Below are 144179 nucleotides of genomic sequence, written 5' to 3'. Positions count from 1 at the left end.
CAACAGTGCTGGACCAACACTCTAATTTTAGCACTGCACTTACTTTTCATAGGAGTAGACTACAATAACTCTTGTAATTTCATAACTCAGTCAAAGCATTGAAGTTGCCCTTAATAAAGATAACATTGTAATTTTATTATTCAATTAATCAATTGCATTTCTACCCAATCTCTCACTCCTATTCTATTTCGAATTCAAGTTAAATTACATTGGTTCTTATTTCAACACATCACAGTAAAGTCCTCTTCATTGAGACTAAGAGAATATCATCAGAATCGTCTGATAAATTGGCTAATTAATATCCTTAAGGACTTTTCAAATCCTTGTTGGCATGCTACAATTACATTTCTATCCTCCGAAATGTCAAAATAGCCAACAATTTTATGTCAATTTTACCCTTGCCAATAGGTGCCATCTATATAATTAAACAGACGTTGCTGACGTGGCATTAAAATTTCATTTGAAACTTCATTTTATCCCTCAAACTTTTCAAAATATCAATTAGACCCTTAGATATTAAAAAATTAAATTGAAATATTTAATAATAATTTTCATCTAAAAAATTAAATTGAAATATCTAATAATAATTTTCTTCATTCAATATTGTTTCTTAAATTTTAAAAGAAGATATTTCTCTCAAAACACATCTGATCTAGATTTTTACCCACACAATTTTCAACAAACTACTAGTCGATCAGTCTTATTGAGATTAATAAGGGAGATAAACTAGCTACAATTGCTCTGTGTGTGTGTGTGTGTGTGTGTGTGTGTGTGTGAGAGAGAGAGAGAGAGAGAGAGAGAGAGAGAGAGAATATACTTAGCATTTTACGTTTAATTAGCATTTTGAGGCTTAAAGTGAAGATTTTAAATGAATCATATTTTTTAAATAATTTTTTTGTAAATTTTATTATGTAAAAACTATTTTTCTTTCCTTTTGAGATAAAAAAATATTATTAGATATTTGAATTGAATTTTTTATATGTATCAGGAATCTAATTAATATTTTGAGGATAGTTTGGAAGGGTAAAATTAAGTTTCAAAGAAAATTTCGATGTTTTGTCAACAACTTCTGTTTGATTATAAACGAAAGCTAATGACAGAGGTAAAATTGATACAGGAATAAAATTGATATTATTAAAAAAAATAAAAATAAGAGTTAAACTGATTTTTGAAAGATAGTAGGGAAAAATGAATTTTCTCTTACTATTTTGACTATAAAACAAAAGAAGTTTAAAAAAAAGTATGTATTTAGTATATATATCTTTTAGAAGTGGGCAAGTATCCACCCAATCTATCAAAACTATAAATGAAAGTACATATTTATTATATTTATCGTTTAGAAGTAGGCAAGTATGCACCCTATCTGTCAAAACAAAATGGCATGAACCAATCCGCTATAGAATAGATGGCTTCAATGGTCTGAGTAGGGCTGAGCAAAGAATCCATAAAATTTGCAAACTGAATTGGTCCAGTCCAATCAGGTAAGTTTGGACTGAATTTTTTGAGTCCATGGTTCAGTTCTGGTTGGAAAATTGAGGAACTGTTCCCCGTGGATCAGTTCCAGATTTCACTTTATGGTTTCGAATTGGAATCGATCCATACCATATACAACTTAGACAATATTCATACCATACACCACTGATACATACTATCCTACCTCTTATATATAAAACCAAAACCCTAAGACCCTCTCCAACGGTGTATAAAATTGTTCACAAAATTTGAGTAAAAGGTCCATTTGATATCAAGTGCTCCAACAGAGGTTTTTGAAGCTCTATCAGAACACTGGTGGACCAGGCGGATGTCTGGCCGATCAACCGGCCAATGTAAATTTTTCACAAATTTTTGCCTTGAGGTGGTCATAGGGGGGATTTACCGAGAGGATGTCCAGCCAGTCAACTGGCCAATGTAAAATTTTCATAAATGTTTGCCTTGAGGTGGTCATCCGAGGGGACATTCGGAGGGACATCCGGGGGGACATCCGATGGTGAAAATCCAACAATTATGAACAGTGATTTGATGAAAGGTACATCCATCCTCAATCTAATGAATGATTTGAGAAATCCTAGATTTGATGAAAGAATTGGTGAACCATTGGAGCAACAAAAAGTAAGTTTTTTTCATCAAATTTAAATTTAATGAGGCATCTAGTGAACCATTGGAGATGGTCTAATTCATAACATTTCATTCTCTTCTCTGCTCTGTGTGTGCAGCAACCGATTTGGCAATCTCTCTCTCTCTCTTAAACACTCCGTTTCACTTGATTTCATCTCAAATCGGAGATATTTAGTGAACTCTCTCAGATTTATCAACGATCTACACTCTCAAATCGATTGTTGATCTTTGACGATTTGTTGATCTATTCTTCAATGGATTTGGTAAATGTAAGTAGATCATTATATTTTATCATTCTTGTTTTTGTTTTTTGTTTCTATTTCTATTTTATAATATATATATATATATATTTGTGGTTTTTCTTTATTGTTTCTTTCTTCTTTCGTTCGAGTTATTTTCTTGACAGTTTAATAATATTAATCCTTTTTTTTGTTGTATTTCTTGTTACTGTGATGGGTTGTTGTTGCTATAGAATTTGGTAATGGACTGCTACTATGAAGCTATTTCTGTGAAGCAGTGCTATTTCTTGTTGCTATTGTTGTATTATTTTTTAGTTTTAGTTTTGTAATGGTGGAATGGTGGAACCAGTTTTAGTTTTTCTTTGGAATTTGATGATGGCTGTTGCTATTATCTATTGTTGCTATGGAACTAGATATTATGTTTGTTTAAATTAATGGTGGAATAATATGCATGTTTATGTTTTGAAAAATTATAGGCAGATTAATGTTGAAATGAAATGTTATATGATTTTTCTTTGTTAATAGATTAAATGAATCCATGGTTCCAAATCGAGCTGAACCGTGTTTTAAATGGTTTGGTTCGGATTGGTTCCACGATCTAAATGGATTAGATTGGTTCTAATTTTTATGAAATTGTAGACAATGGATTGGTCCTAGTTTTACCCCAAACCAAACCAATCCAGACCATGCTCACCCCTAGGTCCGAGCAGATGGATGCGGATGCATTTTTTCGAATCCGCCTAAGTTCGGACGGATGGCAGATGGGAAGCCACCCGACCCAACCTAATTTGCCAACACTCCAAAGAAAATAAAGTTTTACTTTTATCTATGCTTTGTGTGTTAAAAAAAATGAACTTTTTATTTAGTTATTATATTTACTAAATATAAAAATTATTTTTGTTATAAAAAAGAAAAGAAAGAAAAATTAGATATGTTCGATGCAAAATAATAAAGAATTAATAGAAAATAACACCAAAAAAAATGCCCAAAATAGTAAAGCACAAACTATCAAACCAATCCGCATCCACCCCCCAACCTGCACAGCCTGCTCAATCCGCATCCGCTAACTAAGCGGATAAATATGAATTGATTTTTTTTCAATCTGTCTAAATTCGGACAAATGGAAGATAAGAGATCACTCGACTCAACTCAATCACCAAACACTCCTAATATATTTATAGACAAATATACTTTTAGCAATTTTTTTCCTTTTGGATAATAGTGATTGGATTGATATTCAAATGTTTCTTCAAAAAACAAAATGATTTGACCCCATAAGTGGGATCACCACCCAATAACATGTTGTCGGCATTGTATAGTTACAATTCTCATAAACTATTTTTAAGTAGGTTTCATTTGTCTTTATTGAATATTTATTTTTATTTTGTAGCTATATCAAGATTAGATGCAGAAAATATGAAAAAAATTTACTAAAAACAAACGAAAACCCGAATAAAAATGCATATAATTTTTTGTTCAAATTTTCATCTATTTTTAGTATTCTTTTTAATATTTTAGCCATTTTATTTTATTTTTTAGATGTATCTTGATTAGGTGCATCCAAAAATTACGAAAAATCAATTAATATATATATATATATATATTATGTTTACGTGATGCTCGTTTTCTTAATTATAATGATAGTTTAATGGGTATGATGGAAACTGGTCTACATAACGGTCCAGTACATTTCAATTGTTTTCCTGATTTTACACTTAGTTTACGTGATCCACATATTTTAGATGCATTAACTCTGAATATTCAATTAGATGGTTCATTTACAAATATGAAAGAAAAAGATGTCTTAGTGGTTGCTAACCTTGTTTCTTAATCAAACAGATGTCTCGGCCACGGCTTCCTTCCATGGCTTTGGTCCCTTTGACTGATAATCAACCTCCTTCTTTAGAATTCATGTCCCAATACCATCCTATTGAAATGATTAACCGTTACCAAGTTCTTGGTAACATTCCTAGACCTAATTACTCATCTGCTTTGGCTACAGATCCTTTTGCTATATCAAAAACGAGTTTATGATACCATAAACGCGGAAGCAAAGCGCAGATGAAGAAAATGGATTACGAAATCAGAATAAAATTGATAAACAAAAATGGTATTCAAAAATTACAATTTCTATTGATGATTTTGAATTAGAATTAATTGCTTTAATTGATACTGGTGCTGATTTAAATTGTATTCAAGAAGGTTTACTTCCTACTAAATATTATGAAAAATGTCATGAGAAATTAACCTCTGCTAATGGTAGTAAAATGCATATTAAATATAAATTACCTAAAGCTCATATCTGTCAAAATAATGTTTGTTTCAAAACCTCATTTGTTTTAGTTAAAAATATGACTGATAAAATCATTTTAGGTACACCATTTATTTATCTCCTATATCCATTTACTACATCTAGTGAAGGAATAACTACTCATGTTTTATGTCAACCTGTTACATTTAAAGTTTTATCTCCACCTGAAATGTTAGAATTAAATCAATTAAAAGATTGTTCTATTTCTCATACAATTAATAGATTAACTAGACAATTAAAATTTCATAAAGATGAAATTAATTATAAAAGAATAGATCAACAATTAACTAATCCCATTATTATTTCTCAAATCAATGATTTTAAATTAAAATTAGAATCTACTGTTTGCTCAACTTTACCCACTGCATTCTGGCACAGGAAAAAACATGTTGTCACCTTGCCATATAATAAAACTTTTAATGAAAGAAATATTCCTACTAAATCTCGACATATTCAAATGAATTATGAATTACTTGAAATGTGTAAAAAAGAAATTAATGAACTATTAAAAAATAGAATCATTAGTCCAAGTATGTAACGCCCTCAAAATAATAATATTAAACCCACCAAATAAAACATTCATTGACATATGAAATATCCACAATCTTCTATTCATCAGAGTTTCATTACAAAAGTATTACATGTTAACAACAAAAGCAAAATGCCCTACGGGCTTACAGCTTTCCAAGTTAACACTTGGTTACAACAAAAGAGTACTAACTCATCTACACATTAAGCCCTCGGCTTGAATATACATGTAATACATCAAAAAGGAACTTAAACAACAAAAATCTGTCCGCCTCTAGCCTCCCAAGCTATGACCTTGGAGGTGGCATGCTACCTGTACCTGAAAATGATATTCCCATATAGGGTGAGCCACAGCCCAGTAGAAATACACTAAACCAAATATGAACAATGACTAAAAGATTAGCAGTTGATAGATGGCCGATACAGATATTTTCCCTTATCACATTTTACGGTTTCATGACATACAAGTCCATATTACAGTCCATTTTCCAATTCCTTTCAATTCTCAATTTACAACCATGGCTCAGAACCTGGCCAAACAACTCATATGAGACAGTAACTCATATCAAACACTTCCCATTTCATAATAGATAAGCATACTAGCTATATCACACAACAACAGATAAGCCTACAAGCTATATCATTACTTCCACAGATATGCATACGAGCACTATCACACTTCCAATGACAAGCATATGAGCTCTGTCAACACAGTACTAGATAAGCATATGAGCTCTATCTACGGAGTCCATCCCCTATCTCCTCCCAACAACATCCGGTTTAGAGGTCCATCCCCTATCTTCCCCTAAACCGTGGAGTACATCCCCTATCTCCTCCAACACAACACAATGCATATAAACAATAATTATACACATCATCACGCAACACATAAATTTAACGTGTTCTTTCAATCAATCATAATCAATGACTCATTCCAGTGATTAGTTTCCGTTTGCCTAATCATCATGCATTGTCTACAACAATCACGACTATCCTCCACCGATAGCCCAAAGCAGTTATTTCTATACAGTAAATAAATGCAACAAATTGATATAAAATCGACATTTCCAACTAGGTGAGTGACATGAGATCCAACTACACCCTTTAATCCCATGTATTCCCAATCTCAACATTTCTATTTCATAACCTCGTTTCTCACGATTAATTAACCCAATTAATCAAACAATGTAATTAGGGCATTCTCCATAATTAACATTACAACCCTTAAGGTCCCATTTTCATCAATGATTCAACATTTATTCCATTTCTCTATGCCAAACATGCATCTAGGTTTATTATAAATAAAACCCCAACTTTTGTAAAATCACACAAAAGCCCCAAACTTTCACAAAATTACCAAACCAACCCCAACATCTCAAAATACTAAAATTTAAAGACAAAATCCATAGAGAGGAGTAGGATATCCCTACCTCAAATCCGGAGCCCCAAGGGAGAAGATGACAAAACCCAACGTGCTCCAAATCCTGAAATTTTCAGATTAAAAAGTAGCCCTCGACGATCAACAACTTTTTTGTAAAGGCCAAAGATGAGCAAATCACTCCTACTAGATCAAAACCTAGAGAGAAGGTAGAGTTCTAGAGTGAGAGGCTCAACAATGGTGTTTTTGGAAAAGTAGGAGAGAGAAGAGAAAGTGAAAAAGTGATTTGAAAAGTCAAAACACGGAGCTTTAACCCAGTCGCCCCGCTCGAGCGTCCAACGCCCCGCTCGAGCGTCACTCACAGACTCCCGCTCGAGCGGCCAATCCCCCGCTCGAGCTCCGGATACACACTCCTAGAACTTTTGCAGACAGGTCTCCCGCTCGAGCTTCCAACTCCCCGCTCGAGCGTCACTCACACAAACCCGCTCGAGCGACCAATCCCACGCTCGAGTGTCGAACACTGCACAGGAAATACTGGATGGGTGAAACCCCCGCTCGAGCGGACAGGTCAAAATCTGGGCAACTAGTTTTAGTTTCTAATCTCAACCAACCTGTAACAAACCTGCCCTACACATCCAATAACTCAAATACAAAGTAAGAAAGGATGTACACAAGGTAATGATCAACTACTAACATCCACGGACACATGTCCGGATCACTGTACAACAAGGGTAAACCCGGGATCGCTATAAAGTAAATCACCATGGTCTTGTCTTGCTTTTTATGTTAACAAAAATGCTGAATTAGAACGAGATGTTCCCCGCTTAGTTATTAATTATAAACCTTGAAATGCTGTTCTTGAATGGATTCGTTATCCTATTCATAATAAAAAAGATTTGATTAAAAGACTTAGTCAAGCTGTTATTTTTAGTAAATTTGATTGAAAAAGTAGTTTTTGGCAAATTCAAATTCATCCTAAGGATAGATATAAAACTGCTTTCACTATACCATTTGGTCACTATGAATGGAATGTTATGTCATTTGGATTAAAAAATGCTCCTAGTGAATTTCAAAATATAATGAATGATATATTTAACCCATTTAGTCATTTTTCTATTGTTTACATAGATGACATATTAATTTTCTCCAAATCAATTAATGACCATTGGAAACATTTAATTGCATTTTTTTATACAATTAAAAGTCATGGTTTAGTCATCTCTGCTCCTAAAATTAAATTGTTTCAGACTAAAATTAGATTTTTAGGTTATGATATTCACTACAATACTATTCTCCCTATTAGTCGCTCCATTGAGTTTGCGTCTAAGTTTCCTAATGAAATTCTTGATAAAACCCAATTGCAAAGGTTTTTAGGTTCTCTCAATTACATTGCTGAATTCTACAAAGACCTTAGGAAAGTTTGTCAACCTCTCTTTGATAGGTTAAAGGATAATCCTCCTCCTTGGTCTTCTATTCATACTACTATTGTTAAACAAGTCAAACAATATGTTAAGTCTCTTCCTTGTCTTAGTATTCCTACTGAGAATTCATTCAAAATTATTCAAACTGATGCTTTTGATGTTCGTTATGGTGGCATTCTTCTTCAGAAAGTCACTCCTCAATCATCTGAACAAATTGTTTGTTATCACTCTGGTGTCTGGAATAAAGCACAATTAAATTATAGCACTATTAAAAAAGAAATTTTATCTACTGTATTATGTATTCAAAAATTTCAAGATGATATTTTAAATCAAAAGTCTTTACTTCGTGTTGATTGTAAATCTGCTAAATATGTTTTGTAAAAAGATGTTCAAAATCTTGCTAGTAAGCAAATTTTTGCTCGTTGTCAATCTATTTTAAGTATTTTTTATTTTGATATTGATTATATACCTGTTGTCAAAATTCCCTTCATGATTTTCTTACTCGGGAATTTTTACTGGGGGTTAAGGGATGAGTGCTACTCCACATATTCCATGCCTTAAAACCCAAATTACTCATTATCAAACCCTGATCAACCAATTATCCTATCGCATTGCTCGCCTCAAATTAGCCAGAAAAACTACTAAAAGAGCCCAATACATCAATTACCACCAGATTCAAGCTCGTCACAATTTACTTGCTGATTACATTAACTGTTTAAATTACTACCAGAATTATCTTGATCTTCTTAGTGGTTGCTAACCTTGTTTTTTAATCAAACAGATGTCTCGGCCATGGCCTCCTTCTAAGGCTTTGGTCCCTTTGACTGATAATCAGCCTCCTTCTTTAGAATTCATGTCCCAATACCATCCCATTGAAATGATTAACTGTTACCAAGTTCTTGGTAACATTCCTAGACCTAATTACTCATCTGCTTTGGCTACAGATCCTTTTGCTTCTTCCAGCCATGCAGTTTCAATTACTCCATTTCCTGCTAATCCAATCAGGTCTGCTTGATCTGATTATGTTAAAACCACTACAACTAACCTCTTTTTCAAAGAGCCTAGTCACCCCAAGAGTCAAACCATTCATGATCTTGCTAAATCCTATTTTGGATCTGGATGCCATTTTATTCTTTCACATCCAGATAAATCACTTACCTACTACAAAGATATCCTGATCCATCACCAATCAGTTTTGATTAAACCCATTTATGATCGAACCTATGCTAGCAAGGTTCTATATCATTCCATTTATGTTCATAATATTGTTTCCCTAGCTGAATGGGGTCCTCCTTTTCAGCTTCGTGAGTTACCTAGTCATTCTATTCCATTAGTTCAAGGTCTTCTTGTACCAAAATGAAACCTTTAGTCACTCCTGGTTCATTCAATTTGATCAAAAGTTCAAATCAGAATTACTTTCTTGGTTTCTGAGATGGTGGACTCATTATGGCGCCATTTCAGATATCTTCCATGATATTCTGATTGAACAAATCAACTATTTTTCTACTATTTTCCTATTTACTCCTCATCAAAGAACATTTCCATTATTGTTAATTTTTATATCTAAGTATAAAATACCTTGGATATTTAAATGGCATTATGGAATTTCTAATAACATAATTATCCGTCAACATTCTATTAAATGGTGGGATAAGTTCACAGTGCCTCGCATTGTGGAAATTGTCCAAGCTGAATTTTCATCTGATCAACTTGCTCCTACCCCTGCAATGGTTAAAGCCCAGCAGAACCCAACTGCTGCAATCAGTCAAAGAAGCCCAAGTCTTCCTTCAGTCAATCTTGAAAGCCCCTCATCTAGTGGTTCCAAGCCTAAATCAAATGTCAAATCGGCAAAGCCCACTGATAAATCCAAGTCCAAAGCTGTAGCTGCTCAGCCAGCCCAAGCAAAGTCCAAATCAAAGTCCAAGTCTAAGGCTAAGCCCATTTCACCTCCTGCTCAGCCCAAAGTCAAATCAAAGAATAAGCCCAAGTCATCTAGAGATGAATTGCTCCAGTTAGCCCGCAAACTTGTGGATCAAGCTGAAGCCCAATCAACTTCTAGTTCAAAAGAAGGTTCAGAAAGTTCACATTCTTTTGAAGAATCAACCAATCAATTTTTGGGTCCAGAGTTTCAAGATGCTCAGGATCCATTTGCCTAATCAACATAGGATTCTATATAAATACAAATTAGCTTCAATCAATACTCTTTTGAGATAAGCTGCCAAATTGCATTTACATTGATTCCTCTATTCACATGTTCCATCGAAAGCATGAATAGTAAAAGTTACTGTTCACTTTTACTGTTCATCAATCAACTTTTGTTAAAATTGCTCAACTGTTCAATCAATCAGCCGAAAGCAACCGACAGCCTGCTCAGTCTTCAATGCTGCCAGCTGCCTTTGATCAATCAACCAAATCACATGTTGCATAGTTAATTTTCTTTTCTATATATTGTAATCAAATGTATTCATTCAGACATTCTTCGTTTTAAGAAAAACTTGAGAGCTCTGAGTGAAAATCAACCCTTTTTTCTGTAACCTAATTAAGATCCTTGTAGTTACAACAATTTTAAATTGTAAGTTATTTTCTGTACAAAGTTTTATATTAAATGATTTTGGTTAATTAGTGCATTCCAATTCTGTTTATCAATTTTATTTTGATTTCGTAATCCATTTTCTTCATCTGTGCTTTGCTTCCGCGTTTATGGTTTGCTAATCTTGTTTAAGATGAAGCGATATCCAAATCGTAATCCATTTTCTTCAAAAATACGTTTATGGTATCAAAGCCAAGTTATGTTGCTACCTGTTTCTTACTGTTTTGCTACTTCTGATTAATCAATTCCATTGTTTATTTGATTACTCTGGTTTCAGTCATCTTAATCTGCCATATATTCTATCTGTGTCTTTCCACCTTGATTAAGTCACCCACTTTTGCCCAAAGTCTTAGGTAAGTCCTTTGGTTAGGCAGCGTTAGACACAGGGGCCTCCGAATAGGGTATGTATGTATACAAGGTATGTGAAAACATGATAAATTTAGGCAATGTATTAAGATTCCTGTAAAACAGATTAATTAAAAAGAACTATGAATCGATTATTTCGAAGTAACTCATGAGTCAGTTCTAGGTCAACAACTTTGCCCTCAATACCTAATCAAGGATTAGTAATTAATGAAGAAGATGTAGAAATACAGAATGATAAAATTGATTTAAATTGGAATATACCAAAATTATCGATCGAAGAAATTTATAAAACTACTTTTATACAGAATCAAGCTTTGCATAAAAGTCCAAAAGATAAAACTCTGTTAATCCAAAGTAGTAATACTGATTCCCAAATTAATGTTCCCCAAATGATTGAATGGAAAGATATTATTCTCCCTGATCAATGGATTGTTAATGAAAATTACAAACATAATCAACAACAATCTTCAATCCAAGATATCGAAGATATTCAACAATACAATGATGGTTCTGTTTATATTAAATTTAATCGTAGTCAATCATCTAGACATAGTACATCTAGTGTCCCTACTGAAATAGAAACTGAAGATGAGATATTTAATACTCATTTATTTCGAAAAAATAGTCAAATTAATCTTAGTCAAACTTCAAATAATAAACTCAAAGGCATTGATAACTTTACAACTTCCCAGTTTAGTAAACCTATTTATTCACATCCTATCCATTTATCTGAAGATGATGATGAATCCCAAGAATCACCTACTCAAACTGATTTCGAAGTTATACCTCCAATAAATCCTTAATTAATGACAATCAAGAAAGAATTTACTCATGATCTGGACAAATTACTTATTGAATTTAAATCTAAAGAAAATCGAACTCAACGACATGCTTATCGTGCTAAATATGATTTTGCTCAACAATCTCGCATAACTCGAAAATGGTATAATTTTATGATTGAATATGGTATGGAAATGCCCTTCTTTGAATATTACAATCATTATTACAAAAAGATTAATACAATCACCAAACATAAATGGAAAACTTCTCCAAATACTACTGTTAGTTCAAGTCATCCTCCTTTAGAAAATATTATTATTAATCATCCAGGTTCTGATGTTCCAGCCCCTCCTTTTAAATTGCCTGGTAATGACCCTGAAATCAAAAAAGTTATTGAACAAAATAATTATACTAATCAATGTTTAAAAACAATTGGTACACAATTAGATAAAATTGAACACCATTTCGATTCTACTATAGTAAACTCTACTACAAAAACATTAGATCAACCTTTACTTAATCTTCCTAGTACTCGATCTAAAAGAACTAGTTTAGTTACCAATGATAGTTCTAGTGTTAAAGCTATAGAACAATTACTTACTAAGATACACACATCTGAAAAAAGGTTCACCCTTTACTGCAAAAGGTCTTACTGTATTAAATCAACAACCTATTGATACTGTTTCTAATCAATCTGAAACTGATACTACTGATAATGAAATAAATCAATTAGCCCAACAATTTCAATCTTCTACCCTTAATAAAATTCATTATCCTAAAGTTAATCCCCAAACTACCAAAAATTGGTATTCTCGACCTACTCCTCCTGATCTCCAATATGAAGAAACTAATCTTTCTAATCAATTTTCTATTTCTGCTAAAAGATTATATGAATGGAATATTGATGGTCTCAATGAAGATCAAATCCTTAAAAAATTAAATCATTTATCCATGGTTACAAATAGTTATCTTCGCAATTACCCTGATTATACTCAAGCTGAAATTATTTTATTAATTACTTCTGGCTTTACTAGTATGCTCAAATCTTGGTGGGAAAAATACCTTACTGACGATCAACGCGAATCAATAATATATGCTAATCAAAAAGATGAAAACGATCTACCAATCTTTGATGAAACAATTGGTTATTATAAACCTGATGGTATTAATACATTAATCTATACCATAGTCAGACATTTTATAGGTACCCCTACGAATATTTATTCTCGCATACATGATCAACTTAGTAATCTTACATGTCCAACCTTAAGTGATTTTAGATGGTATAAAGATGTTTTTACCTCTAGAGTTATGTTAAGAGAAGACTGTACTAAATCTTTTTGGAAAGAAAAATTTATTAATGGATTATCTAGTTTATTTGCTCATACAATTAGAGACGTTCTTAGTCAACCTACTGGTGTTATTGAATATGATAATTTAACTTATTGTGATATAATTAGCACTATCCAAAAAGAAGGATTAAAAATGTGTGTTGATCTTAAACTTAGTCAAAAAGCTAATAAAAGATAAAAACAAAGCTAAATATGAATTAGGAAATTTCTGTGAACAATATGGATTACCTCTTATAGCACCCTCTCGTAGGAAATCACACAAATATTCCAAACATAAACATAAATCATCTTTCAAATATTCTAATAAATCCAAAAAGAATTATTCACCTTCCAAATCAAATGATAAATTCTATACTAAACCAAAAAACAAATATTATAAGTCTAAATCACATCCAAAATCTAAATCTAATAAAGATATTACCTGTTATAACTGTGGTCAAAAAGGTCATTATTCTAATAAATGTAAAGAGAAACAAAAATTAAAAGACAAAGTTAATCAACTCCAAATAGTTGATCAATCAAAAATCCAATTATTTGAGATCTTTCAATTAAATCAATCAGTTCGTGATTCCTTCTCTACTGATCCTCTTACTTTTTCTGATTACCATTCACCTAGTGAATATTCTGATAATAATATTGAATTAGGATGTAATGATGTTTGTTGTAAACCAGTTAAACAAATTACTGTTCTTACTAAACAAAATCAAGAAGAATCTGCTCTCATTGAATTAATTAGTGGACTTGATGATCTAGAATTAAAAAAGAAATATACTGATAAGTTGAAATCCTTATTAACCAATCGTGATCCCAAACCTAAGTTTGATAAACCCATAATTAGTTTATCCAAAACTTTAGTAAGATTCAAAAATAAACAAAAAGAAATTACTCTCCAAGACTTACAACATGAAATCAATCAGATCAAACAAACTATTACAGAATTAAAAAATAAAGATAAAAAATTAGAAGATGAAATTATTACTTTAAAACTTACTCAAAGCTTCAATACTTTCCAAGAAAGTAATGAATCTCATAATGAATCTAAACATAATTCTGAACATGATTCTGATCCTACTTGATGGTACAGTAATGATGGTAGGACGGGTTGGACTGATCCACGCTCTTTAAGCCTAATATCCGAATGACCAAGCCCACCAGAGAACCTGCACAAGAGTTCAACGGGGAACGGGGAGTCCCCCAGCGAACCCTCTGACGAACAAGTTAGAGAGAGAGAGTGGAGTATGTAGATAGATTAGAGATAGAAAAGCTTAACCTTCTCTTTGTCTTCAACATTTGCTTGTAACCTTTGGTAATCATTTCGTTGTCCCTTCCGGCCTGTCACCTTGGCCAAAAGTCTATGCTATAGCTTACCTTGTTCAGGGTGAGGGCGTGCTATCCCGACGGAGAGGTATTGTCGTAATAAATGCTGTGAGGGGCTGCATTAATGGCGATGTGCAGTGGCAATAACTTTGCAGATCTTTGTTTGCTGATGTGGCTTGCCCTTTACCTGCCATGTGTCTGAATATCATTGGTCTTTCATGCCATGTTGACTTCCAGATGGTGCTGGGCCTTATCAGTTGGGTTATGTATTGAGCCCTAAGTGGTGGGCTTGAATTGTTCATGATGGGCTGTAGCCTTTGTGGGCCTACCCATGTTAGTAAACTGATGGTACAGTAATGATGGTAGGACGGGTTGGACTGATCCACGCTCTTCAAGCCTAATATCTGAATGACCACGCTCTTCATGGTGGGCTATAACCAAACACCGCATTATACAGACCGACCCCCCCGAGCTGACCGGTCGGCACCAGCCTGACCACCCGGTCGGTTTGAGCGGTACACACCCCTCAACTCTCCCATGGAGCAAGCTCTCAACCAGATCTAGCGGGATTACCCCCTCAAATGGCCCCAACCATCAGTTGGCGCCGTTTTTGGGAACGCTTTGCTCCTTGGGCCAGTTATGTTCATTGTTGCCGGAGACCCTGTCCCAATAACCCTTTCTTGATACCCATCAAAGTGTATGGTCACGACTAGATCCATGGCTTCTCACCAAAATGCCGCCGACCACCAAGCCGACCCCCCCAATCCAAATAACCCACCACAGTATTTCATCGAGCTTACTAACAGCATCAACCGCATGGCCGAGCAAAACCAAGCCCTGATAAATGCTCTACTCCAAAGAAACTTTCCTATGCCCCTTCCACCACCTCCAGATATTCTGCCTAACCAAGAACGAGCCTCGAGCCATACTATCCCTCAGCCCTATCCACCCAACTTGGAAGGCTTGCAACATTCTCCTCTTAATATGAATCCCCCACCCCGGCCCCCTCATCCATCGCTCCTGGCACCAGTCCCTGAAGGGGAGGACAGTAGCGTCCTACCCCCGCTGCCTTCTGGTGGTGATAACATCCCTCTCTGGGATGCAGAACTCCGAGCCATGAAGCTCCAACTCCAAGGGGTCATGTAGAACATCCAGCATAAACCCTCTACCACAGCAAACTCACCATTTGTCGCCTCCATCCGGGACAAAACTCTACCCCCCCAAGTTCAAAATGCCCACCATCGACTCTTTTGACGGTATAACGGACCCAGTCGACCATCTGGAGACCTACAGAACCCTCATGATCCTCCATGCATTCCCTGACGAGATCATGTGTCGAGCTTTCCCTATGACACTGAAGGGGTCAGCTCGGTTGTGGTGTAGCCAGTTACCAGCAGACTTCGTCTCCACTTTCCAGCATCTCAGTGACTCCTTCCTCAGCCATTTTATTGGAGCCCAGCGCCAACTCCGTCCGGCAACCCAACTCCTTAACATCTGCCAGACCGAGGGGGAGTCCCTGCGCAGTTTCGTTACCCGATTCAATACCGAAGCCCTGCAGGTGGCGAAAAATGATGATAAGGTCATCCTTACGGCTTTCATGGCCTGACTACGGTCGTCTGATTTTCTCTTCTCCCTCTCTAAAAACCCCCCACCTCCATGGTAGCCCTACTCTCCAAAGCCCAAAAATACATGAACGCAGAAGATCCTTTAGCCGCTCGGCAAGACCCTACAACAAAAAACTTGACCTCTCGAGAAAAGCGAAAAGACCTAAAAGCCAGAAACACCCAGTATAATAACCAAACACCGCATTATACAGATCGACCCCCCCCCCGAGCCGACCGGTCGGCACCAGCCCGACCACCCGGTCGGTTCGAGCGATACACACCCCTAAACTCTCCCATGGAGCAAGTTCTCAACCAGATCCAGCGGAATTAACCCCTCAAATGGCCCCAACCATCACTACTAATCCTGAAAATCTATTGTTTGATAATCGTTCACAATCTAATAATCTTGAAGATAAACGATTAAATCTAATTAATAAAATTTATATGCAAAAATGGTATTCAAAAACGCAGAAGGATTAAGATGAAGCGATAGCCAAAGCAGATGGTAATTTGGATATAGGAAAAGGATATGTAGCCAAAGCTGATGAGTAATTAGGTCTAGGAATGTTACCAAGAACTTGGTAACGGTTAATCATTTCAATGGGATGGTATTGGGACATGAATTCTAAAGAAGGAGGTTGATTATCAGTCAAAGGGACCAAAGCCTTAGAAGGAGGTCGAGGCCGAGACATCTGTTTGATTAAGAAACAAGGTTAGCAACCACTAAGAAGATCAAGATATATATATATATATATATATAATAACTAGAAATAAAAGAAAACTCATCTAAAAATAGTTTTTAAAAAATTAAACCAAATAAACACCTTATTTCTTCTAAAGAAATTCTTAATTTTTTCAAAACAACTAAAAATTAGATTCTTTATCCAGAAAGAACTATGTTCAAATGTAAGATAAATTCTAGAAGTTTTTATAACTAAATTATAGATGATGGAATCATCAAAGATTTGACCAAAAGATGTTTTAAAAATTAAACAATAATCTTGTTTGGTACATTAATTGGTATACCAATTGGTGCGTGTAGTATTACTATTTTTGAATAAAATTATACGCACCGATTGGTATATCAATTAGTGTATTAACGGATGATGTGGCATAATTTTAGAGGCTCTGGGTTTTGTAGCTGGTATATTGGATGGGGTCCAAAATTTTAAATTGACAATGCCATAGCATATCCTGGAAAAGTAATTGGCCTACCAATTAGTGCATGTAATACCACTTAATGTTGTTTCTACATGAAACCGAATAAACTGCAACTCTTGTAGTTTTTCCTTTTTATCTAAAAATAATAATAAATTACAAATACACTTTTTTAAGATTTTCTTAAAATACGATTTATCCCCTGTGGTTTTGAAAATTTGATCTCACCTCTAAATGTTCTAATTTCATAACAAATTACTCCTTTCATTAATAAATCAATAAATCAATTAATAGTTTTTAATGATATCAGAAATTTGTTTTAATTAATAATTCAATTAATTTTGTTAAATAAAAAATTATGACAATGGGATATTTGTAATTTTTCAAACCAGAGGGCAATCCGTATTTTAAGCAAATCTCAACAAAAATCACTAAAAAGGACGTATCAATGTTTTTAGTAAAAGTGTGGGCAATTTTATATCTACACCACCATTTATCTCAGTAAACACCATTTACTTAGCACACACTACCCTCTATTTGAATTTTTTTTTTTCTCAATTCACACCATTAATTTAATATTAATACCAAAATATCCCTTTCTTGCCTATCACAAACCCTAACTGTAATGCTCCGAAATAAATGACAATAACCCATACAATACGTTACTTAAATAACAACACATGATGAAATAATTATCTTTCATTAATCCCAATTTCTTGTACAAAAGGGTAACATATGTAGGTATATATTCACAAGTCTAACCATGAATCTATAACATATGTTACATGATAAAGAAATAGAATGAAAGTTGAACAAATAAGGAATGTCCTAAAGGCCTACAGCTTTCTAAGGCAATGCTAGGTTATAACAAAATGGATTTAAATCCAATACAGTTTAAGCCCTAGGCTTCTACAAAATAAATACAACAAAACAACCAAAATGAAGCACTTGCTTCCAAGTCCTCCCAAGCTATTGCCTTAGCGGAGGAATATCATCAGCACTTGAAAATGGTTTTCCCACATAGGGTAAGTCAAAATCCAGTAGAAATAATCCAATACAAAATATGAATCTTAGCAAAGATATAAGGTGACATGCATATATAATGCTCGTGCCAAAATATTTTATATCACTTTCCCAAAATCATGCCATGCCAGGGTTATCATAATTATGAAATCATTTCCTTTACAATAGAAGACAGGGCAGTGAACCACAATCTTTAGGAATGTCAAAACAAATACTACTGTAGACACCCCATTTTTGATCGTCCACAAGACTTGGGCGCTTTATTCTGAGCACTTAATGATGAAAGTTACATGGTGTAAATGGTTTGAATTCTCAACAAAGGAATCCGAATTCGAGCTCTAAAAATCCCAACCTTCCATACCTACACTGTGTTTACCTCAGAAATCCATTTTTGAGCACTGTGCCAACCTACATTGAACCTGAAACTGAGAAATAGGAGAACCACATTGAGGCTCAGCCGTGCCTCATTTGGGCCCAGCCGTGTCCATTAGGGCCCGGCTACGTCTTTTGGGGGATAAACACTGTTCTGGGCTGGCCTTGGTGGGAATTCGCCTGCTGTCTATTTTTGAAGATATTTATGACCTATTTACCTTAAATTCTATAAATACGACCTCAGACCTCTGTTTTGAGGGTTAGAAAAATTTCAAAGAGCTTAAAACACCTTTGAGAGCACCTTCTTCCTTTGCAAGTCATCTTTGAGCTATCCTACCATCTTTGAACTATATCTATACACTATATACACCCTTAGAGCTTAAGCTTGGAGCCCTGGTTGAGACTTCAAAACCATAATTCACACTTGAGAGTGCTTTAGGATCAAGTTTGGTTTACAACAAAAGCTTTCTCTCTTTAAGAGGTATAAGCTTGCCACCTTCTTCCTTGCTTTCATTTCAATCTTTTTCTATCTTTTTGTTTTCTTTTCATACTGTTTTAGATCCATTCCAAGTGCTGAAACTTGGAGTTAAAGAGCTACTAAAGGTGGAGGGGCTTATCACCATTTCTTAAACCATCTCTCCTAGCTCATACTCTTTGTTTTCTCAGTCTTTCCTTTGGTTTAAATACTGATTTTTAGAGTTTGAAAAGACTGAAAAACATGGTTTAGAAGTCCCAAAAGTGGAGGGGTTAGCCACCCCTCCTTAGTTTTGCTTACTAGCTTTGTATCTCCTTGTTGTTGGCTATCTTTTATGCTCTCTTAAACATGGTTTTTAGGCATTGTTTTTTACATTTTAGGGGCTGTTTAATTCTTTTAAATAGTTTATGCTTTGAATATTATACTTATGCTATTATAAGCCATCATGGCTTTGGTTGTTTAGGCCTTAGACATCGAGTCATTTGAGTTGATAGCTTTATTTACTTAGTTTTCTTGTAAAGAGTCTCACTTTTTTAATAATCAACTTTGCACAATCATCTCTGCATCCTCCCTCTTTTCTTGGTTTTCTTTCTTTGAGAGTCATTTCAAACGAGTGTTGTTTAAGGCATGTGAAAGAGACCCTTCCATGCTTAATATTTAATCTCTTCGGAGGTTCATTACCAAGACATTACATCTCTCTCATGTCAAAAACAACTTCTTGTTTGACACTTCCCTCCATTTAGTAGACTTAATTCTCATTTTTGGAGTAAATGATTAAAGCAATGGAAAGGTAAGCTAAAAAAGGTTAATAAAATTAGCTTAAAATCGATTAAACCAGCATAAAGAAGATTAATAAAATTGGTCGGATTCGGTCAGACGTTATAGAGAATCCATCACTTTTAGAGTTATCGCATACTAATTTGTGATGTTTGATGATTCTTGAGGGGTGTCTACCTCCATCCTTGAACTAATTTCATAATAGGAGAGAATGGTGGTGTGTTTCTTATTGCCTTCATTAATTGTTTTTGTCCTATCGTGTTCGAAAGCATCGATCAATCAACTTGAGCCTATTGATGGTTTGGGAACCAAACCTGTTCTTCTCTTGAGTATCTCTATATTAGAGAAGAACAGAAAGGACAAACATGGCTTAGAAATGCTTTGTCTGCACTATTTTCACCTCAGAGCACAAAAACATTTTTCTATAACAAAATAAGGCACGACCGAATTTGTTTTGGCTCGGTCGGGTCTCATTGGGGGTTGGCCGGGCTAAAATGTGTGGTACACAGAACAGTTTTGAGAAATACAGAGCAGTGGCTGAAGGTGAACACGGGGCAGTTTCCCAGCAAGGTAGACAGAGTAGTTTGAGTTAAACTTGGCTTCTTAAGCTAGTGAAACAATTAGCCTAAGGTAATTAGTTTCTAGAACAAAAGATAGAAAGACGGAGAAGGACGAGAGAGTTAGAGAGAAACTTTCTGATTTTGGGTTATGGGTTTGGTTTTTTGGTGTTTTGTGGTCATGGGTATTTCTGTATTTTTCTTTGTGCACTGAAATTAGGTTCTTGGGTTGAACACAAAATTGTTTTTTTTTTTAATTTTAAAATTTTAATTTGTTGAATCTAAAGAAATTGGGTTTTATTATTCTGAGGAACATTGTGTGCAATCATTGGTTTATTTCTTGGAATATTGTAATATTATTGTTGTAATAAATTAGATAGTCCTTCATTCATTACTCATTTTGGTTCATTCATTATTCATTTGGGTTTGTAATAGTTAGTTTAATTCGGACACTTGGACATTTGGACCCTCATGCACAATGACAAATATGTAATAATGTGTGTATGTCTTCTAACCCCCATTTCTTTCTCCCTTTTATTTACCTGCTTATGATGGATTGCATATAGCATCATGTTTTTCTTTGGCATTTTCCATGACTTGCATCCATTTGTTTTGCATGCATAAAGGTTCGACTCATCATGCTAATCAAATGCCAATTTCTTTCCTTACTCGAATATGTGATTTATTGCATGCCTTGAATTGACTCACATGCGATGTTAAATAAACCGAACCTCGTAATTACATTTTGTATGTGTTGCATTAGCCATTTGCATTGTTAGGATCATGCATTTTTTCTAACTATTTTATTCCTTTTGGCTTGCCTCGGTTGAGTACTAGGAGAGTATTTTCGCTTTAGCATATTGCATGCGTGTGATTGTTGCCATGTCAAGCATGATTACTATGAGGCTAAATGCTTAGTTAATATAACTGTTTGAATGCCTGTGGATGGAGGCATTTCGCTTAAGTTAGGATGATTTTGATTAATGTACATATGAGATCACTTTTCTCAAGTGATACATATTCAAACACTTTTTTTCAAACAAACATAAAATCAAAGCATTCCAACTTTTGTGAATTAGTCTATACTTGTTTGCCCTCACATAGTAAAGATAGCATAATAAATCGGAATAAGAGCATATAATGTAAATAAGAATCACGTCATGATTAGTAGAGGCCGATCTTTGATCAGGTGAACGGGGTGCCCAATTCATGGCCTTCCCTTCTCATACCTAAGCTCTCGAGCCAAGACACTTTGGTGATGACGAACTAATGGCCTTTGGCACGAGTCATGGGTTTTCTAAATTTTCCAAAAATATTTAGGTGGCGACTCTGAAATCTGGCTTTGCAGTCGTTTTAATTTTCTAAAAAGGTTTGCCGCATTTGGACTCTTTTGTGTTTCACCATTTCACATTGCACTTGTGAAACCAGTTTTAGAACCACGGGAGTCCGAACTGTAGGGCTATCGTATCTGAGGAGACTAAATCCCTCCGAGGAGCATGAAAAGCAAGCTACAACTACCTTTCACAGAAATTTCGTCCATAGGAAACTGTAGACCGGCACTTATGTAAATGTAGGCTATACAAGCACTACTATTGCCATCTCACAAAAATTTTGTCAGCGAGATCTGCACCCATGTATATGCGCGATTTTTAGAACTTTCACCATGGATAGTCAGGCCAACTTATTTCAACGAGGCAACACATACTTCCCATATTCACCCATTTTCTTAAAATGATAAACATTTCCAATGTATAAATATAAAAAAATGCTCGATGCAAATGGATGAGACAATAGTTTCAATTCTCCTAATTCTCATGCAATTTCTACAACAATCATAGCAATCCTCCACCGATAGCCCAAAACAGATATTTCTAATAAAGATAAAGTTTCCAAATTTCAAGATATGAGTGATAATACATATCCAACTTCACCATCCTTATCAATATCAACCCAAATCCAGATTTCTAACATCAATTTCATTTATCCTCTCAAAATCAACATTTGATATATTTAGGGTAAAACCACCATTTCTTTATAAACCAATTTCAAAGGTAAAAATCCACTAATTCATCATAACTCAACAATAAACACATTTTCTTAATCATTTCCAGCAAAGCGTTTGAAAATCGCTCTTTTGAAATCAACCCAAACCCTAGGTTTGTCCCAAAATTTCTCCAAATCACAATGTTGTTTTATAAAGACAAATATCCAAGTTAAAAATCATAAATAAAAAAAATACAGAGAATCCCTACCTCAAGCTTAGAAAATGAGAGAAAGAGTGAAGGAACTTCAACAACGCCCAAACCTAACTTTGTTCGGATCAAAAGGAAGCCCATGGCGTGCTCTACCTTTTTAACAAAGGGACACGGGTGAAAAACTCGACGGATCTAGGTGTATTTGTAGAGAGACGTAGAGTTTTAGAGAGAGAGGGGGTAGATCTAGGGTTTTTAGAATGTTTAGAGAGAGAGAGAGAGAGAGAGAGAGAGAGATAAATGAAAAAGTGACTTAAAAGTGGCTTTTTACGAACTGATATACGCGCAGATTGCTCGAGTGCAAGAAGTGTAGCTTGAGCGACCAGACACAATAAGTGTGACCAATTGAGCGAAGAATACAAACCCAGAAATGTTACAGATAGACAACCATAGCTCGATCTCAAGAAGGACCACTTGAGCCAACACGGCTCGAGCGCAAGAATGACCGCTCCCAGTAGTTTTGTAGGCCTGCAAAAGTACTGAGAGTTCTCAAAGACCGCTCGAGCGCAAGAAGTGTCAGTCGAGTGACCAGACACACTAGATTGCACTGCTCGAGTGCAAGAAGCTTCGCTAGAGCGAAGAATACCACCTTCCAATTGTTTTGCAGACCTGCAAAAATACTAAGAGTTTATAAAGACCACTCGAGTGCAAGAAGTGTCGCTCGAGCGAAGAAGAAAAATTCTAGGCAACAACAATTTTAAAAAACAAGCTATAAACCTGTTCCAAATGCAACCAACACATCCCAATAGCCAAACACAAAGATAAATAAGGGGAAACAAGACATGAACAACTATATAAGACAATGAAGCTCGGATTCAAAACATCAAATGAGTCGGGTCTAAGCCAGAATCGCTATAACCTCCCTTCCTTAAAGAATTCCATCCCCGAAATTTTAAACTAAACATTGAAACCATGTTTAAACCAATTACCACAATGATAGTAATTCAAATTCATCACTATGACCCATCTAACGGCCATCTATTCTCATTAACATGATAAACGAGTTTTCAATACTGAATAGACAATTCACATTCCCAAAACACATACAATGTTTATATTACATTAACATAACAAAGTTTTCAATACATGTTCAAATATCAACAAATAGGTCTAGATACTTTTCACGAACTTCCGTCTCACACTCCCAAGTGGCCTCCTTAACCCCGTGGTGTCGCCACAACACTTTTACCAAAGGAATTGTCTTGCCTCGCAAGACTTGGTCTCGATTGTCTAAAACTCTAACCGGTCTCTCCTCATACGAGGCATCCTCATCTACCTTTAACTTAGTCCAATCCAATACATGTGAAGGATCCGGCTCATACTTCCGAATCATACAGATATGAAACACATTATGAACCCTTGAAATCTGTAACGGCAATGCCAAAAGGTAAGCTACCTCCCCAATCCATTCTAGGATCTTAAAAGGCCTAACAAATCTAGGAGACAACTTCTCACTTTTCCCAAATCTCATCAAACCCCTTCTAGGTGATACCTTCAAGAAGACATGATCTCCCACCTCAAAGGATAACGGTCTCCTCCTATGGTCAGCATAGCTCTTCTGACGACTCTGAGCTGTAATCAACCTCTTACGGATAATTGCAACTTTCTTCGTTGTTTCCTAGACTAACTCTAGGCCTATCATAGGTGCATCGCCCACCTCGGCCCAACACACAGGAGATCTACACAGTCGGCCGTATAAGGCCTCAAATGGTGCTATACCAATACTCGACTGGAAGCTATTGTTATAGGCAAATTCCACTAAAGGAAAGTGCCTCTCCCACGACCCCTTAAAGTCAAGAACACAACCTCGAAGCATATCTTTAAGGATCTGAATGGTATGTTCTAACTGTCCGTCAGTCTGAGGATGATAAGCGATACTAAAAGTTAGTCTAGTGCCCAAAGAATTTTGTAGGCTCTGTCATAACCGAGTCATAAAACGTGGATCTCTATCCAAGACAATCGTCACAGGGACCCCATGAAGTCGAACAATGTCCCTAACATATAGGTCGGCAAGGAAATCTATAGAGTCACTCGTGAGCATAGGTATAAAGTGAGTTGACTTAGTCAATCGATCAACTATCACCCAAATGGCATCATTACCCCGTTGAGTCCCCGGAAGAATCAAAACAGAATTCATCGTGACATGCTCCCACTTCCACTCGGCTATAGGCAAGGGTTGCAACAAATCTGCTGGCCTTTGATGCTCGGCCTTTACTTGTTGACAAGTAAGACACCTCGACACAAACACGGCCATATCTTTCTTCATCCTCTTCCACCAAAACTGGCGGCTAAGGTTGTGAGACATCTTTGTGCCTCCCGGATGTACCACAAGGTGTGAATAGTGAAACTCTCGGAGGACCTCATCCTGACAAGACTCTGGCACAAAAAGGCAGTCAAGGTATTTAACACACAAGTCAGAATACACGTCCAAGCCCTTCTCTACCTTCCCATTAGAGATCTTCTCCTTGAGGGTTTCTACCTCAAGATCACCCCTCTATGCTTCTATAACTCGGCTCACAATTGTAGGTTGTGCAACTATAGTAAACAAGATAGCCGACTCAAGAGACTCGCCAAAATGCAAGTTGAACTCACCAATAGCACTTAACATCTCTCATTCCTAGATAGCAATACAAGCTACACTGCTGATGGTCTTTCTACTCAAGGCATCGACCACTACATTGGCTTTCCCCGGATGATAGTGCAACTCAAAATCATAGTCCTCCATGAACTCCATCCATCTTCTCTGCCTCAAATTCAAATCTTTCTGTGAAAACAAATACTTCAAACTCTTATGATCAGAAAAGACCTCAAATCTCTTACCATACAAGTAATGCCTCCAAATCTTCAAGGCAAAGATCATCGTTGATAGCTCTAAATCATGAGTAGGTTAGTTTCTCTCATGTGTTTTCAACTGACGTGAACCATAAGCTACTACCTTTCCCTCTTGCATCAAGACACGACCCAAACATTCCCAAGATGCGTCATAATATATAGAATAACCCAAACCCCTCTCCGGAATAATCAACACTGGAGCTGTGGTAAGTCTAACCTTAAGCTCCTGAAATGACTTCTCACAAGTCTCATTCCACACAAACTTGATTCCCTTTCTCGTCAGTCTAATCAAAGCTGAGGTTAACTTAGAGAAATTTTTCACAAAACGACGATAATACCCAGCTAACCCCAAAAAACTATGAATCTCAAAGGCATTTTTAGATTGTTCCTAATCTTACACTGGTTTTATCTTAGAAAAGTCTACAATCACTCGTTCCTCAGATACCACATGGCCTAAGAAATTTACCTCTTTCAACTAAAACTCACACTTCCCGAACTTAGCATATAGTTTGTGGGCTCTAAGCAACTCAAGTACAACTCGCAAGTGTTCCTCATGCTCCTCCTCAACAAAGACAACCACAAAACGGTCTAGCAACTCGCAAAAGATTCGGTTAATCAAGTCCATAAACAAGGCCGGTGCATTGGTTAACCTAAAAGGCATCGCTAGGAACTTAGAATGGCCATACCGCGTACAGAAGGCCATCTTCTGGATATTCTCTTCCCATACTCTCAACTGGTGATAACCTGATCTCAAGTTTGTCTTAGATAAACAACAAGACCCCTTCAATTGATCAAACAAGTCATCTATGCAAGGTAGCAGGCACTTGTTCTTAATAGTTTCCAGGTTCAACTTTTGATAATTGATACAAAGTCACAATGAACCATACTTCTTCTTGGCAAAGAGAGCCGGTGATCCCCAAGGCGAAGTGCTAGGGCGGATAAAACCATATCTAACAATTCTTGGAGTTGAACCTTCAACTCTCTTAATTTGGCTGGTGCAAATCTATACGGTGCCATAGAAATCGGTGCCGTGCCAAGCACCAAATCAATAGAGAACTCAATCTCGCGGTGAGGTGGTAAACTAGTGAGATGCTCGGGAAAGAAGTCTGGGTATTCACAAACTACCCTCGGCAACTCAACTTGGATCACATCACTCTCAACCCTCAAGAATGTAGCAAGACGGAGACTAAGCTCACCCAAACCATGCGGATCACACACTGGCTATAAAGCTTTATCAACCTAATCTTCCAAGAAATAAAAACAGTCATCACTCAAGGTATATACAGTAACCCTCTGATGGTAACAGTTTATAACAGCTCGATAAGATGATAACCAATCCATGCCCAATATAACATCAAAGCTCAACATATTAATCAACATAAATGCAAAGGGAAGTCGGCGACCGGCAACCTCTATCTCACAACCTCGACACCCTTGGTCTGACACAACCTCTCTACCAATCGGTGACTCTACCCTGAGTGGAGATGCTAACCGAGCCATTTCTAACCCCAATGCTGATGCATATGCAGACAAGATAAAAGAATGGGATGCACCCGTATCATTCAACACATTGGCTATAGAATTACATAATAAGAAGTTACCTCTCACTACTAAAGGTGCTAGCACTAAATCTGGTGTGGTAACAACATACATACACCCTGTAGGTCTTTGCTCTACCTGCTCACCCCTCAGAGCACAAGTCTAATGCACAAATTGAGCTGAAGAGGCCCCTTGATTAGTCCTCAAGTCCTGTACTAACTGGGTAGGCTGATAGCTCTTTGTCTGCCTCAAACCAGACATAACAGGTGTGCCATCCAATTGAGGGCAAAACCACCTCACATGCCCTAACTGCCCACACTAAAAATAGGTAGACGACTACCTTCTTCCCTGACTCTGGCTATGAGGACGAGCTGAAGACGGTGCAGACTGTTGTTGTCCTCCTCTCTACGAGCCAACTGGAGACTTGTGACCCAATTGGCCACACTTAAAACAAGTGAAACATCCCTAATTACCTCTCCCTAAACCCGAACTCAACACAAGAAAGGTGGATCCAGATTATGCTCCCTGGGACTGCTATGGGTTAAAACCCCTCTACCTCTTACTGTCTCGATTATCCCCATGTACCTCATGACTCCTCTGCTTTGAGCCCCTCATCCACTCCTCCTCAGTCTAAATCATGGTCTCTAAGTGAGTTTCCACCTCCACAAGATGACCGTAATCCCTAATCATGGACGTGGCCACCTTGAAAAGGAGTCTGGTCCTCAACCTCTTCTCGAACTCCAAGCAACGACGTTTCTCTGTCGCTACCAACTCTAGTGCAAACCTCGACAAGCTAGTAAAGGTAGCCTCAAACTCGGCCACGGGTGTGTTAAACTGCTTGAGCTTCAAGAATTGCTCCATCAACTTCTCCCTAACAGTGAGAGGCAAAAACTTGTCTTGGAAAGCATTAACAAAAGCCTTCCAAGTCACTCCGATGCATCATCGCGCAAGCTTCCACTACTGACCCGCATCTCCCTTCAGTTGGAAGGATGCCAAGGTCACTCTCAAGCCATCGTCCTCGATGCCAAGTATCTCGAATGTCTTCACTATCTACTCAAGTCATTCATCTGCTTTCAAAGGCTTTTTTGGATCCCTCAAAAACTTATTCGGATTCGACCGAAAGAATTCCCTCTTAATGAAAGACGGCCCTGTTTCAACAACATAGGCCTGGACTTGATTCTCAGCCCTGAGAATGTCCATGGATTCCCGCAAAGCTTTAGCCATTTCTTAAGCCAAAGAGCCCATGGCCTATTGACCAACCGGTTCGGCCACATTGGCCTGACCAACCCCTTCTTCCTAGGTTGAAATTTCATCCGGTATCGGCACGTCCTACCGTCTAGGCCTGCCACGCCTACTACCACCACGTCGATGTCCTGACATCCTAATAAAGGTAACACCAGAGATTAGCACATTTATAAATGTGCTGAAACTAACTCACTCACATCCTAATGCGATGGACAACAATTAATTTACTCTACATAAACACATAATCACATAAACACATACGAATTTCCTTTCTAGATAATGATCATCCCGCGACGTTGCCAGAGTTCCAATTAGAAATAGCAAGGATCAAGTGCTCTTCTACCAGGACTTCTAGAACTTGTAGACCCAATCAATATCTTAGAAATTAAATCTCATACCTATATAATCACATAAGCATATTATCACATAGCATGCCATACATACAAATATCTCTATCAGGCATAATAAACCCATTGTGATAAAAATCACTTCCAACGTACCCAAAGTATTCAAACCCAGTACGCTTTGATACCAAGTTGTAACTCCCCGAAATAAATGACAATAACCCATATAATACGTTACTTAAATAACAACACATGATAAAATAATTATCTTCCATTAATCCCAATTACTTGTACAAAAGGGTAACATATGCAGGTATACATTCACAAGTCTAATCCTGAATCTATAACATATGTTACATGATAAAGCAATAGAATAAAAGTTGAACAAATAAGGAATGCCCTAAAGGCTTACAGCTTTCCAAGACAATGCTAGGTTACAATAAAATGGTTTTAAATCCAATACAGTTTAAGCCCTAGGCTCGTACAAAATAAATAAAATAAAACAACCAAAATAAAGCTCTTGCTTCCAGGTCCTCCCAAGCTATTGCCTTGGCGGAGGCATATTATCAGCACCTGAAAGTGGTTTTCCCACATAGGGTGAGCCAAAGCCCTGTAGAAATAATCCAACACAGTATATGAATCTTAACAAAGATATAAGGTGATATGAATATACAATGCTCGTACCAAAACATTTTATATCACTTTCCCAAAATCATGCCATGCCAGGGTTATCACAATTATGAAATCATTTCCTTTACAATAGAAAACAGGGCAGTGAATCACAATCTCCGGGAATATCAAAACAAATACAACCTTTCACGAAAATTTCATCCGTAGGAAACCGTAGACCGGCACCCATGTAAACGTAGGCTATACAAGCACTACTATTACCATTTCACGAAAATTTCGTCTGAGGGATCGGCACCCAACGCGCGATTTTTAGAACTTTCACCATAGACAGTCAGGCCAACTTATTTCAACGAAGTAACACATACTTCCCAGATTCACCTATTTTTTGAAAATGATAAACATTTTCAATGTATAAATATAAAAAAAAATGCTCAATGCAAATGGATGAGACAATAGTTTCAATTCTCTTAATTCTCATGCAATTTCTACAACAATCATAGCTATCCTCTATCGATAACCCAAAATAAATATTTCTAAAGAGATAAACAATTTTCAATAAAGATAAACTTTCTAAATTTCAAGATGTGAGTGATAATATATATCTAACTCCACTATCCTCATAAACATCAACCCAAATCCACATTTCCAACATCAATTTCATTTATCCTTTCAAAATCAACATTTTATATATTTAGGGTAAAACCCCCATTTCCTTATAAACCAATTTCAAAAGTAAAAATCCACTAATTCATCATAACTCGACAATAAATACATTCTCTTAATCATTTCCAACAAAGAATTTGAAAACCTGAAATTAACCCAAACCCTAGGTTTGTCCCAAACTTCCTCTAAATCACAATGTTTTTTTATAGAGACAAATATCTAAGTTAAAAATCATAAATAAAAAAAATAAAAAATAAAAAAGAAATCTCAGAGAATCCTTACCTCAAGCTTAGAAGATGAGAAAAAGAGTGAATGAACTTCAACAATGCCCAAACCCAATTTTGTTCGAATCAAAAGGAAGCCCATGGCGTGCTCTACCTTTTTAACAAAGGGACACAGGTAAAGAACTCGATCGATCTAGGTGTATTTGTAGAGAGAAGTAGAGTTTTAGAGAAAGAGGGTGTAGATCTAGGGTTTTTAGAATATTTAGAGAGAGAGAAAGGGAGAGAGAAAGAAATGAAAAAGTGACTCAAAAGTGACTTTTTACGAACTGATATACGTGCAAATCGCTTGAGCGACCAAACACAATAAGTGTGACCGCTTGAGTGAAGAATACAAACTTTCAAAAGTTTTACAGACAGAAAACCATCGCTCGAGCTCAAGAAGAACTGCTCGAGCCAACACCGCTCGAGTGCAAGAATGACCGCTCGAGCGAAGAATGCTAACTCCCTGTAGTTTTGCAGGTTTGCAAAAGTACTTAGTGTTCTCAAAGACCGCTCGAGCGCAACTCGAGCGAACAGACACACCAGGTTGCACTGCTCGTGTGTAAGAAGCTTCGCTTGAGCGAAGAATATCACCTTTCAATAGTTTTGCAGACCTGTATAAGTACTAAGAGTTCACAAAAACTGCTTGAGCGCAAGAAGTGTCGCTCAAGCGAATAAGAAAATTTTTGGACAATAACAGTTTGAAAAAAACAAGCTATCAACCTATTCCAAACGCAACCAACACATCCCAATAGCCAAACTCAAAAAGAAATAAGGGGAAACAAGACATGAACAACTATATAAGACAATGAAACCCAGATCCAAAACATCAAATGGGTCGGGTCTAACCCAAAATCGTTATATTAACCATAGCCTAACATCACCACACACAACTACTAACATAGCTGCCACCACTGTCTAGCCTCCATCGCCACACATCCATCGATATCCCTTCTCTAGCCAACAACCCTCCCTAACTCCTCCCATTCACCACCATATCATTCCTAGTACCCTCTCGCCAAAGCTTGTCCCTTTTGTCGTCGCTCTGCAATCGTCTTTTTGAGCCCCCTCCTTTTATCACCTCTACGATCGACCTCCTTAACCTTGTCGCTCTTATCCAGTATTTTCCCATCCTTGTTCTCTACCACCACGACTAGCCACCTTCACAATCCTCCTACCCATATAATCTTCATGATGCAGTAAGAGAGAGAAATGCCACATTCACAATCCTTTTACCCATAAGCCCTTCATGATGCAGTAAGAGAGAGAAATAAAAAGAGAGAGAGAGAGAGAGAGAGCGAGCGATTTGAAAGAAAAAGAGTGGGTTTGTGGTCGCAGCCGTCGTCGCCGTCTTAAACCCTAGCTCTAAGCTCCCAGCTTGAAGCCCTAGATCTAAAAGAAGAAGAGTAGGAGAAGGAGAAGGAGAAAAAGAAGAAGAAGAAGAAGAAGAAGAAGAGGTGGATGAGGGACAGAAAAAGCTTACTGAAGAAAGGGTAGCGGCAGCTGTAATGGCCATGGCCGATGGTGATTGTAATGCCTAGAAAAATTATACAAGAACAAACCACAACCACGTGTAGCAAAATACGATAAAGTCATCTTTTCCATTGAAATAAGGTTTATAATTACAAACCCATGGTCAACAGATTAATGACAAATCAAGTCCATTAACAAGTTCAATAGGCTAGATGACAACACAAAAGAAATCGCCTTAATGCGCACAAAATTCAAGACATTGCCTTATACAATAGCTTTAGAAAGGAAAGGATCGTTCACTAGCCCCCAATCAATCAATCTTCTAATTTCTCTATGTTTGAAACCTTTAGTTCAACAGATAAGAAAGAGAATTTCAATAGTATAGAACTGTCTTTATCAATCCAAACAAAAGGAACTTGGATCTAAAAAGGACCTATTACCTGAATGTTAGTCTAGCAGTATAATAAATAAGATAATTAGCATGAATTATATAATAAAAATGATAATTAATAATATATATGTATATAACCAAAAACCAAGAGTAGAAAAACATAATTGTAAGACTTTGGAAGTCACGTTGTCACTGTCCGAAAACTGATTTTCCTCTCCTCGTGAAGGTACAACTGGAGTGAAGCAGTTCCAAGATAAAACCACGTTGCTCATAGCATCCCTCATCTAGTGTTCACGACCACCAGGAAGCTTGAACCATGCCACGAACTAGAGTTTCCCAAAACATCAATATAAAATATACATAACCCTGACAAAATGTTTCATCTCTCAAACCATATTTTCCATCTCTTCTTGTGTCTTCAAACACTAAGTAGAGCTATTGAAATATAGTTTTATGTAGGCATATTTGTAATCAATGGAATTAATCCTCCATAAATAATAAAACGTTTTTAGAATTAAAACAAACTAAGTATAATAGATTTATCATTACAATAATATATGGCATAAAATATTTTGTAACGGTTAAACAATTAAGTATTCAAATATTATTGTTTTTATTAAAAATATTCCAACAATCCCCCACTTTTTAATAAAAATAAAATTTTTAATATTTTCACAAAATTTGTAACATACCCCTATATTTCAACACTCCAATTTAAAAATAATATAAATACAAGATGTATATGGGGCAACATATATTGTGTAATAGGTATAGATGTCTTCCAGATTTGAACCTCACTTAACGTCGATAGTGTCCTTCTGAAGAATCATAGTGAACTAAGTCTTGAACGACTCTTTGGACCAAAGGTTAATATGTCACACACACAATACTAGTATTGGACAAGACTTCGCAGGTTAGTGCTGTTAATGGCCATGCACTCTGATCTTGATTCTAATAAGAATTTTAGAGATTAGCCTAAGTCCCACGGTTGCGGCCTCACGACAATTCCCACTTAGTAAAATCCTCCAAAGATATAGTGACAGAATGCATCTTGCAGGAGGTTACCTGCCTTGGATTCATTTAGGGTAACACCCTTCCTAACCAGTCACTCATCAACACTGTTGCCTTAGGAATGGGTAAAATAACCACTCTTATGGTGTCTCCTAAAATAAAAAGTGTTGGAATCAAGACACGCTTTAAGGATTGTTTCCACCCATTGAACCTCCTTCATGGGGTTGCCAATCACAGAGGTTAGATTACTTCCTTAGGTGACTTAGGCCTTAGCTCATTCCCCTCGACAAACAATATGGATCTAGCTTTGCTAATATATAGGCAATAAGTTCTCGAGATTATATAATTTAAATTTGCCTCAAATTTGACTTCACAAGTCATAATAGTTTTGAGCTTCTCAAGCTTCAATTTCATTTTAAACATATTTCTCCATCACATACAATTCTTTTAGAAATCACTTTGTAAACACATTTAATTGGACTCATCATGAAAATATATCCAATTTTTTGTCAAGGCAACATGGATCCATTAAGAAAATATGATCCATATGTTTTTCAAACTGAGGCAACATATGGAATCTGTCAAATATATTTGTTCCAAGTAGCCAATAGCCATACTATTAGGAATCACAAATTTTGGTGACCAATAGTCTACTATTAGGAACTACACAATATGCCATACTATTAGGAATCACAAATTTGGGTGTCCAATAGTCTACTATTAGGAACTACACAATATGGCTAGTAATCTCATAACTTACTAGGAACCACAAATGTCTTTTCATTTTCTTTCTCCTTCCCGAGTAAGAGTCATGTAACGCTCCAGATTTTATTACTCCAATACATTATCGAATCCCATTGTTAAAGTCCATTTTCAAGATATAGTTAAAGAAGAAAAATAAGATAAATAAAATAATTAAACTCCCCTCTCTCATAACTGCAATGATAGAATGCTCAACACAAATAAGTACAACACATGCCGTTAGGCTTACATTGAGAATTACAGAATAAAATAATTACAGTGAAGAGAATATAATCTCTTTACAATACATTGACATCTCACTCAAAATAAACAATTTACAATCCACAATACAACAATTCTCTTGTGTCTTGGCGATACATCCGACTCCAGATCTAGAAATAGTTTAAAGATTAAGATGCACACAAAGTCCAGTAGGGATCTACAATGATTCTCAACAATAAGGTCAATAGATACATGTGATCATGAAAGTTATCAGGTGATAATTAGATAAGTAATGTGCTCTTTTATATCCAAAATAAACATACATAAATATACACTTCCTTCTCAAAATCTCTTTTCAGCCTTTCTAGAAAAACTTATTTATTATCTTTTCAACTTATCACTTATGATTCAAAAGAAATTCTTCAAATCTTCTTTACTTTAGAAAAAGGTTTTAAACCAATCAATCTTACACTTATTCTAACCTTTAATCCAAAAATGATAATTACACTACCGCCTACAAAATTACTATAATTTATATAACACCAATTATACGTATCAACACCTATCATATAGACAAATAATATCATCCAATTCATTATAGAATTATCCCAATCACACACTTTAAACCTCCTACACAAATCCACCATGTCACATATATCTGCACAATTCTGTAGCCAAACAACCAAATAACATAATTAACTACCGACGTCATCAAGCCAATCCAACACAGTTTACTGGGTGCTAACCGAAAGGAAAGCTAGAACCTATCTCAAAGCACAATGCTTTACCGAGTGCTAACCGAAAGGAAACGAACCCTCTATATAGCACTTTTATCCATCAACTCATCATATGACCAAATCATTCCATATTATAAAATTTTAATTCAACATTACAAGACACACATAACTTATTCTACTACAATCCATACCATCTTCCACCGATTACCAAGGACAAAATCTCCACATATTTAGCGACACGAGTTCTTGTTAATGAAGCACCATGACCCTCATAACATCTTCATTCTTAAAACCCATTAACCTTTCCTAGAATTACTCCAACAACTAAATTATCTCAAACATCCCATAGTTTATTTTACCAATTCTCATCACCAACTTTCACAACAAACATTTCCTTTCTTTCTCATATACGAAATCTTAATTCACAATAATTAACATAACTCTAAATTCATGACATTATTCTCTTATCTCATTTCTCAACATTATTAAGCATTTAGAAATTAGACCTTTTTACTTTAAATCCCATAAAACATGTTCTAGTAGTTGAAAACTTCCACAATTCACAATAAATCATAAGTTTAACTTCTTTATTTCAAAACCCTAACTTTCTCTTACATGCTTTTCAAAATCTCTTCCTAATGTGATGTTTAATGCAATTGAAAAGTACCACACATCTATCTATACGAAAATATTGAGGGAAAGTAAGGAAATCCCTACCTCAAGCAAGAAGAGAAGAAAGCCTGAGAATCCAACTTCGACGAAAACACGATTCGCTCAGATTAAAGAAAAACACTCGATGTGCTCTACGTTTTGGTATAAGGAATTAAGGTGAGATTTTCAGTAGATATAGATGAAATCCAAGCTTGAAAGCTTAGGATTTTCAGAAATGAAGGAAAGTAGGAGAAGAGGGAGTGAAAAATGAGATAGATTTGACCCAAAAGTGACTTTTTAAAGATCAGATCCCGAACAGACTGCTCGAGCGATGAATGAAATCTCTTAGTATCTATACTTTCTTGAACAGACTGCTCGAACGGTCAAAAGTGTGCTCGAGCTGTGAATTAAGGCTTCATATCTCAGACAATTTTGAAAAACATAGATGGAAGGGTTTATCGAGTGGTGAAACTTGCGCTCAAACGAACTATGCATACAGCACAGATTCGCAAACTTCAAACAGGCATAACTCTCTCGTCCGAACTCCGTTTAGGGTCGTTCTTTTTCCAAATTGAAGCCTCAGAAATAAGCTTTCTAGTGATTCTAGCTTCATATCAAGATTCAAAGTGTGGACAAAGAAAATGATAAAAGAATGAAGACTACTTCAGAACAACTATTTGAATTTAGAGTTTTTGATCCAATTTCACTCAACCATTATGGTAACTCCTCATCAACCAAGGCTTAAATATCGAATATCGACTAAGAAGGTTCTCAATTATGATAATCTCGCCCAACCATTATGGTAACGCCTCAACCAATGCTCAAATATTGACTAAGAAGATTCTTAATTACAATAATCAAAAAGTCAAATATAATTTCATTATACCAAGAAGTACGAAGTGTTACAAGTCCTTTCGAACAATAATAAATAAATCAACAACAATCTCTTTTAAAAACCTCCAAATACTTGATCTCCTTTTCACAAAATAAGAATTTGTAAATATACAAATAATTTCATTCACCATTATATTATAAATCTTCATAAAGCCAATACACAAATAATCATTTTCTCAAGAGATATTTTCTTACTCACACTTGTATAAAAATTGAAAATTATTTCTTGAAAGAAATATCACACATAACTTATTTTACTTTCATAAAACAATTAATTATACAAATAATCCACCACCACATTCCAATCCTTCTTTTTTTTCAAACAAAATTTTTCACACAAAGTGAAATTAACAAAACTATTTTCAAAATTCTTATTTCCCCACCTCTAAACTGACAAACATCATGAAAAACATTACCATTACTACTACCTGCATCATATAGTTCTAGCATAGTATTGATTACATGAAAAAGCAGTGCAATATAAGAAATCACTAAAACCATATTGTGGGGATATATTTTCTGAGTACCAACACGTGGCCAAGGTGACGCCGACGTGTCGACCGAGATACCACGTGTCCTGGTCGTGACGCCAAGGTGATCTCGGCTAGGCCAAGGTTATCTTCGAAGATATCAGAATCCGGAATAAGCGGATAAGGGACAAGAGTCCTAGAAAGAGGAAGGACTTTAGGCTGGATAAGGATAAAGCTCTTAGGGAGTTTATTTTTATCTATTGGAGAGTCTAGGATGAGCACTGAGAGGAAGTCCATTGAAGCTAGGCTTCTATAGGGACTAGGATTGTATTGGCTATAAAAGAGAGGTACCCCCATGGGTCTAAGGTACGTAATTTATATTTAGAACAGTGAGTAAAGAACCATTGATTATCTTTGAGAGATATTTGATTACTGACTTAATCATCGGAGTGCCCCCGGGTGGACGAACCACCGCCGAAATCTCTTCTTTCTATTGCAGGTCGTTCAGGCTTATCCTATTCTGCCAGTGCTTTCCAGTTGAATACTAAGTTGGCAGTGTGGTCAGAAATTCACTCACACAATTTGGCGCCATCTGTGGGAAAGAAAGGAGAATAGATGGCCAACGTTGGATAGAAAGAGAAGATTGGGGATAACACTCCTACTGGGAGTGGGAGACCTATTGACCTTGACATCGAAGAAGATAATTGTAACGAAGAAACTTGTGACCAGAATCACAGAGGGAAGGACATCGGCCAGGAAGGCAACGTACCGAAGAAGATAGACCAAAGCGGGTACTACAACGAGGACGACCTCCAAGTATGGAAAGAAAGATACCTGCAGAGGGACGATGAGGTAAAGACCATGGTGAACAAATTGGCGGACCTACAAATAATGGTCAATTTCATGATGCAAAATAACGTCATGCAGCCACCGTTCCCGCTGCAGGACACGCCGATTCTAGCGGCCAATGCCCAAAAGGGAGGGCAGAAAACAATCCCTGTAGCCCCCCAGCACGCCAGGAGCGAAAGACACTCTCACCGGTCTTCAAGGGAGGTCGGGCGGGAAGAGCCAAGAAGGAAAGAATCTCAAAGGACACATCGCACCAAGGAGGCAGACCCCAGAGAACATCGGCACGTTCAAAAGCAGGAGTTGTGCTTCGATGCGACCAATGGAGAAAGGTCAAAAAGGGCTCACAACGAAGCTGAAAGTAGTGCACCTAAGAGACTGAAATCAGGAGATAGCCGAGCTCCTGGGCTGACCAAAGAGGACTTGAGAGATTACCTTAAGAGGAAGCAAGAGCATGCCGAGGTAACTTCAATAGTAAAACCAAGAACACCATTCTCGGTAGAGTTATACAAAGTTGAGGCCCCGAAAAGATTCAGTATGTTGAGGTTCCAGATATACGATGGTGAGTCGGACCCCAACTTTCACGTCGGATTATACCTGAACTCGATGGCACTGTGCACTGGGAACGAGTCGTTGCTCTGCAAGGTGTTCCCCTCATCCTTCGGGGAAATCGCATCGGACTGGTTTCACAAATTGTCGAAGGGAAGTGTGAAAACCTGGGAAGGCCTTGCCGAGATGTTCGTGGCTAGGTTCGTGACAAACAAACTCCAGCCATTAAGAGTGGACGCCCTGATGGCTCTGAGAATCAGTGAGAATGAAGGCCTTAGGGCCTACACAAAAAGGGATTATGAGGTGTTCAACTGAATACCCGAATGCAACCAAGAGGTGGCGGTCGTGTCTTTCAAGAACGGCCTGAAAGATGATTGCGCACTACGAAAGTCATTGGCAAAGGCATTGCCAAAAAGCATGAAGGAGCTTATGGCCAGAATTGAGAAATACGCCAGAGCCGAGGAAGACACACCGGGGATTAAGGCGACAAAGCAGGAGAAAGCAAACGGCTCGTCGAAGCGAGGCCGAGGTAACAACGGATCCAACAAACAAGAGATAGGATTGAGAATCGCACAAGCAGTCACGACTGTGTTCCAAATCCTAATTCACAAAGTCCTGGATAAAATTCGAACCCAACCCTATTTCAAAGCACCGGCAAGGGTTCAAGGAGAATTTATGGGAAGAAGCCTTAGGAAGCATTGTGCTTACCATAACGAGGATGGGCATCTGACTCAGAGTTGCAGAGCCCTAAAGTCACACCTGGAAGACCTGGTAAGGCAAGGCCATTTGAGGGACCTTGAAGATGAGGCCAGGACAAGGTAAAAGCAAGCAAGACTTCCTCAAGCACCAGCAGCTCCACCTCCCCCAGCACAGCAACCGCAGGCAGGCGGACCTCAGGTAGTCAATGTAATTCATTCGAAGGTCAACGAAAACGAAATACGAGGGGAGACCCAGAAGGTAAAGCACCTGCAGCATGTGTACCAGGTCCGGCAGAAAAGACCTCGGGCCGAGGAGTGCCAGGGACTGGTGGTGTCCTTCACTGAAGCCGACCTTAAGATGGTACAACATCCGCACAATGATGCCTTGGTAGTATCCCTCCAGGTTGGGGAGTGCCAAGTGAAGCGCATCCTAATTGACCAAGGCAGCTCCTGTGACATCATGTATGTTAGATGTTACAGGGAGCTGGGCCTTCACCCTGATGATATGGAGCAATCCAATGGCCCAATGGTCGGGTTCAATAGAACGCCGACATGGCTGCTGGGCACAACAAACTTGGAAGTGCAGGCTGGCACTAAGAAGATAAAGACAGAGTTCACCATAATCAACACATGCTCCCCTTACAATATTATCTTGGGATGACCATTGCAATGGGGGCTGTTCCCTCAACATTGCATCATTTACTACAGTTCCCAACAGAGGATGGGATAGAAGAGGTCAGAGGGGATCAGCTGCAGGCAAAGAACTGCTCCATGGCAGCAATGAAATCCTCCTGCAGCATACGAGAACCAGAAAAGGTAGAAATCGAAGATGAGGACATAGAGGTCCTAGAGGATGTCGGCAAGGAGCCAGCCGAGAAGAGTGAAAAAGCCCTAAAAAAAATCCTCGTCCAGCAGGGGGATGAAGAACGCTTCTTTCTTCTCGGCTCGGGCTTAGCTGAAGAAGAGGAAAAAGAACTTGAGGCTTTCTTGAAAGCAAACATTGAAGTATTTGCTTGGACGCCTTACGAAATGCCAGGCATCGACCCCGAGGTCACTTGTCATAAACTGAACGTAGACAGGTCGACCAAACCCGTGATCCGATGAGCAAGAAGACTGACGTTGCTGCATGTTGAGGCAGTGGAAGAGGAAATATACAGACTTCTGGAGGCTAGAGCCATTCGAGAGGTAAATTACCTGGCATGGCTATCAAATACAGTGGTGGTGAAGAAAAAGAATGGTAAATGGAGAGTCTGCGTGGACTTTACCAGCCTGAACAAGGCCTGTCCCAAAGACAGTTTTCCATTACCCAAGATAGACCAACTGGTGGACTCCACTTCAAGGCATGGGAGGATGAGCTTCCTGGATGTCTACAGGGGGTACCATCAGATAGCCATGTACCCCCTAGATGAGGAGAAGACTGCGTTTATCACCCCAAAAGGGTTGTATTGCTATAGAATGATGCCTTTTGGGTTGAAAAACGCAGGAGCAACTTACCAGAGATTGGTAACCAAAATGTTCAAACACTTGATTGGTCGAACAGTGGAAGTTTACATCGATGACATGGTCGTGAAGACCAAGGAACTTGAAGGTCATCTGGCCAACCTAAAAGTAGTCTTTCACATCCTTAAAACATATCGGCTCCAACTCAATGCATTGAAGTGTGCATTTGGAGTTGGATCTGGTAAGTTCTTGGGATACCTGGTAACCAGAAGGGGCATTGAGGCCAGCCCAGATCAGATCAAGGCCATCCTAGAGTTGAAGAGCCCGACGTCAGCAAAACAGGTGCAGATGCGGACTAAAAGGGCTGCAGCCCTAAATAGGTTCATAAGCAGAAGCTCAGACAAGTGCAAACCTTTCTTCAATTCAGTGAAGAAAGCCACAGACTTCTTATGGACCGAGGAGTGCGAAGCCGCCTTGGTCGACTTGAAGAAGTATTTGACCACGGCTCCAGTTCTCTTAAATCCAGAACTTAGAAAAGAGCTGTTTCTGTACTTAGTAGTTTCAAAACATGCGGTAAGTGCAGTAGTAATCCGAGAAGAAAAGGGGAAACTAAGGGTTGTTTACTATGTAAGCAAAACCCTGGCTGATGCAGAAACTAGGTATTTACCCTTGGAGAAGTTAACACTGGCCCTAGTAATGGCTTCTAAGAAGCTGAACCATTACTTTTAAGCTCACAAAATTGTGGTGCTGACTGAACATCCTCTGAAGTCCCTGTTACAGTAGGGAGACCTGACAGACAGAATAGCCAGATGGGTAGTGGCCTTGGACTAGTATGACCTAGAGTATAGACCCAGAATAGTAATCAAAGGCCAAGTCTTGGCCGACTTCGTGACCGAATTCACACCAGGAGCCATCGTACATCGGGCTCCGTTGAGCCAAGGTGAACGATGTCCAAACGAGCAAAGAGGAGCCCAGCCAAAGGCCACAGAACAAAGGAAAGAAGAAAAACTCAGGCCCTGTAGCATTTACATCGGCGACTCCTTTCGACTATTTGTTGATAGAAGTTCAAACTGACGAGGAGCGGGGGCAGGAGTAATGCTGGTATCCCTAGATGGACAGATACTAGAACAGTCCATTCGCTTGGGGTTCAAGGCCTCAAACAATGAAGCAGAGTATGAAGCACTGATTACAGAACTGAAACTGGCACTGGCAGTAGAAGCAGATGAGGTGATAGTCTTTTGTGACTCTCAGCTTGTAGTCAACCAGACAACAGGCGAGTTCGCAACCCGAGATGAACGTATGTCGGCATAAGCAAAGGAAGTGGGCAGATTGGTGGCCTTGTTTCAGAATTGCCGAGTACAGCAGGTTAGACGAGATGATAACAGTCACGCCGATGCCCTGGCCAACCTAGCTAGTGCAATACAACCCGGGAAGGCAAAGATGATCATGGTCGACTACTTGCTGGGTCTGAGCATCGAACCACTGACCACAGATCGTGAAGCAATGTGTGTGGATATGGGACCAAGCTGGATGGACGCAATAATAGCATTCCTGAAAGAGGGAAAACTGCCGGATGATCATAAAGAGGCACACAAGATCAGATTGAAGTCGGCAAGATTCAATCTGACATCAGAGGGACATCTCTACAGAAGATCCTTCACTGGCCCTCTTCTAAGGTATGTACATCCTTCACAAGTGGAAGAATTTTTGTACGAAATACATGAAGGAGTATGTGGAAGCCACACTGGGGGCAGATCACTTACTCATAGGGCCATTACCCAAGGGTGTTGGTGGCCTTACATGCAGAAAGATGCAGAAGCCTATGTCAAGAAGTGTGCCAAAGGTTTGCACCATTGATACACCAACCAGCGGCAGACCTAAACCCAGTATCCAGTCCTTGACCGTTTGCCCAATGGGGCATGGATCTTGTTGGACAACTACCCCAAGCAACTGGGCAAAGGAAGTATCTACTGGTAGCAACAGATTACTTCACCAAGTGGGTAGAAGCTGAACCCCTAGCCAAGATTTGAGATATAGATGTAAAGAGCTTTATATGGAAGAACATCATCACCAGGTTTGGGATCCCAAGAGCAATAGTAGTAGACAATGGAACACAATTTGACAGTAAGCTAATCAAGAGCTTCTGTGCAAAGTTCAAAATCAAGAATTACTTTTCAACCCCAAGCTTCCCCCAAAGCAATGGACAAGCAGAACCATCCAACAAAGTTATCTTGGATGGGATAAAAAAGAGGCTGCAAACAGCAAAAGGAAAGTGGGTGGATGAACTGGCAAGTGTACTCTGGGCATATCGGACTACGCCGAGAAGATCAACTGGGAAATCCCCATTTGCCATGGCTTATGGCACATAAGCAATCATTTCTCTAGAAGTCGGCATCCTAGGGATTAGAACTCAGGGAGTTGAAAATGGGACTAATGATGTATTATTAGCCCGAGTTCTGGATCTGTTAAAAGAAAGAAGGGAGAGAGCTGCAATTCAACTGGCAGCTTACCAACAACAGCTTGCCCGGGCCTATAATAAGAAGGTCAACCCAAGGGAGTTTCAAATCAGTGACCTCGTCATGAGAAAGGTCATCGGTAACAAGAAAGATCCTAGAGAGGGCAAGCTTGGCCCAAATTGGGAGGGACCCTATAGAATCATTTCGGTGGTGGGCAATGGGGCGTATCGGCTTGAAGATAATGAGGGCAAAGAGTTGCTAAGGCCCTGGAATACTTGCAATCCGAAATTTTTCTATCATTAGATTTTCTTGTTTTTTTGTTATTTGCCAAAGTAATAACTAAAGTTTTAGCTTGATTTTTCTACACTTATGATTAATAAAGATACTTGACGAGGTTTCTGGAATATACGCATAATGAGAACCCAAGTGCAACTTAAGTTCACATTAGGGAGTAAAGAGTTGGAAAATGGTTCTTGGAAAGATAGAATATACAAGCTAAAATTAGTTTAACACTTGTTGAAATTTGAGAAAAATTTACAAGTTGAAGTTAAACTAAGATCATGTCTAACACTTGTTGAAATTTGAGAAAATTTACAAGTTGAAGTTAGCCGAGATCATGTCTAACACTTGTTGAAATTTGTGAAAAATTTACAAGTTGAAGTTAGCCAAGATCATGTTTAACACTTGTTGAAATTTGAGAAAAATTTACAAGTTGAAGTTAAACTAAGGTTATGTCTAACACTCGTTGAAATTTGAGAAAAATTTACAAGTTGAGTTAGACCGAGATCATGTTTAACACTTGTTGAAATTTGTGAAAAATTTACAAGTTAAAGTTAAACTAAGGTTATGTCTAACACTTGTTGAAATTTGGGAAAAATTTACAAGTTGAGTTAGACCGATATCATGTTTAACACTTGTTGAAATTTGTGAAAAATTTACAAGTTGAAGTTAAACTAAGGTTATGTCTAACATTTGTTGAAATTTGTGAAAAATTTACAAGTTAAGGCCAAGGTTGCATTAAACTGAGTACTTATGTACTTGCCGATGTAAACCGTTGGTGGGTATAGCCAAGGTATTTCACCCCGAGAAATTACACAGTTAAAGTGTGCATTGAAGATATGCAAAATATTCTATGTATGGAATCATACAAGAGCAGTAAAGAGAAGACAAAGATACGAGCATTCAGGAAAGGAAGTTGTATTAACATTCAAAAGATGACATGTCAGCCAAAGCTTACAATTGTTCCGAAAAGAAGAAAAACAAAAGCACAAAATACAAAGGACATCAAAATTAAGACTCTTCGGCAACACCAGATGGTTGGGTTTGAAGTTCAGAAGATTGCTGGGAGGGCATCTCGGCAGCCTTCTCAGCCACAAGCTCGGCATCTATTTCTTGAAGGGTTTGATCGAGGCTCTTGTCAATGAGAGGCACGTCCAATGATGCCTTCTCAGGAGTAGTATCCTTGGGAACCTCCTCTCCCTCCTCATCTTGAGTCAAGTCCAGGACTTGCTCATTTGGAGTAGGGGACTTGGCCCCAGCAGCTTCCTTTGACTTCCTCACCAAAGCTTCCTCCTCAGACTCAGAATCGTAATCGGATTGGCTTTGAGTTGGAGGGAATGGCAGGGCGAGGACGTCGGTGTTCCTGGAGGGGGAGTCCTTGGGGATTTCGAGCTTTTTCAAGAGAGCCATCCAACCAAGGGTAAAACCCTTGTTGCATGCCTGCTTCACCTGACGCTCGTAGTCCGCCGTGACATTGGCCACCTCCTTAACATATGCCTTTTCGTTTGCAGCCTTGATTTCGGCCTCTTTTGTGGCCAAGGCATCTTGAAGTTCTTTCTGGGCCTGGGTCATCTTTTCTTCGACCTCTTTCTTCTCGGCCTCGAGAACCTTCTTGATGGCCTCAGTGGCATCGGCTCTTTCTTCGGCGTCATCTTTGGCTTTGACAGCAGCCTCGGCCTGGTCTGCCAAAGTCTTCATTTTTTATTGCAAGTTTTTATTGGTCTTCTGCAGACCAGCAGCCTCCCTAGTCTTATCGGCCAACGCCTTCCTTGTCTCAAAAGATTGCATTGAGAATGAGTGGGCATGCTGGATTGCTTGAAGAAAAATGGATAGAGCAGAAGTTATTAGGAAATTTTCTAAGTATAAAAGAGAAAGAAAGGTACCAAGTGTGAAGACTTACTTGAACAGAACGCTGGAGCATCAGAGCAAAATTTTCATACTCGCTCATCTCGGCGTTTCGGTCAAAATTGCCAGGAAGAAGCAAAGCGGTACTAAGAGCGACGCCGACATTAACGTCGTCAGCACTATCGCCAACCTTGACCGGCCTATCCTCCAAAGTAATGGGTGGAGCCTAGGGGGCATCAGACTTCATGGAGCCCGAAGTTGTTGCAGAAGACGACCTCGGCCTCTTTGATCTTGTGGACTCGGATGGTTGGGCCTCGACAGGCCTCTTCTCGGCGGCAGATAGGGCCTTATCACTCTCAGCCATTTTGGAAATTGACAAGGTGTCCTCAATATCAATCTGAGTCACCATTGCCTTTGACTGAGCCTTCTTTATCCTTTTTTGTTTTGGCTTTGGCTGAGACTGCGCTTGTTGGGCATCTACGGTGGATGGAATGTTGGCCAAGAGATCTTTAGCAACTGCTTTCTGGCGGCCCATCTCGGCAGCAAAAACAGTTCGTCGCCGGCGTTGGCTTTGAGATGGTGGGATCAGATATGGAGCCGAGGTTGACGGTTGCTCTGCTGGATCAGAGGTAGATCCTTGATCTGGCCAAGATGTGGAGGCAGCTTGAGGAGTTGTGGCAGAAGGAGAAGATTGGCTGTTCTTCCTCTTTGGGACGTCGGGGAGTACTGATTTGTAGGTTGGGATGAAGTTGAGTACTAAAGAGGCTCTGCGCTTGTGGACTGGCAAATCCAAAAGCTTCTTCAAGTCTTTACTGGGGAAGAAAGACTGGCGAAAGCACTTTGGTGGTTAAGAGAGAACTGCAAAAAGAATAAGCACAGACATTAGAACAAAGTATTGAAGACTTTAAAAAACAAGTAAGTATAAACACTGGGCTCTTACCATTACCCTCTACAAAAACTGTTCTAGGAAGAGGGTAGAGGTGGAGGTCTTCATCTTGAGCGAACTCCCAGTTCCTCGAGATAATGAACTAATCTTCCCCAGCTCCCTTGTTGGAGTCTGGGAGGTCGGCCACGATTTTATATTCTGTGGACCTCAGCTCGAGGTAATAAATATAACATTTCTCTTTCAATGAAAGGCCGTACATAGTATAACAGTATTGAATGTCGGCTAAGGTAACCCTAGCATTCTCTTGTTGGGCTAAGGCTATTATACCATTGATGACTCGATAGGAATTGATGGTGAGCTGCATCGGGTTCAACTTATAGTAATGGAGGACTTCTTGAAAAAGGATGTTGAGTGGGATCCTAAGTCCACACTCGATAAAAGCTACAACAGAGAAGGGCATAGAATCAGTTGTAGGCATGATGGAGTCATCCTCCCCAGCCAACCTCAGATGAACATCAGCCGGAATGTCAAACTCCTGCCTAAAGTGCTCTAATTTGGTCGGGGTGTCTACCCTATGCTTCCACATTCCCATGACGTCGGCTTAGGGGGAAGGTGTATAAATTGGAAATTATTCTGTAAAGGCTCAGAAGACCTCGGCAAAACTTGGGGTAAGAATTTGTGAAGATCAGAGGGGGATTTGTTCCATTTTTCCCTAAGATTCCTGTGTTCTAGGGAAAATCCCAAACCTAAGTCTAAGCAAATGGAGATTGAACGCAAGAATCTAGAGAAAATGCAGAAAACACAAACAAAACAATGATTCAGAATCAAGAATAGTGGTGAATCATCAAGAACACTGCGACAGAGTGTGTGCAAGGGTGCAAGACCAAGAACAGTGGCAAAAGTGAACAAATCTGTGAGCAGTATATGTATTCAAGACACGAATTGGGCAAAAGCAGAAACGAAAAACAAACGCACTCGGATACATGATTCATAAGTCAAGAATTTGAGCAAAACAACATTGGCAACAAAGTAAAGCTTTCTCAAGAAATGGAAACCAGGGAGGAACAGCGGCTTACCATAAAAAGTGAGGCCGGTGTCGGGATCGCCGAAGATAGACGACGGTTGCAAAAGCGACGGAACAACGAAAGCTTCACCAGAGGAGAGGAATCAAAGCTGTTACAAACCTTGAAAATCTGGAAACAATGGCGTATTTTGAAGTGAGAGAGTTAGGAGCTTGAGAATGAGGATGCAAAAGTGAAGAGACGGAGAGAGAGAAATTGATTTTGATCAAAACGTGGAGAATGGCGACAAAACACCATCAATGAGCCTAGAACGACGTATTGATCAAAGGGCGCACGCAAGCACGAGACGACTTACAGGCGTGTATCAAGTACGATCCAGTGAGGAGAAGACACGGGGCAAAAGCGGTTAATGTATTTTGCGTAACAGCTCACACGTGTGGTAAAACTCTTGGAGTTCTTGGTTTAATGAAGCAATGATCTTGACTGATTGGAAAATCTTGGCTAAATGAACTCAAATAAAGCTTGGTTAAAAATTCTGAAACCTTGATGAGACAAGATTGCAAGACCTGGTTGTGTGAAGCCGATGTATTATGACCTCGGTAAAAGGATGATACAGCGAGATGGCCAACATGCTATATGATATGACAATATAGGTTCCATCACCTCAAAATGCCGAGATAATAGAACCTAAGGGGCTGTTGTGGAGATATATTTTCTGAGTACCAACACGTAGCCAAGGTGATGCCGACGTGTCAACCGAGATGCCACGTGTCCTGGTCGTGACGCCGAGGTGATCTCGGCTAGGCCGAGGTTATCTCCGAAGATATCCGAATCCGGGATAAGCGGATAAGGGACAAGAGTCCTAGAATGAGGAAGGCCTTTAGCCTGGATAAAGATAAAGCTCTTAGGGAGTTTATCTTTATCTATTGGAGCGTCCAGGATGAGCACTGAGAGGAAGTCCATTGAAGCTAGGCTTCTATAGGGACTAGGATTGTATTGGCTATAAAAGAGAGGCACCTCCATGGGTCTAAGGTACGCAATTTATATTCAGAATAGTGAGTAAAGCACCATTGATTATCTTTGAGAGATATTTGATTACTGACTTAATCATCGGGGGCCCCCGGGTGGACGAACCACCGCCGGAATCTCTTCTTTCTGTTGCAGGTTGTTCGGGCTTATCCTATTCTGCCAGTGCTTTCCAGCTGAACACTGAGTTGGCAGTGTGGTCAGAAATTCACTCACACACATATAATACCTATTACACTATCAGTCAAATGCATCAAAAAATAAATTTAAAATTCGTAATCCAATGTAAATGCTCAAAGTTCAATATGTTAGCAAGACCTCAACACATGAGCCTGCAAGCTCTATTCAATATGAAGAAATATAACAAACTTGTGTAGGAAATAAACATGTGAGGCTAATCAACCAAGCAAGCAAATAAATGAACTATTTCAATTAACTAACTGTAATAAAAGTGACCAAAATAACTGTTAGACATAATTTTTCCAAGAAGATTAATGCAACATTATTTACATTATCAATTATAACTCATTTCTCAATGATTAATTCAACAATTATGTTGATAGAATATATATAAAACCATCTAAATAATAGAAAACCTATGAAAACCTTACAGAAAATAAACCTACTTTGCTGTCCACATCTCTATGATTATCAATCATTTCATCCTCAATTATTAATAAATCATCCAACACAGCAGCTATAATTAGATGAAATTAATGGGCTTACATACATTTTTCATCTTACTTATATAATCATTTTCATAAATGATTATATAAAATTTAATAAAAGTAACTTAAAATGTTAAACAATTAAATAATATTCTAACACAAGACTCACACAAACTACCGTTCATCCATACAACAAAACCAAAAGCTACAATTGACAGAATGAAATAATCTCACATTACATGTACTTTTTCTTTTTTCCATAAGGGAAACTCAATTTTTTCCCCTTAATACAATTTCATGAATAGACTAATTTCCCCCCAAAACATATTCTTTTTCTTTTTTCCATAAGGGAAACTCAATTTTTTCCCCTTGATACAATTTCATGAATAGACTAATTTCTCCCAAAAACATGTTCAAAGAATTTTACAGGCACATTTCTTGAATTTTAAAAACCTTAAAAATGTGTGAAAATAACCCAACCAATACAATTGCAACCATTTTCCATAAAACAGAATTCTGATTTCTATTCAAATGTGAGGCACAATTTTTGCATTAGAAAATGCCTATAACTTATACAAATTATATAAGAAACTATATATGCATATAATAGTTTTTGTGTTATTAGTTACAGATTTTAAAAACCAAAATTAATGGTGTAACATCTCAAAACCATTACCTATAACTAGAGCTATTTTCTTAAATTAAGAAAATCTTTATATTACCAAAGCAGAACTAAAACAATACAAAGGCCTCGTTTAGAAATGGACTTTTTTAATAATTTTTGACTTTTTTGCTAAAATATAACATTAAAAAAATTAATATGTTTGGAATGACTTTTTGATTTTTTTACAAAAAGATGTGTAAAAAGTAAAGAGAAAATAAAATTTTTGACTTTTTGGCATAGGTTGTTAGTTTTTTAATTTTTTAAATAACATTTTGACTTTTAAGTTCAAAAGTAATGTTGACAAACGAAGCCTAAATCAATAAAACAAAAACTTGACATATATAGGAGAAAGATCTTATAATCACTCACTGTATACATGCTCAACCTAATATGCATATTTGAAATCACTCAAACACTAGAACTCATCACCAAATAGTATAACCAATATTTTAGAATTCCTAGGAGGAAATGAGTATTATCCTAATGCAATTATCACACAATCAGAAGCGGCCAAATAACCCAAACACCAACTCTACTAGACCTACTAATAATCTTGAAATAAAAAGGAAGGAAAATGAGTTGGACCTCCATCCTCTTTAATCATCTCTCTCTTCGATTGGTCAAGTTTTTTTTTTTTTTTTTTTTCCTTTTCGTTCAATCACCACCCGCCACGTGTGTATGGAGGGTAGTGGGAGTGGTGATTGGAGGGGTCTCAATCACTTCTCAAAAAGTAATTTTAAATTGTCAGTGTAGCAATATAATAAATAAGATAATTAGTATAAATTATATAATAATAATGATAATAAATAATAACATATATCCAAATATTAAGAGTAGGAAAATATAATTGTGAGATTTTGGGAGTTGTGCTACCACTGCCCTAAAATTACTTGTCTTCCTCTCGTAAAGGTACAACTAAAGTGAAACAGTTTCAATATAAATTCGTGTTCCTCGCAGCATCTCTCGTCTAGTGTTCACGACTATCAGGAAGCTTAAACCATGCTACGAAGTAGAGTTGCCCAAAATATTAATATAAAATATACATAATTCTTAAAAAATATTTTATCTCTCGAAACATCTTTTCCATCTCTTCTTGTGTTGTGTCTCCAAAAATTAAGTAGAAATATTGAAATATAGATTTATATAGACATATGTGTAATCAATGGAATTAATCCACCATAAATAAAACGGTTTTAACATTAAACACACTAAATATAATAAATTTATTATTACAATAATACATAACATAAACTATTTTATAACAGTTAAACAATTAAGTACTCAAATATTATTGTTTTTGTTAAAAATATTGCAACACTGAGCACCCTTGTTTTTTTCTTTCATAAACCCAGAAAACACACGTTTTTAGAAAGAAAAATGTTTGAGGGCCACAAAAATAATGGCTCGAATGGCTCAAAACTGTCAAAACGACGTCGTTTTGACAAGTTTTGCTCCCAAAACGACGTCGTTTTGACAGTTTTGAGTCATTTGAGCCACTGTTTTTGTGACCCTCTACCATTGATGTTTTAGAAAAAATTTGTGCACCACAAATTTTGGTGTTTAGCCCATAGGAAAGTAGATGGGCACGTGTTGCCTATGGAATTGATGATAGCCTCTAATAATAAAATCCCATTTTCAACTTGGACAAAAGTTCATACCTAATTCCATCCCTTTATCATCACCAAAAAGACAAAAGTCCAACCCTCTTAAAAGTCTTACATTGGGCCAATTCAAGCTAAGCCTCAAGTTTGGTAGCCATTTAGTCAAAATACATGAATTGGGCCAACTCAAAGTTAGACAAAAAAAACACTTTTTTTTTTATTATTATTTATTTTAATTTCTCTTATTATTATTATTATTATTATTATTTTTCAGTGGGTAGAGTCCATGTATAAGGTCACGGGTACAACTCCCCTACCCTTCTATGGTATTAAAAAATGGTTAGCCTCCACTTTGACAGCTATTTTTGTTTTCTTATACTTATTCTACTTTCAACAAGTTCATGTTGCTCCAATCAAATAAAAAAATAAACAAGTTCATGTTGACATTATAATGATCTAGTATATCTATTAGAGAAGAACGAGAAAAAAAAAAAAACATTTGGATCATAAGTTTAATTTCAAAAATTTTGGAGTAATAGCTCTAAATTTTATTCTTTTGAGGTAAAAAAGAGAACAATTTGAAAGATCATATTGCCGTTATCTTTTAATCTATTTATCTATTTATTTATTGTCCATCTATCTGTCCACGTGTCATTCATCTATTTGTCTATATTACATATTCTGTCTTTGTCCATGTTACCACCACTACCCATCGCCACTACCAGCGACTTTTATGGTAATAACAACGGTAGTCCGACGTTGATCTAATGACAGTGAGAACAAAATTGGAAAAAAATTTCTTCAAACCAATCATTTGAGCTTATAACCAAACATTTTCATTAATTATGTTCTTATCTTCATAAAAATATCAATATTCTTTTCTTTGTTGATAATGCTGAACTTTTCTTTGTTGATGTAACTGAGAGAACATTTTATTGGTGATTTACACATGCCTTTCCATATATATTCATGAACTCAATCATCAGCCGAGGACTAATGTCAAAATCTAAGCCATCATCATCATCATAATCAACTTTATGCATGCTTTGGATAGAGATATCAGTCAGTTGCACTCTCACAACAACTCACTCCAACTAAAGGAAGATCTTTCCCCAAATGGAATTTGAATGCCAAAGATAGAGTTTTTTTTTCTTTTTCTTTTTCTTTTTTTTTAGAAAAAAGTTTTTTTTAAATATTTTTTCAATATTCTTATGTTTGTTTGGTTGTCTAAAATTTTGACGTGGCTTTCAGTTTTTTAGTTTATAAACAAATGTGGAAAGGAAGAAAATAACTTAAATATTATTTGGTTAAGAATTTTCTATTTCTAAGTTTTCTATATTTAGACTATAAGTTAAATAATTTTCAAGAAAAATATTTTTATCATAAACTACAAAATAACTTATTATTAAAAATTTCATAAATCATTTTTTATTAAATTTACTTCCAGCTCGGCTCTTTCAATTCATTGATCTTTTCAAATGTGAAACAATAGCATTTCATTGCCTTTCTACCAAACGAGGAAACTTTCTCAAAGTGTAAGGCTCAAAAACCATAACTGAGGGTGTGCTTGTTTTAGTCCAATGGCCATGGGATTGGATTGTGTTTGCTTGCAATAAAAACCTTAGGACTAATAGTCCCTTGTTATTCTAATCCCATGGCATTGGAGAATTAAAGTAGAAAAAGATAATTTTGTCCTCCATTTTATGAAAATAACATAGTTATATTTTATATAATAAGAACTTTTACATAATTTTATATATTTAGTCCTAACCAACTAATATCACCACACTACAAACAAACATAATTTTTATTAGTCCCCTCACTAACAATGTCTTCACTAACAATCCTTACACTAATAATTTCATCTAACGTAACTATAAAACTAAACGAGTTGAGTTCTGAATATTGAGCCCAATAACTAATGTAATCTATATTCTAAAAGTAAACTAGCTATTATAGATCTCAATAAAATAAGCCTAATAAAACTAATCTAGTTGAAATAAATTGGGTTAATTGCCGGTCAATTCTATTCAGTAGATTTCAGTACGTAAAAGTTCTATGCAAATGTACCAATAAATCTTAAAATACCTATATTGTCCTCATTAAATTTATTACCCCCATTAAATTTCTCATTTTTTTTTTATTTTTTTACTTTCTTTCTAGCATTTCTCTAGAGAGCTTCAAACTTTGCTGTCTACCGCAACTGCCACCATAGATGTCCACCTACCACCGCCGTCGTTATCGTCATCATTCAATTGTTGCCACCATTCACCAACCACCTCCACCGTTGATGATCTATACTCTAATGTCTTCGATCTACACACTACCACCATCCTTTGTCACCATCAACACAACACACTTCTCACGATCATCCTCTTCCTTTGTTGCCCTCACTTCATTGATGACTTTTACATCTAGTCATTTCTTTCCAACACTGATCTTAATCGGTGACTTTAAATCTTGCCATTTTAAATGTCGATTTATTATTCTGGACACCAATCTGGTATCGTATCCCTCATCCTCGTGAGATGTAGCCATGACATAATTATATTCTATATAATAAGGACTTTTATGTAATTTCACATATTTAGTCACAACCAACTAATATCACCACACTAGTATACAAACAAACATAATTTTTATTAGTCCCTTCACTAACAATTCATTATTAACAATTTTCACACTAACAATCGCATTTAATCTAACTATAAAAATAAACAGGGCTGAGTTCTGAATATTGAGCCCAATACCTATTGTAATCTATATTCTAAAAGTAAACTAACTATTATCAAGATCTCAATAAAATAAGCCCAATAAAACTAATCTAGTTGAAATAAATTGGGTTAATTGCCGGTCAATTTTATTTAGTGGATTTAGGTACCTACAAGTTCTATGCAAATGTACTAATAAATCTTAAAATACCTATATTGTCCTTATTAAATTTATTACCCCCATTAAATTTCTCATTTTATCATTTTTCTACTCTTTCTACGATTTCTCTAGAGAGCTTTAAACCACCACTGTCTACCACAATTGTCCCATGGATGTCCACCTGCCACCGCCATCGCTATCATTATCATTCTATCAGCGCCACCATTCACCAATCACCTCCACCATTGCTAATCTATACTCTAACGTCTTCGACCTTCACACTACCACCCTCCTTTGTCACCATCAATGCCACACATTTCTCACCATCATCCTCTTCTTTTGTTGCCCTCATCTCACTGATGACTTTCAGATCTAGTCATTTCTTTCCAATACAGATCTTCACCGGTGACTTCAAATCTGACCATTTTAAATGTTGATCTATTATTTTGGACACTAATCTAGTATCATATCCCTCATCCCTGTGAAGATGTAGCCATGACATGATCGTCGAAGCTCATACCAATGAGATCGAGCCTCTCTCACTCTCTTTTTTATGTGTGTTTACATTTATATCAATGGATTTCTATCAATCTGTTTGTAAAAATCTGGTTAAACCAACTTCTTTGTTTATAAAGTCTAGATATTAGTAAATAAAATTATGGGGAGGAATATATCAATCTTACTTCTTTTTGTGTTGAAGTATGTTGGTGTGTTTTTGTGAATGAATAAGTGAATGGGAGTGTAAGAGTAAAAGGGAGTAATTGATTAAGTAGTCCGGAAAATTTTGATCAATGTTACCAGTAATAAATTCATCATTGATATTTATCTTCTTCCGTCTACTCCTCCCTTTCTCTTGTCGCCACCAGATCTGAGGACATGAACAGAGTTGTGAGATAATGGAGAAAGAGGCTTTTGACCCCAAAAAATAGTCAGATAATTATCGAAAAATATGGCCTAAAAATATCACTAGAGGTCGGAGATGATTACTAGTTGAAAGATTTTTTTTTTTTGGGGGGGGGGGGGGCGCAATATTGATAATTGGGGATAAGGTGGTGAAAAGGAAAGCATTTAAAAAATGTTGATAAACCTGACATATAAGTAAAGATTAATGCTTCCTACCTCCACTGGGGGTCGACCCCCAGTGAGGTGTCGGTCCCGGATTGGTCCAAAAAAAAAAATTGTTTTTTTTTTTTTTTAAAGTTTTCAGCCAGTGGGGGCGCGCCACGTCACTGGGGGCGCGACCCCCACTGGGGGGTATGCAACGCGATTGGTAAGTAAATAAGTCTAATTCACAAGGCTAAGTGTATAAACACCCAAACTCATCATAGACAGGTCAGATTGAGTTGGGCTTCAATGACTATTCAAATATATAACCAAATTTCCCTGCGATAATAAAGGATTAAAAAATATATACTAATTTCATACATTTCGTTAGGTAGGTTAAGTTACTATGAGAAATCATTGTAATTATATGAAATGTAAGATTAGCAATAATTTATTCACACTTGAGAAAAAGTCTATAATTTTCCCAATAAAAATTCTCATTTCAGTGAAGTATTTAGCATTGTCCAGCACAGAGATTGAAACACGAAAAGAAAATAAGGAAAAAAAATTAATAAGCTGCCATTTCACAACATTTACAATTTATTATTTTTTTTTTTGTTTACAAAAAATATTAAACATGTATATATTTATTTGGGATAAAAATAAAAATAAAAATCATATTTGGTATGTAAGTATTTTAAAATTTTATTTTGAAAACAAATAAGAAGGGATAGTTGCAAGAGGTAGTTAACGAATAGAGATGATAATTGGAGGTAATTGTCAGCCACTATTGGCTGAAGGTGGTTGCCACGGGTGAAAAGTAGTTGGAAATGGCAGGATGTGGTGGAAAGCCGTAAGAAATGGTGGCTAAAAATAATTGTCAATGGTCGAAAAAAGTAGTGGTCAAAAATAATTGTCGAAAAAAGTGATCCGTCAATTGTGATAGTTGAACGTGATTTTCAACAAAATGTACTGGTCAAAGGTGGTTAGCACTAATGGAAGGTGATTGGTGGCAATGGCATGTGATTGATGATTGAGGGAAGTGGTGATCAGAGGTGGTTGGGAGAAGTAATTAGCAATGGTAGCCAGTAATGATAAGCAATGGGTAAGGATCAAAAAAAGGAAGAAAAAAAAAATTAAACAAAAAAGTAAAATCAATTTTTGTGTTCACAAAATTTAATAAAATTTGAAAATTATTTATAACTTTTTGAAAACGAAAACAAACAAAATGAGTTTTTATTTACAATTTTCAAAAATTCTGTAAATATAAACAAAAAATTATAAATATAAACATTATCAAATAGGCCCTGAGCTAAATAAAACAATTTCTTAATTACTAAAAAGTTAATTAAAAAATACAAAAATAATCATTGGAATAAAATTGCCAAAAGAAAAATGACATAACAGGTAGTTATGCAATTTTACTAACAGACCCTAACTACAGCGATTGAGACCTTAAAAGATATTCCATGACAAGCTTGGGTAATGCAAGTTTTCTAAGTTCGATTACGAAAACAAGTCAAATAAACTAATGAATATACTATCTTGCATACACTTCAATTAAGGAGCAGCAAGATACTGATAAAATGACATCAAGGTTTACAAGTACATTTAGTTCTATCAAAGAACCCAAATTTATCATTTGGACACTTGATCAGATTAGGTATACAGCATTTTAGATGTCCATATGCTAAAATTGAGCTCAACATGTCAATGTGGTTTCAATATAGATTGAAAACCTAAAGCCGACAACTCCAATTGGATGATTTCAGACCCCCTGAACACAACAAATACTCAGATTAAAACAACTAACAATAAGAATGTTACGATACTATATAAATCAGGATTTGATCGTTATTTATTTATTTTTGAGTATACAGTTCTATTCTTCTCAAACTACACTTACAAAAATTCAAAATAGTAAAAACACCCAGTCATATAACAGGCTTGAACTACAAATAAATCTGTGACCCAATTATGTTTTTTTACGGCGTATACATATTTTCTTAAGATATTTTTAATAGTTTTGCTTGGGATCCCAACTAAACTACCGAAGAATCTTACACCCATGAATGTGGTGTGTAGAATTTTCAGTAATTTCCTAGGGATGCATAACTTTTTCCTATTTTTTAATAGATTAACTGACTGTAATTGGACATACATTCAACTGTTATCTTCTGTGTCTTGCAACCATGATCTCGACCCAAAAATGGACATTCATAAGAAAATTATGTCCTACATATAGAAAATTTTATTGTATTTATTAATGTGTTAGCTGCCGTGCACCAGTTGTGCGGTGCTTCCATCTGGAAAACTCTATCCATACATAAAATTCAAACAAAAAACACCAAAAGAATGATGTGGAGTTGTTTTGTTTTGAAATGAAAGGTCACCCCATTAAGCCACATCATCATTATGTATGAAATTTTTTTATGAATTTTCTGTTTGTATGTCATCCTCAATTACATCCATCTCTAAACATGATTCCAACTGTAGCCAGTTCATTTTCTATCAAGAACACAACCACCCACAGCAAGAACTTCAAGAAATGATTGGATGTATGACAGCTCAAATACATCATAGAAGTTGTAAGGTAACTGGCAATAAATACAGTGGTAGATTTACCATCAGAATCAAAATAACCAGAAGAAGGAAGAGATGCAACACAGTTCTTAATTTATACCTCAGCTGGTGATGAAATGATTGAATCCCTTTCAGAACTCAAATGGCCACTCAATCTCCTGCATAAATACAAATAACTTCTTGAATCTGTACTTTATTGAGATAATGGAAATGCAGGTCAATACCTTGGCCTCTCAGACTTGGCGAGATGTTTAGACATTATGGACGCCTGCAATTAGACCCATGGTTATGATATAAGTTTGTCTCAGTTACAAAAATTAAAAACAGGTTGCAACACAATCATCACTGAACTGCAAAAGATTCATGTGTGTTTGGAAACAACCAGAGCCGCACATACATGAGTTAAAAGGGATGACAACGTTGGCCTGCAAACTATTATATTTACAAAAGTTACTTCGTTTCAATCATTGGATTAGAGTGTTTGACACTTGATGACACCACACCCAATTCCAACCATCCTACATTACTCAAACAAAATGCAGAAAATGTAACCATATCTCAAAGTTAATATTGCTGTCTTCAATATACAGACAGACACATGCACATGCACACATTCACGCTAAAAGCACATTATGCTATGCACAACCCTCTACATGCAAATTTGAGTATGGAAGTCCTAATTAATTCACCACCAAACATTTATAATATCCCTCCCTCATAATGCCTATCTATTGACAAGTTACTGCATCCAACACTTTGACCCTTGTTGGGATGAAATTAAACCCTTGTCTCAGTGTGGTGTGGATAAATCTTGGGAGTACCACATAAGAAATTCTGGTTACAAAAATAGTTCCACATACAAGAGCACTTTTTTGTTAGATTAGGGATATGGCTGGACAGCAGGTATGGGCCAGGAATCCCTAGCCTGGCCCTGCCCTACTAATAACTCTGTCCCATCCGTCCCATACCCATACCCACAAGAGGTTTCTGGTCTCAGCTCCATCCCCAACTGCAGAACTCCCCTTCAATTTCATACAACAACTATACAACCCTGCTTGGAGATTGATTATTAGAAGAAAGTTATTTCCAATATATATATTAGGGGGGGGGGGGGGGGGGGGGGGAGAAACAATATGTGGAAAGATGATTATGAAGGAAATGCTCAAATCAAGAGATTGAAAAGAGAAAATATAACAGATCTAATAACAATGCATGTCAAGGAGAAGTGCAGGTGAGGCAACAAGGAGCTTCAGCTTCATAGAGCACAACATCAATAGTTAAGAGACATGGATTAGGTGTGTCATGCACTTGTATATATGGAGGCTCAAAAATTAAACCAATTGCTCCCCAAACCCAAATTGGGGTTAGCAAAAACTCTCCCAGCAGAGCTGGGGTGGCACAGATTGCACATTTATTTTGGTATATTGCCATCCCAAGTTGGATATATGAATCAACAAAGACACCTGGATCATGCAGAAACATCTTATAGATGAACTTCTTTGCACTAGTAAAGATAATTCAATAAATTTACCAAAAGTAAATATTTCATATGTGATAAGTAGCATATTTATGCACTTTTAGTCTTAAATTGCAATGCATTTACATCCACCACTTCTTATTTCAGACAAGTTTTTTTATTAGAAAATTCAAGGATGTCTTTTATAATTGGTTGATGCTATTTTGTGTGGCTTTATTGAGTTTTAATGACATTTCATTGCAAAGGTAATTCTAGCCAACCAAAGACAAATTGTAGTCAAACTACCTTTCATGTTTGCACTGTTTTTTCTTTTTCTATTTTTTTTTTTTTTTCTTCGCAGTGTAACTACCAGCACAACATTAGGTTGGACAAATCTTAGTATTTCGGTCATAACTTTTGACTTGGATATGGGATTGATGAGAAATTTGTGGGCATTTGAAAGAACACAAGCTCTAAAAAGCCAATTTATTTCACTTTTTTAGGCCAATAAACCAAAAGTCACTTTATCATTTGCCACAAATAAAAAGACAAAATAACAAACTTGTTCCTAAAATAAGCCAAAAAATCAGAAAGCCAAAAGCTAGCATATTTTTGCAGAAACTTTTCATCTTTAGAACCTTTTTTCAACAGAAGTAATAAATTTAACCATTTGCATCTGTCAAGACTAGATGACCCTAAAAATTAAAAAAGAAAATAACTTGAAAAAGTCCATTAAAGGAAAAAACAACAAACCTACTTTTTTAGACTTTTTCAGCAAAATTCGGCTTACTTTCATCTGTAGTAGACTTGAAATTGTGCTTCATTTAAGCCTTGTGACATAATATAACTTGGTGAAAATTACTAACCAATTTTCTAACAAGGGCATAATGATTTAAAAGTGAATTGTGCCATTGGAAACTGAGAGTTAGGCTGATATTATTATCAATTCTTTGTTACTTAGAATTCTAGTGTCTCTAGTACTTCACATGTTCTCCAAGGTCTTGTGCTACCTTCTTATGATTTTCATGGAATTGAATAATCTCCATTTGCATTTGAAAAGAGGCTTTCAAATTTTGGATTTGTCATGATTATTAATTTTTGAAATCTTCGCAATGTTTCTCTCAAGGATTGTACATGGGGAGGGAAGGTGATGTGCAGCATATTTATGCACTTCAGTCTTAAATTGAAATGCATTTATATTCACTTCTCGCTTTACAGACAAGTATATTCATTAGAAAATTTAATAATGTCCTTTTATGATTAGTTGATGATATTTTTAGGCTTATTGTGTTTTAGGCTTATGTAATTCTAACCAATTCTAGCCAATGTAATTCTAGCCAACCTGTTAAAATTGATGTATTATTGATTGATATATGTTATATTATTACAAATGGTGAGGGGCTCCTTCTATAGGAGATGTAGTGGAGTAGGTGGTAGTAGGTGTAGTAGGTGGAGTAGGTGATGGTAGGTTTTAACAGCCCCCCGCAAACTCAAGGGGGATAGGAACTAACCAACTTGAGTTTGGAGAGAGTAACAAAAACAAGAAAATAATCTGAAAAAAAAAAATAGATAGGAGACACTGTATGGTCGTGTCAGACCGTTGTAGAAGACTGTATGGTTATGGCAGACCGATGTAGAAGACAGTTTATGGGGTCATGTCGGACCGTTGTAGCAGACAATGTTGTGACAGTTGTTGTGACAGTTTACGGAGTCTTGCTGGACCCTTGTAGAAACTAACCGGAATCAATGTCGGGACAGTTTACAGAGTCTTGTCGGACCCATGAAGGAGCTAACCGGAATCAATGTCGGGACAGTTTACAGAGTCTTGTCGGACCCTTAAAAATTCGCACCCTCAAAAGGTGTGCCCAATCTTTCAAAAGGCGTGCCATCAAAAGGCGTGCCCAATCCATAAAAAGGCGTGCCATCAAAAGGCGAGCCCAAGTCATAAAAAGATGTGCCGGACATGATGGCGAGGCGCGTCACCACATTGGCTTGCGCGCCCGTTTTGTCATCTGGCGTCAAGTGGCACGCGATGCGCGCGTCTGCCTTGGCTATTTAACCAAGGTTGAGGCAGAGACTGTGCAAACCAGTCTGAAACCGCCGAACATTTGCATTCTGAAATACTTTGTAAACACTCTGTAACCAATCCTTCTCTGAAAGTACCAGTCGGAAATCGCTGCGTCGCTGAAACACTCAGCAACCCAAAAAACATGGCCTCTTCTTCCCGTCCAGCTACCCAGAACATGGCCTCCTCTTCCCGTGGTCTGCTCACGCTCTTTCCAGACCTGAACGAGTCCACAAGAGAAATAACTGGTGCGGTGGCCAGTGAACCTCAACCAAACACCTCTGGTTTTGCTCCGTTGAACTTTCCGATGCGGTCTGTGGAGCAAAAAATGGCGGTGCAAACTGATATTGAGGCCAATCAGTATACTTTGAAGTCATGTGTGGAGACCATGACGGCGGTCACAAACTTGTCGCACCGGCTTCAGAGTAGGACAAATGAGGTGCAACAATTAAACGCCCAACTGGCTCTGCTCCAACGCGTGTATAAGGATGCGCGAGCAGAGATAAGTGTGCTAAAGGCGGAAAATAAGGAGCTGAAGCGGAAGGCCACCGTGATGTTCCGATTTGGAGGTCCACCGTATGCTGTAGAGGAGGAGCAGTGTGGAGGCAACTTGCTTGGTGGTCTAGGAAGCACGGAGGCAACACCGTCAAGGGCCGCGCAGGATGGAGGCAAGAAAAAGAGACCGGCGGCAGAGTAGAGAAGAAAAATCCCACCGGTGGATGTGGTGGTTTTGTTTGTTTTGTGGTTTGTTTGTTTGTTTGTTTTTTTTTTTTTTTTTTTTTTTTTGGTGTAAAATTGTGATCAGGGCAAAGTCCCGATAGAAATAAAATGAGTGTATTGTGAAAATCCGAATGGCTTGAAGGTACAAGACTGAGCAGAAAAATTAGATGGAATGAATTTTTTTTTTTTTTTTTTTTTTTTTTTAAAGAAAAGATAAAAAATGGAGGTTCAAGAAAAAGTTGGGCGGTGGAAAATGTGATTATGGTTTTGGGTGGAGAATATTTTAGAATAGAAAAGTGTATATAATAATAATAAGAAAAGTGAATTGGGTAGCCCAGTGAAGAATCTAAGAGAGATTTCTAAAGAATGGATTTATTTATTTATTTATTATTAATTTTTTTTTTTTGATAAAATAAAATAAATAAAGGTAAAGTGGGGGAGCGTGAATCAGCATGCGTTTTAAAAAGTGAGGAGGTATGAATTAGAGTGGGTATGGGTTTGTACAAAATAATAATAAAATAAATGAGTGGAGAAGGTTGGCCCACGCACACACACGGTGTATGATGGGTTTTATATATATATATATACTGAGAGAGTGGGGAACAAGGGGAATAATGAATATAATGAAAGTGGGTGGAAAGCCAACCATGAAGAAGTGGAGCCTTGGGAATGGGATGAGGTCGACTGCAAGCTTGCGGAGATCAGAGTGCAGCTAACCAGGAAACCGGAGGCAACAGGTGACACCACTCATGGTGGCAGAAATCAAATGGCTCAAATCTCCAAAGCTGGGAATGGTGAGCTTGAGTGTACGGAAGCAAATATCATAGAGAGCCTCTCCAAAACCATACACTCATCGGCGTTCTCAACTAGCTGATGCACAGAGAGCGTGGCAGACTCGAGCTGTCGGTGATGATGGCTCGGTTGTGGAGTTGCAGCAGTGACAGCCCGGTTGTGGAGTTGCAGCGGGGAATAAAAAGAATACCGCTGCTGAAGAGTCTGGTCATCACTGGGATTCTGCTTTGTTTTCCGATCGTGAACGGCAAGAAAAATTCAACAAGTTCATGGGTGTGAAGGGCGACGTGAAAGTGGAGCAAAAACCAGACAATCAAGAAAGCAGCAGCCTCCTCCAAGCAGAGAAGCAGAGGGAACTGCAGCTGGATTTGGAGAAGCAATACACTGCTGGACTGCTTGGAAGTGATATTTTGAGACCATAGAGGGAGAAGAGGCAACAGAGGAAGCTTCAAGGAAGAAAATTGGTGGTGATGGGTTGACTAGGTGAGTCAAAGACAGCGACTCGAAGGAGTTGGGCGTGAAGGTGGTGGACTCGAAGAAATTTCAAGGTATGTGTAGAAAATTCTAGCGGACTAGGTTGAGGTCCGGCGGGCAGCTAAGGTGAGGTTGCCGCCCGCCGGGGAAGCGAAAATATTAGGTTCTAAACCTGCTCTGATACCATGTCAAAATTGATGTATTATTGATTGATATATGTTATATTATTACAAATGGTGAGGGGCTCCTTATATAGGAGATGTAGTGGAGTAGGTGGTAGTAGGTGGAGTAGGTGATGGTAGGTTTTAACACAACCAAATAGAGAAATTGTAACATGTTCCCACAGTTTTATTTTTTCTTTCGAAGTGACACTGCTACAACTAATTAGTTGGACCAGTCTCTCTATTTAGTCTCAATTTGGAAAGAAGACTACAAGTTTCCAACTTTGAATCTAAGGAAAATTTCCTAAATCGAACAATTTATGGGTTAAAATTAAGTATGAAATCAACCAAAAATGTGAACAAAGAAATCCACCTGTACACTTACAATGACGATTGGAGTATACCATGCAACTGATTGTTATGGCTTCAATTTGGTGCAACTCACAGCACATGAGCTCACTTGCAAATTTTCAAAGCAAAGAAGGTCCATCCAATTCAAGTTGTGTCCAAATAAAGACAAGCAATGAAGGGAAAATTGCAACAGATAAGAAACAAATCTGGACAGGAATTAGCTTGCACATATTGTTTCACACGTCACTTTCGGCTCACATATCAGATTGAGTCAAAATCAAATGCATTGGAAAGCTGATTCAGAGAGCAAGAAATTTGGGTTTCACGAAGACTTCTGGATTCAGACATTTAGAGGGTCAAAACAGGATGCCAATAGGAGCCAAAAAACTGGGATTTGGATATCTGAAATTTCCTTCTAGCAGAAGAATTCCTATGAGTGCTGAGGACTTACGTAGGGAAAGAGGACAAAAAATCAACCTTGGTGGTGGTCGACTGGCTTTGGTTCTTCTATTATTTTCTGTTTGAAGAGGATTAGTTCTATGTTTTCAGCTCTTTTTTTTTTTTTTTTTTTGGGGGGGGGGGGGGGAACTATGAGTAGCTAAATTGCTAGCAAAGGCAAGAGGGGAACCCCAATATTCTATTATGTGTTATTGTGATTACCAGTGTCATTATTCACAAATTACTACTGAATTTTTTGGGATTGAATTAACCGTTAGAAAATCACATGTTGATAAATTTTATGATTCATTATTATTCTTGAATATATCAAATGCATACTCTACGATTCGTTATGATTTGGGAATATAATGAGTGCGTAATTTTCTCTATAACATGTTAACGGATTCAATTTCTCAATCAACTGCATTCAATCTACATTACACCTTCATTAAGTTTTTCATCATATTTTCCAATTAGGATAGTTGGCTCTCTAACTTAACTGAGTTAAAGATACTTCAAGTATGTGAAATAGGATGCCCGGTGGATCAATCCCTAGTGCTTTTCTCCATTGATTTCTCTTAATTCAAGTTTAATTTTCTTCAATCATCATTTCAATATCATTCTCTTGCTCCACTCCCTGGTGGATGAATAAACAACCAATTCATTTTAATTTTGTTCACAATAATAGAAATGTTACATAAGTGTCTACCATTCCTTGTGGATTGACCTGAGACTTAACGAGAAATTACTACTTGTGATACGGAGTGCTTGGGTTTGCAATCATTTTGTCATAGAAGTATATAATATGTTTGCAGTGCACAAGATATAGAGAATCATCTAGAATGCATGGCCGTAAAGATTAAATACCTAAAGAACTAGTAAAAAGGTTTATTTACCTAAACAAAAGCATGCCAAGGATAAACAAAACTGATTTTACTTCTTCAACAGATTCAAAATTGCTAATAAGTAGATATACATTTAAAAATTAGCTTTGGAAGTGACAAACTAGGAACAGTCAGGAAGGCTAGAAAAGAATAAGAAATAAATATGTATGATAAACAGTAAATGTATATAATTAAGGCAGTGCTGCCTAAAGGTTACAACATACAATATCCCCATGTAAGTGATCCATGCTATAAAAAATGACAGGAAAGCTATAGCTTGGTGCACTTGATAAAATTATGCAACTTATCTGGAGTAAATTCATGTAGATGCTAGGGGAAGGGGAAGACCTAAGTTGACATGGGACGTGGTAGTGAAAAATTTATTTAATTTAGTTGAACACATGGCCCTTTATAGAACTGAATGGCAAAAAAGGATTCATGTAACTGACCCCAATTGATTCAGACACAAGGATTAATTTGGTTTGGTTTAGTATCTAGAGTAAATTCAAACTTCATCCAACTATCCAACTATCTAGAGTAAATTCAAACTGGGAATGTTCAGTACCTGCTCCTGGATTATGCTTCTTGCCTCAACTAGTTGAGCTTCAAGCTCAAGCTCCCTTTCAGTTGCTTCAGAAGTGACTTCTGCTCCTTTTTGTGCATCTTGTAGCTGACCCATACGCTCCTTCAATTTTGAGAGCAGCACACAAAAAAAATTAATGACTTCAATATTAACCGACAAACAAACATGCCATGCACAAATGGTGAAATGTACTACACCTTTATGGAAGCCATTTTATTTCGGAGACTTTCTTCTATTTGATCTCGAGCCATGTGAAAAGGCAGGTCAAAGACATCCTAGAAGTTATAAACTCATAAATCTTACTTCTTAAAATAGCAGTTCACCCATCAAGAAAAAATCCACTTGCATCATTTCCAACAATCTGCCATACCGTCCTCCCACCCAATGGGGACTGTGAAGGATCAGCATCCAGTCTTTCATTTAGAGGAAAAGATTGCTTGGACAGACCATTTGGAGCATTCAGGAAATCACGCATATCCACCTGTAAGTGAAATATATGATAGAACTGTTTACATACATGGAAAAGCTTCTTACCAATTTCATTACAAGTGAAAGATTTCACAGTATTCAATAAAGAACATCAATTGTGCAGATCCTTCTCCATTACCTCATCTTTCCCACAGGAAAACTAGTGTTCAACATAAAAATCATGTATATTTCAATTTTGAATTTTATACTTTCATCCACTGAGAAAGGAGCCCATTTGGGGAGATTGTGAAAATGTTGTTTAAAGGACAAAAAGCATCATGCTTGTAGGAAGCCCAAGCAGACTGACCAATACCAGTCCATGCAAGGAAGCATGTCACATCATATTTTCTTGTCAAGGAATAGTGCTTCCTCAGTGTAAAGACCTTTTACCAGAAAAACAAACAATATACACATACAAATACTTAGAGATATGTGTATGTGTGTGTGTGCGGGCATGCGTGCGTGCACAATTCATGAGCAGGGAAGGGGCCTCAAACACTTTAGCTCAGCCCAAAAATTGGACAGGCCAAAAATTGCAGCCAGCTTGGCAAAAGAGGCCTATGAATTACACCAAGCTCTGTGGTGACTAAACTGATGGAACCCCTACTTAGAATCACACATATATTGGATGTTTTTATGATTCCATACAATGATGGGTGTTACATTTAGACAAACAACTATCAGTGAAAAGTTAAAAGCATAGCATGGATCATCCCTCTACCAACTATTAGAGCCATGGTGTGAAGTATTTACCAATACCGCATATTGATATACACTGCTACTCTGTTTAGCAAGATAATACACAATCACACTACTAGAGAAACCATAGGTTGCCAAATATTTGATGCAATCATTTTGTGGATATCTCCTACCCTATTCGCATGTTGTGCACACGTAGACAATGAGGTGTGCCTTACACATCAGCTATAGTACAGATGTGAGTCTGCCTTTATGGGACACGTGTCTGGGTGGAGATGGGAAACTTCATAGCATTTGAGAAAATGAGCCCAAGTCTTAAAATACAAATTCATGCTATGCTAGCATGTGTACCACAGTGGTTTAACCGCACAGCTCAAAGCAGTTCACTTGACTTCAGTTGTTGCAGTGGTTATACTACGAGAGCGTTACCCACATGGTAGAAGATCTGCACCATTTCCACACACATAAGATAAGAGGCAAGACTTAAGTATGTTGAAGTCTTTAGCAAAGCATCACAGGACTGTGGAATCTTATGGTTTAGTAGCTAGAGGTGTGGCTAGGTGTGATTTCCCGTAGGCTAAGAAGCACAAACACTTCTGCAAAAAAAGTGTGTCGTGTTTGACACTGACACTGACACTGACACTCTTCGAACACTCCCCAAAGCGTGTCTGACATTTCTTCGATGTGTCTTAATTAATATATCAAATTCATAATATTGGACACTTTACTGACACTTTTTGAACCTGCCAAACATGTTCTATGTGATGAATCCTTTCATAATAACGATGTTCTACATTCTTCAAAGCACAGCTAACACAATGTAAATATGTTTTGGAACATTTAAAATGAAGAATACACTAAATGCATTACAACGTTCTATAATTATTTTACATTCTTTATGTTAGAATTTCCCATCTTTACCTTCACCTACTCCACTACACACTCCACTTCACCTACCTCTACTCCACTACACACTCCACTTCACCTAACCCACTATCACCTCCACTACACCTACTACCACATTACCTTCACCTACTCCACTACACACTCCACTTCACCTACCTCTACTCCACTACACACTCCACTTCACCTAACCCACTATCACCTCCACTACACCTACTACCACATTTTCTTCTATATATAGATTGTATAGGAATTGTAATTAATGAATCTTGTAATCTATCAATCAAGACATCAATCAATAATACATAAATTCTTACATGGTATCAGAGCAAGGTTAAGAATTTAATATTTTTTCGCTTCACCGGCGGGCGGCAACCTCGCCTTGGCCGCCCGCCGGACCTCAACCTAGTCCGCTAGAATTGTCTACTACATACCTACCTCCTCATCATATCTTCATAACATCTCATTCTCTCTCGGCATCATAGTAGCCGTGATACTGCTCATACTTCTGGACAGCGGAGAGAACATCGTCTTTCTCGATCTTTCCGCCGACGCCGGTGGCGAGATCCAAGGCTCCGGCTTTCGACATCACTCTCCCCAAATAGTCCATAGCAGCTTCTCCACCGGAAAGATACTCCTAACAGCAGCGGAAAAAAGGTGTTTCCCTCAGACAAACAAGGCTCAATAGCTGTGGTCCTCATCAAAATACGTGTAATTGCTACTCCTGAACTTGGTTTCCCTATCCTTGCTAACAAGCTTCTCAAATGCTTCCGGGCCATGTTCTTCTATGTACTTCTCAGCAGCAGTTAGAATGTCATCTGGCTTACTGAAGATGTCCTTCTTCCTTGGGACATACTAGACGTTAACAGTCTGCTGTGGGTTAAGAAAGAAAGGCCTCAAATAATGCTCATAAACATATGCAGCACCACTGATACTCTTTATGATGGTGGATATTTCAATGCCATTACAACACAGCACCTTGAAATTTATTTTATTTTATTTTCTTATCTCTCTTTCTGACCATTACAACACAGCACCAGCACACTTGTTCCCACCTTTCATCATGGTCTCCACTTTCTTTTTCTTTTTTTATATTTATTTTAATCCATCTTTTTGAAAACAAAACCAATATCACTTTTTTTAATTCCTTAATTTATTTTAATAACATGAGTGGCCTCTCTTTTCCACCATCTCCCTCTTTTTCTACACAATATTTTTGTACCACCGCCCACTCCATGATTTCCATATTAATATTATTATTATTATTATTATTATTATTATTATTACAAAAAAAAAAAAAAAAAATTCATTCCAGTTGATTTTTCTGCCTTACCACACCTACCATTCGAGTTTGCCAAACACACTTATTTTATTCATGTCAGGATCAACCCCGATCATAATTTTACACGAGAAAAAAAAAAAAAAAAAAAAAAAAAAAAAAAAAAAACCACCATAACACACCCAACACCCACAGTGGGATTTTTCTTCTCTACTCTGCTGCAGATCTCTTCTTCTTTCCTCCGTCCTGGGCGGCCCTTGACGGTGCTGCCTCCGTGTTTCCTACGCCGCCGAGCACGTTCACTCCTCCATACTCCTCCACTGCAGCATACGGCGGACCTCCAAATCGAAACATCACAGTGGCCTTCCGCTTCAGCTCCTTATTTTCTGCTTTCAGCACACTTATCTCTGCTCGCGCATCCTTATACATGCGTTGGAGCAGAGCCAGCTGGGAATTTAAATGCTGCACCTCATTTGTCCTACTCTGCAGCCGGTTCGACAAATTTGTGACCGCCGTCATGGTTTCCACGCATGACTTCAAAGTATACTGATTAGCCTCAATATCAGTTTGCACCGCCATTTTTTGCTCCACCGACCGCATCGGAAAGTTCAATGGAGCAAAACCAGAGGTGTTTGGTTGAGGTTCACTGGCCACCGCACCAGTTATTTCTCTTGTGGGCTCGTTCAGTTCTGGAAAGAGCGTGAGCAGGTTCTGGGTAGCTGGACGGGAAGAAGAGGCCATGTTTTTGGGTTGCTAAGTGTTTCAGCGAAATAGCAATTTCAGACTGGTAATGTTCGGAAGGGTTGGTGACAGAATGGCAACAAAGTGTTCCACAGTTTCTCTCTCCGCAGAGGCAGAGTTTTTTCAGCGAAGGGTTGGTTTCAGAGGTTTCAGAATGGTATGCCTCAGCCTCAGCCTTCGTCTTGGTTAAATAGCCGAGGCAGCCACGCGTATCGCGCGCCTCTTGCCGCCCGACAAACTGGCACGCCTTTTGATGAATTGGGCACGCCTTTTGATGGCACGCCTTTTGAAAGATTGGGCACACCTTTTGAGGGTGCGACTTTTTAAGGGTCCGACAAGACTCTGTAAACTGTCCCGACATTGATTCCGGTTAGCTCCTTCAAGGGTCCGACAAGACTCTGTAAACTGTCCCGACATTGATTCCGGTTAGCTCCTTCAAGGGTCCGACAAGACTCTGTAAACTGTCCCGACATTAATTTCGGTTAGCTCCTTTATGGGTCCGACAAGACTCTGTAAACTGTCCCGACATTGATTCCGGTTAGTTACTACAAGGGTCCAGCAAGACTCCGTAAACTGTCACAACATTGTCTTCTACAACGGTCCGACATGACCCCATAAACTGTCTTCTACATCGGTCTGACACCACCATACAGTGTCCTCTACAACGTTATGACACCCCATACAGTGTCTTCACCAACGGTCTGACACGACCATACAGTGTCTCCTATCCTTTTTTATTTTTATGTATTTTCTTGTTTTGTTACTCTCTCCAAACTCAAGTTGGTTAGTTTCTCTCCTCCTTGAGTTTGCGGGGGGCTGTTAGAATTTCCCATCTTTACCTTCACCTACTCCACTACACACTCCACTTCACCTACCTCTACTCCACTACACACTCCACTTCACCTAACCCACTATCACCTCCACTACACCTACTACCACATTACCTTCACCTACTCCACTACACACTCCACTTCACCTACCTCTACTCCACTACACACTCCACTTCACCTAACCCACTATCACCTCCACTACACCTACTACCACATTTTCTTCTATATATAGATTGTATAGGAATTGTAATTAATGAATCTTGTAATCTATCAATCAAGACATCAATCAATAATACATAAATTCTTACACTTTATAATGTAATTATTACATAAATGGTATCTTGATTTTAAGTAATAATATATAGCTTTTAATGTGATTAGTGCTATGTTGCATATTTTTCATTATCTTTAATAAATAATTCATTTATATGACATAAATTTGTGAAAACTTAATTTTAACATGTCCCAAGTGTGTCATGTCGTGTCTCGTGTCCATGTCTATGACACTTAGTCCACGGGTGTCACAACCTTAGGCCAGCCTTAACAAGACAGAAACTACGTCACTAGGCATTTGTATGGATGCTCGAGGATTGAGGCAAACCCTAACAGAATGATCTGCTATGATATCCCCTAACACAGTATTTTAAAAGGCTCTAGGCGTACCGAGGCACAAGGCGAAGCACGCGCCTCACCAAAGCGAAACTCAAGTAGTAAAAGAAAAGCAAAATTATAAAATAGGTAAATTTTTCAACATAACAAATATATATATAATATTTAAAAAATCATAACCATTTTTAATAATCTCTAAACATAACATTCAATCTTCTAAAAACTAGAAATATAATGTCCAACAAAAGATATAAAGTATAACATTCAATCTTTTATCACTTTTTGCTCTCTTATGACTACATTTGGTCATTTTATATTGAATAGTTTTGAATCCCTTTGGTTATGTCTACAAAAAAAGCACTTAATCGACAATTGGAATAGAAAAATGGATAAAGCCCATGAAGCCCACACCTTGCGCCTCGAAAAAAAGCCCTCGCCTCAGCGCCTAAGCTGCGCCTTGCATGTTGTGCCTCGCCTTGATCTGTTCGAAGCGCAAGACTGCGCCTCATTGCGCCTCGTGCTTAGGCTCGCGCCTAAGCGCGCCTTTTAAAACACTGCCCTAACATACTCTAACCTAACAAAATTCTGAAATATTCAAAAAGTTTATTATGCCGCATGTGAGCAACCCCTTATAAATAAGAGGTCTTACCCTATTTATATCTCACTCAATTTGAAAAGTCCAAACTCACTCAATTTTAGGCAAAATTTGTGCCTAACTTGAGGTTCTGGAATTCTAGTTTCATTTGAAATTGGTTTCACTCAAGGATTCAAACTAGATCCTGAGTTACAGTCTTTGGAAAGTCGGGTGCTACTCTATTACTCCAATTACAAAAACAGTTGAATAATCTTAGTTTTGGTCAACCAAGAGTAGCCTAGATGTCTTCTAAGGTCTAAGTCTTGATCCTAGATGATTTTACCTAAGACAGTTTTTGTCTTGTTACTTGGCATCCTTCTAAATGATGAAACTTGGCTCTTAATGCTTAGCCTTTGACCTCTTTAACTCTTTGATGCCATTTTAAAATTATCCAGACCTTGAGGCTCATATGAGCTTGCACTGTTGAGAGAGTCATCACTGACTCCCTTTCCTCTGAAATTTTCTCTTCCTTTCTCTCTCTAGAAGTTTCTTGCTCTAGATATTTGTCCTAGGCTTATCTCTCTAAACTGTAGATTTTGCCTAATGGAAGTGATGGTTGTGCATTAAAGAACCTTTGGTTGCCACCTTTAATGGAGATTTCCTGAGTGTTCAATGTCGATGGAGGCAACTGAGACTAGTAGCTATAAATAGGAGATAGGCCTTAGTTGCGTATAAGGTGTCAGAGTGTGTTGTATTCAAGTCTTGTGTGCAAGTGGTGTCTCTTAAGGGTCTTGGGTCAAGTCAACATAAGTATTATAGTGAGTTCTTGTAGAGAGTACTTGAGTGTACTATTGTAGTGTACAAGTGTCTTGTGTACTTGGGAGTGCTATTAATAAAAGCTACTCTCTTTTTTTTTATTTTGTCAAACTCAACAATTTGGTATTAGACCTTGGTTGTATAGTACCGTGAACAATTGAGATTGATATGGGTGTTGTTGCAGCTAGTGTTACCCAAAAATGCCACTACCCTAGTGATTTACATTTCGGAACAGACATTCCGAAACATGGTACACTTCCATTCCAAAACGGACAATTTAGCAATAAAAAATGATCGTAAAATTTTCCAATAGGATGGGGAAAAATCAAATTTTATGAACTAAAATATAAAGAGTGGAGTTTTCACATGACCAGTGTTTTAAAAAGCGAGCCTAGGCGCTAAGCGAGGCGAGACGAGGTGCAGGGTTGGCGCTCGAAGCAGACGAAGCGAGGCGCATTGCAAGAAGCGCACATAAGGTGCTGAGGCGCACGCCTTTCGCCTAGGCTCAAAGCGCACGCTTCGTGTGCTACGGCTAGGCTTGACCTGTTTTGTGTTTGTGTACTAGCCACATAGGATTAAAACTCTTATACAATACAAATCTATTGGTGAGCTTGTTCGAATCAACGAAGCCCCTTGTTGCGACCAAAATTTGAGCTTCAACATCAACGTCGTCTTCAGGTTCGCCTCTTTCGTTTCTTCTTCTCTCCTCTTCTTCTTCTTCTTCGTCTCTGTTGTTCATTTCTTCTTCTCTCATCTTTTCTCTCTCTGTTTTTCGCTTCTTCTCTTTTCTCTTCTTCTTCTTCTTCTTCTTCTTTGTTTTTTAGTTTTTCTCCTCTTCTTTCATCTGTCTTTTCTTCTCTTCACTGGTTTCTTCTTCAGCTTTTTTTTTAATTCTTTCTTCTTCATTTTTTAATTCTTCTCTTCTCTGGCCTCTATTTTTTTTTTTTTTTTTTGCCTTTTCTTGTCCTGTAAAAAAAAATAAAATAAAAAACATCTTGTTGAGTCAAATGTCGAGTGCTGAAAGTGGAAAGAAAGATCTAGCATGGAAGTATTCAACGATGGTAAATCCCGGAAACCTAAGTAAGTTCAAATGCAATTTTTGTGGAAAAGAGATGAATGGGGGTGTCTGTCGAGTTAAGCAACATCTTGCTGGAGGGTATAGGAATGTGACTAAATGTGTTAGATGCCCAACTAAGATTAGAGAGGAGATTTTTGAGTTTATGGCTAAAAAAAAGCAAGTTAAGGAGCAAATCAACTTGATGCCCGGTTTTAATGATATGGTTAATGAAGAAGATTTTGAGGATAGGGATGATCTTGTAGAACTCCCTCAGCATGGTAAAAAGTCCATTCCTACTCAAGGTTCTACTCAAAGAACCAGCTCTGGTCCTGTTCAATCCAAACTTAAAAGGCCTAGGAAGATAGGGCATATGGATTGTTTCTTCACACCTGATCCAAATGTGGTGGCGCAAAAACAAAAAGACAAGGGGAAACAAAGTAAAATTGATGAAAATGATCCCTATAGGAAAGAGTTAATGGAACGCACATATGTTAGAATTGTAAGATGGATGTATGACGTTGGGATTCCTTTCAATGCAGTGAATTATGACAGTTTTGGGCCAATGATTGAAGCTATCGGGCAATTTGGTCCTGATTTGAAACCACCAACTTACCACATGATACGAGTTCCTTACCTCAAAAAAGAAGTGAATCACGTTAACAAATTGATGAAGGAAAATAGAGACGATTGGGCAAAGTATGGATGTTCTATAATGTGCGATGGTTGGACAGATAAGGGAAATAGGACTTTGCTTAATTTCTTAGTGAATTGTCCGAGAGGCACCATGTTTATTGAATCCATTGATGCATCTAGTTACTCAAAGGATGGAAATAAGATGTTTAATTTGCTCGATAATTTTGTGGAGAAAATTGGAGAAGCGAATGTGATCCAAGTCGTCACAGATAGTGCAGCAGCAAATGTGTTGGCAGGTAAAAATCTTTAGAAAAACTTATTATGTTATTAGTTTGCAACATAAACCATTTTGTTTCATATCATTAATTTTGGTGTTTTGCTTGTTACTTCTAATAGGGAAGTTTTTGGAGGCAAAGAGACCCCACTTGTATTGGATGCCTTGTGCAAGCCATTGTTTGGATTTTATGTTGGAAGATATCTTCAAATTACCCAATTTTAAGAAGACATTTGAAAGGGCAATTGGGATACATGGTTACATTTTTTTTTCTTTTTTTTTTTTTAATGGACAGCAACAAAAGGGATTTTATTAATTAATTAAAAGGAGATAACAAAGGGAGGACAAGATGCCCTTATACAGTGAGGAGAAAATGACGACGACCAAAAGAAGACAACAAGTAAGCATTCCAAAATACTATGATTGACAAACAGCTCCCCAATCCTTGGATATCAGAAAAAATGGAACTCCTTTAAATGGGATAGACACATAAGCCAAAACAAAGCCAAGTGACACGCCTACTCCCATACCAAATCGGAATCCACCTCCTTACCTTCAAAAATTCGTGCATTCCTCTCCAACCAAATAGTTCAAAATAGCAAAGAAAATGCATGACAACATGATGTGGCTTTCTTATTGCCACCAAAGTAGCAAAAATTAATTTAAAGCATAATATGAAGCACGGGTATTTCGAAAAATATGTCGTACCTATACCGGGTACTTACCGGTATATGGTACTACTTTTGCATACGTACCAAGTACACGAAACACATACATAATTTTTTTTTTTCTTCTTAATTTTTGACATACCCAAACATACCTAGTATATACCCAAACCATACCGTACCTCAAATAACATGTCCTTCTACAGAGATAAAATTTATTTCACTAGACTTCTATTTTATTTTTAGTTTTATACTTAGCATGATTTTAAAATTTAGCTATAGTTTGTAAGTTATTTAATATAATGACATTTAATTTTAACATTAAATGTTAATTGTAGGTTGGATTTTAACAAATTAAACCATTTAATCAATTTTTGCATTACTCCAAATTAAAAATAAATATTTTTTACAAACGTACCAAGCCGTACCCGAACCTTACTTTTTTTAATTTTACCATATTAATGCACCCGTATCATACCAGTACCAGTACTCGTACCCGTACCAGTGCTTCATAGGCATACAAACACTCAGAGCCACCCACTATAAATCATAAAGCCCAAAAAGGCACAACCATAATTTGAGAGCCACTAGACAATGAAGAAATAAATGATTCACCCATTCTGCATTCTTCCCACACATTATGCACTATTGAGGACATAGGAAATGATAAGGTAATAGGTATCCTCTTTTGGAAAAGATCATTGGTCATAATGCTTCCATGAGCTAAAGACCACATGAAATCCTTCACTGTAAGAGGTACAACTTCTTTCCAAATTTTCTTGTGAAATAACGAAGGAACGGGCATGTCAATGATTTTTTCAATAAAGGATTTACACAAGAAAACACCAGAAGAATTGATATTCCATATCCTCTTATCACAACTGAAAGGAGACAAAGAAATCCCATCAATCAGAGACAACAAAGATGCCAATTGAATAGACTCCCTATCACTAAAAATTCACGATAAAATTAAAATTCATGATTTTGGTGCAAAATTAGAGAATGCCAAGGACGCAATGGTAACATTCTAAGAGCAGACCATTATGTATAAAAGCGGAAAAGCTTTATCGAAATAAGAATCTCCTGTAAGTTTTTGAATAATCTTGTATATTCAATTGTGGCTAATTACAAAGAATACAACTGATTATATAGCACTCCTAACCCTAATACTAAAAAGAAAATAGAATATGCACAATCCCTAAAATATCTCAGAATATATACACAAAATAGACTACCATATATACATAGATACACAAATATTCTCACAACCCCGCTCAAACTGAAGGTATTTTAGCAAAAAATACTAAGAGTTTGTCAAGAAGAAACTGAAACCGAAACCGAAACCGAAACCGAACAATGGTTTGAGTCTTGGCAAAGAAGTCAGCAATTTGCAAAGCCACAGAGATGAAAGGAAGCGAAATAGAACCAGACTGCAGATGCTGATAGACATTCGTCCATTCATGAAAGACAGTGTTATGGGCAATCTGAATAGCACTGTTGTTGTCATAGTAGAGAGAGGTCGGAGAGGACTGAGAAGCGCCCAAGGTAGATAAGAGACAATGAAGCTAGACAATCTCAACAGTGGCATGAACCATAACACGGTACTCAGTTTCGACAGTAGAATGGGTAACAACAGTTTGTCTCTTACTTTTCCAAGAAATCAAGGAATCTCCAAGAAACATATAGAAACTAGAAGTGAACTTGCGATCATTGATGTCTCTAGCCTAACTAGAATCAACATAAGCCACCAAGTCCAAGGAAGAAGTAAAAGATAATAGCAAGCCTTGAAAGATAGTACCTCGGACATAGCAAAGAATCCGAATCAAAACAGCCTAACGTGTAGAAGAAGGAGTAGAAATGAACTGGCTAACCACATGAACAACATAGGCAAGATCAAGGTGAGCGACAGTCAGATAGACTAAGCGACCCACAAGCTTTCGATATAAATTTTAAAAGTGCAAAGAGATGCTGCTTGACCTCAGAGATAGCAGAAGAGTCAAAGCCGGTGATGATCATATCATCCACATAAAGTAATAAAGCAACAAAACCAGATGAGGTATGGAGAAGAAACAAAGCAAAATCCTAGGCACAAGAATGAAACCAAAGCTGAGTAACAATTGTCTGAAAACGATCATACCAAGCACGAGGAGATTGATTCAATCCATAAAGAACATGCCGAAGACGACAAAATTGTCTAGAGGAATGGAGGAGGCCAAGGGGAGTGTTATCCTAGTAATGACAACCCAAGGGAGGGTGAATTGGGTTTTCAAATATTTAAAAAATAATGAAAACTAATGTAGTTTGAGCTAACTCATAAATAAAACAGAGATATAAAACTAAGCAAACTATAACTGATGAAAAGGTAATGCAAATAATCACACAAGAAAATATATGCAGAGATAAGACAAAGGAAAAGAGATACCAACACCACAATTTATAGTGGGTTGGCTTAAATATCCTCAGAAATTTCTCCAGTATCTTCAAATAGCGATACAACCCATAGCTTCACAAGTGTTAGTGAACCTTGACAACAAATGATCAACCCCTAATCACTTAAGCCAACTAGTTTTGAATCTAATGCCTAGTCACACCAAACCCAAGTGATTTTATCCCAAAAACTACTCACAAAAAAGTCCCAACTAGTTTTGAATCTAGTGCCTAGTCACACCTAACCCAAGTGATTTTATCCCAAAAACCACTCACAAAAAGTCCCAACTAGCTTTGAATCTAGTGCCTAGTCACACCTAACTCAAGTGATTTTATCTCAAAAACCACTCACAAAAAAAGTCCCAACTAGTTTTGAATCTAATGCCTAGTCACACTTATCCCAAGTGATTTTATCTCAAAAATCTCTCACAAGAGTAAGAAGAAGGGAGTGCAAACCCTTTTACAACAGAAGTTTAACTCTCAACAAAATTCTCACTCAAAAATGTATATCCTAATAAAGATCACAGTAGAGAGCTTTCTCAGTATAACAGCAAACTTTTCTTGAATATCACTAATGTTTATTGCTTCTTCTGTATATTTCAACTGAGACTAGAATGCTCCTATATCTTCAAAAATTTGACTATTGGAGCTTCAAAAAAACTAGCTGTTAGAATTGATTTCATTTGAATAAGAAATTCCAAAATCAATTCCTTTTGATGAATCTTCTATGTTGAACCTCTCTAAATGAGAGCATTTTGAATTTTGAATTTTTGTATTCTTCAATTAACCCCATAGTCCATGCTTTCCTTTCTCATGCATATATTAAGGTTAAAATAGCACACTAGAGGAATCTTCAAATTCAAATTCTTGCTCTAAGCTTCCTTTCTTGCATACCAACACATTGCAATTTGTCTGGAAAAAATTCTGACCAATCCCTTTGATTATGCAATATTTCAAAAAAAACTAATCATTTTCATACTCTCAAGAACTCTTTATCAGAATCATGTCAAATAAGTCTTCATCTTGTTCTCCCGAAATAAGTCTTAAACTTTCTTTATGTCTCCCCCTCCATCTCCCTATTTTTTTAAAAAATCAAATTTGAAAATATATTTTTGGGGTTTTCTTTTATCAAATTAATTTATATTTTAAAAAAATAAAAATAAGTGATGAGGATTGAAACTCTTTATCAGAATCATGTCAAATAAGTCTTCAACATTTTTTATCTTGTTCTCCAGAAAAGTCATACTCTCAGAACCACGGGGTTGTAGCCTATGTGCTAACCCTTTGACCATCAAGTCTCTCCTAAGGAAAGGTCATGGGTACCACTCTTGAGAGTGGAATAGGAGGCAAGACTTTGTGCCTATGAAGCACAGATGCGGATGCGGATGCGGATACGGGTACACCGATACGGCAAATACTTAAAAAAGTAGGGCACGGGTATGTTAATTTATTTTTTTTTTTTTTTTTTTTTCAATTGATGGCTAAACATCCAACATACAAATCAAAGTTTCAATATCAAAACTAAAAGGAGAAAAGTTTGTCAAAAAAGTTACATAATTCTTTCTTTTTCTTTTTTGATTGTTTAAAACAGGATGCAAAAGAGAACAAAATCATAACTCATAGGTAAAGGGTGTTGGAAATAAATTACTTGATATTTTCAAAATTGAAAGAAGAATAATAAACACTGCAATAAATTCTAGCAGCAGCCAAAAAAAAACACCTCACCATACCGGTGCACACCCAAATGTATTTGCCGTACCCGACATGTATTCGGCGTACCCGGTACGCATACCCGCACCCGATACTCGTACGGCATCATTTTTGGAGTACCCGTATTTCATAGCTTTGTGCTTACAAGAAGAAAGAGTGAGTTCAACTCCCCCTTAGTGCTAATCTAACAACTTACCACCAACACTCGCCGATAAAAAATATTTAAAAAAAAAAAAAAATTCACTCTCAGGAACTCTTTATCATAATCATGTCAAATAAGTCTTATACATTTTTTTATCTTGTTCTCCCAAAGTAAGTCTCGCTCTTTTTTCTTCTTTTTTTTTTTAATTTTTATAAAAAAAAAAATTAAAAAAGAGGATAAATTATAATACCTCATGAGATTTGCTTAAAATACTGATTGTCCCCGTAATTCTATAAAATACATTACACCCCTTCAAGTTTACAATACATTACAAATTACTCTTTTTATTAATAAATCACCCAGTAAACTAATAATTTTTAATTATGTCATAAATATATTTCAATTAACAATTCATGTAATTTTATAGTTGTACAAAAGAGTAGTTAAGAATTCTAATTTTTTCTATTAAAAAAAAAAAAAATTCTAACAGAAATGCATTTGCAATTTCTAAAACCACAAAGGACAATCCGTATTTTAAGCAAAGTGTATTTGTAATTTAACCAACAAAAAGAAAGTTCACCACCCACCCCTAGCAGAATTGATTGCGAGAAACTTCATAGTTCATTTCTTGTTGAAAATGGTGCATGCAGACGTCAAAATTGCAATATAAAACCATTAATCAAAAGACTAAGAAAATTTCCAAGAAACTTGGAGTCGTCTAAGTATAAGCTTGTTATACCAGATTACGAGTCTACAAACGTTATGGAAAGCAGAAAACAAACAGTAAGTGTGTGAAGTGTGTTTTTGTTTTTTTACAATGATTTTGATCTAAGCTTGTTATTGTTCTTGTTATATTAGACTGCGAGTCGTGTGTGTAGTGCATTTTTGTTTTTGTTTTTTTCCATTGATTTTAATATCTATATATATATATATATATTTTATTTTATTTTGATAAATGAAATTTTATTACCACAGCATCAAGAAGATGCCAAAAGAATACAACCCCGCCAAACGGGGGCCTAACCAACTATATCATCAACAAAGTCTAAGAAAGCAAATAAATCTGGATTCACCCTTCCTGAAACCCAACTGTACAAAACTCTCAAAAACCAACCCTCTAAACGTACAACGGATTGAGCACTACCTTGAAAAACCCGACAATTCTACTCCAGCCAAACCGACCACATCAAACACAAAGGCGCTATTGCCCAAGCCTTCTGCCGCCGCTTCCCAACTCGACCACCTCCCCAACAGCACAACACATCCATGACCTGCCTCGGCTAAACCCAAACCACACCAAACAGAGAGAAAACAATCACCCACAAACGAGAAGCAAATGGGCAATGGAGCAACAAATGGCCCACTATTTCCGCATCCGCACAACACATACAACACCAATTAACCAAAATATGATGGCGACGGATCAGATTATCAATAGTCAAGATCCTACCAAAAACTGTTGTCCACACAAAGAAAGCCACCTTAGATGGAACACCAGAAACGCACACACCACACCAAGGGAAAGCTCCCCCTCCACCACCATCACACAAGGACAAATAAAAAGACGAGACTAAAAAAACACCTTTAGCCACTACTAGAACTCCCCAAACCAAATCGTCCTCCCCCTCCCGCCCAACCTTGACCCCATACAAAAAGGTCAACAACTCCACCAACTGCCTACATCCCAATCCTGAGTTTGGTGGCGAAGAACAATATCCCAAACCAACCCCTCCCCACCTCCAGCCAAATAAAAAGCCACCAACACATCAAGGTCCACCACCAACGTGAAGATCAAAAGAAAACACTCTTGTAGGGTAACCTCCCCACACCAGTTATCCTTCCAAAATCGTACCCAAACTCCATTGCCCGCCCGAAACTGGACTCTCTCCCAAAATTGATCCCTACCCAACCAAATCCCCTTCCACAACCTACACCCATGAGAACCCCCCACCACCCTAGTACACCACTCTCCCCTCCCTAACCCATACTTGGACGCCACCACCCTCCGCCACAGGTGATCCCATTCCTTAGAAAACCTCCATAGCCACTTCCCTAACAAAGCCAAATTAAACTTACACAGCCTACGCACCCCTAACCCTTCATCCTGCTTAGAACAACAAACCTTCTCCCAATTAACGAGATGATACCGAAACTCACCACCATCGCTGCCCTACAAAAAATTCCGTTGCAGCCCTCTAACCGACGAGCCACCGACACAGGAATAACGTGCATTGACATAAAATAAGTCGGAATACTGCCTAGCATACTCTTCCCCAAGGTTAGCCTCCCCCCCTTAGACAAATACTGCCTCTTTCATCCTGCAAGCCAGCGCTGAACCCTTTCTAACACCCTATCCCACAACCCCTACGCCTTACAAGGAGCCCCCAAAGGCAACCCCAAATAAGACACCGGCAAATGAGAAACCTTGCAACCCAAAATGGCTGCCAAAGACGAAAGTCGAACAAACTCCCCCACCAGAATCAATTCTAACTTTGCCAAGTTAACCTTCAAACCTGAGACCATCTCAAAGCATAACAAGACACATCGCAAATACCTCAACTGCTTGGGATCAACGCTGAACCCTTTCCAACACCCTATCCCACAACCCTCGAACAAGTTAAAGAATCTAGAGTCAGTTTGCTAGTCCATAATTATGAACTCTTTAAAATGAAACCTGACGAAACTATTCCTCAAATGTTTACTCGCTTTACTGATATTATTAATGGTTTAATTTCTCTTGGCAAAATATATACTAATGCTGAAATTGTAAGAAAAGTACTTAGGTCATTGCTAAAAAGTTGGGAGACAAAAGTCATTGCTATTACCGAAGCTAAGGATTTATCAAAGCTAAGTCTAGATGAGTTAATGGGATCTCTTTTAACTCATGAGCTCATAATGCAAGAAGGAAAAGAAGAGGAGGACAACAATAAGAAGAAAGGAATAGCGTTCAAATCTACCTCGAAACATCAAGAGGATGAGGAAGATGATTCAAGGAAATGGCGCCTTATAAGGAGCCCCCAAAGACAACCCCAAATAAGACACCGGCAAATGAGAAACCTTGCAACCCAAAATGGCCGCCAAAGACAAAAGTCGAACAACCTCCCCCACTAGAATCAATTCTGCCTTTGCCAAGTTAACCTTCAAACCTGAGACCATCTCAAAGCATAACAAGACACATCGCAAATACCTCAACTGCTTGGGATCAGCCCCACAGAAAATCAAAACATCATTAGCATACAAGAGGTGAGAGACACCAACCCCTTCTGCCACCAAAAAACCTTCCAACAAACCAGCCTACCTTGCCCGAAACAACAACTGACTCAGCACCTCCATGACAAGAATAAACAACAAAGGCGACAAAGGATCCCCTTGCCACAATCCCCAAAACGTTGGGAAGTAACTTGCCGGCGACCCATTCACCAATACGGACATCCGCACCGTCGAAATACAAAACAAAATCCATCGCCTCCACCTATCCCCAAAACCCATACGCTCTATAACAGCCAACAAAAAATCCCAACTAACATTATCATAGGCCGCCTCAGACCTCGTTTGGGATGTTACTAAATTAGCCAATTAGTTAAAAAGTTACTAAATTAGCCAATTAGCCAATTAGTCATACCAAAAAGTCAACAATTACGGCTTCTCTCTACTTTTTACACAGCTTTTCGTAATTAGTCAAAAAGTCATCCCAAACATACAAGTTTTTTTTACCAACCTTTTTAGCCAATTAGCCAAAAAATTACTAAATTAGCATGTTCCCAAACGAGGCCTCAATATCCAACTTAGTTCTTTCATGGCATGAAACCAAAAGTTCCCTTCCTAGCATCTCCACATCCAAAAGTTTCCTCCATAGTTAGAATGGGTTGTGATTGTCTAAGCTAATGGAGTTCATTCTATTCTTAGAATCGGTTGTCATTGTCACATTTTCCACAAAGAAAAAATAGAGTTTCATGAGCAATTTTCTTTAGATTTTGTTAATTCATTAATTATTATAAATAAAAATGGAGAAGGAAGGAAAGGAAAAGAAAAGAAAAAGAACGCCTAATGCCAATTCCATGCTAAACTGCTTTATCTTGTGTCATGCCAATTGCATGACATTGTGCAGGAATGGAGTCAAGTATTACAACTCAAAAGGTTATGGTCATTTGGAACCTTAATTCCTACTTAAGTTGTCCCACTAAAATGAATTCATTGCATATAATTTCACATAGCTCAAGCTTTTAAAACTAGTAATCTGGAAATGCTTCCTCTTTGTTAGCCCGCAAACTATTGCTTATGCCACTGATATTGTCACCTTCCCCATAAGTTGTATCTTTGAATAAAATGTTCACAAAAATGTAGATTACAAAAATATATATATATACGTTTTCAAAGTTGTGATTAATATTTGCCTCCCAGATTAATTTTTCAGCTTCACCACTGCCCACCAGTGACAAAATAGGTCTTAGTAGCAGGAATCGTGGAAGGGACTCACGTTTCTGAGGAAAAAAACGCAATTATGCACTTCTGAGGAAGAATCGTGCTTCTAATGTGAGAGAAATGCGATCTCGAGCTCTCAATCTCTCTGTCTCTTGATCTTCTTCTCTCGCGATCGCTATCTCAATCTCGTTCTCTATTTTGATCTCCTCTCTTGATCTCTCTGTCTCAATCTCCTTCTCTCTATCTTTCAATTGTGCTGTGCATTTGTAAGAGAAGAGAGATAGAGTTTGACAGACTTGGTTTGTATGCTAAACCCTAGTAGGCTTTAGACCCAGACAAACATTTGTTTGGGTTTGTGGGCTGTTTTATTTAGTATTTGGGTTACTAGATGGTTTGTATAACCATCACAAAAAAAAAAAAAAGGGCTTTTGGGCTGTTTGTTCCACAAATTCAAATACAAAAATATAAAATACAAAAAATATATCTACAAAATAAATAGATTTTAATTCTATGTAAATTTAACAACACAAAATAAAATACAATTTATAAGAATTTATGATAGTTATAATATATTTCAAATATTAATTGGCGAAAAATAATTATATCTCACAATATATTTTTTATATAATATATATAAACGCTCCCAACCTACGACTCTCTTAGGGATCACAATTCCCCGCTCCCGCTTCGTGCAACTAAGAAATAAGTATAGCAATGCAATCACAAACAATAATAAACAATCATCAATTTGCTCGAACAGTTAACCTACCTGCATTGAACGTAATAATGCCCTCAAATCAGCATTCTCTGCCACTAGTTCTTGATTTTTTGCCTCATAAGCATCCACCTGCCAATACCATTTAATCACAGATAAGCTAAGTGGTGACAAAAATCGAAGTAAGTCAATCATGCTCCATACAATCTTTTTATAGAAGTCATTATCAGCCTTTTTCCCGTTCCATGTGCCACGTTGTCGTCCTTCTTTCTGTTGACATGGAACACAAAGACCATTAGAGAAATGAATTTTAAATATTTCAGGTCACAAAATTAGTAATTAATCAATTACCTGAAGTAAATTCATTATCTCCATGCCTGATCTAGATTCCTTCTTTTTCTCCATTAATACTTGATTTAACCTCTCCTGAAAGAAAAACACTATCACTCTGTAATTCCCATCTAATTTACCTTTCTAAATATATATGATTCATGTGATATTACATAGTTTAAAATTTGCAGATTTCCTTTCGAGGTTAACCAGGATGCGATAAGGACCCTACCTGCAACTTTATATACTCCTTTTCTTTTTTCTTCATCTCATGTATTTGTTGAGTTCTCACTTGCTTTTGCAACATTAAGGAAGTGTTCAGGTCAGTACATCCAACATGCAAGTGTCAAAAACAAACATTTCTATATAAATAAAAGGATTCTCACCTGATTACCAATAACCATCCTTTGAAATTCATCTCGTTCCTGCTGTAACTTCTCAATTTGGGCCTTAAATGCTGCTGTAGCTTTAGCTTCCTAACCATAATTCATTTAAACAGAATAAACAAGAGGATCAAGCCAATACAGAATGACCACTGCCATAAAAAGAATAATTGCACTTCACAGAAAGTAACAAAATCATGTCTCTAACCGTTCGAGTAATTGTTGCTATCTCCCTATCTTTCGCAGATAACTGGGCTTCAAGCCTCTCCACCTTGGCCTCTAATCTTGATATGTCAGACAGGAGTCTATGAAAAGAATATAAGTAAATGTTACCCCATCAATCAATTGCAATTTAAAACACACAAAAGGTCCATATCTAAAGAGATAATAATGTCCATTAATTTACAAACCGGTTTTTTTCTTTTTCTTTTTATTTTTTTATTTTTGGCATGTGTCTGTTGCCTTTGCGTTCTCTAAAATCTAGTATTATTTTTGTGCTGAGATGTATAATTTTTGCCATTTATTTCTCCAACATCACTGCTTCTAGTTTTTACTTCCGAAAACAGAAAAACATGTTTAGCAAAGTGCACCCCAAACAAGCCATTAAAACATTGTATTTCACACTTACATAATAAGATAGAAATTAACTCTCCAACTTTCTTTATCTTCCACACTTCCAATTTGGACACTATTTTTTTTTCTTTTGTCCCATGGTGATGGGCTAGGGGGTAGCCCTCCTCCTGCTATGCATAACCCCAAATCTCGATGAAGAGACGGGACTTTGATCACACATCTCTTTTAACACACCACCAAGAGACTTTGCAACTACTTCACACAACAATCCTACTGATCCGCATAGAGCCTACATTCTACAATGTGATATACCATACAAAGTGTAGGATTAAACTTAATTCACCAAAACAGTACAAATTGTCAGATCAAACAAACATACCGTTGTCTCTGCTCATTAGCTGACTCCCTAAATTCAATATCACGTTGCCTCTGCTGTAACAGTGCATATACACAATTGCAAGTGCGCGCAATCGAAACCTAGCAAACACACAAATTCCAAATGAAAGCCAAAACCAAAGATAAGCAAAATAACAAATCAAGAAAAACAAAGAGAGCATACCGGATCACTTGCAAACAGATCAAGCGACGCCGGAAATCCGAAGGTAACGAGCGTCTGGTTCAGGTATTTGGCGCAATGCTCCAAGTTTCCCACATCGGCAAATGTGTACTCGCTGTGTGAAAGAGTAAGAACTGTAGATTCAGCGCAATTCACATGTAATGAAGTGGAAACCCTAGAATTGGGGAAGACGAAGATGAGCTCACCTGATTCCGAAACTGGACTGACTTGATGACTGCAGAAAATTAGAGAGAGAGAGAGAGAGAGAGAGAAAATTGAGTTAGAGAGAGAAAATTAGGAGGAAATGATGAATTTGGAAGCACATTGTTAGGGTTCTGAGAGATGATACTCTGAGATCGAAGTCTACTTCAGTTGAAAGCATTGTTGAGAGATTCTTCAGAGATTGCAATGGTGGCTTTGGAGAGAGGGAGAGAGAGAGAGAGAGAGAGAGGGGGTTTTAAGAAGAGTGTGTGGGGTTGTGTGAAAAGGTAGATCTAAATGGTGGGGAAATTTGAAATAGAAGTTTACGAAAATTGAAACGGTTTAGTGGTAAATTCATTAATCTCACGTATGAGAACCGCCTTGTTTGGTTTGTATTTAAGTAACATGTTTTGAGATAAAAAGTATAAAAATTTATTTAGTTTAGTTTTTTTTTAAAAGATATTTTGAAAAATTATTTTGAGAGAGTTTTAGAAAAAGTAATTGATTTGATGTGTATGAGAGAGAGATTTGTTTGAAAAATTTGTCAACCAAACAAGTTTTGGAAAAAAAATTTGGAAAAATTTGTTTGGTTTGATTACTTTTGAAAAACTTATTTGTAGAGAATTTTTCTCAAAATTTCTTGAGAAACACAAACCAAACAAGGCCAACGTTTACTTTTTATTATTTTATTAAATTTGAATAAAAATTTCATTTAATATTGAGTGTTTTAACTGAAAATTTTGGGTTATGTTTGGTAGAGTTTTGGAACTTTAGGTTCAGGCATTGGTTCTCATGTAGTGTTTGTTTGCAGCTTTTAAAAATTAAATTCACGCTCATTTTTGAAAACTTGATCAAAGACAGGAAAATTTGGACTTACCGGATGTCCCACCTATCGTTCGGCCGATTGACCGAAATAGTGCTTTTTTTTTTTTTTTTTGCAATTGACACATGTTAGTTTTTATGTATTCAACAAAAAATATTTTTCGAATTTAAAAAAAAAATTATGAGCTTTAATAGAATTTTGAGTTGTGTGTTTGGTTATAAGTTGTAAGTTTTTGTATCAAATATCATATGTTACATCAAAAACTCTCCACTCAATTCAAAACTCATTCACCAAACAAATTTTTCACACTCAAATCATAATTTCAAAACTCATAAACTCCAAATACAACTCATATTCTTAAATCATATTTAGAAAACTCTACCAAACGCTACCTTTATTTTTTATCAAATTACAGGTCAATCAGGAGGATATTCGATCAATTGATTGAGTAGTATAAATTTACTGGAAGTTTGAAGTAAGGAAGAGGTTGTCTAGGAGGACAATTGACCAATTGTCCAGCCTATAATCCTAACAATAATTTGATGAAAGGCTCCAAATATCTTTAATTTGATGAAAAATTTAAAAAAAAATTCTCAATTTGATATTAGTTTGATGTTAATGTTGAAACACCAAAACTGAAACTTCTTTCAGCAAATTTAAATTTGATTAAAGAAAAGTGTAAACATTGAGACGCTCTTATTTTGAGTATTAGGCTTCTATTACCTCGTCCATTTTTATTTGAGAGAGAATTTGTGTTTGGTAGATTCATTTTAGGATTAATTCGAATCATTTATTTATTTTTGTGTTTGGTAGATTTATTTTGAGACTTATTTGAGCTATTTATGTTTTAGTTAATTACCTAAAATTTTTATTTACAAATGTTATGTTAGCTTAGGTTATATTTAATATTTTTTGAACCAATAAATCATATTTAGTAAAACTGATAATATTATCAGTTTTTTTCTAATTTTTAAAATTAAGAATATTATCAATTTTGCATAGTAATGTTCTAGATAATTGTTTCACTAACTGATAAAAAAAACAGAACATGAGATTAAACGTTTTTACCCTTCTACTTATTAGTTTGATTCAACTATCTAATAAAACTAAGAATATTAACAGTTTTTTTAGTTTTAAAACTGAGAACATTATTAGTTTTTTTCATTTTTAATTTTTTTTTTCAGTTTTGCATATCAATGTTCCATCATCATGCTCCTTTATATACACAAAAATTTCTGTTTTGCACAAAAAAAATAATTCAATTTTTTAAAAGTAGTTTTTTTTTTTTTGCACATATTTTTTTTTTTTAGCTTTTTCAATTTGAAAGTTGATTTTTAAAGTTTTGAAAATCAAAATAAATGTCAAATCATTATGTTCCTTTATAAATAACCATAAATGATGAACAATCATTATTTGAAATGCAATTTCGATTATTAAAATTTTAATGAGATTGAATGTCCAAAAAATCTTACTTAGGATTTAATGGAGTATAAGTTCATAAATTATGATTTATGTGTAAATGTCCCATTATTTTTTTATAGCACGTTGAGTATAATATTTATGTAAAAAATAAAATGATCAGAGATTGATAACTATATATTTGAATCAAATTTGTATTACAAAAAGTGAATGACTATTTTTAAAATTATATTTGTCATTTATTTTTTAAAAAACAAATATGATTCAAACATATAACTATCGATATTCAATCATCTTATTTTTTGCATGAATATTTTACTCAACGAGTCCTAAAAAGTGAATGGAACGAATAATCGAAATTGGTCCAAAAATTGGCCTACCACGCCCAAACTCTCTTTCAAGTTAAGATGACAACTTGAGATGAACCCTATTTTCAAATAGGATAAATTACACTCACTCCTCCTAAAATTTTAAAAACAAAAAAATAAAGTTAATCTCATATTTTTTATATAATTATATTCTTTTTTTTTAAAATTTAATTTACATAATATTTTTATCCTTTTACATCATTAATTGGTTAATTATATTTTTTACATAATTACACTCTTCTTTCTAAAATTTTAATTCACGTCACATTTGATTTTTCTCATCATTAATTCATTAATCATATAAATATAAAAGTAAGGTTATCATTTATTTTCTACTAAAATGTATATATTTATGTTTATTTATTTTAGCGTCTACTTCATTGATATTAATTCCAGTCACTTTAATCATACTAAAAAGGAGATTAATATAATTATGTTAAAGTATGAGAATAACTCTATTTTTTTTTTTCAAATCTCAAGTGATAGGAATGTAATTTACCTTTTAAAATACTATATATATTTTTTTGTTAATTATTATTCATTAGTTAGTAATTAGGAGTTTTATTATTAGAAAGTTAATAGCAATTTTCGTATTATTCCTTTCATCATTTGAAAATAACCACATAATTCCTACGTAATTTGTGGACCAAAACGTATACTAATTTCTGTTAACAGAATATATGTATTGACCTTTATACCATCTTTTTCTTCCCTTCTTCTAAATTAAATCTGTCTATCTATCTATATATACACATTGAATACATAATCTCTCCTATTGCACACCCTACCATAGCCACTACTTTGCAGCCCTCTTACTTTTCGCAGCCCTCCTCCATCCCACCAGCCACCACCACTACAGGAAAACATAGCAAAAAACACGGAGTTTTTAGCGACGCCGCGCCCCCCGTTGCAAAAAACTGTTTTTTGCGACGGTAACTTCACCTGTCGCAAATAATAGCCTTTAGCGACGGCACTTACCCGTCGGTAATGAAACTAAGTAGAGGGGTCGGAAATGCAGAAGTATTAGCGACGGTAAATAAAACCGTCGCAAAAAACCTTTTTTTTGAGACGGCATATATCATTTGCGACGGAAATTTGCCGTCGCAAAAAAGGATTAATTCAAACGGCGCCGTTTTACGACCTACTGCCTTCTATTTGCGACGGTCTACATCATACCGTCGCAAAAAGTCAAAAAAAAAAACCCCCCTCTTCTTTTTCCTGTTGCCGCTCGATCCTCCTCCCCAAATCCCTAACTTCACCCCCAAATTTCCCAAACGGGCTACGAGGAAGACAGCGGTGGTGCGGCGGCGACGGCGACAAGTAGTGGTGCTCCGGCGACGACTCTCTCTCCCTCTGCGTATGCTCTCTCTCTCTCTCTCTCTCTCTCTCTCTCGGTCTCTGTATATATATATATATATATAGATGAATGTCTGAAATCTGTCTATATATATATATATGCAATGTATATAAATCTATATATATATATATATAAATCTGAAATCTGTCTATATATATATATAAATCTGTTTATCTGAAATCTATATATATAAATCTGTCTATATATATGTATAAATCTGTCTATATATATGTCCAGAGACCCCCATTGTCAAAGACATGTTCTCACAGCTTTATTGTAGAGCTTGAATTTAGTACAAGTTATTGTTTAGGGGACACTCTATTTTCACACTTCATTAATAAAAGATTTAAAAGATGAAAACTCGTATTTTGATAAAGACATTATTCACAACAAAATTGACAATGAAACAGTGAGTTTTTATGTTTAAAATCATTTTTTTAGCACTACTTTATTCAATAAATCAATATTGAATTAAATGACATAGTTCGATAGGTAACGTTATGGGTGAGCATGGTTTGGTTTGGTTCAATTTTAAAGTAAATCAAGATCAAATCACTACCCAATTCCATAATTTTTTTAACTAAATTGAACTATAAAAATTTTGGAAACAAACCAAATTTAACCATAAAAGACCAGTTTGATTTGGTTTGAAATTAAATTTTTTATAAACCTTGTTATCGTTTACAATATGATCACAACATGCTTAAACATTAAATAATATACTATGATTTCATAAACAAGAACTTGTAGAACAAATTGCGAACAAAATATAAAATTTTGTAAACTTATGAACCACGTTGAATTTGTTAGGATATTTTCAATAAAAACAATAATATTATTAATAACATACTTTAATTGTTTGAATCGTCTCAAATTATATTGGTGTTTAAGAAGATTCAATTACAAATAACCATGAGACAAACTCAATTATAAAGTTTTAATAATAATATAAACTCAATTATAAAGTCATGAAGTTTTATCTTTAACTAATGGGGGTGTTTTTAACCACGGAAAGTCAGTGGAGGTCTGAAAAAACTTTACTAACGAAATAAAATTTTGACAATGGGGGTTTGATATCATACACATGTAATGGTTCGATTACAAATTTAAATTGCAAATGTTTAAATAAGTCATAAAAATATTTAAGAGAAAATAAAAAAAATACAAAAAAAAAAAACAGGATTTTAACCCTTATAATAAAATAAATCTTAAATTTTTAATTTAATTAATTTAAACCTTAAATAGGAATTTTAGACATTTCGTTAATTTGCCAAATAGGATGTCGAGTGAATATTTATGTGTAGGTATTATATTTAGAGTTACTTTGGTGAGATATTCTTGTGGATGTGTACAGATGATGGATAAGAGTTGGATTGATTTGCCAAATAGGATGTCGAGTGAATACATTAATGGGATTGATGAATTCCTTGTGTTTGCCTACACCAATAGGGTTGAAGGTTCGATGATCAGTTGTCCGTGTAGGAAGTGTGAGAATCGATACTATTTTGTACGAGATGGTGTACGGGAGCATCTGATTTTGAATGGTTTTTTTAAAAAATACAAACATTGGATTAATCATGGGGAATCTTACATATCTCTGCATAGTAATCGAGAGAATGAAACATTAGCTAATTTAGACATTGGAGATGATATGATTGGAATGATACAAGGGGCTATGGGAAATCCACATGCCGGTACAAGTGTTGAGGGTGATGAACCACAGGGGCCTGATCCCCGTGCATCTGAACCCCAGCTCGGTCCAAATGCAGAGACTGCAAAGTATTTCAAACTTCTTCAAGATGCACAAAGTGAATTGTATCCGGGTTGTCAGAAGTTCACATCTTTGTCATTCATTGTTCGACTTCTACATTTGAAGGTGCTTAATCAGTGGACGGACAAGTCTGTTGACATGTTGCTTGAGTTATTGAATGAGGCGTTTCCGTTGGGTGTGAAACTCCCGGACTCATATTATAAAGCTCAAAAGGTCATAACAGATTTGGGCTTCACGTATGAGACGTGGGATGCATGTCCCAACAGTTGCATGTTATTTTGAAACGAGGACGCCAATCTTGATAAATGTGTCATATGCAACAGTTCTAGATGGAAATCAAATGGTGATGGTGGTTCAAATGGTCCTAACACAGGTGGCAAACAAGTAGCTGCAAAACAGATGAGGTATTTTTCTTTAAAGTCAAGGTTGCAGAGGTTGTTTATGTCATCCAAGACGGCCAAGTTAATGAGATGGCATGCAGAGGAACGAACTGATGATGGTGTCTTCAGGCATCCTGCTGACTCCCTTGCATGGAAAGATTTTGACCGTCGGAATATTGACTTTAGTAATGATTGCCGAAGTGTAAGGCTTGGCTTAGCATCTGATGGTTTTAACCCATTCGGGACGATGAACATAGTTCATAGCACTTGGCCTGTTGTGCTCATTCCATACAACTTGCCGCCATGGATGTGCATGAAGCAACCATTTCTAATTTTATCTGTGCTTATTGACGGCCCGAAAGGACCTGGTGACAAGATTGATGTTTATATGCAACCGTTGATTGAGGAGTTGAAAGAACTATGGAATGAGGGTGTGTCAACATTTGATGCATCAACAAATCAAATGTTTCAAATGCATGCAGCTTTACTGTGGACAATTAGTGATTTTCCTGCATACGCAAACTTGTCAGGATGGAGCACTAAAGGAGAATATGCATGTCCTTGTTGCAATAAGGAAACTACATCGTGTTGGTTGAAGCATAGTAGGAAACAATCATACTTGGGTCATCGCAGATTTTTACCTACTGGCCATAAATTCCGGAAGGATAAAGTATCATTTGATGGTAGTCGGGAAGTCAGACTCAAACCAAAATTGTTGTCTGGAACTGAGATGTTGCTACAATTAGAATCTGAGGGTATTTTAACCCAATACAATAGGGATGACCTTAAGGAGAGGCATAGGAGACAGGTAGAGAAAGAGAAAGTTGGACATCGCACCCATAGTTGGAAGAAAAAGAGTATCTTTTATGAATTGCCATATTGGGAGCACAATCTAATAAGACACAACCTCGATGTGATGCATATAGAGAAGAATGTTTGTGACAATGTGTTGTGGACAATATTAGGGGTTGCAGGAAAATCGAAGGATGGTGTTAATGCTCGGCGTGATTTACAAGATATGAATATTAGAAAACCCCTACATTTGCAGTTAAGAGGGTCGAATAAAGCCTATTTACCACCAGCACAATTCACGATGACCAAGGATGAGAAAGATTTGTTCTTGAAAGTGTTGAAGGAAGTAAGAGTTCCCGACGGGTATTCATCCAATATATCACGTCGTGTGCGCTTACATGATAGAAGCATTGGGGGTCTTAAGAGCCACGATAGTCATATTCTGATGCAACAACTTATTCCATTGGCTATTCGCAGATCGTTACCGAAGAATGTAATTGAACCCTTGATTGAATTGAGCAATTTCTTTAGACAATTGTGTTCGAAAGTGAATCGTGCGACGGATTTGCAATATATTAAAGATCGTATCGCTGTAACACTTTGTCATCTAGAGAAAATATTTCCTCCGAGTTTTTTTGATATAATGGAGCACTTGCCTATACATCTAGCTGATGAAGCGTTATTGGGTGGAGCGATTCAGTTTCGATGGATGTATCCCATTGAGAGGTATCTTCTTACTTTGAAGCAATACGTGCGTAATAGAGCTCGTCCTGAAGGATCAATTGCTAAAGGATATCTTATGGAAGAATGCATGAATTTTTGTGCACAATATCTCAGTGATGTGGAAACCAAATCTAGTCGACCCGTGAGGAACTATAGTGGTGCTGATAATTTGGGTCATGCTACTGGTGAAAACACAAGCTTTTATCTTGATAATACTTCTTGGGTACAAGCTCATCGGTACATCTTATGCAATACAAGCGCGGTTCAACCATTCATAAAGTAGGTTAAGTCACTCACTCAATATTTTATTATGTTTTATTGAATTTTCAACTAAAATTTCAATCTACACAGCAAACACCTTGAAGTACTTAAGCTCAAAATGCCTCGTGTCGACGATCATCAACTTCGGCGTGAACATTTTGAAACTTTTCACATTTGGTTTAAGGAACATGTATGTATTTAACTCTATAGATTCTAGTTACTTAAGTCGATCTACATTTTAAATTTTACATTTCGTGTTAAATAGGTCCAAACTTTGCGAAGGACTACTGATGTCATACTTTCTGAAGAGATTATTCTATTGGCAAATGGTCCTCATAACCTGGCAAGGAGGTTCAACGGGTATATATTGAATGGGTTTCGGTATCGAGTAAAGGCCATGGATGATCGTCGAGCCACACAAAATTGTGGTGTAGCTTTGAAGGCAGATACCATAAGTTATGCTAGTCGAAAAGACAAGAATCCTCGTCTGGGGTCTATGTACTATTATGGACAATTGACAGATATTGTTGAGATTCGATATTCCAATGAGAAGAAACATGTGTTGTTTAAGTGTGATTGGATTGACAACATTCACGGAAAGAAAGAAGATGTCTTCAATTTCACGTTGGGGAACTTCAATCATTTGTTGTACCGAGATGTTCGAATTACCAATGAACCTTTCATCTTGGCGTCCCAAGCAGAGCAAGTTTGGTATGTTGCAGACCCGTTACAACCAGACTGGCAAGTCGTGGTGAAGATGTCTCAAAGAGGTTTATTTGATATGAGTTCAACTGATCCACAAATCGAGCCATACATGAGCCAACAATTGGAAGAAAATATAATGCTTCGTGATGAAGAAGTTGGTTGGGTGAGGGAAGCCGCAGAAGGGGAAACAGTTGATGTTCAAATAGGCTGATATGTAATCAACATTAGTAATTCAATTAAGGCCAAGGTTGTAGTTAATCATCAATTTCTTAATTTACTTTGTCTTTGTAATTGTATTAGTTCAATTCATGTCATATTATACTTGTGTGTCTTATTCAATACAGGATGAGTTTAATCGTCAACTCTCTATGCTACCTGAGGATGGTCGGACTTTGGAGGCTAGGAATGTCATTTTCCATGAGTTGATAGGTCATGACAGACATGGATATTGTCGCACATACGGGAGAATCGTGCCTCGGAGAGTGGTGTATAAGGATGGTGCTGGGCCATCACAGTCAACACCCCAGCCATCGACTATTGATCAGATCACGCAGCAGGTTCGTGCTGAGCTAAGGGATGAGTTGAGGGAGGAGCTGCGAGCAGAGTTCTCTACACATTTGCAGCAGATGAGAGCTGAGATGATGGCCCTTGTGTCGCAGGGGGCGAGTGTGGATCCCAACAGACAGGTTCCATATAAACATCACAATTGTTTGATAGTTCAATTTTCACTCAAGATTATGTATGAAATTCGAATATGATTAACACATTATGCACTGACTAACATAGGTTCCTGATGCATCGAGTGGCCACCGGGCATTTAGGGAATCTGCAGAAGACGAGAATCCATATACACCACCACCAGAAGATCAGGTATAAAATGTATTTTTGCATTCTAAGCTAAAATGCATCTTTGCGTTCTTTACTTGAATTCGAGACGTTAACGCCCCAAAATCACCAAACGGTGTCGGTTTAGGACAAAACTTGGCACACACGACCGCCTAGGCACGAGAGACTTGTGGGAGAAGACGGGGCTCGAATCGGGTTCCCGGTTTGGGAGTTAGAGTCGGATTTCACTTTAGGCAAACTACTTCTTTAAGAAACTTCTTTTCGAGGCGTTAACGCCCCAAAATCACCAAACGGCGTCGGTTTAGCACGAAACTTGGCACACACGACTGCCTAGGCACGAGAGACTTGTGGGAGAAGACGGGGCTCGAATCGGGTTCCCGGTTTGGGAGTTAGAGTCAGATTTCACTTTAGGCAAACTACTTCTTTAAGAAACTTCTTTTCGAGGCATTAACGCCCCCAAATCACCAAACGGCGTCAGTTTAGCACAAACTTGGCACACACGACCGCCTAGGCACAAGAGACTTGTGGGAGAAGACGGGGCTCGAATCGGGTTCCCGGTTTGGGAGTTAGAGTCGGATTTCACTTTAGGCAAACTACTTCTTTAAGAAACTTGAATTCGAGGCGTTAACGCTCCAAAATCACCAAACGGCGTCGGTTTAGCACGAAACTTGGCACACACGACCGCCTAGGCACGAGAGACTTGTGGGAGAAGACGGGGCTCGAATCGGGTTCCCGGTTTGGGAGTTAGAGTCGGATTTCACTTTAGGCAAACTACTTCTTTAAGAAACTTCTTTTCGAGGCGTTAACGTCCCAAAATCACCAAACGGCGTCGGTTTAGCACGAAACTTGGCACACACGACCGCCTAGGCACGAGATACTTGTGGGAGAAGACGGGGCTCGAATCGGGTTCCCGATTTGGGAGTTAGAGTCGGATTTCACTTTAGGCAAACTACTTCTTTAAGAAACTTCTTTTCGAGGCGTTAACGCCCCAAAATCACCAAACGGCGTCGGTTTAGCACGAAACTTGGCACACACGACCGCCTAGGCACGAGAGACTTGTGGGAGAAGACGGGGCTCGAATCGGGTTCCCGGTTTGGGAGTTAGAGTCGGATTTCACTTTAGGCAAACTACTTCTTTAAGAAACTTCTTTTCGAGGCGTTAACGCCCCAAAATCACCAAACGGCGTCGGTTTAGCACGAAACTTGGCACACATGACCGCCTAGGTACGAGAGACTTGTGGGAGAAGACGGGGCTCGAATCGGGTTCCCGGTTTGGGAGTTAGAGCCGGATTTCACTTTAGGCAAATTACTTCCTTAAGAAACTTGAATTTGAGGAGTTAACGCCCCAAAATCACCAAACGGCGTCGGTTTAGCACGAAACTTGGCACACATGACCGCCTAGGCACGAGAGACTTGTGGGAGAAGACGGGGCTCGAATCAGGTTCCCGGTTTGGGAGTTAGAGTCGGATTTCACTTTAGGCAAACTACTTCTTTAAGAAACTTCTTTTCGAGGCGTTAACGCCCCAAAATCACCAAACGGCGTCGGTTTAGCACGAAACTTGGCACACACGACCGCCTAGGCACGAGAGACTTGTGGGAGAAGACGGGGCTCGAATCGGGTTCCCGGTTTGGGAGTTAGAGCCGGATTTCGGTCCAGTCAAAATTATTTACTAAACTATCTTTCTAATTATATAGTAGTCAATTTTTTTTTTATATTTTTCTATAATTAAAATATTAACACATTATATGGTTTTTAATTATTTTTATCTTGTTTTTTTCAGATATTTCCTGAGTAGCAGTTGGCTTTTTCTGGAATGCGAGCGTATCAAGATTATGACCAATTTTTATTTTTGTAACCCACGAATGAATGAAGACGAAAACTTTTGGTTTTGATTTTGATTTATGTTATTTAAATTTGTGAGCAACATTATGTATGTATTATGCGACGTTATGTAGTGGCATAATTTTTATTGTTATGAATTTTTATTTATGTATTGCTATGAATGGAACAATATTATTAATTTTCATTATTTGTCAATTTTTGTTTATGTACGTATTTATATTATTCTGTAATTTTTCAATTTTTTTATACTTATTTTTTATCTAATACAGGTTATTTTAATTTTTTTAATAATTTATCAGCAGGGTTTTTTTTTTTTTTTTTTTGAGACGGGAGAAGAACCCGTCGCAAAAACCATTAATAGGCTTTTGCGACGGTACCAACACAGTCGCAAAAGCTGTCCAATTGGAATGTACAAGACACCTTTAGCGACGGTAACCGTGCCGTCGCCAATACTTATAAGATGCCAGAGTTTTAACGACAGTAATGTTCCCGTCTCAAAAACTCACTTTTAGCGACGGGAATTACGTGCCGTCGCGAAAACTGATTTTTTTCCCATTATTTGCGACAGGAAAAGTGTCGTCGCAAAAAACACACTTTACCGTCGCAGAAAATAATGGCGACGGTACTTACCGTCGCGAAACCTCTTTTGCAACCCCCCCTTACCGTCGCAAAAAGCCACAATACCGTCGCAAAAAGTATTAGCGACGGCTTCCGGAGCATTTGCGACGGCCCTTTACCGTCGCAAAAAACGAATTTTTTTGTAGTGCACCCCGCAGCATTGTCCAACCTTGCCATGTTAACATTTTTCCATAATAATACAAGAAAAATATATAAAATAAATTAAATAGAAATGACAAAATAATTTTTTTTATTAAATGATGAAATATAGAATAAACGACACAACTAAGTATAGAAATAAATTAGATTACATTACTAAAAGAACAAATTATTAACATGGATAACTAAATATTAGAACTCGTCGAGGTAAACTAAATTCTGAAAAATTAAAGAACAAATAAAAAGAAAAGAAGCAAACTGAAACCTGTGTGATACCACAGTTTCCTTAAAACAGATTTACCGCTTCTCGATGAGTGCTGGAGGTACGAGCCTCCCAAGATATAACGATCAAAACCAGCTAATGCCGAAGCTCCTTCTGAATAGCTTCAGCGAACTTGATAATGGTTGTGCTCTCTCTAACAAGAACCAAAGAAGGGACTAGCTAAAGAAGATAGGGAAATTTTTCTTTGGTGGAAAAAAACATCTCAAACTTTTTATCTCAAAACACCATCTCTATTTTCCATCAAAAATCTCACCAAAATTATCCTACTATGTTGGAGGGGAAAAATCTCTATTTATACAAGTGGGGGAATCCCTAGCCATGAAGAATATACATCAATAGAGCCATCAAATGCCATTAACCAAGACCATCAACTCTAAGCATTAGGGCTAGAGTTACAAAGGTTGAAAACCTATAGCCATTGATATGACCATTGATATGGTCATCAACTCCATCATCAAAAGATGAGAGTTACAAAGGTCTAAACCTCTCATGTGCTTAAAATATACAAATAAATATGTATATAATGATGGTTGAATAAACCAACTAGATGGATCATAAAATAGATACTAAAGTTGGGTTACAATCCGATCCAAGACCAATTCTCAAACACATGCACAAACTAAGCCCAGCACAACTCAGCCCAAAGCTCAAGACTAGGTCTAGGTCCAAGTCCAAGTCTAAGACCAAACCCAATACATGCATAAGTACAAGTCTAGGCCCAGTCCAAATCAAGACTAAGTCCAAATCTAAACCCAACTTTATTGATGCCCACTTTATGAGACAATTCTCATTTACAACTCAATGGTTTCAGCTCATTATTAGATATGACAACAGGCTAGGGCGGGACCAGGGATCACACTCCATGTCCCTCATCCCCAATGGTGAAAATTCTCTCACCTCCAGCCTTGATCCCCGACGGGGAACCTATTACCGTCTTCGCCCTCGCCCCCGCCTCCTAACGAGGATCGAGTTTTCCCCAACCCTGAAAAATCCCCAGCCCAAAAAAAAAAAAAAAAAAAAGAGCAAAACAACAGATAAGTGAAGATTTGTTTCATTTCATCATTATCAATATCAACAATAACAAACTAAAGTCTACAAAATCATCATCAATGACCATCATCATCAACATCAACAACAACATGTATAACAACATGTATATCAATGATGTTGATATAGTGAAGATTTTGAGAACCAGTGTATATATATGTATATATATTAACTCATATCGAAAGAACAGTAAGAGAGGGTTAGAGGGCCACTAGTGAGAGAAGAACAGTAGTAGTAGATCAGGAGACGAGGCAGCAAATGGAGGTGTGAGAAAGAGAGAGCGAGAGAGTGGTGGTGGTGGTGTTAGTGACGGTGGTGCGATCAGTGGCTAACGGTGGTGCTCAGAAATGTTCATCGCAGCTCAGATTTGGAAAAAGCTCTCCGTCGCCGATCTCTCTCTAGATTTCTCCATCGCGGCACAGATCTGGAAGGTGCTCAGAAATGTTGATCTTTCTCACAGAGAGTAAATAGAGAAGAACGAGAGAGAGAGAGAGAGAGAGAGAGAGAGAGAGAGAGAGAAAGAGAGAAAGTTAAGATAGATATTAGATATAACATAATAAACCCTAAACATATATATATATATATATATATATATATGGGGACTGTTTGGGGATTGTTTGAGGTGGGGCTAGGGGAACTTATCACCGTCCCTGGCCCAAAAATCATCGGGGATTCAATTTTCAATACCATTCCCGGCCCTATGGGGGGTAATTTTTGGGAAAAACCTGTTCTAATCGGGGTTGGGTCCCCGTTAGGCTGGGTTCAAATTGTCATCCCTACTCTTTATTTTTGTATTGCAATCTTCTCACTTAAGAGAATACAAAACCACTCAGATCCACCTTAACCGACAGTTGGGTCCCACTTTAATTTCGAATTAAAGTTGCCAGAAAATTATTATTTTCCAACATGCCAAACAGATTGGACCCAGTTAGAATTAAAGGAAACAAAGAATGGCAAGTCGATCCATACATGGAAGAAGATTGGAACCGTTTTTATACTTTTATTATCACCAACTTGAGTACTCATATTATATCAATAGTGTATATAGTGTATATATATATACATGTACACAAAATAATTTAGAGACAACCCAAGACAAATAAAATGTTGTCAACTACAAAATCTTATTCTAAGCAGGTTTTTTATGAGTACACATGTAAAGGGAATTGGGTTTTGGTTTGAGGTGTTTTGACCACCATGGTGTGGCTGCTTCAGCTATGGCTACCATGGCTTTTTCTATTGAAAAAGAAAAAGAGAGCGAAGAAAAAAAAACAGAGGAAGAAATAAAAAGATTGGTGATTGCTGAAGAAAGGAGAAAAGATGAAGAAAGAGAATGTGAAAAAAAAAAAAAAAAAAGAGATGGTGGTCATTCGATGTGAAAGCTGGTGGTGGTCAGAAAATAAGAGAATGTCATTTTTTTTTTTGAAAATTTGAAAACGTAGGAGGGACGCATTCCTCATGGACTTTCCACATAGGCGAGTGACTCTCGCAGTCCATTATCTTAGACAAAAAGGTCAATAATGTATTTTATTTCACAAACCACGTGAGAGTTATGTAATTATTTTCAAATGATAAGAAGGTAATCAACATGTGGGCCAAACCACAATGGGTTAAAGTAAAATTTGGCCTTGATAGTTATCTAGTTTTTTAATTTAAAGAGATAGTCAAAAAGGGTTGGATTTTTTGTTTTTGGTGAAGTTATGTAGATTAGGTTCACTTCAAATTGGTTTCCTCCCTCGAGGTGGGTTTTTTATTGAAAAAATCAGAGAAACATTCCTCTCTAATTTTGGATAGTTTGAGAAGTCTAATATGTTTTTTTTTATTAGTTAAGGTCCCTCAATAACTTTTTTTTATATAAAATCGGTGAAATTTTTGAAATTTTACTGTGTCAAATTTTCTTTATAAAAATGTTGAGGGGCTCCAATTACTATAAAAATATTACATGTCATTTATCTTATAAAATCTTACTATCAAAGATCTATAAAAAAACACCAAAAAAAAAAAAATTTTCCTTTTTTCTTCCCTATTTCACTTCTTTTTTTTTTGGGTTTATTTGTGTTTATTATATTTTTTTCAGGAGCAAATCCACGTTGTGCTTATGAATTTGATTAGCTAAAAGAGTGGATCTTACCACTCATGTATTTCTTTTGAGGAAACAACAGGATAGATGTCCTACCTTGAACGATAAATCACTAAATAACTTCTTGAGTTTCAGTTGCACTCCAGCGATAACATGATTTTTGGATATCTATACATGTAGCGGGAAATTTTGATTTGTTAAGGTAGGGGTGGGAAAAAAATAAAAGAAAAAAGTGTGATTTCTTTCATTTTTTATTTTTTATTTTTTGTTGGAAAGAAAATAAAAGAGAAGACAAAATAGTGATTTCTCTTCAATTTTATTTGGATAGATTACATAAAAGAAAAAAAAATGAAAAATAAACTCTTAGCAGTTATATTACTAAAATAACTTTATGAAGTTTTATTTTGTTACTATACAAAATTAGTAATCATTCAATTTTTTCTCTCTCCTAATTTCTCCAATTTTAGCTAAAGATTTTTTTTTTTTTTTTTAAATTTGTATCAAATTTTTTTACTTTTCTAACCTGTATAAGGAACTAAAAAGCAAAATAATTTTGAAAATCTAAAAAACTCACCAAAGACAAAAAAAATACATAAATAAATAAATAAATAAAAATACATTTCTAAATTTTTTGTATTTTTTCAATTTATTTATTTTACTTTTTCAGTCTATCTAGTCAAGTAGAAACAAAAAATATAAATATTTTTCAAAAAATTTAAAAATATATATTATAGACAAAAAAATCACTAAAAAATTAATTTCAAATCATGCCTAATAACACCTAATGTAACGCCCTGAAATCCATTTCACATGAACATACAACAACCAAGCATAGCTAAATACCATAGAATCTTTTTTTCCATTGAACTAAGGTTTCGAATTACAAATCCCAAGGTCTACACACTAATGACAATTCAAGTCCATTATTTAGTTCAATAAGCTAGAAGACAATTCAAAAGACATTGCCATAGAGGCATGCAAAAATTGAATATGGCACCATATACAACAAAATAAATTCTAAATGCCCATCACACAGCTTTAAGTATTCACAATTAATTATCCTTGAGCCATAGTTCCCAACCAAAAATAAAATGTAAACTTTGAGTCACTGTTGTGGTGGCACGTCACCAGTTCTTGAAAAGTCGGATAGGATTGAACTATATGCCCAGTAGAGATACATTTAACAAGGTATCTAATCATTTGAAAAATGTACATGGCACAATTATAATTCCGTAAAAATAATAACTCAGGATTTAAGTTTGAACATTTAAAATGAATAAATAAAACAAATATGCTTATTGTAAGAAAACCTTTATCATTACAAGAGAGTAAACAAGTCATGAATCCCTTGTAGGAGTCCCAACACATATACATATATACAATTGTAATAGAAACTATCCGCACATTCACCGACTACAGTACGGTAGGATGTGGGCACCCAAAATCATCCTTTTTTTTTTTTTCACTTTTGTCGACTATTATACGACAGTGGACACCCAAAACATTTTCCCACATTTGTTCGATAACATGCGCAGACAGGGAAATTGGGCACCTTGACTCCTTGGGCACCAACACAACACAAGTTCTCAAACCTGACTCTCTACATTGGACTCATACTCAATTTACCTCCCCTTGAACCATTTTTCAAAAGAATCAGTGTCCAATATCACAAGAAATAAATACAGAAATAGGATTTATAATTTCATTTATATCCAAGTCACAATATCAATTCAACTATTGCCATACATAAATCCCATCCTCTAATCATTCATAAACTTCCAAGAACTAAAGGTAATTTTGGTCACAATAGCCTTATTTATCAAGATGAAAATTAGGGTTTCAATAATTTTGGGGCTTTCACTTTATTTTCATAAATATATAAATTCTCAACATCAATAATCATCTTATATGAAAGATTGAGTAAAACTTCAACAATAATCACCTATAATTCCCCTTTTGTCAAATGCAAAGTTAACATCTCTCAATCTTTAAATCAAATCTTATTTTTTTACAATCATACCCCATAAAATCTTCAAATCAAAGAGATACTAAGTTAAAAGTAACCCTACTTAAGCAAAGAGCCAGTAAGCCAAGCTTCTAGGAGAATTCTTCACAAAGACAAAATCCAATCAGTAAAGAGGATGATCTTTACATGTACTTCACTCATTGCAAGTGATTTAGGGTTGATATCAGAGAAATGAGAGAGATTTGGGGTAAAAAACTTAGGGTTTTCAAAAAAAGGGAGGAGAGAAAGAAGATAGAAAGAAAAAAAGTCAAGAAATGATCTAAAAGGTGTCTTTTTAAATTGTTGATTTTACATAGACTGCTCAAGCAGTCTTTTCATTGCTCGAGCGGTGTATAACATCTCTTAGTACTTTTGTTTGCAAAATGAGATATTGAGAGCCCTACATCTTCGCTCAAGGGACCACTAATTCGCTCGAATGGTCTACCTTGACCTGCAAAACTATTGGATGCTCTCAATCTTCGCTCGAGCAATTCTTTCACCGCTCGAATGGTCACTTGGAACAAAATGTCACACCTAATAAGGTGTAAAGAATTCTTGGTAGCTCGAATTCTAGAGGCTCGAATCCACCGAAATCTATCTAGAACATACACATCACACACCCCACTCCACCTCATCAAGACCAATCATCTTCAACTTTTACATATTATAAATCAACCCCAAAAACCTGAAAAAATCATAAGAAAACATATGTAGTTATTAAAAAATTATTATATATATATATATATATATAATAAGGAAGCTCAGATTTTTACTCTGATGGGACTTTTGTCCCTTTGTCAATACATATACCGTTAGATTGAATCCAATCCAATGACTCACAATATCTGATCAGCTTACAGTTCCTCTCTCTCTCACACACACAATTCTCTCAAATTTTCAGCACTCTCTTTCAAATTTTGAACACAGACGTCTCTCTCTCTCTACATTACTCTCTTCTCTCTTCATCTTCTCTGTTTCTCTATTCCTCTGAACCGCCCCAAACCCATCTCAATCCCTCTCTCTACATTACTCTCTTCATCTTCTCTCTTCATCCATTCCTTTGAACTGCCCCAACAAACCCATCTCAATCTCTCTAGCTCCGACACAGAGGTAAAGAATTTCTCTCCATCATCCGAAGACCACAGTCAGATCTGCGAACCTTCCTCCAAATCCACAGAGGTAAAGAATTTTTCTTTGTTGTTTTCTCTCATATTAATCAACAAATCGAACATTTTTGGAGATTAATCTAGATAGCTTTTTGGGATTAATCTAGACAGTTTTTTGTATCAAAATGGGACAATTTTTTGGAGATTAATCTAGACATTTTTTTGTTTTGGTTGGGAAGGTTTGTTTTGGTTGCCTATTTTGCCATTATTTTTTTTTTGGGGTCTGTTTTACCATATTAATCTAGACAGCTCTGTTTTTTTATTTCTGTTTTGGGTCAGATAATTTGGGTTGCCTCAAATTTTTTTGTACATTTTAGGTTTGAACTAATATTTATAGGTTCATACACTTAATGTTGGGCTGGGTAAGGCTATACTATTTCATATTTTTTAGCTGGAATAGTTATCAAATCAAGAATTGCATTGTAAATCAAAATTCGAATTTTGCAAATCATGGATTGAATCAAAGACGATGGTAAACAATCATATATATGAATAAATAAAATAAATTGATTTGACACATGTTTTACAATAGTTCTTATAAGACATAATTACAACTTCTAATTAGAAAGACATTGCCTTCATAGCAAGAGATGTGGGTCTAAATCTTGCTAAACATAAAGTTATTTAAATACATAATATATTCTCTTGACATTAAATAGAGTAGAAACACTAAATAGAATAGAATATGAATAAAGAGTAAGTGGGTACCCTTTATTTTAAAACCTAAAACAATTTGCAGTGTGTGTATGCTTAGCTCAAAACCTCTGAAGATGTATTTTGACATTTTCGAAAGAAAAAAAATGTTAAAAACCTGTTGGTTCTGAGAGGATGTGATTGGATCCTATTAAACCCTCTCATTGCCAAAATGATATTGAAACATTCATAAGTATTGGTTATTCTCGAAGTAAAGACATTTAGAAGTTGTATTATGACATTGTCACCAAGAAAAAAAGTAAACCTTATCGAAATCTATCCAAACCGATAGTTTCAAGAATAAGATGAATTGTAAACTATGAATCAAATTGTGACTCCTGCGAATCAATTATCTCTCAAAATAGATTCATCCAAATATTTATGCATGATCGTGAATGGTAAGATTCTAATAACAGATATTGGAACTAACATGTGTTGAAACCCTCAAACTATTTGAGCAACTATAATACCTTAAAAGGTAAGCTAAGCAGTACCTCTATGTTAAGTTCAAGAAGCTATAAGTGCGAAGATGATCTCTACATGCAGCAAAAGAAGTGGTACCCAAGACCACTATGAAATGGCCAAATAAACCCCAAAGAAAAAGTAATTAAACAAAAATAATGGTGTTATTGAACAAAGATAATTGAAGAATTTAAACAATAATAATAATAAAAAAAAAATTGATATACCAACTCAATAAATGGTAGGAGAAGTAAATGAGCTGATAATGCTGTTATTTTTGTCTTTTTAAAAGCCCCAAACAGCAGAAACTATCGTACCTGCTTATTTTAATGGACTGCTCAAATGCGCATGCAGAAACACATCCTACCTTCATCTTCATGAGATAAAAATACTCTCTCTCTCTCTCTCTCTCTCTCTCTCTAATGAACTATATTTACATAAATCTATCTGTAATTATACAAACATGTTACATTTGTTTGTATTGATGTATGTATGTCTGTATGTTATATATATACTCAGAGCAAGATAAATTACTAGGCATGGCTTGTGGCATTACCAAACCCTTAGTGTGTTGTCATATTTTTTTTTTTCATCTTATTTTTTGTTCATCTTTTTCATCTTATAGAATGACCCAATAAGTCATGTATTGCAAATGTTTGATAGAATGACCCAATAAGTTTTCTTTATTTTGATTTTGGGGAATATATATAGGCACACAACTAGAACCCATTTCCTGAACAACCAATCATGTTTTTTTGTTTTGTTTTTTTATTTTTTGGTGTGAGTTTACTGGACTCAAATCAATTACGATCATTACACATGTGTTTGATAAAATGACCCAATAAGTCATGTATTGCAAGTCTTTGATAGAATGACCCAGTAAGTCATATTAAATTTATATACACCCCAAAAGCTTTTTAACGATATGCATCCAAAGTTATAATCTTAAAAAAATATCATAAATCCTCATAACTAAGCCACTTAAATTTATAATTAAACATCACAAAATTTTATAACCAAAACCACCATGGGTTATAACCATAAACACTACAAAGTTCATCATAAATTTGAACATCACAAAATCTTATAACTAAGAGCCACAAATCATTAGAATTCTGGTGCATGTTACACATTTTTTCAATGTTTATTTTATAACCAAAACCACCATGTGTATCAAAGAATTTTTCAATGTTCGATAACCATTCTACTAAAATGTTCGATAACCAAACTTTATTAATAAAATGTTCTGATTGTTGATTTTATCAAATATTTTATGAAACTTTTTATGAAACTTTTTCAATGTGAGTATTGTTTTTCTTTAATTTTCTAGATGCATATAGGATTTTGGGTATACTTTTATGGGTTTTGTTGATTTTTCTTATTCATACATATCTATGTATATATACACACATATATATGAAGATTTGGTTGGGTTCCACGAAACCCATTTACTTTGATTTAGTAGAAATTTGTGGGATTATTGTATTGAGTTACTCTATTGAATGGTTGTTGTGCGATTACTATTGTTTGGTTGTTACAAAAATGTTTGATAACCATTCTATCGTCCTTACTTATTAAGTGTTTGATAAAATGTTTCGATGGAATTTACATACACACACAAATTGACTTTAACACACACCACGCATTGATAATTTTCATCATAAAAATTCGTAACTATCTTATGATGTGCATCCTTTTTTTTTTTGACAAATAAACAAACTTTATTAATATCTATATAATAAAACAAAACTGTTTTTGAAAATGTATCAAAATGTATCAAAGATACATTTTGATTCAATGGTTGAGATGATTCCTATATACTATCTAACGGTTGAGATCACTTTTATTCCCGCCCAAACACTCTCTGCTCTCTTTCTCTCTCCCACGTCTGCCCAAACACCTTCTCTTCAACTCCCTCTCTACACGTTATCTCTCACATTCTCTCTTTAACTCCCTCTATGATCTCTCTCTCATGTTCGAAATTCTTTCTTTTCTGAAACTGGCTAACAGAGGTAGCAGATCAGAGAAACATCTTCCAACAATTTGATTCAAACAGAGATGGTGGTCTCAATAGGGCTCACCACCACCGTCGCTGCTCATCATCACCGTCGCCATTGATTGACACTCACTCTCTCTCGGCTCCCACCCTCCCAACATCAGAGGTATTTTACATTTATTCAGTTCTTTGAGGCTTCGATTTTAGGGCTAATTCTTGTATCAATCAGAGTTGATGGCTTCGATTTTAGGGCTAATTTTTGTATCAATCAGAGTTGAGGCTTCGGTTTTAGGCTTCGGTTTCGGAACAGAGTTGGAATCTAGGGTTCGCTGACTTCTTTTTATTTTTTTTTCAAGTACATTAGTTAGATATGAGAAGCAGAATGGCAATGGGGGTGAAGAAAAGTGCTGATATGTTGGCTTATACTGCCATGGCCACAACATGTTTGGTAGTTTGCCTATGAGAGACTTCTAAGTTGCTTCTTCTCAGTTGTCAAAATAGCACACACACTTGGAGACACTGTTCTTATACACACTACTGTAACTTACAGCACTGTCACATTACATTCAAAAAACAAATTACTTTACAAAATAAAAAAAATAAAAAAAAACAAACAAACAAATAGAGAGAAAAATTGTAGGATAGTTGATGATAGTAATGACCAGTGAGTAAGTGAGTGAGTGACAGATGATGAGTGAACATTGTTACTCTCCCTGATTGGGAAAGAACAAGACTTTAGTCTCTACACCTCTTCCTTCTTCTCCTCCTTCAAATGGAAAAATGTTTCCTATCCTTTGGTGCTTGGTTTTCTACCCTTTTATTATGTGGCCTTTCATTTTTTTTTTAAAAAAAATTTCTTTGGGGTTATTTTTTTTTTTTATATCTTAGATAATAAGATAGATGGTAGTTAATAGATTTAGATTATCATAGTAAGTCGAAACTATTCTATTGATTCAAATCTGAGATATCTCCTCATTGACATGTAAGTGCTCTCTACCAATTAAATTACAGTCTGAATTTACCCTTTTTTTTTTATACAAAAATTATAATAATGTTCAATGTTCCCCCCCTTCTCAAATAGTGTTCAATTGTCTAAAATAAGAGCAGTTCTGCAGACCATGAAAGTTTGGCCACAATTTTTGTTGTCAAAGCATGATGGACAGTCAATAGTTTACTTCATGCCTCTTGGAGATGTAATTATGCATTCAATCTTTGGTTTACTTCATGCCTCTGGGTGTGCTTTTTTTCTTTCATCTGGATTCAAATGGTTTATAATCTGAAAGAGTAAGTCTTGAAGATTTATTTGATCTTATAGCTTTCGGGTGTTTTTCAGCTAATTGTAACATGAATCGTCTGTCGTGTAGTTTTATTTGACAAAGTTCATGTTTGGTGGTTATTTGGTTCTGTTTACTGAAAAACTCGAACTTTTTGTTGCTTTATGGAAGTTCAAATAATGTGATGAAATATTTTTGTTGTTCTGTTATAGTCTCTACGCTAACCATAATTATGTTTCTGGAAAGGCCCTTCCCCCCTTTTCTTTATATGCATTTAACTTTGAGAGAAGTTAGGTTTGAAGTTAAACATATCCCAAAGAAGAACATATGCTAGGCTTACCATTCGTCGTAATTATGATGTAGTAATAATGTTGACATGATTTTCATTGGCATTGTTGTGTGCATGTTTCTTATAGATTTGCATTTAAGACCATTAGGTGAGTATCATCTCATGATGTGTTGATATTTAAGATGGTAGATAGACAATAATATTGAAAAATGCACTGAATTAGACTACAACTGAACCAACTTCTGCATGGAAAAAAATTTCTATCTATATAAAAAATCAAAGGTCACTTCTCCCTACATTTATATTGCTCAAATACCGTGACGTGTGTTGAGATGAATTGCCACATGAAGAAGTTTGTTGGCCTACGATCTCTCCAGTAATTCCTACCCTATATTTCTATTTGTGTTGTGATTGTGTGTAGTTGTTTCTTCTAGATATTCTGTTATCACCGTGTTTTCATTACTAGCGGCTTGACTAGAGTTTGCATCCTTTCAAAATTGAACCCAAATATCATTTTCAGAAAACTGTCTCATTTGAATTTCAAAATTGAACTGCCCATTTGTGGTTTGATAGTGCTCTGTATTGATATGCTGGCATATACTATAATTCTGTGGCGGTGGTAGATGATGGGAACTACTTTTTCGTGGATGGGGCTTTTGCTTCTGCATATGCTGACAGATCTGAAAGAAGTTGGCATCATTTAAAAATTCCTTCTTATCATTTCTAGAAGACCACTCATTTATATTTGAAAATTGACTTCCCCACCAATCTCTGGTTTGTTGCCTTGCATTCAATCTAGAGTGAATTTGTTTTTTAACATCAAAATAACTGTCAAAAATATAAATTTAACCTAATTCTGTTGTATGTGTATTTTTTATTTTTATTTATTTATTTATTTTTGTTCTAATTTTGTTTCCACATTATGTCATTTAGTTTTAACTACTCATGAATTGCAATGTGCGACATGGAAATTGCTCTCATTGTTATTATTATTGTTTTATTTCGTTTCAGGTGTCGTCTTTCAATTGAAATCTGAATTCTGCAAAGTTTCAATCGAGCATTTTTGGTACTGTTGTTCCTGGTAAGCCATCTTCCTTACAGTTGAGTAATCCACTGTTTCCTCTTTGTGCAGTTGATATTGATGTTATTTAGACTCTTCCCATTGTTATTTTGATGTCCTAAAATGCTTAACAAAGCCAAGATAGTTAGGTTTGTGTGAATGCATTTAACAGAGGGACAACGTTAAAACTTCTTAATATATTGAACGTTAAAACTTCTTAATATATTGAAAGTCAAGTTACTTATGTGTTTATGGGATATTTATGTGTTTCTTTGAATTGAATTAAGTGAATTGAATAGTATAGCATATTGCTCCGTGCACCAGTTCATTTTTACACTGCTATAGCCCCATGAATAGAGCTTCAAGCCCATGACCCTTTCTTTGGAAGGCTGGGTCTCTACCAATTGTTATTATACCCAGTGTGTTAGTGTTCCCCTTCAATTACTATGCATTTGTTTACACCATTAACATTTATTGTATACAGTTTTTATTTATTTATTATTATTATTACTATTATTATTTTATGGTTAATTGATGGAATGCTTTCAATATATTTCAGGGAGGAATTTAAGGATGAGGAGATGGTTGATGTGAAGTCATTACACATCCGAAACTTTCTCTGAAGTTGAGTTTGTTGGTTAGTGCTTTGCTTTGCATTTAACAATTGTTAGGATACTCATATCCAACAATTGTTTCTCTATCTTCTTTGATTGAAATTCATTGATTACCTAGGGACCTGTCTTAAAAAGAGATGTAATCCTAGATTTAATAGTAAACCACTTGATTATCTTTTCGTCTATTGTTATTGGTCGGTTTCTAGACAAAAGAAATTTAAAAACTATGCCAATATACTGTAAGAATGTGATGGATTGCAGCCCTCTAAATCTCCATTCTCAATTTTTCACAAAATCTTAAAAAAGGGTAAATTATAAATATGTCCCTTTGTTTGTAAAATATTCTCTCTCTCTATGGGAGATTGCATTTTAAGATTAGTATCCAGAGTTTGGTAATGAGGTGTGGTGTTGCATTTGAGTCAAACTTGGTTCTAAATCATGACACAATGCAATTATACAATTAGATTTGTTGATTGGGATTTTATTTTATTTATTTATTTTTATTTTTTGTCAGTCAATCTTGGTTCTTATGTAGTTATAATTTGATTAGCAGCAGTAGCACTAACTGGTGTGCATTTAAGTTTTAATTTCTTTTAAATTGCAGAGCACTGGCTGGTGTCTATTATTTGATATTTTAATTTTTTTTATATTTGATTTGTTTGGAATTGTAGAGTACAGTCTACTAAATATATTTTTATAACTACATTTTAATCTTAATATTATTTACACCGTGCCTTTAGGCACGAGCATACGCTATAAGAGAGGTAGTAGTCATACTCATACACGAGGAAATACAGTTGTTTCAGTCTTATTCAAATATGAATTTAAGAAAATATTAAGACCTTTGTATGGCCGGTCTATTGTGAGTCTGGTTTTATAATTTGAATATTTTATTATATAAAAAAAAAATTTATAAGAAAAATTAGATCGATTTTATAATCATGACTTAGTATTCGTTGTAATGAAAATCCCTATTCATGCTTTACTTTTCATGGAAGTAGCCTCTCCTAATCTTTCATCTCTGGTCATATCAGATCGCTATGACATTACCATTCTGCTGCATAAGATATCCATTCATTCTTTCATGAATTGTGGTGCAACATGTCCATGGGTGATAAAAGCAGAATGTTAACGATAGCCAAACTCATAATTTGTCAATTGGCCTTATCCTCCTCACCATCTTCTGTCAATATCATGGTCTCTGCAATGTTCCTCTGCCTTGCGTCCTCTCCCCAACACCAATACACCTCTACCACTGCGGCCGCCGCAACAACAGCAACAACCACCCACATTATCAACCTCTCTAGAATAGATGTGTGTGTTATATTTTCTTTAGTCAATTTCTTAGTCTTTACCATTTCTATATCCAAAAACTAATCTCTTTTTTTGTTTGTCTAAAAAATAAAAAATTAAATGATAAGCTTATATGAGATTCTACTACTCTCTCTCTTACCCAATTCGAAAATAACCTCTCCAAAACAGAATGATTATGTAGTTTTATCTGTTTGGTATGTTTCTATTTGGTATTTTTCCACTCTTTTTTTTTTTTTTTTTTTGGCCTAGGTGTGATATATCTTAAGGCACGGGTTATATTCTAATCCTAACGATAGCCAAATTTTTGTTTGGCCCAAGAGTGATATATCTTCAAGTTTGTTGGTGGAATTGAGGTATTGATCATCATTTCTGTTGGTGGAATTGATCTTGCAATTTATGTGCTAAGCTTTGTTAATTTGAATACATTCCTCTCTAATTTTGATTTATATTTTAATCTCATCATTAATTGTACCGTGCCTTCAGGCACGGGCATACGCTAGTATTCATATAAATCTAGAATTAGTATTTATATACGTTTAATTACAACACTAATAGCTGAAATAAAAGATAGTTTAGATTATATTTTCGAATTAGAAAGTGAGTTAAACAAATTAAATTCTCTTTTGGCTATTGTCTTGGGGCAATCTATAATAAATTATAGCCAAAGAATTGCTAGTATTAAAAATAAAATATCAGTAGAAAAGGCAAGCATAGAATATCAACGAAAGTTTTTGCAAGAATTAATATTAAATTAGATTCGCAAATCCGTAATAGAAAATTGGTATTAGAGCCTGGTTTCTCGGCAATAACTTTTTCATGACTATTAAATATAGTGAAGAAGTAGAATCTGAATACTTAAATAATAGTACTTCTTTACAAATAATAATAGAACAAAATAATACCTTAATTAAACTATTAAAAGAAATTATCGGGAAACTTAGAACTAATCAATTAGAAATAATAAACGAAATTAAATATTTTATACAAGATCCGAAAAAACAAGTAACTATTTTTGAAGAAAAACAAAAAGAAATAGATCTATATTCCTGAGAGGGTAATTTAAATGAAAATTAGGCCGAGCTGGGTAATGGGCCGTCATGGGCCGCAATACAAAGGGTTGAGTAAAAAGGCTTTTAAGTTAGTCCGGTCCAAGAGCCCCGAAGCTAGTCCGGCCGGAGGAGACTTGAAGTTAGTCCAATCTAAAGACACTTTGAAGTTAGTCCAGTCTCAGAGTTAGCCCGGTCATGGCGTATTGTGGATAGAACGGTCAGAACCTTACTATTCGATAGCTCGGTCTAAACACACCATGGTTTGTACATGAGAGAACCGAGATAAGGTGTAGCGAAAGGAAGAACCGAACTAAGGATAGTTCGGCCTACTCTGCGGCTCAGCATAGCCATGATTACTTCGGTCATGTTGGAGTTCGGCCATGGTAAAAACCATCTCACTTGGTTTAAGCAGTGAGGGGGGTGTTGAAGGATAAGCATTATCTGTTAGGAGTATGAACCCTAGGAGGACTCTGCATGGAGAAGTAGGAGTCCTACTAGGATTGTGCCACACGAAACCTATAAAAGCTCACAAACATCACCTTTGGAGAGGTAACACACAACTTTGCTTTCTGAATACACAGAGCTTTTGTCTATTTATCAAGCTTACTGACTTAGGCATCGGAGAGGTTTCCGGCACACACCCGCCGGCTAGCTCACGTTTGTGTTTTCAGGTGATAAAGCGACGACGTACAGAGGAGCGCAGACTTGATCAACAGGATTATACGAGAAGGTTTATTTCTTTCCCGTACAATTGGCGCCGTCTGTGGGAAGAACAGACAGGACAAAACCTCTTGATCAAGCTTTACCTCTTTAGGAATAATGGCGCACATTGAAGAATTACCACAGTCCGCCATCGACGGGCAAACACCAGATGGGGCTGCAAGGCGTGAAGGATTACCTTCTATCCCTCCCATGGCAGACTTGGAGCCCCAACGACATAACTCCAGGAGAGATACTAGGGGGAGGCGGACTCACAGCCCCCATCACTCTCATTCACAAAGTCCTGGCAGACAAAGGTGGAGGATTGATCCTCAAGTTCTGGAGGACCGCGTGAAGGAGCAAGACGAATTAATAAGGAAGATGGCGGTGGACATGGAGACCTTGAAGCGCCAGATAAAGGAAAAAAGAGTGGCGACAGGAGAGGGGCGCAAAAACAAGACGCCCCCTCGCCGCTCAGAAGACCATGGAAAATATTCCACACCATCACAAGCAGAGAGTAGAAGCCTCAGGACAGGCGACACTCAGTCTAGAACCTCCAGAACTCGTTACTCCAGGTCTGAGAGAACAAGATCATTGAGGTCTTACACAGAGGGAAGTACCTACCGACCCTTGCACTCGCACCAGACATCATCCAAATAAACGGAGTTGCCCAAATCATCCGATTTGCTGATCATGCTGGAAGAAAAGGCACGATGAAAGGAGGACACCAGGGCGCGCGACCCTCGCAGAGTTTCTGCCCTTCAACGATTGGCTCCTCGATCGCATGAAAGCGTCGAGGTTGGAATGCCATTACCACACCCTGCCTACGAACCAACGGACAAGGCATTAGCAAGGCTGCAGACTTCGCCGTTCGTTCTGGCAATTGAAAACGCGCTCCTACTTACAAGCTTCCTTCAGCCCAAATTCACTACGTACGAGGAAAAAACGGACCCCTACATTCACCTAAGCCACTTCCGCCAGGTTATGGCGGTATATCGGCGAAACGAGGCTCTAATGTGCATCCTCTTCCCATCAAGCCTTGGGCGATCTAGGCTTGACTTGGTTTGAAAAACTTCCAGAAGGCAGCATAGCCTCCTGGGCATAATTGGCGGAGGCATTTGTCACAAGGTTCAGAACAAACACCAAAACCCCAGTGGAGATCGACCAGCTACTCTCCATTGACATGGGCGAAAAAGTGACATTAAGGTCCTACAATAGTCGCTACTGGGAGACATTCAACCAAATTGGGGACTGCCCTACCAATCTCGCCATTGCATAGTACAAAAGAGACCTTCCAGTCGAGAATAGACTAAGGGACTCAATCACCATGACACCACCCCTCACCATGGAAGCCTTGATGGAAAGAGTGCATCAGCACATCAGGGTAGAAGAGGATGGCGCACGTGCCAAAATAAAGTCTGGCACGGCCACAGTACCAGAAAAGAAGACCTCAGCAAAGGTCAATGCGGTAGATCGTCAGAATAGAAACGGACGTAGCAGGTGAGACAATGGAGAGGACCCGGATAAAAGATGGTTGAGGGTCCGCACGGCCATAACCACGGTATTCAAGAAACCGATCTACCGAATTCTAAGTGAAATAAGAGATGAGCCTTTCGTCAGATGGCCAGCCAAACTAAGGGAAGCTCAGAAGGACTATGACAAAAGATCACGGTGCACCTTCCACAAAGAAAAGGGGCTGAAAATTGCACGCCATTAAGACAGCACTTGGAGGAGTTGGTGGCAGCAGGTCACCTGGATAAATACATTGAAGGATAGGCCCAACCAGCCCCCCAGGACCATAACAACCCCAACGGAATACCAATCGATGCCCCACCTCAAGGCGTTATCAATGTGATACATGGAGTCTTTGAACCTGAGCGTGTATGCGAGCTCAGGGGATCAATCAAAAAGGCTAAACACTTAAGAGAGGTGCTAAGTGCCCAACCTGCCATCAAGAAGGGGAAGACAGAGGCCACAAACGTCATGTCTTTTTCGGATAAAGACTTGGAACGGATATATTGCCCTCACAATGATGCCCTGGTCGTCACTCTCCGAGTCAAGGATTTTGACGTCAAGAGGATTCTGATTGACCAGGGTAGTTCATGCGAAATCATGTACTACGAAACATTTAAACAATTGAAGCTACAAGACAAAGACTTGGTGCCAGCCGTATCTCCCCTAATTGGATTCAACTCCATGCCAGAATGGCCCGTCGGCAAAATAATTCTTCCAGTCAGAGCAGGAAGCGTGACGAAACAAGTGGAGTTCTGGGTATTGAAGGTCCCCTCCACTTACAACATCATCTTGGGCAGAACATGGCTGCATGCCATGCGATCAGTGGCGTCATCCTACCACCAAGTAATGCGGTTCCCCAACGATACCGGGGTAATTGAAGAAGTCTTTGGAGATCAGATCATGTCGAAGCAATGCTTCGTCACGGCGAATGGCAGCCGCGCTGCCAAAGGATACGTTCATTCAGTGGAAGAACCTGAGAGCAATGATCTATTCGCAGATGTCGGCAAAGTAGCTGATCAGAAAGCAGTGGAGGACTTGGTGGAGGTGAGAATAGATGAAAAGAACCCGGATAAGTTCTTTTTGCTCGGTTCGTCGTTGACCAGCACTGAGAGATTAGAGGTGTTGAAATTTTTGACCTTTAACATCGAAGTATTCGCCTGGACGCCATGCGACATGCCAGGTATTGACCCCAACTTCATCTGTCACCAACTCAATGTCCACCCATCCGCCAGACCAATCATCCAACGCACACGCAGATCGGCACTCCACCATGCCGAGATAGTGGCGGAAGAAGTAGGTAACCTGCTGGAGGCAGGAGCAATTAGAGAAGTGCACTACCCAAGATGGATCTCTAACATAGTCGTGGTGCCAAAGAAGAATGGCAAGTGGCGTGTCTGCGTCGACTATAAAACAGTCAACAAGGCGTGCCCAAAAGACAGCTTTCCTCTACCACGAATAGATCAACTGGTAAACCTAAAGGCGGGGCACAACCGACTTAGCTTTCTGGATGCATACAGAGGCTACCACCAAATCGCCATGCATGAACCAGACTAGGAGGTCACATCCTTTACAACTCCAAGAGGACTATACTGTTACAAGGTCATGCCCTTTGGCCTAAAGAATGCAGGGGCAACATTCCAACGGATGGTCATCAAGATGTTTGAACCATTGTTAGGCAGAACAATGGAGGCTTACATCGACGACATGGTGGTCAAGAGCAAGGATGAGAATGACCATCTCAAGGACCTAGGCGAGATGTTTGAGATCCTGAAAAAGCACAAGCTGCGCCTCAATGCATCCAAATGTGCATTCGGAGTAGGATCTGGCAAATTCCTAGGCTTCCTTGTGACCAACCGGGGTATAGAGGCAGACCCCTCACAGATCAAAGCAATCCAGGATCTGAAGAGGCCTAACTCGGTGAAAGAAATACAGCATCTCACCGGCATGGCAGCCGCACTTAATCGGTTCATAGGCCGGTCATCAGACAGACTACGACTATTCTTTCAAGCTTTAAAAGTCAAGTTCGAGTGGGACGAAGAATGCGACCGAGCTCTGGAAAGCTTGAAGGAATATATGTCTTCCCCACCACTACTTGTTACCCCAGTACCTGGAGAAGAACTTTTCTTTACTTGGTAGTCTCTCAACACGCAATTAGCGCAGTGTTGGTTCGTGCAGAAGGAATCCAACATCTGCCCATCTTTTATGTCAGCAAGACATTGCTGGGAGCGGAAACAAGATACTTGCCATTGGAAAAATTAGCATTAGCCTTAATGATGGCCTCCAGAAAACTGGTACACTACTTTCACGCCCACACCATAGTCGTCCTCATAGCTTTCCCACTGAAAGCTTTGTTTGAGAGGCGAACTTTTCTGGGCGAATCTTGAAGTGGGCAGTAGAGTTGGGACAATTTGACATCAAGTTCCAACCCAGAACCGCAGTAAAAGCCCAATCTTTGGCAGACTTCGTCGCAGAGTTTACTCTTGGAAGTCATCATATCTGCCCAGTCGACCTAACTGACACAACCGAACTAGGGATGGAAGTTGACGCCGGAATAGCGCAACCCCTAGCAGAAGGTACTCAGTCAGACTCCAAGGCAGACCAGACTAAAGACAGCAAGGAAGAAGCAAACCAAGCTACACCAAACCAAGACTCACCAACAAATAAAGACTTGGTACAATCAGATAGCGAGGGGCAGACAGCAAGCATGGACCTTGAAGAAAACACCAGCAACATTCTTGACCCCACGACATCATCCGATCCCTCCACTTGCTGGAAGTTGTTCGTTGGTGAGATGTGGAAGCTCTTTGTGGATGGAGCATCCAACCGGCATGGTGCAGGACTTGGCATAGTCCTCATCTCACCAGACGGCCTGGTTGTGGAGCAAGCAATCAACCTTGGCTTCCCAGCATCAAACAACGAAGCGGAATATGAAGCACTTCTTGCAGGACTCAAATCAGCATACTACATGAAGGCCACCGAATTAATGGTCTACAGCGACTCACAATTGGTGGTAAACCAAATTTCTGGCGACTATGAAGCAAAGGATGATAGGATGGCCAAGTACCAAGAATTGGTCAGAACAGAAATCAAGAAATTTGAAGTAGTGAGGATAGAACAGATAGGCAGGGAAAAGAACTGCAGAGCAGACGAACTAGCAGGCTTTGCTTCAATGGCAGATACATCCATTCCTCATCCATTGCTCATCGACTACTTACCAAGACCAAGCATCGAAGACCCCGAAGCAGAAGAAGTATGCTGCGCCGATCTAGGCCCCTCATGGATGGATACCACCATACTATTCTTGAAAGATGGCGTCCTACCGGAAGAAAAGAAAGAAGCCAACAAAATTAGAGCAAAGTCACAGCGATTTTGGCTTTCCCCATCTTTGGCATTATACAAAAAGTCGTTCTCAGGACCCTATCTAAAGTGTGTCCACCCTAGCAAAGTGGAAGCATTCTTATACGAGATACACGAAGGGGTGTGTGGAAGCCATCAAGGAGGAAGTTCGCTAGCTTACAGGGCCATTTTGCAAGGATACTGGTGGCCATATATGCAGGCAGACTCAGAGAAATATGTGAAGAAGTGCGAGAAATGCCAAAAGTTCGCACATCAAATACATCAGCCGGCCAGAGAACTCCTACCATTGACCAGCCCATGGCCCTTTGCAATGTGGGGCTTGGACATAGTAGGACCACTTCCAATGGCACCCGGAAACAGAAAGTTCTTTCTCGCAACAACTGACTACTTCATAAAGTGGGTGGAAGCAGAAGCATTGGCATCAATCAAGGAAAAAGATGTGAAGAAGTTCGTCTGGTAAAATATCATTACACGGTTCGGCATACCTAAAGCCCTCATATCAGACAACGACACCCAGTTTGATGGCAAAATCTTTAGAAGCTTTTGTGAAGAATACAAGATAGAGTTCTACAATTCTACACCAGCATATCCTCAAGCAAATGGCCAAGCAGAAGCATCAAACAAGGTTGTCTTGTATGGACTGAAGAAAAGGTTAGAAAAGGCAAAAGGCAAGTGGGCGGAAGAACTTCCTCATGTTTTATGGGCTTACCGCACCACACCTCGACGATCAACAGGAGAAACACCATTCTCCTTAGCCTACGGAATGGAAGCAGTAATCCTACTGGAAGTTGGCCTCCCCACAATTCGAAGCGAAAATTTTGATCTCGGCTTGAATGGAGAAGCCATAACATTGGAGCTCGACCTCGCCGAAGAAAGAAGAGAAAGAGCACTGGTTCACATTGCCTCATACCAACAAGAGTTATCCAGGAAATACAACAAAACAGTGCATCCAAGACAATTCAAGATCAGAGATTGGGTACTGCGCAAAGTGATGGGAAACACCTTGATACCAGGAGATGGCAAGTTAGGGCCAAATTGGGAAGGACCTTACAAAGTGGTCGGATTAGCTGGCAAAAGGGCATACCACCTGGAAGATGAGGACGGTAAAGCCATTCCAAGGCCATGGAACACTGCCAATCTCAAACTATTTTATTTTTAGTTTTTTTCACGAGTATGTGTAATTTTCCTTTTCCTCAATAAAACAAGTCGATTCTTTTCAGCATAGTTGTTCTCTGTAAAAGTTAGTTTTTAGTGAAGTTAGGAACATTGCAAATATTTTATTCTAAGCTGGCTGGAAAAACCAACTTAGAGGTTGGCTGGATTAAACCAATACCCTTCCTAAGCCTAGGATAAAGGATCCAGACTGCAGGACGTTTGGTCGGAATAACCAAACACTTTACTTTAGGTTGGCTGGAAAAACCAATCTAAAGGTTGGCGGGAAAAACCAACACCCTTCCTAAGCCCATGATAAAGGATCCGGGCTGTAGGACGTTTGGTCGGAATGACCAAACACTTTACTTTAGGTTGGCTGGAAAAACCAATCTAAAGGTTGGCAGGAAAAACCAACACCCCTCCTAAGCCCAGGATAAGGATCCAGGTTGCAGGACGTTTGGTCGGAATAACCAAACATTCTATTCTAAGTTGGCTGGAAAAACTAACTTAGAGGTTGGTTGGATTAAACCAACTCTTAGTACTCTTTAGCCGAAGTGAGGACATCGGCTAAAGAGTGGTTGGCTGGAATAAACCAACTCTCAGTACTCTTTAGCCGAAGTAAGGACATCGGCTAAAGAGTGGTTGGCTGGAATAAACCAACTCTCATTACTCTTTAGCCGAAGTAAGGACATCGGCTAAAGAGTGGTTGGCTGGAATAAACCAACTCTCAATACTCTTTAGCCGAAGTAAGGACATCGGCTAAAGAGTGGTTGGCTGGAATAAACCAACTCTCATTACTCTTTAGCTGAAGTAAGGACATCGGTTAAAAGAGTGGTTGGCTGGATTAAACCAACTCTTAGTACTCTTTAGCCGAAGTAAGGACATCGGCTAAAAGAGTGGTTGGCTGGATTAAACCAACTCTCAGTACTCTTTAGCCGAAGTAAGGACATCGGCTAAAGAGTGGTTGGCTAGTAAGCTCAGTTAGATTGCTCAGCTGAAACCAGAATAAAGTATCTCGGCCATACTACTATTAGAAAGCAAGCTCAAACAGGAATTTAAACTGAGATAACAGTCGGAAGTGAAAAGATTATGGAAAAGTCATTACAAGTATAAACACACAGTTCAAACCGAAAAAAAGCGTCGTAAAGAACAGATGGTTTTCATTGATCAAATTCAGAGCAATTACAAGGGAAGGGCTCCCATCCCGGTTACAAGTCGAAGTAATATATATATATATATATATATATATATATATAAATTAATTAAAAAGGTCTTCAAGGTCGGCGTCAATATCAACTTGAGCACCGGTTGCAGATGGAATATCAGTCTTAGTAGCAACTATGTCAGTCAACGGCTCAATAGTCAGGTCTTCAACCGTTGGCTCCAACCGAGCTGATTGATCGTTGCCTTGCTCATTGACTACCGGAGTAACAGTTGGTTCGTTTTCTTCATCTTCATCATCTGAACCCTGCAAAAATTGTTGTTGGACAGAAGCAGCATACTCCGCTAGTGAGGCTGGAATGAAATACTGAGGAGCATTATAGACCTCGGTTTCGGGCCCACAACCAAGCTGCTCCACAGCACTTCTCCAGTCGCACTTGAAGAATAAGTCTTTCGCTCCATCACATTGTGGAATGTAGAGGCCTTCCGCCTCCTTGAAACCTTCGGCGTTGGCATCTCCCACCTTCTTCTTCAATTCGGCTATTTCGGCGTCCTTTTTCCTTTCAAGCTTGACTAGCTCACAAAGGTACTTGTCTTTCATTACGATCAACGCCTTCTGTTTGTCAACTTCAGCCGAGGTAACTAGTCCGGTTAGACGAGCTACCTCAACCTCTAGCTCAGCCATTTTTTGATGGGATTCCTTCAACTCGGTTGTTTTTACTTCGACTTCTGCCAGGGCCTGCCTAGCCGTTTTCCTGAGCTCCAATACCTTTTGATGGGCAATTTGGCTCTTCTAAAGAGACTGAAATGAATGGAAAGAAATCAATGACGAAACCGAACTGAAAGTTGGAAAAAAATTTTAGAGACGAAGGGCATCTTACCAAGATCATGGATTTAGTGGCCGATCGGATGGCCTTTAGCTCGGTCAGGTTCTGGTGGTGTTCCATGTCTGCTGGAAGGCAAACACTCTTGGCAAGATTGAAGGCCATCAAGTGATCCTTCTCAACAACCACCGAATCGGTAACTTGAATAAGGCGGTTCTGAAATTTCAGCTTCGGTGCCCACCTGGAAAAGCCAGCTCGGTCAGAAGGTTCCAGTTGTGGAATTGGTGGAGGCGTGGTTTCGTGCTCGTCCACTAGACGCTGCTCGGTTGGGGTAGACCGGGCGCGTTTGGATGGGCGTGATGAAGAAGGCTGTTGAGAAAGAAGGGCTGCAACAGCCTGTTGCGTTTGGCTTGGTGGCGGTACTTTGGGTCTGTTGGTTTCGGTCAATAGCGCCCTGACTCTATTTCTCTTGGCCATTTCTTCTTCAGCGGTCAGTGGGATTAGTCTAATTTCTGGCAAGGTTGGGTCCGGTTCTGGGGCCTCCTCTAGCAAAAAGTCGGTCACTCTCACTTTTCGGCGGCCGCTGTATCTATAGGTCGGTTCGAACTTTAGCAGCTTGGCCCAACTACGTTCTGGATACCGTAGTGCGGCGCGCAAGATCGCTAGATTTGGGTAGCTGTATAGAGAATGGAGGTGGGCAGAATCTACGAAAGAAGACAACTGTTAGTTCGGCTGAAAAATTGAAAACCGAAATATAGTAAAGCACGCAAGAAAACCGAAGTAATTATACCAGGTGTTCCTTTTTTCCAATTAATGCTTCGGCCAGGAATCTGGGCTTGGTGATCCTCAAAGTTCCCAGACACCCAGAAAAAATCGTCGTCATTCAAGTCTTTATCTGGTGTGTTTTTTATTATTTTCTCACGTCGACGGCGTATTCTAAGATAGTACACCCAACTGTCTTCCTTCGAACCTATGGAATACTGGTGGAAGATTTCGGCTAGACCGAGGTTAATGCCTGCTTGGCGGTTTAGTTCGGCTATACCCATTATTATACGGTAGGAGTTGGTGGAAAGTTGGGTTGGGCATAGTCTGGTTTGCCTAAGGAATTCGCAAATAAGGGGTTGGACTGGGAATCTTAGCCCGGTTTCTATTATTGAAAGAAGGGTAAAGGGTATAAAGCCCTGGTTGCCCCAAGGTATGACATCTTTTTTGGCTAAGATTAGGTGGACGTCGTCGGGTATATTGTAATCTTTTTGGAATTCGGCTAGACCGCTCAGAGTATTTACTAAAAATCTATACTTCCCCATTTATTTTATAAGTTATGAATAAGTTAGATCGGTGGCAAAATTGTGCTCAGTAGCTCGGTATGGTGCGCAATGGAGTGCCTGGGCAACCTAAGTCTGCAAAGTGGAAAACAAAGGGGTTAAGCACAGATCATTGGACCGTGCTACAAAATACAAAGCAAAAAATAGGAGTCCTACTTCGGCTATGTAGATGCTATAGGTTCTGTCTCGGTTTCAACAAGATGCTTGGTAGCTCGGATTGAGCAGGGGGTTCGATATCTCGGTCTTGGCAAGTGATTCGATTATCTTGGTTAAATAAAAGGCTCAGTCAGACCGGTTGAGCCTCTAGGGGCAGCTTTCTGAGTTCGGTCTAAAACTTAGAAAGCTGGCTTAGCCCCAAAAGTCCTAGCTCGGTCGAAAGATAAGGTTTCAGTATGCTACGTTCGGACTTAGTTCGGCTCGTTTACCTCGGCTAAGGTCTATCAAAAAGTGGTTGACTTATTGAAACTACTTTCTAGTTCGGTTATATGATAATTATGGATCAAACACTGTTTTATAGATTACTTCATGAAGTTCATGAAGTTCTTATGAAGTTTTTCCTAAAAAACGCATGATAGAGCAAGAAAAAGTGTTTTGCAAAAACACCCAAAACAAAGTGCGAAAACAAGGGAAAGCAAGATAGAGGTGCAATACTAACCAGATGAAGAGGCAAGAAATGGAGATGGAAGCAGAAGGCAGCAGCAAAACACGAGCTCTTTCAGAAGACGAAGAACAGTGAGAACTCAGAGAGAAGGAAGAGGATGAATAGTAGAAGTGGGGGGATTTTGGCCTTAGGGTTTGTTTTTGTTAGGAAGCCCAAAATTTGGGCGGGACTGTTCAAAAAACACGGAGTAAGAAGGCGGCGTGATAGCTGCATTGAGCCAATCAGCGCCTGCCACATGTCATTGGAATAAGAAGCGATTCAGTTGCTGTGATTGAAGAGACGTTTTGACCGGACAGCTAGAGCCCGGCATGAATTTAGCTCGGTTCGATAGGCTAAAGGGTTTTTAGCTCGGCTGGAAAGGCTTAAAAACCTTAGCTTGGCTGATAAAATAGGTAATCCCTATCACGCTACGCAGATGGAATTAAGGGGCAATTGAGAGGGTAATTTAAATGAAAATTGGGCCGAGCTGGGTAATGGGCCGCAATACAAAGGGTTGAGTAAAAAGGCTTTTAAGTTAGTCCGATCCAAGAGCCCCGAAGCTAGTCCGGCCGGAGGAGACTTGAAGTTAGTCCGGTCTAAAGACACTTTGAAGTTAGTCCGGTCTCAGAGTTAGCCCGGTCATGGCGTATTATGGATAGAATGGTCGGAACCTTACTATTCGGTAGCTCGGTCTAAACACACCATGGTTTGTACATGAGAGAACCGAGATAAGGTGTAGCGAAAGGAAGAACCGAACTAAGGATAGTTCGGCCTACTCTGCGGCTCAGCATAGCCATGATTACTTCGGTCATGTTGGAGTTCGGCCATGGTAAAAACCATCTCACTTGGTTTAAGCAGTGAGGGGGGTGTTGAAGGATAAGCATTATCTGTCAGGAGTATGAACCCTAGGAGGACTCTGCATGGAGGAGTAGGAGTCCTACTAGGATTGTGCCACACGAAACCTATAAAAGCTCACAATCATCATCTTTGGAGAGGTAACACACAACTTTGCTTTCTGAATACACAGAGCTTTTGTCTATTTGTCAAGCTTACTAACTTAGGCATCGGAGAGGTTTCCGGCACACACCCGCCGGCTAGCTCACGTTTGTGTTTTCAGGTGATAAAGCGACGACGTACAGAGGAGCGCAGACTTGATCAACAGGATTATACGAGAAGGTTTATTTCTTACCCATACAATTCCTATCCGTATAAATGAAATAATCTGGAGGAATCCTTTGAATTAGTTTTACCTGTGAACCAAAAAGATAATGGAGCTAAGTAACTATGGCCTAAAACAATTAGAAGAAATGGCTGAAAAAGAAAATGATAATGAAATAAAATACAAAATAATATTAAAACTATCTAAACAATCAGATATGGTAGATGAAGAAAAAATATAAGAAATAAATGATGAGAGATTAGAAATAGAAGAAGATATCTATAAATAATTAGGATTAATCAGCTTGGAAAAAAATGGAACACATTCCCCTTGAAGATTTAAAACAAATAATGGGAAATAATGACGCAGAAAAAGAAAAAGAAAAAGAAAAAGAAAAAGAAAATAATGTTCTAGAAAACCTTGAAGACATAGAAAAAGAAAAAGAAAAAGAAAAAGAAAATAATGCCTTAGAAGGGTTAGAAGAAACTAATAACGTTAATGATATTGATATGGCAATGGTAAAATAAGAAGAAAGTAGTTCGTCTGCCCTACCTAATCTAAACCATCCCAACTTTAGAAACTTTACTAGGCAATAGCTAGAAGATGACACTAGAAACTATGACTATAGAAGAAGAACATGACACTACAACTACCTAAATAGAGGATCTTTTACTAGAGGAATATCCAATTATGCAGACTTTACTCCTAGAAAGAAAGTATTTTTAAGGGAGGTATCACTAAAACCAATAAGCAATACATGATATTTTTTAGACATTGATTGTACTACAAATACAAGTGAGGTAATAAAACAATGGAAAGAGAGGCATGCACTATGTCTTAAATATCCATAGCAGCAGCTAGAGCGCACAAAGTTTTTAAAATTATATTAAACATAGCTTTATGAGTATAGTAACAAGCTGGTATGATAACTTGAGAGAAAGTGACAGAAAAATTAACAGCAGAAATTACCCCAGAAGGTATGTCAAACCTATTTGTAAAATATATTGAAGATGAATTTGTAGGAAAAGAGTGGGATGAGGATAAAAGAAAAAGAGAATGTGTCAGAAAGCTATGTAACATAGAAATATGTAATATGGAATATATAGAAAATTATATATGCGGATACTATTATTACTACTATCAAATAGGTAGAAATAAAATACATTTAACTATATTTTTTCATAAATTACTATATCCTATAAATGTTAATATAAAAGAAAAAAATATGAAAAATGGTTGAAAGAATTAGAAGATGCCACAAGCGGCACCTTGGGTCATAGAATTAGATATCTAAGAGAACGGGTGGAACAGGAATGCATGAAAATGAAACAAAAATGAAAAATGAAAAAATAGTATTTAAATTGCTGGCAAGTATCCAATTCATGAGGATGTGAGCCTTTAAGAAAAAAACATACAATAAGAAAAAGAAAACTTTTTATAAAAGAAAATGTTTTAATAAACAAAGAGGAGAAAAATACAAAAGAAAATTGTAACAACCCCGACCCATGATTAACGTTAATTCATGCTTAATTATGCCTAATAAGAAATTAAAGTGAAATTTTGCATTATACATTGTCTTATTTGTGTTTATATCTGTTTAACGTAGAAAGATTTGTTCATGTTTCCGTTTCGATTTGCGAATTGAAGGCCTTATTAGCGTTCGATTAAGAAATTGACTTGATTTATGTGTTAAATAGAATTTTTAGAATTTTATAGTAGGTTTAATTAAAATTCGATTCGGAACGAAATAATTAGAATAATTAATGCTCAATTAAGCCCAAATTAATGAATTTATTAATCAAGCCTATATAAGGCCACCTCATTACCTCCTACATACTTTTACACTTCCACTTCCTCTTGCTTGACCATCAAAAATGTGTGAGAGTGGGAGAGAAGGAAATTGAGCTCAATTGTAGAGTGATTGTTAGAATTTGGAGGAGATTGAAGTGAATTCAAAGGAATTAAACTCCAACTTGAAGAATTTGAGCCTTAGGTAAGACTTCAACTCACATTTTGTAACCTTAGGCTCAATTACATGTGAAATCAACAAGAAATGAAGTTGTTATGCATGGTTCAAAGAGAATTGAGATTAGATGATAGAATTGAACATGACTCATGTATGCATGTGCATATCATGAGGTTTTGAAATTATTTGTACAAGAATTCTCACATGCATGTTCATATCTTGGTTTTGTTAAAAGAATTTAACTTGTTTTTGAGCTTAATGACTCACTTGATCATGTTTTGGGGAGTTGAAATTCATGACATTACATACAAGTTATGTTATTTAAGTTTCAAGCTTTGTTCAGTACAATTGACTTAGCTTTTGGGCTTACTTTTGCAAAATAGTTTGTAATTCATCATGTATTATGAATTTCCTAATGTTTTACGAAGTTTTGGCCCAAAAGAATGTGTTTTGAAGGTTTGGAAATTGAATTTTTAGCTTGGGAGTGAATCTGGAAATTCCAGAATTCTGCTTCTACGCTCGAGCAACTGCCTTATTTTTGCATTTCTGCTCGAGTGACCAAAGGTTGGCTTGAGCGTGAAATGTATGCTCCCAGAAGTTTGAGTGTTTTGCAGATCGTTTGAGCGACAAGAGTTGCGCTCGAGCGAGGACTTGAGTCTCGTGCTTGAGTGAGCGTCGAACGAGCATCGAGCAGAAAAATTAAGCAACTAGTACTTTTGCAGGCTGCTCGAGTGAGACCCCTGTTCTCACCAATTTTTGTTAAGTGTTTTCAAGTACATTTTAGCATCCTCATTGCATCCTAGACACTCCTAGGCCATAATTAAGACTCAATAGAGGTTAAGACTTAGAACACACTAAGAATGAAACGAAAGAAGTTAAGTATCAACCGCGTGTGTGTTTCATTATATGTATCTATTATGTTTGGTATAGGTCACGCACTGTGAGTGGTTGATCCATTTGTTTACTACCAAAGTTATCTGTCAGTAATAACTCTGTAAAGTTATGTTTGACTTTAATTATTTTCTGATGATACGAAATGATCAATTTTCTAAAATACTATGTTTTGTATGAATGAATGAATGTCCAATTTTCTTGAAATGTAATTGTGGTATCCTTAGTAGAGGCCCTCGCCCAGGGGACATAATACTGTGGTTTATGGTCATGAGGCCCTCCCCTGGGGGAGATAATACCGTGGCACAAGCCCTCGCCCGAGGGAAACAATATCGTGGCTTATGTATGAGATATGTTACCTGGTACCGGAGGTTCCTGTTTGGGACTTGATATGCTTGACCAAATAGACATGCTTATGCTAAAGGATGTTCCACGCATGATATGAATATGATTAAGACTATGACTTTGTTTTCGCTATAAACCTAATTATGATTCTGATTTGCTATGAGATTTGAAATATGTTCTGGGCATCATTCATTAAAATCTTTACTCTGTTATTATTTATTGGGCTTCCGCTCACTATTTATATTACGTATGTAGGTGACCAGGCGCGTGACTAGACCCAAAGTTGAGGATCTGGTATCTCTGTTTTGTCAGCCAGCCGTTGTGCCTCCGAGGAGGTTTCCTTTTGTGCGCAAGTCAAGTCTAAACGGCATAAGTTACGACCTAGTGTTAATATGTAATACAATCAAGTCTTTTGATTTATGTGTTTATTGGGGTATTTCCCTTTTGGGCTGCAACTGTATTAAATGTGACGAAGATTACTGCATTATGATGTTGCATATATGCATATATATTATATAAGGTTTTAAATTTCTGTCCCATGTATGTCTGCACGGGTCTATGGACTATGTATTGCTGGTATATTTGCTTCCACAACCCCTAATTATACGTTATTTCGTTAAGAGGACTTTGGTAATCCAAGGATTATTGGCTGGTTATGATGCTACACCTATAGAGGAGGGTTTTGGTCGTGACAAAAATATTATATAAAAAAAAACCATACAATTTCAACAAAAGAAGAAGATTTTTTAGAAAAAATAATTATGTTCAAAAGGGAAAAAGGCTTGTAAATGTTGGGCATGCGGAGCAATAGATCACTTTACTAATCAATGCAGAAATAAAAAGAATAATAAAATAATATAATCCTTAGGAAGTCTGGATTATGTAGAATTAGAGAAAGAAGAAGCATTAGAATTGACTCTAGAAAATAATAAAGGAATAATAGAGTTAATTGAAGAAGAACTAGAAATAGAAGACTGAGAGGGTAAAAAGCGTAAATCTGGGCCGAGCTAGGACCGGGTGAAGGTGACCCGAGCTGTGGGCTAAGTGGAGTAGGCTTTACCGTTGGGCCTAGTTGGCTCGGTCTTAAATAACTCAGATAGCCCAGTTGGAGTGTGCCAAACCGAGGTACAAGAAGCTGAAGGGAAGAGCTGAGCTAGGTGAAGCTCGGTCGAATCTACCGCTTAAGCATGGCAATATTAGCTCAGTCGTTTTGTCATACTGAGCTAACCTCTTAAGTATGTGTTACCTTGGTTGTTTTGTCATATTACCGAGGTAAAACCATTTCACTTGGTTAAAGCAGTGATAAGGGTGTTAAGGGATAAGCATCATTTTTTAAAAATGTGATTCCTAGGAGAACTCTACATTGAGGAGTAAGAGTCCTACTAGGATTATGCCACGCGGAACCTATAAAAGCTCATAACAAAACCTATGTACAGGTATCACAACTTTGATTCTTGAATACACAGAGCTTTTGTCGATTTGTCTATTTTGTTGACTTAGGCATCGGAGAGGTATCCGGCACACACCCGCCAGCCAACTCACGTTTATGTTTTCAGGGAGTAAAGCGACGACGTTTGGAAGACTGCAAACTTGATCAACAGGATTATATGAGAAGGTTATTTCGTGCTTGTACAATTGGCGTCGTCTGTGAAAAGCAGACAAAGAACAAAACCTCTTGATCAAGTTCTCCTCTTTAGTTGAAAGCAATGGCGCAGGATGAAGACTTGCCGTAATCTGCTGTTGATGGGCAAACCCTAGAGGGAGGTGGAAGGCGCGAAGGTTTACCTTCCATCCCACCCATGGCGGATTTAGAACCCTAGCAACGGAACTCCCGGAGGGATGCGAGAGAAAGAGGGGCACTAGCCCCCGTTGCTCTCAAAGTCCCGAAAGACAGAGGCGAAGGTTGGACCCTCAAGTTCTGGAGGATCGCGTTAAGGAACAAAATGAATTAATCAGGAAGATGGCGGTAGACATGGAGACGATGAAGCGCCAGATGAAGGGAAAATGGATGGCAACAGAAGAGAAGCGCAAAGGCAACACGCCCTCTCGCCACTCAGAAGATCGTGACAGGCAGGTCACACCATCACAAGTAGAAAACAAGAGCCTTAAAATAAGCGATATTCAATCAAGGACTGCCAGGACTCGTTACTCCAAGTCTGAGAGATCGAGGACTGAGAGTTCATATATGTTGGGAAGCACTTATAGGCCCCACACGCATCAAACGACATCAAGGCACTCGGAGTTGCCTAGATCTGCGGACCTACGAACAGTGCTGGAAGAGAGGGCCCGATGGAAGGAAGACACTAGGGCTCGCAATCCTCGCAGAGTTTCAGCCCTACAACGATTGGCCCCTAGGATACACGGGAGTGTCGAGGTAGGGATGCCAATACCGCGCCTTGCTTACGAACCAGCAGATAAGGTATTAGCAAGGTTACAGAGCTCGCCGTTCGTTCCATCAATAGAGAACGCACCACTACCTTCGGGCTTCCACCAGCCCAAATTTACTACTTATGAGGGGAATACGGACCCATACATGCACTTAAGCCACTTTTGCTAGGTTATGGTAGTATACCGGCGAAACGAGGCCCTAATGTGCATCATGTTCCCATCCAGCCTTGGTGATCTAGGTCTAACCTGGTTCGAAAGGCTACCAGAAGGCAGCATCGCCCCATGGGCACAACTAGCAGATGCGTTCGTGAATAGATTCAGAACAAATACCAAGACACCGGTGGAGATCGATCAATTACTCTCCATTGACATGGGCGATAAGGAGACATTAAGGTCCTACAACAGTCGATATTGGGAGACTTTCAACCAGATTGGGGATTGCCCTACAAATCTCGCCATCGCACAATACAAACGGGGTTTACCAGTCAGAAACAAATTGAGGGACTCAATCACAGTGACGCCACCGCTCACAATGGAGGCCCTAATGGAGAGGGTGCATCAACATATCCGTGTAGAGGAAGACAGCGCTCGTGCTAAAACAAAATCTGGCACAACAGCAATGCTAGATAAAAAGACTAACAGCGAAAGTCAACACGGTGGAACAACAACGCAGGAATGGGCGAGGTAGGCGAGCCAATAGAGAAGACCCAGAAAAGAGGAACTTAAAAGTCCGCACTACCATCACCATCGTGTTCAATAAACCCATCTACCGGATTCTTAGCGAGATACGGAATGAACCCTTCGTTCGGTGGCCAGCCAAACTGGGAGAAGCACAAAGGGGTTATGACGACAGGTCCCGTTGCACCTTCCATGATGAGAAGGGGCACTGAATGGAAAACTGCACACCCTTGAGGCAACATCTAGAAGAGTTAATGGCGGCTGGTCACCTGGACCAGTACATAGAAGGGGGAACGCAGCCAGCCCCCCAGGACCTCAACGGACCAAATGGGATGCCGGTCGACGGTCCACCCTAAGGAATGATCAACGTTATTCATGGGATCATCGAACCTGAGCGAGTATGCAAACTCAGGGGGATGATCAAAAAGGCTGAACACTTGAGGGAGGTATTAAGTGCACAGCCTACCATCAAGAAGGGCAGAACATAGGCTACCAACGTCATATCCTTCTCAGATAAGGATCTAGCAAGACTACATTGCCCTCACAATGATGCACTGGTAGTGACTTTGCGCGTCAAAAATTTCGACGTCAAGCAAATTCTAATTGACCAAGGAAGCTCATGTGAAATAATGTACTACGAGACCTTCAAACAGTTGAAATTGGAAGACAAAGACTTGGCACCTGCGACATCTCCCCTTGTTGGATTCAACTCGATGCCAGTGTGGCCAGTAGGTAAGATAATCCTCCCAGTCAAGGCAGGAACCATGACAAAACAGGTGGAATTCTGGGTATTGAAAGTCCCTTCCATTTACAACATAATCTTGGGGAGGACATGGCTGCATGCCATGCACTCAGTGGCATCTACCTACCATCAAGCATTACGATTTCCCAACGAAACTGGCATGATTGAAGAAGTCTTAGGAGACCAAATCATGTCGAAGCAATGTTTCGTCACAGTAAATGGAAGCCGTGCTGCAAAAGAGTTTGTACAGATGGTGGAAGAGCCAGAGAACAATGAACTGTTTGCAGATGTTGGCAAGGCAGCCGAACAGAAGGCAGTGGAAGACTCGGTAGAAATAAGGATAGATGAAAAGAACCAAAAAAAGTTCTTTTTGCTCGGTTCATCGTTGTCCAGCACTGAGAGAATAGAGGTCATGGAATTCTTAACCTCTAACATTGAAGTATTTGCCTGGACTCCATACGACATGCCTGGCATTAACCCAAACTTCATCTGTCACTAACTCAATGTCCACTCAACTGCCAGACCAATTATACAACGCACTCGCAGATCGACACTCCACCACGCAGAGATAGTGGCGGAAGAAGTGGGAAACTTACTGGAGGCAGGAGCCATCAGAGAAGTGCACTATCCCAGATGGATCTCCAATACTGTTGTAGTGCCCAAAAAGAACGGAAAATGGCGTGTTTGTGTGGACTACAAAACAGTCAACAAGGCATGCCCAAAGGACAGTTTCCCCCTCCCATGGATAGACCAACTAGTAGACCTGACAGCAGGACACAATCGAGTTAGCTTCCTTGATGCGTATAGAGGTTACCATCAGATCGCTATGTACGAACCAGATCAGGAGGTCACTTCATTTACAACACTTAGAGGGTTGTATTGTTACAAGGTCATGCCCTTTGGCCTAAAGAACACAGGGGCAACATTCCAACAGATGGTCACCAAAATGTTTGAACCATTGTTAGGCAAAACAATGGAGGCTTACATAGATGACATGGTGGTCAAAAGCAAGGATGAGAAGGACCATCTCAGGGACCTAGGTGAAATGTTCCAGATTCTGAAAAAGAACAAGTTGCGTCTAAATGCATCCAAGTGTGCATTCGGTATAGGATCAGGCAAATTCCTAGGCTTTCTGGTGACCAATCGAGGTATTGAAGCAAACCCCTCTCAGATCAAAGCAATCCAAGATCTTGAAAGGCCCAACACAGTTAAAGAGGTGCAGCATCTCACTGGCCTAGTGGCTGCACTGAACTGATTCATAAGTCGGTCATCGGACAGATGTCAGCCATTCTTCCAAGCCTTAATGGCCAAGTTTGAGTGGGATAAAGAATGCGATCGGGCCCTAGAAAGCCTGAAAGAGTACATGTCTTCTCCACCGTTGTTAGTAACCCCAGTGCCTGGAGAAGAGCTTCTTTTGTACTTAGTGGTTTCACAGCATGCAGTCAGCACAGTGTTGGTCAGAGCGGAAGGGATCCAACACCTACCTATCTTATACGTTAGCAAAACCTTGCTGGATGCTAAAACAAGATACCTACCATTAGAAAAACTGGCATTAGTTTTGATGATGGCCTTAAGAAAGTTGTCGCATTATTTCCATGCCCACACCGTGATCGTCCTAACGGCCTTTCCATTAAAGGCCTTGTTTAAGAGGGCAGATTTTTCTGGACGAATCTTGAAATGGGAGGTGGAATTGGGGCAGTTCGACATCAAGTTTCAACCCAGAACAACAATTAAAGCCCAGACTTTAACAGACTTTGTGGCTGAGTTCACACCAGGAAGTCATCTTGTCTGTCCAGTCGATTTGACTGACGCAAATGAATTAGGGGGAAAAGTGCTGCGGAAACTGCGCAACCCCCGATACAGGATACTTAGCCACATTGTAAGCCACACAGGCTTGAGGATCAGAAGGAAGGAACGAACCATGCTATTCCCAGTGAGGACTCATCAAAAAGCAAAGACTTGAGGCAGTCAGATAGTGAAGATGCAACACCAACAACTAGCATAGACTTGGAAGAAAGCACCAGTAACACCTATGATCCCAAGACATTGGCCGATCCATATACTTGCTAGAAGCTATTCGTTGGAGAGATGTGGAAGCTCTTTGTGGATGGAGCATCCAATAGGCACGGTGCAAGACTTGGCATAGTCCTCATCTCGCCAGATGGCCTAATAGTGGAACAAGCAGTCAACCTTGGCTTCCCAGCATCAAACAATGAGGCGAAATATGAAGCGCTTTTAGCAGGCCTAAAATTAGCACTTTTCATGAAGGTCACCGAGCTAATAGTTTACAGTGACTTCCAGCTGGTGGTAAACCAAATTTCAGGCGACTACGAGGCGAAGGATGAGAGGATGGCTAAGTACCAAGAGTTAGTAAGAAAGGAGATCATGAAGTTCGAAGTAGTGCGGATAGAGCAAATCGGCTGAGAATAAAATAGTACAGCAAACGAACTAGCAGGATTTGCTTCAATGACAGATACATCTATTCCACATCCATTACTGATCGACTACTTACCCAGACCGAGTATTGAAGAACCCGAAGTAGCTGAGGTATGTTGTGTCGAACTAGGTCCTTCATGGATGGATCCCATTATTGTATTCTTAAAAGACGACATCTTACCTGATGAGAAGAAAGATGCCAACAAAATAAGAGCAAAGTCACAGCGATTTTGGCTCTCTCCATCATTGGCGTTATACAAAAAATCCTTCACAGGACCTTACTTGAAATGTGTCTGCCCCAGCAAGGTTGAGGCATTCTTGTTCGTGATACATGAAGGCGTATGCGGAAGCCACCAAGGGGGAAGATCATTGGTTTACAAGGCAATCTCACAAGGATATTGATGGCCATACATGCAGGCAGATTCAGAGAAGTATGTCAAGAAGTGCGAGAAATATTAGAAGTTCGCACACCAGATACACCAACCAGCCAGAGAGCTTCTACCATTAACTAGCCCATGGCCCTTCGTAATGTGGGGCTTGGACATAGTGGGACCACTTCCAACAGCACCTGGTAACAGAAAGTTCTTTCTCGCTCAACAGATTACTTCACAAAATAGGTGGAAGCTGAAGCACTTGCATCAATAAAGGAGAAAGATGTTAATAAGTTCGTTTGGTAGAATATCATAACCCGATACGGCATACCAAAGGCTTTAATATCCGACAATGGCACTCAGTTTAATGGCAAGATCTTCAGGGGCTTCTGCGAAGAATACAAGATAGAATTCTACAACTCTACACCTGTATACCCTCAAGCGAATGGCCAAGCAAAAGCTTCAAACAAATTCATCCTAGATGGTTTAAAGAAAATGTTGGAGAGAGCAAAAGGCAAATGGGCTGAGGAGCTTCCTCATATTTTATGGGCTTACCATACCACACATCGGCGATCAACTGGAGAAACGTCTTTTTCCCTGGCTTATGGCATGGAGGCAGTAATCCTACTAGAAGTAGGCCTCCTCACTATTAGAAGTGAAAATTTTGACCTAGACTTAAATGGAGAAGCCATAGCCTTGGAACTCGACCTTGCCGAAGAGAGAAGAGAAAGAGCTCAAGTTCACATTGCTTTGTACCAGCAGGAGTTGTCTAGAAAATATAACAAAATGGTACATCCAAGGCAATTCAAGATTGGGGATTGGGTATTACGCAAAGTAATGGGCAACACTTTGGTACCCGGAGATGGCAAGTTGGGACCTAACTGGGAAGGACCATACAAAGTGGTTGGTTTAGCGGGAAAATGGGCATATCACTTGGAAGATGGAGACAACAAGGCTATTCCCAGGCCATGGAACACTGCTAATCTCAAGTTATTTTATTTTTAGCTTTCTCTTAGAATATTTGTAATTTTTTTTCCCTTTTTCAAATAAAGCAAGTAGTTTACTTTTCCAGTATAAGTCTTTCTACTGTAAAAGTTGTTCTCAGTCATCGCCAGCAAGTGGCAATCAGAAAGTTTGGCAGGAATAACCAAACATTGAGCTCTCTTCAGCCAAGATCAGGATCTAGGTTGAAGAAGGTTGGCAGGAATAACCAACATTTATCTCTCTTCAGCCGAGATCAGGATCTGGCTGAAGAAGATTGGCTGGTTTAGCCAAACTGTTAGCTCTCTTCAGCAGAGATAAGGATCTAGGTTGAAGAATGTTAGCCGGAATAACCAACATTGAGCTCTCTTCAGCCGAGATAAGGATCTAGGCTGGAGAGGTTGGCAGGAAAAACCAACATTTATCTCTCTTCAGCTGAGATTAGGATCTAGGTTGAAGAGGTTGGCAGGAAAAACCAATATTTATCTCTCTTCAGCCGAGATCAGGATCTAGACTGAAGAGGTTGGCAGGAAAAACTAACATTTATCTCTCTTCAGCCGAGATCAGGATCTGGGCTAAAGAGGCTAGCAGGAATAACCAACATTTATTCTCCTCAGCCGAGATAAGGATCTAGGCTGAAGAGGTTGGTAGGAATAACCAACATTTATCTCTCTTCAGCCGAGATAAGGATTTAGGCTGAAGAGATTGGCAGGAATAACCAACATTTATCCCTCTTCAGCCGATATAAGGATCTAGGCTGAAGAAGTTGACAGGAATAACCAACATTTATTTCTCTTCAGCCGAGATAAGGATCTAGGCTGAAGAGGTTGGCAGGAATAACCAACATTTATCTCTCTTCAGTCGAGATAAGGATCTAGGCTGAAGAGGTTGGCAGGAATAACCAACATTTATCTCTCTTCAGCCGAGATAAGGATCTAGGATGAAGAGGTTGGCAGGAATAACCAACATTTATCCCTCTTCAGCCGATATAAGGATCTAGGCTGAAGAAGTCGGCAGGAATAACAAAATTTAACTCACCTCAGCTGAGATAAAAGATCAAGACTGGAGAAGGTTGGCTAACACAGATTATCTAGCTAAATCGAGATGGCTATCTCAGCTAAAAAAGTTCCAGACATTTCAATTAAAGTTGAGACAAACACAAGTAGGATATGAACCGGGAAAAAAGAAGAACATATTTCATTTAAGATTGGAACTGCATTACAAAGAGGTGGGGCATCAGTCCGGTTACAAATTCTTACAAAAAGTTAACATTTAAAGAAGAAAATACAAGATTAGGCAAAAAGATCATCCAGATCTGCATCCAAAACAACCCGAGCTTCACCACTCGGTAGCCTGGTTCCAGCAGGAAGGTTGGTCACAGCCACATCTTCATTCGTAATGGGCACCGATGGTTCCACCTGAGCTGACTGGGCAGTTTGGAGACCGAGATCAATGGTAGCAGCCGGGGTGTTGTTGGGCTCTGGAGATGCCTTCTCTTCCTCCCCTACTTGAAGAAGTTTTTGCTGAATGGCATTGGCATAGTCCGCCATATAACTCGGAATGAAGTGAGGAGGAGGGTTCTGAAAGACCTCGGTTTCTTGGCCATAACCGAGCTTTGACACGGCTGCCTTCCATCCGCATTTGAAAAATATGTCCTTGGCAGCTTCACATTGCAGGATGTAGGTGGCTTCTCCTTCTCTGTAGCCGCGGTCTTCAGCATCGTCCGCGCTCTTTTTTAGTTCGGCAATCTTGGCATCTTTTTTCTTTTCAACCTTGGTCAGTTCACGCAAATAGTGGTCTTTCAGCTCGGCTAAAGCTTTCTGTTTATCCGCTTCCACCGCGCTAACTAGTTCGGTAAGTGGGGCATTGTTAGATTCAAGCTCGGCGGTTTTTTGCTTGGCTTCATTCAACTCGACCGTTTTAGCATTGGCGTCTGCTACAGCAAGCCGCGCTATCTTACGCAGCTCCAGCACGCGCTTATGAGCGATGTGGTTCTTCTGCATGGCCTACAGGAGGGGCAACAATTATTAACAAAAATCGAGCAAATAGATGATGGAAAATGCAAGATAGTTAAAAGGAGCACTTACCAGCACCATTGACTTTGTCACTGACCGGATGGCCTTGAGCTCGGTCAAATGGTCATGATGCTCCATGTCAGAAGGCAAACACATGCTCTTAGCCAGGTTAAAAGTGAGCTTATGGTCTTTGTTTGCCACTACTGAGTCTGTGTTCTTTATGGCTCGGTTCTTATATATTATATTTGGGGCCCACTCAGAAGAGCTAGCTTGGTCAGAACGCACGGGTTCTGGGCTCCGTGGCAAGGTTTGAGGGAGAACGGTGTCGTCTTCATCAATGAGGTGTTGTGGCTCGGTTGAGGATGTGCGAGCACGCTTGCTCGGTCGGGATGACGAGGCCCGGGCTGTTGGGAGGGCCACCACAGCCTCGCTTGTTTGGCCAGCTAGTGTTGTCTCGGTCTGTGCCTCGCCGGTGTTACTCGTTGTTTCGGTGATCAGTGCCCTTATAGCTCGGCGCTTGGCCATCTCTTGTTCTTCAGTTACAGGTATAAGGTTAATCTATGGCAAGTTTGGATCCGGTTCTGGTGATGGTTCTAGGAGGAAGTCAGTTACCCTGGTCTTCCTCCTACCATTGTATCGGTATGTTGGTTCAAAATTTAGTAACTCGACCCAACCTCAATCGCGGTACTGAAGCGTGGCACGGAGTGCGTCTAAATTGGGGTATTGGTACTGCGACTTTAGCTGGTCCAAATCTGCATAAGGAAAAAGGCAACGGTGCACGGTGAAAAACTTATAAACAATAACAGCAAAGAACGCACAAGCTAAGTCGTGGTATTCATACAGGCTGCTCCTTTATTCCAGTTAATACCGTAGCCCAGTATTTAGGCTTCCTAGTCTTTGAAGTTGCCAGAAACCTAGAAGAAGTCATCATCATTGACGTCTTTGTCCGGTGTATTTTTAATTATTTTCTTTCGGCGTCTTCTTATTCTTAAATAATACACCCAACCATCCTCGTTCTGGCCGAGCGAGTATTGATGGAATAGCTCAGCCAAACCGAGGTTAAGGCCAAGCTGGCAGTTTCGCTCGGCGATGCCATTTATTATTCTATATGAATTTATGGAAAGCTGGGTGGGGCAAAGTCTAGTTTGCCTAAGGAATTCACAAAGGAGAGGCTGAACAGGAAAATGGAGACCGGCCTCAACAATAGATATAACAGTGAAAGGAACGAAGCCCGGTTTACCCCAGGGCGTAGTATCTAGCTCGGCCAGAGAAAGATGAACATCGTTAGGTATATTTTTGTCCCTGCGGAACTCGACAATAGCCTCCAGTGAGTTGACTAAGAACCGGTATTTACCCATTTAACTTAAATTGTTTATAAATTAATGACGTGGCGTAGCTTAGTGTCGAGATGGCGTTGAGTAGCTCGGTTGAGCGTGCAAAGGTATGCCTGGCCAACCTAGTCAAGTTTGCAAAGTGGAAATAAGAAGTGCTATGCCCAGATAATTGGACCGGACTAAGTAAAAAGTCAATTTACAGAAGAAATTGTGAAGGCTTAGCTCGGTTCGTCTAAATGACAGTTCAATTTGGTAGTGTAGAAGGGTCAACACAAGGCCTCTAGCTCGGTTAGAGGCTGATTTGCAGGGTTATGTTAGTTCGGTCATGAATAAGGACCAGTCTAAGGCTCTTAGCCCGGTTGAAAATGGGCATACGTCTTGGTTACTAAGCTTTCAATTCGGTTGGGTTTAAACCTAAAATTGCCCAAACAGGTATATAGCCCGATTACAGCACGATTCTAGATTCAGCCTCATGTTCTCTGAATCTAGACGGTGTGCTCTTAAGCTCAAGCCTAAGGTTTGGGGTTTGTTGCATTTTGCTCAGTACTATGGTGCGTGTCTAGTGTATATATATATATATATATATATGAAGATTGAATATCAAAAATGAAGAAATAGTTAAAAAGAACAAGCATAAAGAGGTGTTAGTAAACTTATGGATGCAAAGTCGTGAAGAAACAGTGGCTAACGAAGATGAAGGAGTAGGTATGGAGCTTCGAATGCACAGGTTCTCAGAGGACGAAGGAAGGAAGATGAACAGTGGTAGTGTTTTGGTTTGAAATATGGGGTCTTTTGTTTAAAGCGCGTAAAAATGGGCGGGACTGTTCAAAATACGCGAAGTACAAAGATGGCTGTGACAGCTGTGCTTGACCAATGGGAGTCGGCCACGTGTCCAATAGAATAGAAAACGGTTCAGATGTACAGAGCAGTTGAAAAGATGTTTATGGACCGAACTCTTCAGTAGTCTGGTGGAAAGTAAGCTTGGTTGGCTTGAATATTTTTAGTTCGGCTAAAGAAAAGTAATCCCAATCATGCGTTGCAAATGGCATTAAGGGGCAATTGAGAGGGTAAAAAGCGTAAATCTGGGCCGAGCTAGGACTGGGTGAAGGTGAGCCGAGCTGTGGGCTAAGTGGAGTAGGCTTCACCGTTGGGCCTAGTTAGCTCGGTCTTAAATAACTCAGATAGCCCAGTTGGAGTATGTCGAACCGAGGTACAAGAAGCTGAAGGGAAGAGCCGAGCTAGGTGAAGCTCGGTCGAATCTACCGCTTAAGCATGGCAATATTAGCTCGGTCGTTTTGTCATACTGAGCTAACGCCTTAAGTATGTGTTACCTAAGTTGTTTTGTCATACTACTGAGGTAAAACCATTTCACTTGGTTAAAGCAGTGATAAGGGTGTTAAGGGATAAGCATCATCTTTTACAAATGTAATTCCTAGGAGAACTCTACATTGAGGAGTAAGAGTCCTACCAGGATTGTGCCACGCGGAACCTATAAAAGCTCATAACAGAACCTATGTACAGGTATCACAACTTTGATTCTCGAATACACAGAGCTTTTGTCTATTTGTCTATTTTGTTGACTTAGGCATTGGAGAGGTATCTGGCACACACCCGCCAGCCAGCTCACGTTTGTGTTTTCAGGGAGTAAAGCGACGATGTTTGAAAGAGTGCAAACTTGATCAATAGGATTATACGAAAAGATTATTTCGTGCTCATACAAAGACAAAGATTATAGCAATATCGATGAAGAGCTAAATTTTATGATGACAGAAGAAATAAGTATAGAAAATTTATGATGAAAACAATTTGTCGTAGAAAATTCTCAAGAAAAAGAAATAGAAAAAGATTGGATATTACCAACAAACGAAAAGACAAAATCTATCAAAAATTAATATTCAAATTAAAAAGTAAATATATATGTGAAAGAACGGAAAGAGATATTGAAATTAAGGATCGTGAATATGATGTAGAAGAAATAAATTTAATAAATTATGAAAGTATATTAAAAAATAATAAAGATAATAAGTATGAATATAAGCATATAGGGAGTGTATAAATAAAAATTACATCGTTGTTTGATAAAGAACAAGATATATATATATATATATATATGCATTTTTGTGTGATATTAGACAATGAAATTTTGGAAGGTCCATAATCATTGGAATAAAAAGTAATCTATACGGGGGACCATTAGATTTTAATTATAGACAAAGATATTATATTAGCTTAAAAGATGGATTCATAAATAAATTTTTAACTTTAAAAATAAAATTTGTAAGAATTGATATGCATGAAAGCACCTATCCATTAAAGATGTTTTGAAAAATAATATATAAGTTAGATAATACATAGATCCTAAAATATAACATAAAATTATAGAAATAGATAAATTTGAGCCTATCAATGGAATGCCAATAGATAGAATTACACCTAAAAGAATAAATCCTAATGAGATCAAGTTAGATATTCGATGGATAACAAGTTTCAATAACCCTAAAATATTGCAAAAAGAAAAATTATAATTAAAATTGATAATACTGGAAATATTAGAATAGAAACTCCTAGCACGATAGAAAATAATGATGAAATAGATAATGTAAGTATATCATCAGGAAAACACTCTATAGATAACTTTAGTGTATAATTTGGTAGGAATTCAGTTAGTAAAAGAATAATAGGATATAGAACTACAAGTGTGCCAGTATATGAAAATGAGGAAAATCTTATGCCCTGGACAAAAGACGATGAATAAGAGGCACATAATGAATACGACACATTTGTAAAAAGATATAGCGAAAAGAATGAAGAAAATATAATGTCATTATAATGATTCTGGTTTAGATCCGATCCATTTCTTACTTTTGGATTCAAGAACCCATGTACTTAACTGTTGTTCATCTCATTTTCATCTTGTTGCTTGTTGAGTTTGGCTATTGGGAGTTTTGGTTGCATTTGAAATAGGTTGGGAAGTTAGTTTTTCAATGAGTTGTTGTCCAGATTTTTGTCTGTTTGCTCGAGCAGTCTTTCTTGCACTCAAGCGATCTCTCACAGTCTGTTGAAATTCTGGAAGCGTGATAACTACGCTCGAGCAATCTTTCTTGCGCTCGAGCAATCCTCCGCAGGTTTGAACTTCTAAGAATGGGTCATTGTGCGCTCGAGCGGGTGTTTTTGGTCACTCGAGCGGTGTCACTTATTGTGCTTTTTCCCTCGAGTGGTGTTTTGGTCACTCAAGCGGTCTGTGCATATATCAGTCAGAGAAGAAGGCTTTTTGAGTCACTTTTTCATCTCGTTCTCTTTGTAAACATTTCAAAATCCCAAAACCTTCACTATCTCTCTCTCTGGCTCTTACTTGTAGCTCCAAATACTCTGAACCCATTGGTTTCCTCACCCTAGTCCTTTAGAGTAAAAGATAGAGCACGTCGAGGGTTTCGTTCTAATCGGTGAAATTATTGTTTTCGGCTCCATCAAGTTCTACCATTTGTTTCCTCTTGTCTTCTACTTGTGGTAAGGACTTCTTTGACCTTTAATATGGTTTTTAGCTTAATTATTTGCCCTTTGAAAAGGGTTAATGGTTTGGGGACTTTTTAGGAAAACCTAGGGCTTGAGTCTGAAATCAAAAGAAGGGTTTTCTAAATGGGTTATTGAGAATGGTTGTGGGAATGTGTTTATGGTTGAAATGTGTTAAAGTGGTGAATATCTTTTCTTAAAATTTATTTTGTAAGAAGAGGGGATTTTTCGTTCTAAAACCTTGGACATTGGGATTTGTGAAAGGAAATGGAAAATGATGTTTGGCATTGTAAGATTGGAAAAATGCTTATGATGATGATGATAATGGAGTTGGATAGGTAAAATCACTCCCATTATAAAATGAAAGAATTATATCTTTTGATTGGAAACTATTGTTGTATAGAAATAACTGTTTTGGAGGATAGCTTTGATTATTATAAAATTTGCATGAGGATTAGGTTAAATTGAAAACCAATTTCTCATGCATTGTGCATTGAGCATTATCTCTTATTGAACATTGTAAATGTACTGATCTTTGAGAAAAATGGGTGAATACCTTGGTGAATTTAGTTAGGAGTGTGGTTGTGGTTATGATGTTGGCCTGTGTGTCCTTAGTAAAAGTCCAGAAACTCGCACGATTAGGTGCCGCTCCTTCCGGTTAGTACCGGTAAAATGGCTTGGATAGTACTTGTATAGCGTACTGGCATACACATACCTAGAGATTCTCAGTGTTTTATATCCACTGCCTTATTTTCTGTAGAAAAGGATTATTTTCATGAATTGGTTTACAATCTAGCATTGCATTGTTTTGAAATGGAAAACGAGGAATGTTTGACAAATGGCATGCATGTGCATTCAACTTATAATTTCATTAAGATTCATATACTGTGTTAGCGTATCTCTACTGGGTCTTGGTTCACCTTATGTGAAAAACAACTTTTAGGTGCTCATGATATGTCTCCACCAAAGACGTAGCTTGCAAGGACTTAGAGCTTAAGGCTTCATTTTTGTTTTTGATGTAATTATTTTTGTTTTAAGCCTTGGGCTTTATCTGTATTGAATTAAACTTATTTTGTTGTACCCAAGCATCGACTTGGAAAGTTGTAGCCATTAGGGCATATAACTATTTGGTTTTACTTTTATTTTAAATTCATGTATCCATGC

At 37.8% G+C, this 144179-nt stretch overlaps 1 protein-coding gene and 1 long non-coding RNA gene across 2 annotated transcripts; one reads left to right on the top strand and one right to left on the bottom strand.

Annotated features, from left to right (window-relative positions):
* Nucleotides 1–55997: 55997 nt before the first annotated feature.
* LOC114285419 (Afadin/alpha-actinin-binding protein) lies at nucleotides 55998–86463 on the bottom strand. Its single transcript, XM_028228462.2, has 16 exons — nucleotides 86279–86463; nucleotides 86136–86164; nucleotides 85933–86044; nucleotides 85753–85850; nucleotides 85009–85105; nucleotides 84804–84893; nucleotides 84650–84712; nucleotides 84439–84513; nucleotides 84292–84357; nucleotides 84142–84219; nucleotides 65494–65604; nucleotides 65321–65398; nucleotides 65106–65225; nucleotides 57424–57467; nucleotides 57300–57357; nucleotides 55998–56393 (listed from the first exon to the last, which is right to left on the bottom strand). The coding sequence occupies exons 1-16, from the start codon at nucleotides 86309–86311 to the stop codon at nucleotides 56385–56387; spliced, it is 1161 nt and encodes a 386-aa protein (XP_028084263.1). The 5' UTR covers nucleotides 86312–86463; the 3' UTR covers nucleotides 55998–56384.
* Nucleotides 86464–104429: 17966 nt separating this feature from the next.
* Nucleotides 104430–111379, top strand: LOC114296527 (uncharacterized). The gene is made up of 4 exons (XR_014364438.1): nucleotides 104430–104788; nucleotides 107941–108092; nucleotides 110501–110570; nucleotides 111109–111379. It is a non-coding gene; the product is annotated as an uncharacterized LOC114296527 (long non-coding RNA).
* The last annotated feature ends 32800 nt before the right edge of the window (nucleotides 111380–144179 follow it).

Source organism: Camellia sinensis, chromosome 3 (genome assembly GCF_055761805.1).
Source record: "Camellia sinensis isolate YWXY chromosome 3, ASM5576180v1, whole genome shotgun sequence".
Classification (NCBI taxonomy): Eukaryota; Viridiplantae; Streptophyta; class Magnoliopsida; order Ericales; family Theaceae; genus Camellia; species Camellia sinensis.
This window is presented reverse-complemented; position numbering and strand designations above follow the sequence as displayed.

Bases quoted from the DNA above. Each gene is read 5' to 3' on its own strand.
- LOC114285419 (XM_028228462.2), bottom strand. From the start codon at position 86,311: ATGCTTTCAACTGAAGTAGACTTCGATCTCAGA. The intron at 84,894-85,008 runs GTTAGAGACATG...AATTATGGTTAG, and splicing joins TAGCAACAATTACTCGAACG to GAAGCTAAAGCTACAGCAGC. The intron at 65,605-84,141 runs GTAGGTTAACTG...TTTCACTTACAG, and splicing joins CATTATTACGTTCAATGCAG to GTGGATATGCGTGATTTCCT.